At 50.6% G+C, this 115,449-nt stretch overlaps 1 protein-coding gene and 1 pseudogene across 2 annotated transcripts; both read right to left on the reverse strand.

The window, feature by feature from the left end:
* Window positions 1-298: 298 nt before the first annotated feature.
* FBLN1 (fibulin 1) lies at window positions 299-80,576 on the reverse strand. Of its 2 annotated transcripts, XM_066255515.1 has the most exons (17): window positions 80,141-80,576; window positions 65,105-65,210; window positions 62,060-62,192; window positions 59,789-59,960; window positions 55,801-55,860; window positions 54,346-54,447; window positions 53,245-53,382; window positions 51,983-52,120; window positions 47,139-47,282; window positions 46,353-46,481; window positions 45,488-45,613; window positions 42,564-42,683; window positions 41,266-41,397; window positions 39,326-39,449; window positions 24,606-24,748; window positions 20,918-21,049; window positions 299-1,117 (listed from the first exon to the last, which is right to left on the reverse strand). In XM_066255515.1, exons 1-17 carry the CDS (start codon window positions 80,220-80,222, stop codon window positions 978-980), a joined length of 2,121 nt encoding a protein of 706 aa, XP_066111612.1. In that variant the 5' UTR covers window positions 80,223-80,576; the 3' UTR covers window positions 299-977. The 2 variants fall into 2 exon arrangements, with proteins under 2 accessions (XP_066111612.1, XP_066111616.1); XM_066255519.1 differs by lacking the exons at window positions 299-1,117; window positions 20,918-21,049; window positions 24,606-24,748 and adding an exon at window positions 32,719-33,171 and having other exon boundaries at window positions 80,141-80,566.
* Window positions 28,110-28,481, reverse strand: LOC136319920 (ragulator complex protein LAMTOR3 pseudogene; annotated as a pseudogene).
* Window positions 80,577-115,449: the final 34,873 nt, after the last annotated feature.

Here is a 115,449-nt window from a genome sequence, read left to right on the forward strand (position 1 = left end):
TCTTTCTTCTGAAGAGAATCAGTATTGCTCCCCAGTGCTTTCTGGAGGAGATACTAGCAGAAGGTTCAGCTCTGTGACTTGCCAAGCAGGGCTGGATGTGGCATGGAATGTGTGCACGAGCCATGCTTCTCAGATGGTGACCATGGCACCAGATATGTTGTCAGTGGAAAGCTTTCCCTCTATATATACAGCAGGCCCCACCCCAGAACCTTCAAAGGGAGGAGAAGGCCTTGGGGGACATTCCCAGGCCTTTTGCTAGTGGGCACCCCCCTTTTTGAAAAACTCCCCTGTACAGATCATCAGGAGAATCACAAAACTGTTTATTTTCCCACCTATAAGAAAAGACGGATACAGGGAGCAGAGAACACCTGGCCATTCCTGTGGTGAACATAGTGGGGCCGCACATAAACCTAACAGGCTGTGTCTTTACCAGTGGGGTTGTTCTGTTTCAGTACAACAGCAATTTACTTTCCAAGTGTTCCTTGAGGCATTGTGTCATGCTGCTTCTGGGTAGAATTTATCATACCTGCTAGTCTACGGTAGCCAAGTCCTTAGAATTGGGTATACAAAATCCGATTGGCAAAAAAAAAGTACCAAATGTCAAATTTCATACAATCAGGGCAAAACTGGTCTCTTCTTGGCCTTATTAGTAGCTGCCCCCTGAAAAATATCTTTCTTTCCTTGGTCCTTAGCAATGCCCACCCGATAGGCAGAGTAAAGGCAGCAAAATGTAACCTTTGCATTAAAAAATAAGCAAGGTTTTCAGCAAACAGTTGAGTCATTGGACTCATTATTTTGACACCAAATACATCAGATGGACTTATTCATCTGGTCCAGCGTAATACATGTCAGCCTAATTCTACAAATACATAAAATCAAGAAATGTCTGGGAGGTACAAACACGGATAGGGCACAGTTGTTGGCAGCAATGACTTGACCTGGAGGTACAGACTTGTCTGCACATGGATGACCACCCCTCAGAACCAGTACTCAGAGACAAAGATGTGGACGTTGACAACATTTCGGTGGGACACCACACCCCTGACCACATAGTTCATCTCTAGCTTCAGGATGGCATGAAATGGGCCCACGATGGGCCGCACTTGGCGTACAATACCTGGGGAGAGAGCAGAAGGTGTCCTGAAAGTTAGCAAGGGCCGTAGTAACATGGAGATCTAAGAAATAATCTTTTTTCTCAAGGAATTTCAGAACTAGAAGGGGCCTTAAACCTCACCTAATCCCACTCTGAGCCAGATGCTTGAGTCCCCTGCATAGCATCTCCAAGTGGTCACCCCTAGACTCCGCTTCCACCTCTGGGGATGAGTGACAGTGAGCTCCTGATGGTTGGGTACAGCTCAGACTGTACGGGAATCTGTGTGGTGGGCTTTGGAGTCAGATGGCTCTGGAGTCAACAACAGCTCCTGCTCTAACAACTCAGGTTTCCTCCTCCACCATCCCTGACAGAAGATTTAAGAGCCTATAAAAGGGCCTGGCAGGGGGTAGATACCCAGTAGATACCTATCCCCTCCCTCCTGCCCTCTGTGCCCAGCCTGACCTTGGGAAAAAGCAAAGCAGGAATGATTCTCTTCCCTGTCACACTGAGGATTCCTGTGGGATCCTGGAATAGCCTTATCCAAGCACAGAAGTCCCAGTTACCTCTCCATCCATGCCTCTGAGAGGGTGACACCTGAGCTCATTATTCAGTGTTTGTGGTAATAGGTGAGCAAGAGGTGGGTGGCAGAGTTCAGAGTGGGTCCAGCCCAAGCAGCAGAGAGTGGCCAGAGCACTCAAGAGGACAGGGGAGAGACGGGGACCTGTATCTGTCCCGGGGAAACAGAAACCTGCTGTGTAAATCTGCCGGGTGGCAGGGAGTTCTGCCTGGACTAGAATAGGGACCAGGCAAAGGCCATGATGGATGGCCTCCCCTGCTGGGGCTTGAAGTGCAGGGCAGAGACCAAGCCCAGCTGGGTCAAGGTGGGAGCAAGAGAATTCTGCAGATTCACAGGGAAGCAGGATTAGGTTGTTAGAGTGGATTTTATAACTCTCCCCAAACCTGCGCCTACCCAGCCAGCTCTATTATCTCCAGGTCTGGCCCTGCTGGCACCACCCCACCTATGCAGGGCACCCAAAGGCTCATGAAGAGAACTCTCCTGCAGTCTGGGGCAAGACAGATAGGCTAGGGTGATGGGGAGACTGCCCTTCCTGGGCCTCAGGTTCCTTAGCAAGCAGGTGACTCCTGGCTTCTGGACTGCATGATCCAGATGCCCTAGCAGCATCTGCCAATGAGGTGAGCCCCAGGTTTGAAGGGTATCTCTGCAGAAGACTCGTGCACGTGCACTTACGCATCCCTCAACAGGCACCAGCAGCTGTTCTCAGAGATGCAGAGAAGACCACTGGTTTCAAAGCAGATGGAGGATCTAGGTGAGTGACATGCTCTCATAGAAATGTGCCCTTTGTCCAGCAGGGGTGAGAATGGAGGTAAGGGAGGCTGAGGGTAGCAGGAAAGGCTTTCTGGAGGAGGTGCTACTCCCTGCAGAGGAAGCAACACAATGGAAGGCTGTAGGCAGGCGGATCCCCAGTGCCCGTGGTGCCTGCCAGATGCACAACAAAGCCACAGAGGCCATTGGCACCAACAGCTGGTTCCCCATCAGGAGCACCAAGTTCATGCTCAGAGGGGCATTTAGGTGCACTGTCCCCCCTTTCACTCTCTGGGCTTATGTTTCAAAATTGAAATGCTTAGCAGCCTGGGTGGAATTCCAGGCTATTCTAAGCAAACAAGGGCTTTAGCTCTGAGGGAGAGTGAAGCGCAGACTCCTGTGGGCTGTCAGCACCCTCTCTCTCTGCCCCTGCCCCTGCCCAGTGATGACATGGCAGCTTTGTTTTGTGTGAATGCCCATGACCATCTTCAGCTCCTGGCTGAGGACATGGGCTTGTCACCACCCTCAGTATGCCAGTGGCCCCTGATGACTGGGCTACTCCTGACAACCCCTACCTGGGCACAGTCTGGGCCGAGGTTGGTGTGGGCTCCCCCGTGGCCTCTTGTGGGGTGTACAGGGGTGCTCCCCTGCCTGCCCATGTCTCTGTCAGCATCTCCTTCTCCTCTTTCCAGGTCTAAGGCTGACAGGGGTGCCCACCAGCCTCCATGGCCTCGGTTACCTGCTGACTTCACACATCTCAGGGACAGAAAAGTCATTACTGTGATTCCAGTGCTCAGATGGGCTGAGGGAACTTGCAGGAAAGACATGAGAAGGTGGGTGAGCCCGAGAACTATGTTAGGACAGAGGAGCAATGCAGGTGGGGGAACACTTCTCTAAGCTATAGTTGGATATATATTTATTTCTATACATTATTCTTATATTTAAATAGCATGTGATTATATTTAATATGTCATATGATCTATCATATGTAAACAGCATAATTATCACAAATATAAAATATATATAACTATAAAGTATATATTTATAAGTAAAACATTTATATCTAAATATTAGAAATACTATATATATTTTAAATTTATACAAACTTTTATGTGTACCTTTGTATTTTATGTATGTTTATATAAATTTATATTCATATGTAAAATGTATAATTGATATCATATAGAAGACATAGGTTATAAATTTATATATAAAATATAAACATCATAAACTAGAAAATAATTATATTACATGCACACATTTAAATAAACATTCCTTGCTGCCTGTAGGAGGTTTAAGGGTATCAACAGTTCAAACCCACAGAAGTTTCTGGGCATGTCCATGTGCCAGGCACTGGGTGAGGGAAGAATGGAGAGAAAATGATGGCTGTCCCCACTGGGCTCAGTCCCGGGGACAGAGAGGACAGAGAGAGTGCTAATGCTGGAAGCCCGATTCACGGACAGGGAATGGGATGACCCTGGAGGAGTGCCTTAACCTTTCTGAGTCTCAACTTCCTCTTTTGAGAAACAAGGACTCAAAATATAGCAACCTTTGAAATCAGAAACACCAGGCCACCCTCCCCCTCCCTTGGAAATGGCTACTGAATATGAAAATGCCTCCCAGTGTTTAAATGGGACCTGATTTTTAGTTAAAGAACAGCTGAATTCCCACATGGCAGAGAAAGAGCAAGACTGCTAGATTGATTTCCAGATGTTACAAGAAAGGGAAGCTCAGAATGTGTAGAAAATGTTCTTACTGAATCCCTCCTGTTGGGGCACTTCACAAGGTTTAGTTTCTATGATGGACAAGGACCAGACACCATGCCGCAGGGGGAGCTGCTCGGACCTTAGAGAGCTAACTGGTGGGACAGAGGCAACTGAGAAGGAAGCCAAGGGCCGTGTAAGAGAAAGGGACTCTAAGAAGGGGCGGTGGAGGTGCGAGCTGAATTTCTGACACAGGTCACATTCAGGGCCTGACTTCCTCAGGAGCTTTGCATTTAACATGAAAAACAACTTAGGCAGAACAAACAGGCATGCTGCAAGGGTTCAATAGGGAATCCTACAAGAGCAAGGAGCAGGTGCCCAGGGAATGTGCCTCCCTGTCTGCCCCTCCACAACCAGCTTCCCCATCCCTCCTCTCTGACCTCAAGTTAACATCTCAAATTCTATCTGTAACCCTCCTCAACGCAGGGTGCCCTTTCCCAGGCCACGCCCATTCAGTAGCCCTGACCTAACTACTCCAGCTTAGCCACACTTCCATGGAGCTCTGGCTTGGGGGGACATGTTCCCTCTATTCCCAGGTTAGTTCCAGCTTGTCATGACCTTGACTGAACCCAGGCTCTCTCCTGATACCACTTCTTTCTCCACAGCTTTCCAATTCATCCGTTCTTCTGTCCACCCATCCATCCATGCATCCAATAGAGGGAAGGTTTAAGGAGTATTCCACAAAGGAATGGACTTTAAATTGAGTTTTGGAGACTAAGTAGAAGCCTAGGAAGCAAGAAGGACCTGTGCAAACCCCAACTGTATGAGGGATCAGGCCAGTTTTGGGAATCGTGTTAATCCCGGGGAGTGACAGGCGGATGAGGCTAAGGAGGTGGTGAAGGACTGCTCAGAGGACTGCCCCCTCACAGAACCAGGAATCTGGGTTCCTCCCCACCACTGGTTCTAGACCAGGGTTCTTTGAGAACCACCACCAACCCCCACCCCCACCACAGTGCAGGAAACAGACAGGAGTCAGAGGAGGAGTACGTGCTGCCTGTCTGCATGTGCCAGGCACTGGGGGCCAGCTGGACTGCCTATGTCCTCATTTGTGAAGCCTTCCCCATCCCCTCTGTGTCGCTTGGTACCTGGTCTCCCTCAGCTGTAACCCCACACCTGCCCATTGCAGATCTTCACAGTTGGCTCCCGCTCCAGGGGCAGGGGCTGCATTGCACTCATCTCTTCCCCCCCTACTCTGGTCCTGAACCTAGGACCTGGGGCAGGACACAGTAGGAGCTCTGTCATGATTGAGTGGGATGAAGACAGAGGAAGAAAGGAGGAGAGAGAAGGAAGCAGAGAGAAAGGGAAGGAAGCAGAGAGAAAGGGAAAGGAGGAGAGAGAAAGGGAAGGAAGGAGAGAGGAAAAAGGGGGCATCAGTTCTTGAGCCCCCCTCTCTAGGAAGGAAGATGAAACTTTGTCCTGAAGGACAGGGGAGCCACTGAAGGCTCTGAGTGAGAGCAGTTTTATCTGGAATGACCATTCTAGCAGCAACTTGCAGGATGACGGGAGAGAGACACTTCCATCATACCTGCCTCGTCCATCTACCTGCTGGGTGTTTACCTCCCCAGCTTTCCAGAGCCTCAGGGGAAAAAAACAAAAAAAAAGGCTATGGTGCTGAGTTCAACTGTGTTAATCTTCCAAACCCTCATCCTTGGCATTTCTGCTTCAGGTCTCAGACACTGCTGGTATTCCTCGGCGTGTCTGTGCCTCTTAAGGATATAATTAAGCCTTTTTTTTCCCCCTTTGAAAAATGTAGGCCCCCTCGGGCACTTTACCTTCATGTCTCGTCTCTGCTTGGTAAATTGCAGCTGATGTGCGGGGGACCCGGAAGCCTGCACAGGGAGCACAGGCCCACTTGGGTACCTCATTGCCCCTTGGTGTCTGTGGCTTGAACTCTGGGCCCCAGAAGCCATCCCCAAGCTTCTGCTGCTGGAGGCTGCACCTAGTCTTCCATCAGTTATTTGAAAGGATGAAAATCAGCCATGGGACTCTCTGTGACATCAGACACTGATCACTAGAGAGACCTGGAGTCACAGCCTGGGGTTCCTCGGTTGGGTCCTCACTGACTACCTCTGTGACCTTGGGAAAGTTACCATCCATTCTGAAGTTAGCCTCCAACTCAAAAGTCCTGTGATTCTGACCAACAAACGTGATGGCGTGATTGGAGCTGCTGGAGTTTTCTAACAAAGGTGACAATGCAAGGGGCTGCATGCCATCTCACGCCAGTGTAAATGCACTGCGCTCTCAAAGGCAGAGCTCTGAGTTAGAAAAGGCGAGGTAAAGAAGCTAGGTGTGAACATCACAACAAGAACTAGATGCTACCACTACCCGAAACCAAGTTCCAGAGTGGTCTGTCTCCTTGGTTATCACCTGTCTCCCTGGGCAGCGTCAGGTCCAGAGGCCAGTGGCACTGTCTCTCTCAGTCACTCTTGTATTTCTAGTTCTTGGAACACAGTAGGTCTTTGGTCCTATTATATACCTGACACATAGGAGTCACTCAACCAATAGTTGTTGAATGAATAAGTAAACTAAAGATCAAAGCATTAAGCACAATTTATAGATTGAAAATTATCACTTGGAAATGGAAGTGTTGGGGAAGAATGGACGAGAGCCAAAGGGTCACGGGGTTTTCAGGTATTGACCACTTGGAGGGAGAAAGGCCACAAACGAGAACCAGGCCTCACTGTCTGGCCTCCATGGCTGCCACGCAGAGCCACGAGCAGGGAGGAAGGTGGGTTGTGGGCCTGTGTGGACAAGATGTTAGAATGGAGGACCCGAGAGCTCAGAGGAGACCCATGAGGTCTCACAAACTCAAACATGATGGCCAACTGGGAACAAGCAAACCACTACCCAATCTCAGTGAATTTTCCTTGATGGAAATAATGAACCCAGCAGGCTCGGGTTAATAGCGCAGACCAAAGGCAAAGAGGAACAGCAAGAACATGAAGAAATGATGTCAGAACTTACAAAGCAAAATAACTCGAGTGTGGTCAGGTTTGGAAAGAGGGGCACAGCAGGGGATAGGGCGAGGGTCAATGGGCCCCGTGTGCCTACTACTGTATTCAGTCCCCACCACTGCCCTATAAGGAAGATGTCCCTTCTCCTCTCATTGGGTGAGGTGGCAGCTCTGGGAGCTGATGTCCAAACCACACAGCTCACAAGGGCATGGAGTCCTTCCAGAAGGGACTGACCCCCAAGGCCAGTTTTCTACTCCACGACATCTCCTCCCTCCTCTCAGTGGGACGTGATGTGGGGGAAACTCCCAGAACACTCTGCCCATGGCTGAGTCATAAATACAGGCTAACCATGGCAGAAAGGATTGATGGAGTAATCACGTCAGCAATATAGGCAGTGAGAGAATGGAGTTCCCGAAACCCTGTCTTCGCTTCTCGCCTTGAAAAACACCCAGGCAGGAGCTTGGAAAGAAGGGGGACAGGTGTCTGGGCTGCATATTTAAAATACCAACTGTCACTCAACATGTCCCAGCAAAACTCATCATCTGTATTTCTTGATGATTATAAATGCGTTCCCTGCATGGGTCTCCCATGAGTGAAACCAGACAGTTTGGCCAGGGCTGCTGCAGGGAGCTGAGTAGGAGTCAACCCCGGAGTCCATGTGTCCCCTTGAGCAGAAATAAAGAAAAGTGTCAGCTTTGCATGAAACTTCCACCTTCTTCCCTGACCAGCAACAAACATCTCTATGATGCTTTTGTTACATGAAGCACGCTCCTGCCTGTGTCTCTTCCCCCCTCCCCACTGTCTCTCTCCACCTGTTGTCCATGGTTCACGGAGGAGGAACAAGGCTGTGTGTTGAAGTGAGTTCTGAACCCCAGGGAGCCAGCACATCAGCCCTTGAACCTGGCTCCTGCGCCTCTGCCCCCTCCACTAAACCACAGGGCCTCGCAGAGGAAGAGAGGCCTGGGCCGAGTTCTGGTAGGGAGATGCTGTCTGATGCACGAACGTTTACTGAGTTGACCACAAATATGACTGTGCTGGGGGGAGGAGAAGCCCTTTCCTCTCCCTTTGTGCCTCCCTCCTCCTGGATCAGCCTCCACCCATCCACCTACCTTCTGAGTCATACCTCAGACCTAAACTCATCAGCTCATGCAAATCTCTCCAGATGCCCCCCTCCATGGTCAACTCACACACCGAGCCACCATCTTCCCCCAGACCCATGCTCCTTCCCCACCCCTGAGAGCTTGCAGTTGCCCTCAGCAGGCCGCTGGCTTTTAGCCCTCAAACCCAATCTTACGGAGGCTGATGAATTCTATTTTTAATAGTTTCTAGAATCGCTTTTCTGCTCCACCCCCACCCCCCAACTCAGGTCAGGCCTCATCAACTCTACCTGAGGCTTGCAACACCATCCTCCTCACCAGCCATGAACTCTCTGAGTGTGGCCAGAGCCAGCCTAATAGAATGCAAGTCTTCTCACCAGTCCCAGCCTCCTGGCTCGCAGAAAGTGGGTTGCACCTTCATTTGCCCCTGTGCTGTCCTGCCTGGTTTCTCAGCACGCTCTGTGCTCCTGCTGCGGTACCCCTCACAACCACCCAAGGTGAGCAAAGGCCCTGGGAGGACAGGCTGGGCACCAGTCTTGCCTACTCGACTTGACTTAGAATCAAGGACCCGGGAACACCAGCGAGAAACAAGTCCTGCCCTCTGCTTCCCAGGCATTAGGGCTACACTACCTGCTTCTTCAGAGGCAATGCAGGCCCTGGGGGATCAAGAGGCGCAAGGCTGGTGGGTGCCAAGCATTAAGCATCCTAAACCCTATGCCTGCTGGTCGAAGCAAGTGTCCTCTCCTCTTTATTCACTTGGCAAGCACAGAGCACTTGCTCTGGGCATGTGCTGTGTGGGGCACTGGGAGACAAATGTGGCCAGTGCTGGGCTGGGTCCTCATGGAGCTCTTGGCCCCTGGGAGAAGCTGACGCAGGCGACAGGGCCACTAAAGGTAAGCAGTGGTGCTTTAGGAGAGCCAGGGAGAACGCTCACCCAGATGGGGCACTGGGCACTCAGCAAAGCTTCACCCAGGAGCTGGTCTCCAGCTGACCTCCAAAGGCGGCCTGCCAAGAACATTTCTCTGCCAAGAAATGCACAGAAACGAGATGCAGAGACATTGCCAAACTGGGTTGGACCTCCAAGAGGAGGACTCTGCCCTGCCCAAGGTCACACAGGAAGGTCATGGCAGCAGGAACCCCTACCTCTAGTCCTGACCTGCTGCATGCATTCCTAAGTCCTCCCACCAGAGTGTGGAACCCCCGTTTGTGCCACAGTTTCCTCACCTGGGGAACGGTGATAGTCACCCACAGGGTTGCCCCGAGGAATGCATATAACGTGCTGTTAGAGTAGCTGCCACACAGCACGGGACACCAGACAGTTAGCTGTTAATCTGATGTCTGATCATTGGGACCCGATACTTGCAGTTCTCAGCCTGGGCCACAGATTGATCCTAGCAGAATCTATCTGGAAACACCTGACATCTAGGCCATAGGAAACATGCTCCATGATCGTGGATGACAGGGAGTGACAGTGGGTGTCTGGGTCTTCTCTGTATTTATAGTTGGCAGGTGAGGTCATCAGAAGATTCATATTAACATCAGACTTTATCTAATTTTGTACAACATGCTGCTTTACTCCTGTTTGACTAAAACACTTCAATTTTTAAAAGAATAATTTATAAATGTGCCCATTGATATCAAAAGCTTTTCAAAATGTACATCACAGCAGCAGAGAGGGTTACAAATCATTCTGGCTGAACACAGACGACACCCAGAGAACCTCGGAGGGAGATGTGCAGAGGCTGCGCTGGGCTTGCTTTAACCCCTCGGCGGCTCTGAAAGTCAGCAGTTGCGTGATCTTGCAGCCAACCGGTGCCAGGCCTGGGTGACCCCTCATGGGTGTGGTGTGTGTGTGTGTGTGTGTGTGTGTGTGCAAGAAAGACAGTGACAGAGGGAGGCATTGCACAAATGAACCCCTTGTAGGCTCTTGCCTCTAGAATTCACAACTTGTGGAAGAGGAATTCAAGCAAAAACTCTCATTGCCATTACTTAACACCGTTGACGGGCCAGAGCATCTCTCTGCTCTGTCCACAACAGATCTAGAGCAGGGGTCTCAAACTCAACTCAGCATGTGGGCAGCAGAGCAAGATCATAGCCGTTTGGCGGGCCGCACTAGGTCTACAAAAGGCAACTGTTACGCAAGACTTTTCAGTGTCACAAAACGACCAGAAACTGTAGTTCATGGATTAGTCTGCAGGCTGCACAAAATTGTTCGGCGGGCCGCTGCGGCCCATGGGCCGCGAGTTTGAGACCTCTGAGAGTTTCCCAGCACTGCCTCCAGCACTCCTAGTCCATGGCATCTCCACTGGGATGGCCTTGTCAAGGTCACCAACAGCTTGGGCATTGCTGCATCTGATGATGATCTCCTTGGTTGGCATCTGACTAGAATCTCAGCACCACTGACATGGCTCACTGCCCCTTCTCCTGGAAACACCTTCTCTTCCAGGGTATAATGGCTCCCAAGCTCACCTCCTCTCCCTCCTGGGGCTCCTGCTCACCTCCTCACTTCTGAGTATCCCCAGAGCCACGCATCTGTCTCTGGTCTTCTCTCCTCTGTCTACACACTGTCCCTCGGTGAGATCTTCTAGTCTTATCCCAGCACCCAGAGGGAGCCTTTAAAACACTGGGTCATCTTATTCATCTTAAAACCCCCTCACATGGTCCCACCTCGCTCAGTAGAAAAGCCAGAGACACTACGACAGCCTCAAGACCCTGCCTCCTTGGCCCCCACCTCAGGCCTCTGCTCCAGCTGCACTGGCCTCCTTCCTGCAAGTCGAATACATCAGGCTCATCTCTGCCCCAGGGCCTTTGCACGTGGCTCCACAGGGCTCATTTCTGCAGCTCCTCGGGGTTTAGACAATGCCTCTGACCACTAGACTTAAAGTTGCTCCTGTGCCCTACACCCTGCCTCCCCTACCACCACCCTCTGATAGCACTTACCACCACCAGGTTGTGTATATATTAGGCTTGTTTCTTGTCTGCTTCTGCACTCTGGAATAAAATGTGTATGAGGTAGGGATCCATGTCTGTCTTGGTTGATGCCACAGCCCCTAGAACAGGGCCTCTCCCCGTAGGACTCACACACTGTTTGCTGAAAGAATGAGTACAGGAAGAGTGTGCAAGTAGCTCATGTAGGGTGCAAGGGAGCACACAGAAAGCAGCTGCACAGTGCCTGTAGAGGGCGTGTGAAAGAGCAGACAGTTGACCTGGGCTTGGAGGGATGCATAGGAGTTTACCAAGAGGCAAAGGAGATGAATGTCATGGTTCAAGTCCAGAAGCTCTGAATGAGTGCTGTTCACGCTACTGTGGGTTAGTTCAACTTGGGCCATGGGGGGCTTCCCAGGCAGGAGCAAGGAGGCTTCAGATCTGATCCCCACGGCCTCCGTGTGCCTCAACTGGGCTGTTCCCTACCAGGCCCTCTGAGAGTCCAGCCCAACCTGGAGTGGGGGGCGCTGCCTGGGGCATTACCAACTGTGTGACTGGGTGACCTGTGAGAATTTCTGCATTTGTGAAATTGAGGTTTGAGAACTGTCCTTGCAGGGCTTTGGAGGAACAACAGCTGCCATTTTAGAGGGGTTATGTGTCAGGCATGGCGTGGAGCCTTCAACCCCATCCGTGTTCCATGAGACCCCAGCCCAGGGTGTGCAAAAAGTGTCCACCTCCCATCCCCTCTAAGAGACCCCTGCCTGCTCTCCACCTCCCACCACCCTCAGCAACACTGCCAGCCCCCAGATGAAGTCAGGCCACAGCCCATCCCGGGCCTGGAGGCAACTGGGCTGTCACCCTGGGAAACCACTTGGCTGCCGGCCAGGTTGTGGCCCCAGGGTGACGAGGCTGTGCCTCCCAGAGAAGAAAAAGCACCTAATCCCTGGGATTTGCCATGAAAGCCGGGACATGGACAATCACTCATCGCCCAGCAGGGACGGCTGCGCTGTTGTTTTTAGGTGGAATTTCTGAATCTCATTCGTAATGTGTACTGATCCCAGGCCAAGCTTTTCAAATCAGGCTGCAGGATGGGGTCAGCAGTGCCGGTTTAACCCCTTAAGAGGTAATAACTTTAAAGAGGTGATCTGAGCCCTTTTGGCTGTGCCTCGATGGTGACTTGAAGCCAGATGGCTGGACCAGCAAGCTATTTGCTTTGATGGAGGCCTTGCCTGTCCAGGGGCAGAGGGACATCTAGGTTGGCATCTTCACACACAAGCTCTTGTACTGGTTTGCCATGCACAGTTGAGCAGGTTGCATACTGCACATAGGCTAGGCTGTGAAGGATACCCCTGGGGTTTTGCAGTGCCTGGCATAGCAGCCCTCCACACGTCACTTTTCTCTCCCACTGAGACATGAACAGGGCTGGGATCTTCCCTGAAAAAACAGCCACATTCTTCTGTAGGAACTCAGGGTCCTAGGGAAGCTAGGAAGCAACTTTATAAAAGCAGGATCTGTGCCTTGGGCATAAATGTGTTCCCCAGCACCCAGTACAGGGCTTGGCATGGAGGTTTTTGTTGACTGGGTGAAAGAATTCAAGGATGACAGGATCTGGGAGGCATGGCCCCCACAGTCCTGCTTCAGGCTGGGCCTGACCCACCAGCCCAGGATGCAGGATGTGCCTATTAAATAGCTCTCAGGTAGTTGGGTCTGCTTTGGGGCCAACGGTCCTGGCTCTGTCCCACGTGCTTTTTTCGTGCCTCTTGTCCCCTCAGGGGCTCCAAGCTCTCACCAGATCTCCATCTCCCCATGGAGTCCTCACAGTGGCCTATTCATCCCCCTAACAACTGACCAGCTTTGTTGTAATATACACACTCCCTCTGCTGCTCAGAACCCAGAAAGTATTATTATGGCAGTGTTGCTGAGAAGAAAAACTGAGGCTCAGAGAGGTACGTTCTCTACCTGAGGCCACACAGCTAGAAAGAGAGAATCCAGATTCAAACCCAGAAGGTTTTACTCTAAGTTCAATGCTTGGGCTTCAGCCACAGAGACTCAGCTGTTTTGCCTCAAAAGGGGCACCCCAGCCATTGATATTTTTCAAACAGTAAACTTGAAATAGAGCAATAATCTTGATATGCTCACAGATAAAACCTGGAATGAAGAAGTTCAGTTACCTTTGAGAAGGGGGGAGGGAACTGTAAAGGGCATAGGAGCACTGGTCAAACTCAGAGGCCTGCGTCCTGCTGCTGCACAGGCAGTGTGGGAAGCGGAACCGTCGGGTCCCTTTCCAGGGAGAAGGTTCAGGTTCCCATTAGTATTGACATCCTGCACAGCTATTGCATGCCAGGCTGTGCTAGGAATGTCCACATAATCGGTTCATCTAATTACATTAATTGGCATCTGTGATTAGGGCATAGCCTCATGTAGATAGCTGTCTCTGAGGGGAGCTAGACAACCATGTGACCCTCCATTCATTCAGACCTTACTGAGTACAGAGCTAGCTGCAATCATGCACAGCCAGCAGGGCCCATGCCAGAGCCGAAGAAGGGGGCCTTCCAGTTTTTTAGGAAATCCAGGGGCCCTCACAGCCACCTGGGGAGTGATGGAGAATGGACTTGGGCCTTGCGCATCTGCTTACCAACTGAAGCTTCGACACTCTGACCGCGGAACCCCAGGCTCGCTCCTCAGTTTTTTCTCCTAGTAACTGCGATGCCAGCCCAGGGGCAGCAGGGGGCCTATCCCACGAGGTCACTCAAGGATCTAACAGTGTAGAACCTATGCAGGGCTTTGTGCACAGGGACGAGTGAATGCACATGGGGACATAGGCACCTCTGTCCTCTCCCAGGTGAGCTGTGAACAAAATCTTCCAATCCTGTCCCTGGGCCCAGGATGGCCTTGGTCTGGGGACCCAATGCCAGGCTTGATACTCTAGGGCCACCCTTTCTCCACGCCAATGACTAAGAAACATCTCAGAAATCAAACCCTATGTGTAGACACACTCATCCCCACCCCCCACATCCATCCACACCACACAGCCACACCTACACCTCCCCACATACACCTGCTCCCACACAAACTCATACATACACACCCCTTTCCAGGGACACTCACACTCACCCACACTCAGCCCCATGAGCACACTGAGTCACACTTGGGGCTTTCCCAGAAACAAGTTCACAAAATAAAGTGGGGTCTGAATGTCCTTTCAGGTTTGCAGGTCATAAATTAAAGCACGTTTCCAGCCAGAGAGAGTCCTGCCCAGCCTAGGCCCTCACTCCACCAGCAGGTGTGGGAACAAGAAGGCATTGGCCTGGTCACAGGGGAATCAGAGGGATGGTCCAGGCCCTGCCCACTCTCCCAGCATGGTGGTGTTTAAACCACATAGACTTGAAGGGGTTCTTTACTCACAAGACCCCAGACACTGTGGCCCCTTCTAGCCTGCCCTCTCACCCTCCCTGGTACCTCCTGTATGCTCTCTGGCACCACATTGCTTGTGTGCCCTCCCACCTCACTGCCTCTGATCCTGCTGCCTGGGCCGCAGTGCCTCTGCCTGGCTCCCCCCTACTCAGCTGTCAAGACCCACTACTCGTACTACCTCTTCCAAGAAGCCTTCCTGGACTGCTCTGTAAGGCCAGCTGGGTTGCCTCTCCTCTGCACATCCAGCATGATCCACATGGGTTTAGAAGGGTTTGGGTGGGTGTCTGTCTCCACGCTGGGAGCTCCCGTGGGTGTGGGATGTGTGTCTTTCAGTGACCTCCGTCTTCCCACAGCTAACCTGGGCATGGGCCAAGGGGTCTCAGAGTATTTCTTGGACTGCAGGGAAGGGTGGGCAATGGGGCAAAGCACAAGACTGGGTGGGAATGACGGAGGACTGGGGCGTGTGCGTGTATGTGTACGTGTACTCATGTGTGCACGCAGTCACTGGCGTGAAATGCCCAGCTTGCATATGGCAGCGGGGTGGGAGGTGCCTGGGTCAGTGAAGACAGTGACGACATTCCAAGTGTCTGGACTTTGGGGTGTTAGCTGAGACCTGCTGACCTGCATTGGTACTTAAGTTGGAGAAATGAGCAAAACCAGGGTGGTCATGTCCATGACCCCTGAGGGTGTGGTCGTGTGGAAACTTCAAGCCCCCTCCTTCACGTCTATGGTCAAGAGGTAAGGTTCAAAACACCCCCATGCTGAAGAAGCGACAAGGTCCTAGAACATTTTGATCCTTTCTCTGACCAGTACCAGACCATCCCAGGTGCTGTCACCTCCCGGCAGCCTTCCCTGATTTGCCCGGGCAGAGGCAGCTCCAGGCTCTGCACCCACCGCCCCTCTCACCCTCCCCAGAAGCACAGATTGCATCCTCTTCACCCAGCACATAGTAGGTGCTTAAGAGGCATTGAGGAATGGATGAGCTGCAGGTCTGCCCGCCCCTTGACCACCTCGTCCTCCCCAAGCCTGGCCACAAGGGAGCTAGCATGACCAATGGTTAGCTCCTCACAGACTTTCCCCACCAGCTGATCCTCATGCAGAGGGACAGGCAGCACTTGTAGAGATAGAGCAGCCCTCAGGATCAGCTGAGTCTGAAACGGTTACATCTGAATGAAATGTAGGTTTGTCCACTGCCAGGATCTCTGAAGCTGTAACTGGCACATCACAGTTTAAGAGGGAAAAAAAACCCAAAAAACTGGTGAAAAATCTCAGGAGGCCCAGAGCGAACCTCTCAGATCCCTGTAACACTGATTTGTTCTTTGGTGCTCATACTTGTTTCATAAAAGTGGCACCTTCCTGTGAATTATGTGATAACTTAAACAACAACAACAAAAAAACAACAAAAAAACCAATTACCCATTCTTTCAGGAAAGAAAATTTAGCAAATCCCTGTCCATATTTCAGTTTACTTTCCAGCTGGTGGAACTAACCAACTGACGTCGTAATTGTTGTTTATAAGGGACGTCCTCCAACACTGTTGAATTATATGAATCTCACCTCACACGCCAGCAGCCAGACACAGCTGTTTCCTCTCAAAAACAGGGCAGCTGAGAGATACAACCTAAGGAGGGCTGTTTTTGCAAAGTCGCAGTCCCCTCGCACATCAATGGGCCTTGCTTGCTAGGGAGTTGCCAGGGCCTCCCGAGGGCTGTTTGCCCACTGAGCCCAAGCAAATAGGCCTTCAGGAAATACTCAGTGGCGTACTAGGTCAGTGCCTGGTGGGGAAGAGTTCCTGCTCATACAGCACTCACGCTCCACATGGCTGATGTCACAACACTCAACGTCCTCAATTTCATGTTCTGTCTACGACTGTAGGGTCTGGCTTGCAAGAAGCTGAGTTGACCTTGTCAGGTACCATGCTGGCCCCAGGATCAGGAGGACCAGACACAAAATTAACCAGTGGGCCTAAAAAGCTGCTTAAGCCGAGCTACCCTCTAGTTCAGGGGTCCCAAACTACGGCCCGCGGGTCACATGCGGCCCCCTGAGACCATTTATCCGGCCCCTGCTGCACTTCCGGAAGGGGCACCTCTTTCACTGGTGGTCAGTGACAGGAGCATAGTTCCCATTGAAATACTGGTCAGCTTGTTGATTTAAATTTACTTGTTCTTTATTTTAAATATTGTATTTGTTCCCATTTTGTTTTCTTACTTTAAAATAAGATATGTGCAGTGTGCATAAGGATTTGTTCATAGTTTTTTTATAGTCTGGCCCTCCAATGGTCTGAGGGACAGTGAACTGGCCCCCTGTGTAAAAAGTTTGGGGACCCCTGCTCTAGTTCCTTCTTGGTTTTGGCAGGTTCTCACAAATTTTGGCAAGGCTGACTCTCAGTATAGATAGAGCTTTTCCCCCTCCTTAGAAAAAAAGAGAGTTAAAGAGCTACGATGAGCAGGCAGGGTGGTGGATGGCTAAGATTCAGTACCAGCCGCAGTGGCCCCTGTTGCTGGTGGCTGATCATACACAGCCTGTGCCTATCGGAGCCAGGTCTCCCCCATTAGTCACTCCTCCAAGCACATCCATCCCAGCCAGTACCATGCAGAGCAAAAGACGCAGGACCGAGTGAGGGAGGCTTTGTGGTGGCCCGAGACTACCTCGGGCAGTCATAGAGCATTTTTGCACAAGTTGAAAACGCATTCTTCATTTTTCACTGACAGCTGGTTAGAGAGGAATGCAACGGGACAGCCGTCCAGGGCTTCCCAGAGGCAGAAGGCCCAGCCCTGCTCCAGAGCTGCCCTGATCCCTGCTAAGACCTGGTTTTCAGAGGACACATTAGAGGAAGGCCTGGTGTTTTTAGGTTCTTAGTTGACTTGGGGCAGTTCCTTCTGTTATTCAGAGGAGAATGAATGCAGCAGCCTCCGGGACCTGGAGGCTTGTACCCTTGTTATTTTTTCTGTGCCACCCAAACTCTCAGCAACTTTGCCCTGCAGTGTCTGCAGGCTCCAGCTCTGGGTGTTTGAGGGAGGACCAGGCTTTAGGTCCGCTCTGCAGCCCAGCACCAAATAGCCTTGGGTGAGTCTCCTGCCTTCTCTGGCCCGTGATCCCTCACTGGTTAATGGGGATACTCCCACCCATGTCATAGAGTTGTAGTGGTGACAAGACACCTACTTTTGGCACTTACTGTGTTAGTAGTCACTCCTTCATATACAGTGAGACTCAGACCTCACCTCTTCCAGGAAGCCTTCCTGACCGTGGTGCTATAGCCTAGAGCAAGTAGGTGTTCAGCCAACACTTGTGAGCAGGTAAGTGTCCCTTCCTGGGTGCCCTTCCTGGGTGCTTTAGGCTGTGTGGGGCTGCATGCCGGTTCTCAATGTGCTGGGATCCTCCCCACACACACCCTGAAAACACTCTCCTCTTCTCTACAGACAAAAAAGGTTTCTATTTTAAGACATTGCTTGAAATCAATTGCACCACTAAAACCAAGTTCCCAAACGTCCCAGGCCTGTGGTTTCTCAGTTGCTCAGTCTTGGGAAGTCATTAACTCAGCCCCCTCCTTTGCCCAAGGAGACAATGCCATCTGTCCCTGGAGGAGTTTGTGAGGACTGAGCAGGATGCAGGGTGAATGAGCTGGGCCATGGTTCCCAGGCTCTCACGCTGGGCTGCAGTCCAGGGCAGAACCCATCGATCGCAGGCAGACAAGGCCTGGAGCCGCAGCACCACACCCATGCCCAAGGCCAGCGCGTGCCAGATGCTCCCCCCAGTAAGCCGGAAGCTCCTGGGCACACAGAAGTTATTTGAGACAGAAGGGAAGAGGCAAGCAGGTGGAGATAGGAAACTGAGAGAAGAGACCCCAGGCAGAGAAATAAGGCAGCAGCCAGCGGGTGCTGAAACAAGAACCCATCCCAAAACATGGTGTCGACCCCACCGCAGTGAGACCTTGCCCTTCTGGCCTTGGCCCTCCACCTGCGAGGTGACACTGGGAAACTCTAGGAGCCAAACCATATGGGACGTCCTGCAAACACACTGAGAAGTGAAGGGGCCGGGTCCTGGCAGGAGGCAGGGCTACAGGCATGACAAATTCCCCAGGGCCTGCAGAGGCCCTCCTGCCCGCAGCACCAGCCAGAATTCCAAAGACCAGGGCATGCATGACCAAGCACAGTGAGGGACAACCGTTCTGCCTCTGTGGCCTTATCCACATTCCATTCCCAGAAAATGGGGGTGGCACTGGTGGTCGCCTCTCATACCCAGGGGTCTCTGTTCCATGCCCCTACCTGCTCCTGAGTCACCGTGAGATGACTGGCAAGCCCCTTTGCCTCTCTGAGCCTCAGTTTCCCCCCCTCTACAAAAGAAGGAATTGGCAGAGGTGGTCTCCAGGAGGCTCTGACGTGCCAGGATTTTCTGCCCCAGTAGATGGGAAGCCAAGAAACAGAGGCTCCTAGGTTGGTCTGTTGGGAGGATGGATGCTATTAGAAAAATGTGTTGGTCTGCCCTGGAGCTGGGCCCAGCGGCAGCTGCCCAACCCCCTGGCTTGGGTCACCGCAGGGAGGATTAAACTGGGAGCTAAAGGCCCAAACACTGTGGGAGCCCACCCCTAGGAGAGCCCCCGCAGGCCATGGAGACTTGTCCTCTCTCCACGTGCATGCCTGCTTCAGCGTGGTTTTCACAAGCTCTCCCTGGCAGGAATGCAAAGCCCTTAGGTACAGGGCTGCTGTGTGGCATTTGTCTATCTGTATCTATAATGTATTTGTCTATCTGTCTCTATAATGCCCCCTGTATATATAATACAGGGGGCTCAGGCAGGCTTTGGTTACAACTTCTAAGTTTCCAAGATGCTGTGAATCACTCCTGTCACAGCCATACCTGCACAGCCATACCTGCCCTGTCACAGCCATACCTGCAGGCCCAGCATCGAGCCCAGGGTTGGTACGGGCTGGGCTTCCATGTGTGTTGTCTGGATACTCACCAACCTCCTCCCACTCAAGGACACACAGGCAGCACAAACCCTGACCCTATTTCCTCCTGCCTGTCCTCATCCCCCGGTGTCCGAAGGTCCCTTTTCAGGGTCTCTTTATCTAACAATGGGGGAAACTGAGACCAGAGTAGGCAGTGACTTCAGGAAAAGCAGCACGTATTATGACTGCCAACAACCACAATGCATGCCCTCTCCTTGGGATCCCAGCAAGGGCTAATGTAGCATTAATTGTAATTAACTAATTATTCTTGCTGCCAACCAGTGGAGGAGGAGGAGGCTGGAGGTGGGAAGCCCCCAAATGACTCAGTCATGTTTACAACATGCAAACCCATTTAAGAGCTTGTAAAGTTGCTATAAATGGCCCTTTGGCAACAGGAATAACGATTTTGTCTCCAGCTGCCAGTTTAACAATGGGAGGGTTTGGGGCTTCCAGAACCTGAGTTCTAAAATCCAACAGCGCCACCTGGGGGCCATGTTTGAAAACCGTCTGCATGTACACTGGTTCTGATCAACACCACTGAAGACAGGGCCTAGGAGACCACTAAGCGAACTCACTCTCCCTGCGTTCACAATGGGGAAACTGAGGTCCAGCTGAAGGCAGAGCCTGGTTGCTCAGCCACTTTGAAAATGTTCAGAGTCTAAATTGAAGTCCAAAATGGCAGCTATGATTGTTATCAAGCCCCAGGAGCTTAAATTCTGGGAAATGTGACAATTTGGGAGAGACTCTGTGAACCAGTTTCCAGACCCCCATGGTTCCCTTTCCCTCCCTCTTTACCTGAGACCTCTGCCTTGCTGCCACCTCCCATAACTGGAGCCACCCTCCTAGCTCTCCTTCACACGCCCAAGGCACTGACTCTCCAGGGGAAAGGCACCCACCCTCAGATGGGCTGTGTACATGCACGCTCCATGACACATATTTGGCTTTCTAATGGACTGACACATGGGCAGTGACAACTGGACTAAACAAGGCAAGCCATCTCTGGTGGGAGCAGAGTGTCCCAGGCCTGACTCCTCGTGTGACATCCCCGCTGTTGCACAAGAACGAAATCAGTGAATAGGGGACTGTGCCGAGCCTAGGACACAGTGCCATCTCATCTGAAGTGCATGGCTGTGGGATGCAGAGGTCCAGTTAATGTACCTATTTGTAGGTGGGGGGACTGAGGCACATAGCCGAGGCAGGTCCCAGACAAGCTCTGCCACCTGGGTGCTCTGTGCATGATGGGGAGGGGGGTTAGGGGTTCCAGCTGGCCCTGAAGGACAGGTAGGAATGAGTTTAGGAAGGGGACTCAGGTGGAAGCTGAGCTGGATCAGAAAGGTCTTCCTCCCTGGGAGGATGAGGGGCAGGGTGTCAGGACAGATCTGGACGTCTAGGGCCACTCACCTACAGTCATGCCGTCCATGTAGCGCTTGATGATATCGAAGGAGTCCCGCAGGTTCCCTTCCGTTATGTCGAAGATGATGTCAGCGTGGTTGGCGGGATACGCTGGCGTGATGGCGCGGAGAAAGATGATCTCTGTGAGGGGAAGCACAGCATGTGTGGAAAGGGCTGCATGGCCTGGGTCCCTCCCTCCCCACAAACATGCCCTTGGGGACTGAGAGCCCGACATGAGGACCTGGAACCAAAAACTAGCACAAGCTGGTCCTGCCCTATTTATAAAAAACCCAGAAACACGGTTTACTATGCTCATGAGTAACATGTGAACCCTGCCACAAGCAACAGGTGAACACCACTCACAAGTAATACATGAACCCTACCACAAGCAACACATGAACACCAGCAGGAGTAACATGTGAATACCTCCCATGAGTAACACATGAACACTGTTCATGCATAACACATGACCCCCTACTCATGAGTAACACGTGAACCCTACTCACGAGCAATGCTTGGACTAGAATCTGAGTGCCAGAGCCCCTTCAAAAGCCAAGGGTCTGTTGTCCAGGATGATCTAATACCAAAATCCTTTAGGTCCCACCCTGAACCCTGGACCCAGGAGGCAGATTTGAGCCCTGCCGCTTGTCTCCTTGCTGGCCAAATTTGCAAATAAAAGCTCTTTTCTTGAAGCCAGTGCCATAGTATTGGCTTTGATGCCTGTCAGGCAGCTAGTCCTCAGTTGGTAAGAGGACCCTCTGCATGGAGAAGGTGCATAAGGTCAGTGGCCGAGGCCAGTTAGGTCCACATTGGATTCGGGCAGACAGTAGAGAAACTGCAGAGCCAGAAAGCTTTGGTCCATTCCCATTTAATAGCCTCACGCCTGACCTGTGCTGGCACAGTGGATAAAGCGTAGACTTGGAATGCTGAGTTTGCTGGTTCAAAGCCCTGGGCTTGCCTGGTCAAGGCACATATGGGAGTTGATGCTTCCTGCTCCTCCCCCACTTCTCTCTCTCTCTCTCCTCTCTAAACTGAATAAATAAAATCTTTTTTTTTTTAATTTAATTTTATTTTATTTATTCATTTTTTAGAGAGGAGAAAGAGAGAGACAGAGAGGGAGAGAAAGAAGAGACAGAGAGAGAGAGAGAGAGAAGGGGGAGGAGCTGGAGGCATCAACTCCCATATGTGCCTTGACCAGGCAAGCCCAGGGTTTCGAACTGGCAAGCTCAGCATTTCCAGGTCGATGCTTTATCCACTGCGCCACCACAGGTCAGGCTTGAATAAATAAAATCTTTAAAAAAATTTTTTTTTAATTAAAAAACATTTTTGGCCCTGGCCAGTTGGCTCAGTGGTAGAGCATAAGCCCGGCATGTGGATGTCCCAGGTTCAATTCCCAGTCAGGGCACACAGAAGCACCCATCTGCTTCTCTACCCCTCCTCCCTCTTGCTTCTCTCTCTCTCTCTCTCTCTCTCTCTCTCTCCCTCTCCTGCAGCCATGGCTTGATTGGAGTAAGTTGGCCCCAGGCACTGAGGATGGCTCTGTGCTGAGCAACCCAACAATGGCCCCAGATGGGCAGAGCATCATCCCCTAGCAGGCTTGCCTGGTGGATCCTGGTCCGGGAGCATGCAGGAGTCTGTCTCTCCCTTCCCTAATATAAAAAGTCTCACAACAGCAGACAAGCAAACAGTCAGGGGAAAACCGACCCCCTTGCAGTGGTGGGCAGGCAATCCGCAATCTGTCCTGAGGGCCAGCACCCATAGGCTTACATAGACTATATGCAGGTGGCCCTGCCACGTGCTCACACACTAATCAGGCAAAGTACAAGCGGGCAAGCCTAACACAGCTGTTTTTCCAACAAGGTGGAAGGGTCTTGAGGGGTCATAGGTCACAGCCAATCACCCCTACCTACCAATGGGTAAACTGAGGCCTGGAGAGTTGTTTTTTTGGTTTTTTTTGGGGGGGGGGTTCCTGAGGTCAGGAACAAATCAGTAGCAGGGCCAGCACTGAGAAGTAGTTAGTAATTAGTCATGAATCTTCATGAAGCTGGGAAGACAGGGAAGGCAGGTACATGAGGGGACAAAGGGAGAGAGGTGAGGAAGGGCAAGGGAGCAGGCTGGTCTCCTGCCCATGGTGACATGGTTGCCCAGCCACTTTTTGGGTGGGCCAGGCAGTTGGGTGGCTTTGTCTATCTCCTAGACCACCTGGCGTAAAGCAGGGCAGCTGCACTGGGCTGGACACAAGGCCCCAACTCTGCCCCAGCTCTAGGCCATCCTGAGGGCAACCTCTCTCTGAAACATGAAGGAGGCAGCTGGCCAGTGCCCACTAAGGGTCCTTTCACCACCAAAGGTCAAGGTCTGGATTTCCTGGGCCCGAATGCTAATAGGTGTCCCTAGCCACAGGCAACTCCCTGTAGAACCCACCTAGACCTGCACTGGGAGAGGCCATAGTGGCTGATAGGGCCTTGGGAAGGACTTGCCTGTGGTTTGGTGAAACCTGTCATTTTTCTTGATGAAAACTCTAGTCAGTGAATTTCTCTGACCCAAGTCTGCCCACCCTGTGAAGGTTCTGTGCCTCCCCAGAACAAGTAAGTGGGTCAGAGGCCAGCCACCTGCTCCTCTAGGCCACCGTGTCCTTGGGGAGCTGCTCTTGCCCTCTCCACCCACCACTACCAGGCTGCAAGTTCTGGCACGTGCCCCTGCATCACCTCCAGATGAAAACACAGGGTGTAATCATGCTGGCTGAACTATCTTCCCTGGGAGGGTCAGAAGGCTCTTTCTTATACCTGGGTTCCAGAAGCTGGCCCTACGCCTGACACAGGGGAGAGAGGCTCAGTCTACATTTGCTGAAACTTGATCATTGCCCACTCCTCCAAAGGCCAAGGATAAAGGCTGCAGAGAGGAACTGGGTGGCTGGACACCACACCAGTACTGACACGTGGGTTGTACCCCGAAAAGCAAGGTGTACTGAACAGGACCACATTCATTGCCTCTACTGGGCACTGTGAGCGTGCCACTCCTGGCCTCAGCCAGGGGAGGGGTGCTGAGAGCCAGGACTGCAGGGCCATCTCAGAGCTCCTTTCAGGGTGGTGGAGGGGGGGCATGGAAGCACGGACCTCTTTACTCCTGGGCTCCCTAGACCAAGTCTAGCCCCTCCATCCACCTATCCCTTGGTGTTCAGGGAGATTGAATTTCTATCAGGTTCTCACTCATCCCTCAGCATGTGTCTTGCCAAGCCTCCACTGCTCCAGCCAGAAAAACCAGGCCTACTTCCTCAAATCCCCACACTCCACTTGCCTCCATATCTTTCCAGATATGTTCTGCTCAGCTTGGCACCCTCCTCTCCACTTTCACTAGATTACTTCCTATTGACCACTCAGGTCCCAGAGTAAAAGTCACTACCTCCTGGAGGCCCTCCCAGATTCCCCAATGCTTGGCACAGTACCAACACTTAATTGCTATTTGCTGAATGACTATTACCCATAAGGGACCCCGAACTGGGAGCCAAGAGTGTGTAGGGAGTGGGCCACATGGTACCCTATAATCTGAAGGCATGGAGGAGATGGGGGTAGGGGGCAGCAGGCTATATTTCAAACCCATATCTTACCCAGGGTGGCTGCCTTGCAGGGAGTTTCCCTAGGCAATGGCCTCCCCTGGAATGCCTCACAAGCCATTTCCAGGCTGTGGGGTCACCACTCACCTTCAGGGCGGGTGAACTCGCGGAAGGTGGGCAGCGAGACGACGGTGTGGGAGATGGTGTGCACCGGGTCCAGCATGCAGGTGATGTCGTTGGGGCGACAGGATTTGATGCAGCGGATGGTGTCCGTCTTCTCCTGCTGGACCCTGAGGGGAATCAGAGCACAAGGGGCGGATGGGAAAGTCAGACCTAGAACTCCCACAGAGATGGGGCTCAGGGAAGAACAGTAGGTGGCCAGGCGAGAGTGGCTGGCCCACAGATGGCTCCGTCCATCAGAGAACCAGTGGCCTCCACAGCCCAGCTGTTTTATGGGGATGCCTCAGGGGCCCCTTCCTACAAACTGAATCAGGATCCAAAGGCCAGAGACAGGCCCCCGTTTCCATCTGCTTGGCTGTGGATAAGCAAGGCCTTGCTATTTGTACAAAGTGAGCCCGTTTCTACAACAGCAAACACATGCATTCATTCACCCGCTCAGCACGTCTGTTCTGAGTGCCTGTTGGGTGCCAGGTACCAGGGACACACCAATGCCTTCACGGAGCCCTCAGCCGGGTGGGTCACACAGGTCATAAATGAGGGAGAGTGTGCAAAGTGCCTGGCTTGTGTTCAGCACAAAAGTCAAGTCTCCCGTGTTACGTGATGAACGGCGAGGAGGAAGAAGAGGTACAGTTTATTACAGGTCTGTGTTCTGAGCCTTGTGCTCGACATATTTTTAAAACCTTTTTACTGTTAAAACACAAATGCAAATGCTACACAAAACAAAGCTATAGTTTAATGAGTATTATAAGGCAAATGCCTTTATAATCACCACTCAGGTCATGAAAGAGAGCTTCAGTGGCCACCCGAAGCCCCTTCACGTGCCACAGACTAACCCCCTGCACCCCACAGCAACCCCTGCCCTGACTCTCCTAGCAATTGACTACCTGGGCTTCTTTATAGTTTATATCACACAAGTGTGCATCTTGAGACACAATCATTTAGACCTGTCCAGTATTTTTTTTAAGTGAGAGGAGGGGAGATAGTGAGACAGACTCCTGCATGCACCCCCACTGGGATACACCTGGCGACCCCATCTGTGGCCAATGCTCAAATCAATTGAGCTATCCTCAGCGCCTGGGGCCAATGGTCAAACCAGTTGAGCCACTGGCTGCGGGAGTGAAAGAGGGAGAGAAGGGGAAGAGGTGGAGCAAGAAGCAGATGGTCACTTCTCTTATGTGCCCTGACCGGGAATTGAACCCAGAATGTCCATATGCAGGGCCAGTGCTCTATCTACTGAGCCACTGGCCAGGACCAAACATTTTTTTGTTATGTCTTTTAAGTCCTTTTTAATCTACGGATTTCCTCTCCACCCCCTTCATTTCCCACAATTTGTCTGCTAAAGAATGGGCACATCTGAGCTGCAGAGCTTCCTACATCTGGACTTGCTGCCTGCATCCTCATGATGCAGCTTGGCGTGTCCCTCTGTCCTCTGCATTTCCTGCACGTAGGCAGCTGATCCAGACCCTGATCAGAAGCAGGCCCTGTCCCTTTGGCCAGACGATAGCTTCTGTCAATGGGCACATAGTGTCTGATCGTCTTTCTTTCTGTGATGTCAGCAGCTATGTACGCTTGGGGCCGAGACCCACCAATTTCATCAGGGATTGCAAAACACCGATAGGCTGATTCAGTTGTTTCTTTTTTGTTTTACTGGTTGGAAGACTTCTGTGACAAGATGCCTCCCCTCATATACGGTCTGATTACCAGGGAGTGTATAGTTCACAGAGGAAAAGCAAGATCAATACTTGATTCTTCCCTGCCATGTACCAGTTTTCAGGGTAATGAACTAGCTCTCTACCATTATCAAGAAGTTACCAATGAATGGTTTAAATATTCTGTATGAACTTAAGGGCTTAAACTATCTCATGTACTTCAACTCATTGCAATTATTATCCTTTGCTGAATCTCAAGTGTTCCTGTCTTTGGCCAGAGGGAAAATCAGATTGGCTCCTGAGTCCTTTAGACCAAGCCCCAAGACTCTGAGGGCTCCCTTGCTGTCTGCGATGACAAGGTGGTCCAGCTTCATCCTGTACCTTTAGAGTCCCAGCTTTTTTGTTTTGTTGTTTGTTTGTTTAGTGGAAATGGTATTTTTAAATCACAATTTGGATACCAAGGGTACTCAGTGCCACTGAGCTGGTCACTGTTTCCAGGCCTTTGCAATTGACATTTTTAAAAACAAAATACATCATGATTTCATACTGATATTTCCAATTCAAAACGAGGACCATAGTTGTTTTTTCCCCCCTGAATCTCTTCTCTATTACAAAGGACTCTCCTCTCATATCAGAATCCTGGTTCTTAAGAACACAGGAGGTGATAGAATGTACTATAATTATTTACTTAGTTTATTCTATACAGTAGTCTCAGAATAACAAAACCAAAATCACCACTACTAATTTCTTAAAGTAATGTGGTGGGGTTTGTTTGTTTTTAATATGTTCTTTCCATTATAACTACAATTTTTTTTATTAATTTTACTAGGGTGACATCAATAAATCAGGGTACATATGTTCAAAGAAAACATGTCCAGGTTATCTTGTCAATCAATTATGTTGCTTACCCATCACCCAAAGTCAGATTGTCCTCTGTCACCTTCATAACTACAAATTTTAAATAGACATGCTATATCTACATTGAGCATATAGCAATTCATGCTATTTATTTTTTTCTTATAACACTCATTTAGTTAAAGTTCTGTAAGTAACTGTGTTTAATGGTTGCATGTTGATAATAGTTTGTATTCTTTATACATGAGACAGTTTTGATAGGTATAAAATCCTTGTCTTACATTTTCTTGAGCACCCTAATCATTCATTTTCTTCTGGCATAGGATAGGTCTTACTGTGAAAAGTCTGATGATAATACAATTTTTTCCCCTTAGAAGTCATTTGCTGTTTTTGGCTAGATGCCCATAGTTTGTTTTCTCTTTTCTTTACTGTCCAATAATTTTATTAGACAAAGTTGGGTTTTTTTTAGTGATTGTACTGATTTTATTACTTTTCCTAAGCCATTTCATCTTTCTTACACTCAATGCAAAGAAGAAAAACAATGCAAAAAAGTGTGTCCTCCTTATTTTTCACAATAAAAAGGGGCTGCCTCATTCTGCAGGACTGACCGTATTGTGCAAGAGGGAACACTTCATAGCTCAAGCGCATGAAAGTACCATGTTGATCCTGACCCACCGAAGAGAATCTCAAATCTCATGTAGATTTGGTGATTTGACTAACTCCATGGGAGCTGGTATAGATCAAAGCATTTCTGTGGCATCCCCAGAACTCAGTAACTAAGAACTATGTAAGAAAAGATAACAAGCAACCTATCCATAACTATATCTAGAGACTCTTTCTTTACTGTAAGGTAAAGAAGGGCCCCTTTCTTGAGTACAGGTATACAAGTATTGTTGTGGTCTCAAGATTTCTAGATTGATATTGTGTCTGTTATGATGGAGGCAAACATCAAAACACCACTGTCAGATTAAGAAACTTCTACAACATGTCACAATTTTTCAAATAAGGGAGACCAGTTCCTTTTCTAGGCTGACAATGAGTCCTGTATTGGCATTGATGCTGGCTACAAAGCTTACCACTGAAGGCAAATGATTAAATTGAACCACCTGGTAGGTATTATAATAACAGATGGTACTTTTATTTTTTGAAAGTTCAAATTTGCTCTCTTGGTCTGCTGCAAGGGCAAAAATAGATAAGAGACCTGGTCTCTAAGCATGCTCTGGAGTGTTATCATTGGTCACTTTGATAATAGATACTCTGTCTCTGACAAAACAACATCAAGGAGCCCTTCAACACTTGGGGACTTTTTATACAGGAATTACTATAGGTCATCCATCATAATGAACTTCTCCCTGAGGTTCAATATCTGTGCCTGGCTTTCTGGGCTGCCCAGTTCTTTGGGCAGCAGGGTTCGTGGCTATCTGCTGCCACTCCAGGGATAGCTTCCAAGACCTAGACTACATCTTGATACTGGTTGCTCTGATTAGATACATTCTGGTATGTTGTATATTCTTTCAATATAAAATTTATTTTAATTTTATTATTTTTTCTTCTTTTCCAAGTAAGAGGAGGGGTGAAAGATAGACTCCTTTATGCACCCTGACTAGGATCCACCCAGCAACCCCTGTCTGGGGCCAATGCTCTGCCCATCTTGGGCCATGCTCACAACAGAGCTATTTTTAGTGCCTGAGGCGGAGGCTCCATGGAGCCATCCTCAATGCCCAGGGCCAATGCACTCGAATCAATAGAGCCATAGCTGCAGGAGGGGAAGAGAGAGACAGAGAAAGGGGAGGGGAAAGGTGGAGAAGCAGATGGTTGCTTCTCCTGTGTGCCCTGACTGGGAATAGAACCTGGGATATCCACATGCCAAGCCAACACTCTACCACTGTGCCAACTGGCCAGGGTCTTAAATTTAAAAGTTTCAAAAATTTTCTGTAATGTTTCTTGAGTTATCATTTTTTTAAAGTATTTATTTTCCTCCTTGTTTTGGGTTAGCTCTTCAGAGATTTCTATCTACTATTGGAATGTTGGCTCTTCTTGGCCCGTCTTCAATATCTGTTGCCTTCTCTTTGAGACTTTTCATTTCTTTTGTTATTTGTTGTTTTGATATATAAAATTTTTCTTTTCAGCTTTTCTTTCTCTGGAGTATTTGTTTCTGAAATTGCTTTAATTTTTATTAAAGCAATTAACTTTAATTTAATTTAACTTTAATTAAAGTTTTTGCTTTAATATTATATTAAATTATTCCTGAGTCTCTCAGTGTTTCCTAATTCTGACTTACATTTTTCTTCCATTTTTGATCATTTTCCTAGTGCTTTCATTTTGACATAGGTTATAGTTTTTATCTAGTCTGGGAGCATATCTTTCTGGTATTCTTTCATTACCCAGAGTGATGTCAATCTATTCTGTATTCTACTTTATTTCTTACAATAACTTTGTATAACATTTAACCTTGCCAGTTTTCCACTGAATATTTTTAAGTGAAACTAGTTTTCCTAAAATTTTAGTAAGAGGCATGGCTTACAGTGGTGTTTTTTGGTTTTCTGTTTTATTTTGTCTTACTTCAGAGCTCTCTCCCTTGTCATCTTTGGCAGCTTCTTGTCTGGTATTCCTCTACGTACCTGGACCTCCTTTCTCCATAGCCCCTGTTGTCTCTTTCCCAATTTTCTACTTCATTTTCAGAAGTTTTTGCACAGTATGAGGTCCTGAGCTTCAGGGAAGCCCTGGTGGCTTGGTTTCAAACGTTCCTAGGCCCTGGCTGATTGGCTCAGTGGCCAATCAGTGTTGCCCTGAGGTGTGGAAGTCCTGGGTTCAATTCCTGGTCAGGGCACACAGGAGAAGCAATCATCTGCTTCTGCTTCTCCACCCCTCCCCCTCTTGCTTCTCTCTCTCTCTCTCTCTCTCTCTCTCTCTCTCTCTTTCTCTACCCCTCCTGCAGCCATGGCTCAATTGGAGTGAGTTGGCCCTGGGCACTGAGGATGGCTCCATGGCCTCTGCCTCAGGCACTAAAAAAAGCTTGGTTGGAGCAATGGAGCAATAGCCCCAGATGGGCAAAGCATTGCCTTCTAGTGGGCTTGCCGGGTGGATCCCATCAGAGCGCATACGGGAGTCTGTCTCTGCCTCCCCTCCTCTCACTGAATTAAAGAACAAAAACAAAAACAAAAAAAATTCCTAGGGGCTAGATCACTCCACCCCTTCGATCCCAACCTGATCCCCTGCACACACTGGCCACTGGGGTGAGCAGGATGCCTCCCAGTCTCAGCTGCTGTCCCCAGCTTAGTCTTCTGGACTTTGCTGGGAACTATTCCGGGGTCCCCCACAGCTTTCTCCTGCAATGATGCCAATACCAGGCAGGTGGACATGAACTGGGGGATACCTTGTCACCTTGTTTAGTTGTCAATGCTTTCCATGAATTAAAAAAAATAATCCTTATCTAGTTTGTTCTGTGTGTTTTCCGTAGGGACCCAGACAGTTTCAAACACTGCGTGCTGTATCTTCCATCTCCCTCAGATCTCTAGGCTAGACGTTGTGCACGCATGATCTCACTGAATCTTCACAGCTCTTTCCTCTACAGCACATTGCCTCTTTCCTTAGCTAATAAAGTATCTTGCTTTGTACTTGGGAATGACAGATGGGGCTCACATGCAGGGCTTTCTGAGACAAGGCTAGAGTAACAGCCTGCCCGGCACTGACAGATCCCCACGATCCCGCCTTCTCCACAGCACTGAGGCAGCACGGGGCAGGCTTCGGAGCATGGGCTCCAGAGCCTGGCCTTGAACCCCAACCCTACCTGACAACAGCCAGGAGACTGGGAAAGTTACTTAACTGCCCTGTGCTTCCATGTCGTCACTGTGAAATGGGAATCCGAACTACTTCTCTCGCAAGGCTAGTGTAAGGATTAGTTAGATGCTTGGAGCAGTACCTGACCTGCGGTAAGCAATATATTTATATAAGTGTTTGCTGTCATCATTTTATATTATCATTATAATGATTATAATCATGATTATCATTTTCCCCTCGGGAGCCTGGTTTAGTATAGTGACCCAGTCAGAAGTGCACAGGTCTGGGAGTCAGAAGTGACAGCAGCTCTACATATCAATGGCCTTGGAGAGTACAAACCCTCTGACCCTTTATTCCCCCTCTGAATCAAGAGTAAATGAACACTCAAGCACCTTCCAGTGAGTGAGGAAACCTACACGTACTGACTGCCGACCACGTACCAGACACGGCCTGGGGTGGTTTCATTAATCTCCAAAGCTTTCCATGGACAGAGCTCCTACTATGTGCTAGGCATCTTGCAAGGGGCTGGGGACATGACACTGAATGAGACAGACTTGGCCCCTGCCTTCATTGAGCTTTCTGTATGGTGGTGGGGAAGACAATTGAGAAACACAGGTAAATGGCAATTGCAAACTGAGATAATCTTCATGAAGAAAGTATTATGAGAAAGAATGACAGGAGAAACATAAGCCCAGAGTGTCAAGGAAGGCCTCTCTGATAAAAAGAACACTTAAACTGAAGTTTAACCAACATTCAGGCCAAGGGTGCAAAGCATGTGCAAAGGGCTTGAGGCAACAAAGAGCTTGTCAGTGTGGCCCGAGGAAAGTGAGCAAGTGGAGAACAATATGAGGTAAGGCTAGGGATGCACACAAGAACTAAATTATGCAGGGCCCAGGAGGGCACGCTGAGGACTTGTGACCATGGTTTGGCTGGAATCATGGTGAAGATGGAGATAGGCAGGTGGCCAAAGCCCACATTGGAGGTATTGTGATGGAGCAAAATAATCAGAACTCGAGCCATTAAACCGAGGTGCAAATATCAGCTGTGTGATCTTGGGCAAATCACTTGCCCTCTCTGAGTCTCTATGAGGACGATGTACCTGCCTCACAGGATGGGAGGCAATGCCTGTGCAGGACCTGATAGACACCCAGTGGTTCGTGTGAGCAGTGCAGCCATCGCCTCCTCCCGGCTCGGGGCCTCATCCTTGGTGGATGCACTGAGCTCACTTAGGCAACAGCTGCATCCAAGATGCTGCGACTGTGCTCAGGGTTTTTCCACCACAAGGTCGGTTTCTCATCAGGACAAACAGGATGGCAAACTTGAATTGAACAAAAACAAAACCCTCTTTTTTGCCTCCATTAAATTCTTAGCTCTAGGCGCTACAGCGAAGAAACCAAGCTGGAGCCTGAAGCCAGCTCTGCCACTAACAGCCCTCTCCTTCCCCTTCTCTGGGCCTCAGTTTCCACATTTGTAAAATGAGAGGGGATGGAGATCACTAATTTCCGAAGGCCCCTCTCAATCATCACTTCATCCTCTGGGCTCAAGACAGAGAAGAGCGAGAGTTCATTTGAAATAGTATACAGAGCCTCATTCTCCCCTCGCCTGAGCTCCCAGGAGGCACGTACAGTGACCTCCATAGACAGACACTCCCAGGTGCATATCCCCTTATGGAAAACACACCTCAGCCCCCGCCCCCCCAGGCAGCACCAGGCAACGGCCAGTGCTCAGCTCACCCTGATGATGACAAGCAACAGAGACTCCCAACCGCACCAAATAAAACCAAAGCACGCCAGGCATGCGGGGTGGGATTGCCTGCTAAACTTTATTAAAATCCCGGCAAGGAGGGTTAGGAAAGCGACAAGAGGGAGGAGCCCCCATGACCCAAAGCAAGTGCTCAGAGCTCTGCAGAAACAAAGATGAAAAGCTTGGCCACAAAGGAGCTGACGGTGCCGTGGCGATAGAGGTCCATCTTGACGGTCAGGAGCAAGTCCCTGGGCTCAGGGACGGGCTTGGTGAGGGCCACCACCCCACTGTGGTGGTTCACCTTCTGGGTGGTGAAAAAGCCCTCCTCATTGCCGCTGGTGATGGCCAGCTGCATGCTGTCCCCAGGGACGGAACTGGAGGGGCCCATGCGGAAAACCACTGCGGGCACTTGGATGTTGGTGGGGAAAGAGAGGTGGTAGTAGGTTATTCTCAGAGGCAGCTTGTGGCACTCCTGATTCTCATGGCAAGGCAAGCGCTCACAGCGGCTGCAAGAAAAGTGGACAGAGAGACAAGAAGAGGGTTAGGGCCGATTCAGCAAGCGGAGAAACAACAGAGCGCGGGGAAGCTGGGCTCACTGTGCAGGGCCTCCCGCTGCCCCTCTGGCCAGTGCAGTCTCTGGGAAGAGCACCCCTCACTCACCTGTGGGAGGTGCCATGGACTCAGGCACTACCCTCTTCCAACACCCTCAGGGAGTGCTGGGGGGCTGGGGTCAAAAGTGCCCTGAGTGAGGTGTATCCCCTTCTCACTGGCAGAGCTTCACCCCAGCCTACACTTGCCAAGCACACCCTGCCCTCTGAGTGTCACCCAGACTCCTGGCCCATCAGTGGTCAGGGCTGCACAGGGCACCTAGGTGGACTGCAGAAATGACCCTGGAAGTGATCATCTACACCAACAGCAGTCATGGCTGCTGCCCTTTATCAAGCGCCTGGCTAGGCACCGTCATGCGTTACCTAGTGTGATCACCGCAACTGCACTGTGGGAGGTGGGGGGGAAGGAGTGCCATTCTGCAAATGAGGAAACAGGTGAAAAAGCTAGTGCCTTTCCCATATCACAGAGTAAGGAAGCCAGATTTATGCTTAGGTGTGGGGCCTGCTCCCCATTTTCCCTCACTGGGCCTTGTGCTCCAGGCCCAGTTCCTTGTCTGTGTCCTCAGGGCCAGCCAGGGCTTGGGATGGAGATGGAGACAGGTTCTAAGTTCCTGTGACAGGGTGGGGACAGGCTCTGTCTGTGATGGGGTGGGGACAGGCTCTACATCCCTGTGATGGAATGGGGACAGGCTCTCTCTTCCAGTGATAGAATGGGGGCAGGCTTTAACTTACTGTGATGGGGTGGGGACAGGTTCTAACTTCCTGTGACGGGATGGAGACAGGTTCTAACTTCTGCCACCTGAGCTGTGAGGCCCATCCTACTGTGAAGACAGCTGCCTCAGGAAGCAGTGAGGGCAGGGCCCCCTCAGACTCGGCGGGGCACACCCCAGGAAGTTCCGCCATCAGGACTGTGCTTGGATTCTCCATCAGAAGCATCTGCAGTCCTAACCTTCCACCACATCTCCCTACCAGCTTTCTAAGTTTCCACGCCTCGTGTTGGGTAACTTGGACTTATTTCACACTTTGCATTTATTGTAGGTGTAATCTCTTTTTACATCCTATTTCCAGGCTCTTTATCAGGGCTGAGAGCAGCCCTTTCATTTACTTGACCTTTCTGAGTTTTAGAAAGGCCAGCCCTGGACATGAGCTTCAAGGCTCATGAGGATCAGGAACACTAGAGGAGAGTCATGCTTGGGAAGGAACCCAAAGGCAGAAGAGAGAAGGCAGAAAGGTAGACTTGGGTGCTGCGGCAGCCCAGCCCCACACACATCTACCGCATTTTTCACTCCATAAGACACCCCCCCTCCAAGTGGAGGGGAAAATGCCCATGCGTCTTATGGAGTGAAAAATACAGTATTTTATTAAATAATTTAACACATCACTTGAATCAGAGTATTTTTTTCCTTATTTTCCTCCTTAAAACCCTAGGTGTGTCTTATGGTCAGGTGCATCTTATGGAGCAAAAAATATGGTAAGTCCTGGCCAAATGAGAGCACTCCAGGTGACCTGGGAGGCCCTGAGGGATGGCGCCAGGCATCTTGGGGGCCCAGCAGGTTCCTCTGTCTACTAGCTCACTTTACGGTCCCACATCATTCTTGTTTTTCTACTGATGGGAAAACTGAAGCTCAGTGAGTTCATGATTCCACATTCTGTAGTCAGTGGCAGAGGCAAAGTGTACACACACACACACACACACACACACACACACACACACAGCTGTTTCAGATAGGGCCTGGCCAGCAGGTGGCGCCAGAGTCTCCCTAATGTGAGAAGCTTTCCCACTTCTGTGTGGCCTGTACCTTGTCCAAGGACAGGGTTTTGATGTGGAAACACTAACCTAGCATGTGTGTGTGTGTGTGGGGGGGGGGGGGGGGTGGAGAGGGGACATGAGGTGTGTGTGATATTCTGGTGTAGCTCCTGCAGCTATCACACACCAGAAAGCCCGACACTCCTTCCTCCTCGATGGTCTTCATACTCGCAGACCCACAGAGTACCCCAAGCCCTCCACACATCAGGCATTTCTGGGCCTGAGTCCTAAAGTACTCGCTTCCCAAGGGCATGGCTGTGGCTCTCTGGCTTTATCCCCAGTGCCCAGCACGGGCTCGACACCTGCTGTGTGTTTAGTAAATGTGCACAGGTCGGTATGGCCCTGATTTTCCCGATCGAGTCCAACATCAGGTGCCCTAATCTGCTCTCCCCCAAACTTACAGAAGAAAGCATCCCAGAAACCCTAACCACTATTTCTGGCAAACCTCCGGTCAGACTGGGAATGACACAAGTTTTTGTGTGTCTAGATTGAGGAAGGTCTGTTCGTCACCATCTCTATGACAGCGCAGAGGAGAGTTAGGCCCCAGGGATGCCGTGCCTTGGTTTCCATTTTCTCATGCACATGAGAACAATGTATCCCCAATTTTCACTTAAACAAATTCAATCACAACACCCCAAGTTCCGTGAAAACGTCATCTTGAAAACCACCACATACAACAGAAGAAAGATCCTCAAGGCCCAGTCCCTTTTCCTGGGACACACAGCCATTCTGGCCACTCCCGGGCTGTCAGATGCTTGCAGCTGTCCCTGACCTTCACACTGAGTCAAGCCCCAGGAACCAGCCAGGACAGGGCTTCACCCACCCCCCTCCACCAGCAATTACAACCTCAGGCCAAGAGCTATGCCAACAAAGGCTGACCAGCCCTGCTCCAGCTTCTCAGACCACAAGTCCCAGGGTCGGCCCCACTGAGGAGATAAAGAAAATGTTTTCAGTCCCACCGCAGGCTCCAGGACACTTTGAACATCCCCCCTGGAGGGAAGTGTGTGGTCAGGATCTTAGCCTGCTTGGTCTGTGAGGGCCAGCGCTGTGGTTTGTGGCCCAGCCTGCTGGGTCATGCTCCAGTTACTGTCCCTTGGTCACCAGGGACACTGCCCAGGAGGCGACTGTGTGGACAGAAAGGGAAGGCTGAGGCCCAGAGAAAGCAAGAGAGAATCTTCACTCAGGGCCCCCTGTCAGGGGCACCTGAACAAGCTGTTCTCCACAGTTGAATGTTAACTGCAGATGTGCTGGCCACTGGGTCTTTCCTAACACAGCTCTTTTAGATTTTACAAACTGCTTTCTCAAGTTTATGTAATGAATTATTGAAGACGGTTTTTGAGGAAGAAGCAAATGGGCTGTAAAATAGAAAATTCCAACGTGACTTGTCAGTGACTTATCACTAGACTCACACTATGGTACTGGTGCTCCTAAGGTCCCAGAGAAAGTCACCCCGCCTGGGATGGGGCAGCCAGGATAAGACCCCCATGGACCCTCAACTTGGGATGCCAGGCCTGGTCCATGATTCCTCAAGAGCGGTCAAAAAAGGGAAAACTGTAACAAGACAGATCCCTGTGAGCAGCAATGATGGCCCCGTGACCACGCAGCCCTGCAGAAGCCACATCGCGTCCTCCTATCCGAGGCCTAGGAATTCAGTGGCCACACAGTCAGCTCGCAGAGCGACAGCTGCACAATCACCCTAAGGGACCTGTGCGTTCTGACTTGTGTCCCGAGGGAGACCACAGGGTGGCTTATCGCCCTTCTCACCCCCACTGTTTTCTAAGCACTAATGCTGGCACCGGGCTGGGTGCCCGTAGCTCATTACTGCCGGTCCTCACTAGTCCTCAAGGCCTTGCCAAGCAGGTATGATAGATGCAGAAAGGCCCCTAACTGGTCAAGAGTCTGACCCATGGCCATGGCATCAAGGACCAGAAGAGCTGTAGTATTGGCAGTAAAATAGGCCTTGGGGTGCCAACCCCTACCCCGTAAGAGGTGATCCCAAAGCAATCTTTATGGAGCAGGCTCTGCCCCACAATCACAGGAATCCAGGAGGGCGACATCCCCACACCCTGTACAACTGAGGACATGGAGGCTGAGAGGCTCCTGGGACTTGCTTCCAGCCAAGGTCAAGGAACCTAGAATGAACTGAGTTAGGGGGCAAATCCAAGTGAGCCAGACTCCAAAGCTGCTACCTTTCCAGAATGTCGCAGTATCCCCACGAGGTGAGAACAGTCATGGGGGCCTAGCCCGGCCCGGCCCATCCTTGGATCAGAACCCTCCCTCAGCTCTGTTCCCCACCTGGCCTCTACTCAGGCCACTGCTGGATTGGGCATTAGTGTGGCAAATACCTTCCCTGGAGGGGCCACCTGGAGCCTCATGCAGCCCCTCTTGCCTTTACTGTGGGCAGGGGCCCACTTCTGCCCCTGCTAATGAATGACGAACCCCCTCTTTATCAGCCCAGGGAACAGGCTTATGAATCCATGAAACGGGGACAGACTCGGCCTCAACCCCTCAGGGAGTGCTATGCCATTCCTTGCTGAACACCCATTTCATTGCTGGGAACTCCTTCCTTCTCCATTTAGTACATATCTGCACCGGCTGTGGTCTCACTCTACCTGCCTAACTCAGTCCCTCCTTCACATAAGCGTCCCCTAACTCCAGGCACCCCCTGCCTCCACCCAGTCTCAGCACCCCTACACTCTGTGCCCACTGCTGGTTTTTTTGCGGTGCTCCTAGTGGTCAGGGGCTGGGGGCTTTTACAGGCCCACCCTGCCCAGGTGCCTGCACACAGTAGGCCCATGGCAAACAAGTCAATGAGTTTCTTTGCCAGCAGTGAGGATAGCAAAGGCTTCCAGGGCATGCAACCACACGAGGGGGAGGAGGTGGTCTGCAAATTTTAGCACAACTTCCATGTGCAGTGCAAACCTGCCACAGCGGCTCAGACTTAGGAGGTAAGAAGGCCCCGCACAAGGCAGCCTCCTCCCTTCCGCTTTCACGGCTGACTTGTTGCATGAGTTAGCGGTTGGTGGCAAACAGCAGAGGTGAACAGAGCTGTGGGAGACAGAGAACTTACAATGACCAACACAGCAGCACTCTCCTCACCGCTCAGAGGAGCGCCCACATTGCCCGCTGGGCTGTTGCTGTGTAAGCCACCACAACCTTGTTGGAATTCGGTGCACATGCAAACCGAGTTCTGGAGTGGCTTTTCCCTGACGGGGCCCAGGAAGGAAGCAAGGTGATGGGTTTCCAGGCAGACAAAACACACTCTGGGGACACAAGCCGGACGGGGGAGGTGACGAGGCTGCCGTAGCCAGGCGAGCAAGCGCCCCTGCTGCTGGAAAGAATGCAGAGGGCTGCTGGGACGCTGGGCTGTCCGAGCATTTAGCTGAAACCTGCTCCAGGTTCAACAAGCTGAAGGCCAGGCCAGAACTGGGAGCCAGGGCCCTGGGGCTGAGCAAGTGGACGCAGGGCCTGTGTACCATCCAAAAAGGCATCCTGGGGGGAGGAGCGGGCTCAAGGTCAAAGGGCCAAGTCACACAGTCAGCCTGGCTACATACTGGCTTTGAGCCATTTCCAGGGGCTAGAGGGAGAAATCATGCAGCCACGTTCCTGACATTGTCTTTTCCTGAAACAACTCATCACAGTACTCACTGAGACTCTCCAAATAAAATCAGGGGTGGGATGGTGTGCGGTGAGACCAGGGGTCCTCACTGCTCCCTGAGGAAGGGGAGTCCCTGCCTCCCCAGCAGACACCCCAGTGGGTCGGGAGTGAGCTCGCTTACAATGATGAATGGACACACAGCTTCAAATTAAGGACAGAGAATCTCCTATGCGATTCCCACAGTGACTAGCCTGAACAGAACCTGGCTTTCCCATGGGTTCACCTAATAATGATGCCCCAACATGTCACGTGGCCTCCCTGGAGTCATCGCTACCTTCATCTGACTCAGAGCATTCTGACATTTGCACCTCCTGGATGAAGAGCACAGTTTTCACACTGGGATTCTGCCCGGCTACACACACAGGCTGCTTGGGAGCAGGCCCGCCGACCTGCGGCTCATTGGAGTCACTACCTTGGCTTCTGCCACCAGTTTCGCTGGCATCTAGGGGCCCAAGAACCAGGATCCTTGAGTTTCCCAAGACCTCCCATGGGAGGTCACAGCTCACAAACCGCCTGCCCAGGCTGAAAGCCGAACGAACCCCCAGGAAAGCTGAGGCGGACAGACAGTCGCGGGCCGAGGGACTTACGTGTCTGCGGAGCGACGGTAATTCTCTGGACACTCGAAGGCCAGGCAGCGGAAGCCACCCTGGATGTTGAAGCAGGTCTCATTGATGGAGCAGTTGTGTATGCCGGTCACACACTCATCAATGTCTGTAAGAGACCCCAGGGCAACACAGTGAATGCTGAGTCCCCCCTCCAAGCAGTCCCCACCCACAGACAGGGGTGCTCGGACCTCCCACCAACCAGGACCCTGGGGGGTGGGGATTGGCCCATCCTTGCCCTCCCTTGGCTGCTCTCTGGGGGATGAGGGAGCCGGGGGGGTGGGGGCGGACACAGAGGACACTATGCCACTATGCCAGCTCTTTTGTTTATAGGACATTTATTTTTAGAGTACCATACTTATTATTCACAATCCCTGGAATGAACATAACAATAATCACAGCGAACACTCTCCTGACCCCCGAAATGCTTCCCAGGGTTCTCTTCATTCTCTAACAGCTTACTGAGGCAAGTACTGTTGTTCTTATTTTAGGGAGATATGGCCTAAGGTCAAGCATTTTGCGGAGCCGGGCTTTGAACACCGGCAGGCTGGTGTCAGGGTCTGTACCTAGCCAGCTAGCACCCCTCCACAGCCCTCCAGGCTCAGCACCCTCACCTCACGTGCCTTATTACATCCTAATGAGGAAAGAACAGGAATGAGGAGCCCCATGTTACAAATGAGGAAACTGAGGCCTAATGGGATTCTTGTTGTGCCTGGTGTCTGGGATTGATGATGTCTGGGCTGGACTCTAACATGGAGAGCTATCCCCCTTCCCACAACTCTCTGGAGCAGCCAAATGGTGGGATCCAGTGGACATCACCAAGCCAGGAGGCATCTCACAAGAGGGGCCGAATGCCTGACCTTGGTGGCAAAAATATCATTCCTAATCTCTAATGCCAGGCTCAGGAATGTGTTTTCCCTGCATCTGGCAGGACCCTGGGCTGCGGTAAGGGAGCCTGGCCAGGAGCCGGGAGTCATCTGCTCCATCAGAAATGTGAAACAGAGCATCTCACAGCCCAAGCCCTAGACCAGCTGAGCAGGATCCTCCCAGGAAACACAGAGCTGCTGCCTTGGATCAAAGTCACCTTCTTCAAGACCAGAAGTGACACCTGCAGAATCCAGAGCCTCTGGGTCACCAGCCCCGTGTAGGAGCTCATAAGGAAGGGGCTGGACAGACCCGACCTCTATGATTCAGCTTCTGGGGCTATTCCCGGAGGTGAGGCAATGTCTCCATTCCAGATCCTTCACTCACAAATACGTCATTGGCACCACCTCCCTCCGTGACCAAAAGGACGGTCACAGGACACAGGATGACTCCTAGAGTATATTAGATATGGGAGCCAAGAGGTCCCTCTCATTTAGCCCATGCTGGAGCCAACCCCCAGCCCCAGTGGGACTGTCAAGGCCCTAGAGACCCTGGAGTTGTCACACCTCCAGACCACACCCATCCCTCACTAGGGCGGAGATCAGCACCTTGGCCTCCCCCATCTGCTCACTGCCCCAGAATGCCTGGCAAGGTCTGGCCCAGGGCAAGGGTTTGTTGAATGAAAACTGGACAAACAGCATTATGCTGTAGAAGGGGGTCCTTGGGCACGGACTTCCCATTTCCTCCCTGGCGGACATCTTTCTAAAAGCTGTCAGCCCATTCCAGCCCCCTTGTGGCTGCTGAAGGCAGGGTGGGAAGGCTCAGAACCCGCGAAGGACTGTTGTGCGGGGGCGGGGGCAGGTGTGGGAGACCAGGGTACATGCAGACTCTGGGATACACCTTGGATGTGGAGGCCTCCCCTCCCCTTCTCGAGTGTACCCTGCCTGTGGGGTGGCCAAATCAGGGAAGCACGGCCTCCAGCTGGGGGCTGCCTGGCTTCAGCCTCCCAAACCTCAGAGCCCAGGTGTAGCCCAGTGCCCCTGGGAGTCCAGCATGCTCACCTTGGCAGTTGCGACCATTGGGGGCCAGCCTGTATCCAGACGAGGGACAGCTGCACTGGAAGCTTCCAGGGATGTTGATGCAGCGGTAGGAGCAGATGTGGCCCCCAGTAGGCAGGGCGCACTCGTCGATGTCTATGACAGCAAAGCCCACCCTTAGTGTCTCATGTGGCTTCGGGCCGGGCTATGTTCTCTAGGCTGGGGTCTGGGAGGGCAGTGTACAAGGCCAGCTGGACACAGGAGCCCTCAAAGTGCTGGGACTGGTGCAGCCTCAGAGATCATCACGTCAGAAGGGGACACTGCGACCCAGAGAGGGGAAGGACCTATCCTTGGGCCACTCAGTAAGTTCATGGTATGAGTGTACATGTGTGGGGAAGGAGGAAGAATGGGGAGCTGAGCCAATGGGGACAGGCCAAGGACTTCAGAAAGACGCCAGGACAAGTGCCCTGCAGGCGGCCAGGGTGTCCTAATGCTAATTATGATAAGTATTCTAATAAAAAATACCCCTCCCGGCCCTGGCCGGTTGGCTCAGTGATAGAGTGTCAGCCTGGAAGTCCCGGGTTCGATTCCCAGCCAGGGCACACAGGAGAAGCACACATCTGCTTCTCCACCCCTCCCCCTCTCCTTCCTCTCTGTCTCTCTCTTCCCCTCCCGCAGCCAAGGCTCCATTGGAGCAAAGATGGCCCCGGGCGCTGGGGATGGCTCTGTGGCCTCTGCCTCAGGCGCTAGACTGGCTCTGGTCACAACAGAGCAACGCTCCGGATGGGCAGAGCATCACCCCCTGGTGGGCATGCCGGGTGGATCCTGGTCAGGCGCATGCAGGAGTCTGTCTGACTGCCTCCCTGTTTCCAGCTTCAGAAAAATACAAAAAAGAAGAAAAAAAAATACCCCTGCATTAAGCACCTCCCTATGCCAGGTACTACATGAGGCACTCTGACTCATCACTGGGTTTCATCCTTGGACTACCTGTAGAATCTGGGTGAACTCCCTATGCTACAGATCAGGGCCCAGGCCGGGGAGGGGCTTCCAAAAGTCAGGGATGTGGGTGGCCCCTGAGCCCCCTCCTCACCCCTGGGCCACACATGACTGCCAAGTACTGTGCAGGTTCCGGCACACACAGTCATCTCCACCATTACGTGTTTATTAAAGGAAAATGTGGTGAGAGGCTTTGCTGCTTTGCAAACCTCACTCCCAAAGCTGGGTAAAGGATACACCAGTAAATCTCAGAGGGAAAAAGCAAACCACCTGCCAGCTTGATTTGCTGTCACGTAGAAAGGGCCGAAGGAAGCAGGCACCCTCACCTTCGCAGGTGATACCATCCACATCACTGAGCTGGTAGCCTCGGCGGCAGTAACACTGATAGGAGCCATAGACGTTGGCACACTCCTGGCTACAGGGGTTGCTGTTGCACTCATTCACATCTGAAAGAAAGAGTCCCCGGGTGTCACCGCTCAGAGCCATGACCCACTTCTCCAGTGGGGTCATGAGCACAGCACCTCCCTCAAGGTAACACCTATGCAGAAGCAGAGGGCCCAGAGGGCGGAGCTCCCAAAGGAAAAAGGCACTGTCCCCTCCACCCCCGCAGCTGACAGACCAGGATTCTTTGTTCCCACCATTGCCTACTCTAACTTGCACTGTCTTCCATCACAATGACAATAGCAGCCACTACCCTCAGCTCCTTCCAATGCGGTAGCCACCTGGGTACCAGAGTCTTGCTAGTCCTCAAATGGAAATCATCATGTCTTCCCTGCTTCATTCCCCAGACAACATCCTCTGCACTGAGTGAGGACTGCGTGACCCTGTTGACAGGCCAATAACTAAATACTCCAATGCTCAGAACTTAGCAGGCCACTCAGCAACTCTGGGCTCTCACTCATCTATTCCCTTTGCTTAGAGCAGGGATCAGCATACCTCCCATTCTTCACTTGTTTTTGTAAATAAAGTTTTATTGGCACACAGCCACACTCATTCATTTGCCACATCCTATAGCTACTTTTACCCTACAATGGCAGTTGGGTTGTTCCAACAGAGACTGTGGATGGCAAAACCTAAAATATTATGTGGCTTTTAGGAAGAAACCTTAGCCAACCTCTGCCTAGAACCGTGATGGCGAACCTTTTTATAAAAACCACCCACTTTTGCAGTGTTGGTCAACCTGGTCCCTCTACCCACTAGTGGGCGGTCCAGCTTTCATGGTGGGCCAATCGTGGCACCATTTGGTTGCTCCTACCACCCACCATGAAAGCTGGAATGCCCACTAGTGGGTAGAGAGACCAGGTTGACCAACACTGCAAAAGTGGGCGGTTTTTATAAAAAGGTTCGCCATCACGGACCTAGAACTTTCCTCTCACATTGATTTACTGCTCATTCTTAGCCGGGTGGGAGAGGTAAGCAGCTGAGAACGCCCATTAGCCTTTCTCCCTGTGTCACCCCTGTGGCCCCCACACCCCTGGCCTGGCTGCACCTGGTCACATGTTCACCAGCTCACCTCTGCCCAGTATGGTTCTTCATCCCGTCCTAGAGGTACTCTCTGAAGGCAGGAACATGTGCTTACTACACACCTGGGTGGGGAAGCTTTGTAAATGCTTAGCGGAATCTATGGCAAGGCAGGCAGGCCCTGGTTTTGTGTCCACAATATTGCCCACTAACACAGACATGAATGTCTACTTCAGGGTGACAAGGGACAGCACAAGCCAGGAACAATAACAACAACGATGCTCGCTGTCTCCATGTGGTCAGCATTTCACCTCACTCTGGGCGTGGGATAGCTTTTGAGCTGCTTCACCTTGTCTCATCCTATGACCCCTACAAGGTGGGTCCTAATGTACCCGTTGTATAGATGAGAACACAGAGATTTGGAAATGCCGAGTTACTTCTTCAAGACCATATATGTGGCAGAGCTGGGATTTAGACCCAGGCCCAAAGACGCCCAGATGTGAATCTGGTTCCTAGCCAATATACGAGTTGGGTCTGGTTTTGGGGGACAGATCCCAGAATCTCGGGGAAGCCCCAGCCCTGGGAGCCCATCACACTGTCTCTCCTCCATTCTGAGAGTTACATACGCTGGGGCACATTCTGGCAGAGCAGACCTTTGTGATCACATTCTTATTTTCAGACCTGCCATGTCCAAGTCCGGCTCCACCAGCTGCCCCTGGGCACTGCACTGCACAGAACAGGGCTTGATGGCCAATGTGGGGGGTCGCCAGGGGCTGGCAAAGGTCTTAATTTCTGCTGACCTCAGACCTGATCCCCACAGAAGACATGACATTGGCTGAGCCCTGTGTTTAATACACTGATCATCACCTCATCTCTATCCACCCATTGGGGAGAACAGTGTTATCTGAGAACCCAAGATTCTCAGCACCAATGAGTCTATCCAACCCCACCCCACACACTAAGAGAGCTGAGCAGTTAGCATGGCTTCTATTGGCCTAAGACCACGTCCCTAAAATGACACCCCCTTAGGCTCCTTAAAAGGCCTGCCTGAGTGAGAACCCTCAACAATACCAAAGGAACCTTGTGTGTTCCTGACTACAGGCCCTCACTTCCCCCTTTTTCTTAACAGCATTACCTTTTAGAAACTTGCGAATGTGAGTCTTTTCTCTGTACTGTGAGATGTACCTTCTCATGGATGGGAACCATGTCTTTGAAATGTGCTCCTCTCATCTCAGAGGCAGGAAGGAGCCAGTGAGCAGACACAGTCGGCCTAACTGCATGGACTAACCCCCTTAACATCCTTCAGTGCTTTTCCTGAACCCACCCCAGCATTTAAAAAGCACCCCCCCCACACACACACACACATACCTTCAGTTTTGGTGGAGCTGGGACCAATGTACACTGAGGTCTCTCCCCAGCTGCACTAGTCTAAATAAAATCTGTCCAGCTTTGGATTCTCTTTGACATATTAATCCTCTTTCCCCCTGGAGGCCACCAAGGCCGGTGAAGTTAGCCACTCCCCAAGGTCACATGAATAGGTGGTGGCTCTGAAGCCCTAGACCCCACTCTCAGCCATGTTCTAGCTGGCCTGTTGATCCCCTGCAGCCTTGGCAAGCAGGTGTGATCAGGGTGCAGGAGAACCCAGGCAGGCAGTTGCCTCTGACCACAAACATTTATATTGCTTTTAATAGGCATTTCCTCCGCTAATGTGTCATTTAATATGTGCTCGGACAACAAATGTGGGCCAGCCCCACATGGCCTACCCTGGCCCCGGCCCCAGCCCCCTCACCTTCACAGGACCGGCCATCGGCTGCGAGCCGGAAGCCCACGGAGCAGCTGCAGTGGTAGGAGCCCAGCGTGTTCTCACATTTGTGGCCACACAGGCGCCCGGGGTAGCGCCGGCACTCATTGATGTCTAAAACAGAGAGGGCGGGCAGTTCAGGGGCCACGATCTCCCTTGGCAGTGCCACCTCTAACTCTCTCCACCAAGTCCTTCAGCCTCATTTTTCAGAGGATAGAGGCAAAATGACTTGTCTTCAAAAGAGGGCAAGTCAGCAGCAAGCTAGGGCCATAGGGGGGCCTGCCCACCCACTGGGCCCAGCCCCTGCTCCTTCCATGACAGCATTTCTGGGTGTGTGCCCACCCAAGTTCTCCACCCCAGGCCCCCAAGGGAGGGTCCATGAGCTCTAAGGTGACCTGAAGGTGGGTGGGGCAGGTGCTAGCCTCCCCTGAGCACCCTGGTTTGGTGATGGCAGGTTCTAGCCAGTAGGGCCTGTCCCTGCTTCTGGTGGCCAGGTCACCATACCATCTTGCTGCCCTGGGCTACGTGCACAGCGCAGGGCCCTGTGGCCTGCAGGTCGGCAGCAAATCTCTGGGAAATCACTAATCTTTGGGCACTTTGTAGAGTGGGCTAGAGTCTCACAAACACTCAGAGGTCTGAAGTGACACATGGGGGACGTTGGCTCAGGCCCAGGAGGGCGGCCGCAGAACTGGAGTTGGAATGGGCCCTTGACTCAGGGTCTTTCTAGAGGCTGCTTGCTCTTGAAGTTTCCTGAGGTGAGAAGCAGACCATGGTCACTTCAGGAAACAAAGGGCTGGTTCTCTTTGGTGCTACCTGGCCGGGCCCCCCAAAGCTTATGGGGACACCCACGTACCCACACATGTCCTGCTGATGCCATCGAAATAGTAACCAGCTTTGCACTCGCAGCGGAAGCTTCCAGGGGAGTTCACACAGAGGTGCCCTGGCCCACAGGGCTCAGAGGGTGGTGAACACTCATCCATATCTTGCAAAAGAGAAAGATACGTTGAAAGATCTTTAGCGTGTGTATATGTATGAGTGTGTATGTGCGTATTTTCCCAAGATGATCAGGAAGGAAGGTGCAAACTGAAATGTATAAAGTAGCATCATTTACACTTCAACACAATTTCACGGAATACCTACTACGTGTGGGGCCCATACTGGGGAGACAGCTGACCCTTACCCTCAGGGGACTCCTACTCTGGCCAACCAGCAATGACCTTAGTTAAGGTAGAAAGTGCCCAGAGACCAGGGGAAGACGCTGAGGAAGTGCTCTGGGAGTGACAGGGAAAAAGATCCCTGTCGGCTGGCAGGGACCTGGGTCCCAGACCCAAGGGCACGTAGGAACAGGTGGGCAGAGGGGATGGTCAAGAGGAAAGAGTAGCAAGACCTATTTCATCTGAAGTATACAGTTTGTGAAGCTGGGACCAGCTCAGGGTGACTGAATTGTAAGCAGGGGCCATCTGTCCTTTCTCTGTCACCAATAGGGGCTGTGGACACACTCTGTCACCAGGCGGACAGGTGGACAGGCAGACACTGTTTCCCTTTGGGCAATCTACTCTCCACTTCCAGGGGAGAAAGGGTTGTGCTGGGAGCAGAGAGGAAAGTCCATCTCAGATTAGTTTTCTTCTATAATACCAACCGACACAGCGGGTGCCCTCCTCATTGAGATGGTAGCCACGGCCACAGTTGGGCACATTCTTCTGGCATGTATAGGAGCCCTCCGTGTTGATGCACGTGTGCCCGACAGGGCACGTAGGACTGATACTCAAACACTCATTGATATCTACAGAGAGAGAAACAGAGACATAGTGGTCAAACATAGAGTGCTTCCAAACCCAACAACTGGATTGCCAAAGAAACACCATTTTCATTCTCTTCATTAAAAAAAAAAATTTGTTTTAATGTATTGATTTGAGAAAGAGAGAGTGAGAACAATTTGTTGTTCCACTTATTTAAGTATTCATTGGTTGATTCATGTATGTGCCTCTAACTGGGAATTGAACCAGCAACTATGGTATATCAGGACAACGCTTGAACCAACTAAGCTACCCTGGCCAGGGCTCCCTCCTTTTTGCCAAACCACAAAGAGAGGTACAGCCTGAACCACACAGCAGCCCCCACTGGCTCCCAGATTTCACCGGCACACGCCATCTTAAACACCAACCACCTTCCTAGTCCGTCTTCCAGCTTCTAAACTTTCAACACCTTCACTTTCCACAGCACCGAACCCGAAGCTGCTTTTGGCCCTTCCACAATGAAGTCCCCTCTGAATCCCACATGGTGGGCTTGGCCACTTGGGTGCCATCCTGTATTCACACACTCTACCCAGGAAACCGAGCATCTTCCCTGAGTGGGGTGCGGGGCTAAGGGAGACAGAGGTGTTGTCCCCATGTTGCCAGCATTCTTGCCTCAGCGAGGCTCTGGGATCCTCTGGTGACGAGCCTGGCCCCTGCACCTCCCAGTCACTCTGGCCAGCCTCTCCCACAGCCTAGGCTCCAGCCCCAACAGCACACCTCTAGCGCCTGGATAGGGCACTCAGGTACCACTTCCGTGCCTTTATGCACATGGTCCTCGCCTAGGAAGCCATCTCCCTCATCTGCCTGGTAAACAGCCTCTTTTAATGCCCAGCTTAGTGCCACCTCCTCAGAGACATCTCCTGCTTGTCCCAACCTGGGCTCCTTGGGGCCTGTGCTGACTTGGCCCTGGCAGGAACGGGTCTATTTCCCTGACTGGACATGCCGCTGACACAGGGACTGTGGGAACTCACCTATAATGAACACACACCTAACAAGTGTGCATCAGTAAACCAACAAGGAACCCTGGGTCACACGTCTGCTCACTCCTCACATGCAAATCAGAACGAGATTGTACAAACTGGACTTTCTACTGATTTGTCTTCTAAAAGGACCTAAGTTTGTAAGAGTCACCCATTCAGACAGATACTTGGTGGCAAAGAGAAGAAAGTGATGGCGGAAGACCCCTGAGACAAAGAATAAGGGATCAGCTGTACTTCCCACCCCCAGCCATGCCCACCCTCCTCAGAGAAATCCGCCCAGCCCCACCCTCCACTGGAATCGACCTGCTTACAACGGCCTAGCACTTCACAGTTTACAGAAGCCTTTACATCCATTACTGCTCTCAACCAGCACAGCTAGTCTGCAAAGAGGCAGGACCGGAATTGTTATCTGCGTTGTATAAACAGGGAACTTCCTGGCTCAAGGTTGGAGTCAGGGGTCCAAGCAGTTCTGGGACCAGAGTCTCCTGCCTCCCACCCTGTATTGTAAACAGTTTATTAGAGCACAGCCCCCTCTTTTATGTGTTGTGTAAGGCAGCTTTCAGAGCTGCAGCCAGAGATCCCACAGCAAGCGAAGCTGACATTTACTATCTAGCCCTTCACAGAAAAAGCTTGCGGGCCTCTGTCCAGTGTCAAGGATAAATGCAGGCTTACCAATATCACTCCCTCCCCTCTAAGCCTTGAGCTCTCTATTAAGATCTACAGTTCCCAAACTCTGTGCCATGGAATGCTGGTGCCTGGAGGGACAGCATGTACCCTGGAGAGGGGGGTCCCCCAGCCTGTGAGCTTCATGAGATAAGGACCAGGCAGGTGATCAACAAGCGAAGGAAGGAAGGAATGAATGAACAGGAGAGTGAACAAATAAAGAACAAATAAATAGAAAAGATCTGAAGCGCTTGGGAACACATCACACAGATTCTCTCTCAGGGGCTCCCATGGGAAAGCCCTGAAAATCCCAGCGGTAATGGGCCTGTTCACTTTGTTTAACACAATGACCATGGGGCCATTTACTGCCCGGGATCCATGTGGAGCAGTGCGTGGGAAGCCTGCACTGGCCCATTACCTCATCCTTGCTCGCTAAACAGAAAGGAAGACGGTGAGCATGTGGAGGGGACTGGAAGGAAAAAGAAACCTGAGTCTCAAGGCCCTCAGCAACCGAGCCTCCAGGTCCTAGAACCTTATGTGTTTAATAACAGAGATCGAGGCCTCTGCTTTCTAGGAGCCTGATCTACCCTTCACACCGGCCCCTCTACCTCCAGGCAGAGCTCTGCAGCTACAGGGCTGTCTACAGCTGTGTGGCCAGAGGAGCATCCAGTGGGCTGGTGGGGCCCCAAGGATGCTTCCGGGGGCTCTGGAAAGATGCATTCTGATCTATACATGATCTATACGTGCCCACCATTGATCACGCTGAACTGGGGGAGTGAGCGTGCCATCTGCAGAGGTGTGCAAGCAGAAGACCCACACAGAGGGCTCATGCAGAGGAGGGGAGCTGCCCTCTCCTGAAACAGTCATTCTGTCTTGCTGCACTTCCTCCTTGTAAAGAATTATTTTGGATAATGCAGTCATTTTTTTTTAAGATGACATAAAGGTCCTGACATAAAATGATATCCAAATACATTGTTAAGTGGGGAAAGCAAGTTCAGCCCATTTTCATAAAAATTTCAAGGAAGTAGGAGCCCAGAGAACACACAGATGCCACTGAGCAGGGAAGAAGCTTTTTCTTTTCTGCACTTGGGTTTTATTTGCTTTTTGCTACATAGAAATAAATGCATGTAACTTTTGAAATAAAAATAGTAATTTTAAAAAGAGCCCTGAACTTGGCAAGGGTTATGTGCCCACAAAAAGAGTACTCTTCCCTTGCCCAGGGCTGAGATGAGGCTGCCCTGGAAAGCTAACATTTGGCTTTGAAGCCCCCACATTATATATAACCAGGTACTGGTGGGCTAGATCTTGCCCATGTCCAGGGCCTGGACTCCTGCGAGGTTTTACCCCACTCGCCCAGGCTCTCCCACATTCAGGGGAGGACACTGAGGGGACTGTCCCTTCCTGCTGCTCTTGTGCCTCCCCCTGGACAGTACTGAAACCTGTAGAGAAAACCAGGGCTAAGCTGAGACTTGGAAATATCCCTGCTTTGTGGAAATTGGGCTGGCTTTGCCATGAGTCAAGGTTTCCATCCCCAGCAGATGCCAGACTTCTCTAGAGTCCCCTGGAAGCCCATAGCAAGTCTGGGCAGGAGCCTCCTCCCTGCTGGCCCTGGGAGAGGGGGAGCCCCCTGCTCACTGGCCTCTCACTCAGTGATGACAGTTGGGCTGGCTTGGGGCCAATGCAGCTGGAGTGAGGCCCCCATAGGACGGAAGGGTGCTTTAGAAACGAAGACTGGAGCTTGGTTCAGGTAAGGCTCCTTTCCTAAGGGATTGCTATTCTATTTGTCTTTAAATACCCTGGGTTGGTTAAACAAGAAGGGTTTTCAATGCAAATTACCATCTCAAAATCAAAACCAATATAGGTTTATCTGCGAGAGGGTGAGATAGATGTCAGACAAAAACTGCGCCTCCTTGCTCAGGGGCTACTGGGGCAGCCCTGGGGAGGATAGGTTGTGACTAGCAGCATCTGTAACTCCAACCAGGGGAGAAGTCATTCTGACTCAAAAGCAGGACCCAGAAGCTTCTGCGGAGCAGAAGGCAAGAGCAGGCCAGCAGACCTGGACTCAAATGCCAACAGTGACTAAGCCATGTGGCCGACCTGGGTGACTGCAGGAGAAAGGACAGTCATCTCTTGTTTCCAGAACCAGAGGCTCCTGCCTCCTCTCCCCAACCCCCATGGCTTCTCCAGCTTGACCATTTGCACTCACACCTCCTATGTGCACTAAATTCACATGGGATCGTCTTTCATTTTCTACTGGTTTTTCTCTAACAGCAACACAGTATCTTTCTATTGTGAAATATAGCAACAAAACATTTGCCATTTTAACTGTTTACAAGCATACAGAGGAGTGGCGTGAAGGACATCAACACTTGTACAACCGTCACCACCATCCATCCTCAGAACTTTTCCATCTTCTCCAACTGAAACTCTGTGCCCTTGAATATGAAATCCCCATCTCCCACCAGCTCTCCCTGGAAACCACCATTCTACTCTGTGTCTATAAATTTGACTAGTAATACAGATTATTTTTTAAAATATACCAGACCCTCCGCAATCACCTCGATCAAGCCTTGCTTCAAGCCCACAATTCCGATACTATGATTAGTCCCATTTCACAGAGAAGGAAATTGAGGGTCAGAGGAAGTACACAAATCACCTTAGGTCCCTTAGTTCAAACCAAGTGTCCGACTCCAAAACCCAAACTCTTTGGTCTCAACCAGGGGGTTGCTACACTACAATAGAGCCCTGGGGCAAAATCCAGCAAGCCTACGGTTTGTGTAAATAAAGTTTTACGGAGACACAGCCCTGCCCATTTGTTGACATATCTGTGGCTGCTTTCAATCCTGCAACAGCAGAGCAGAACGGTTACAACAGAGACCATCCAGGTCACAATGCCTAAACATGTTTATGATCCAGCCCTTTATAAGAAAAAGCTGGGTTAGACCCCTCTGTTCTACACGACGAGCCCTCACATTCCAGAGGGGCCCATCGCCAAGCGTTCACCCGGTCTGGTGGACCCCGGCAGCCTGGCGGCGGTGTCTTACCAATACAGTTGCCTAGAGCATCTTGTATAAAGCCGCTCTTGCATTGTAGCTTGGGTCTGCAGCGGAAGGATCCCAGAGTATTCTGACAGATAAAATCGGGGAGGCAGTTATGAATACCACTGTCACACTCGTCAATATCTGGTACATCATAAAAAAAGGAAATGGTTAGCAAGAGTCCTGCCAGAAGCATCTTACAACACTTTAAAATCACAAGAAAGGTTTTTTTTAATGCCCATTACTCAGACTATAACCCAAAACATTTCAATAGGGCAATAGGGAGGTCACATACAAAAAAGGGTCTGAGTTAGCCAAGCTGTGCTTGCATGACTGAAGACTTAAAATGCTTCTCCCCCCAAGCCTCTCATGAGACAAACTTTCTGTTATATAATAAATAACCCAGGCATTTTTCTGGCAATATGTGTTTTTTTGGGGGTCTTTTTTTTTTTTTTTCATTTCAGGCTATACACATGTTCTGATTAGACCATAAAGCAATGATCTTAGCAGCAATAAACACTGTCTCTATAAACTCATTCATTCCGAAGTTGTCACAATATTACTAATATGAACAACCAGTGATTGTCATGATCTGAGTGTTGGCTGCCCTTCCCCTGAAGTTCATGGCTGTCAAATGTTCAAAAGTGTGTACTCAAAGCTGGCCAGGCCCCTGGGTTCTCAGGGTCCAAACCACCCAACGTGTCCACAGAGGTGGAGTGGGCTGAACTTGCCTAAAGCCCTCAGACGTCAGGAGGGTGTGCCTTGCTTTTGAGCTATGCTCATAATTCAACCAACATTTTTACACAAGCGGTTTGTTGTCTGAAGGGCTGGAATCCCTCAGCACAAAACTATGTTCTAATAGAGCCTCATCAAAGCCTTATCTGCCAAATAACATCTATGGCTTGGCGAGGGAAGGCCGGCAGCCAGAAATGTCATGTTTTTACTCAGTGGAAGGGTGCTTTGAACTTCAAGGAAGCCTGGAATCAGATGGAAGGCAGCTGTTGTGCAATATATATATATATAAATTTTTTTTGGAACAAGCACACGTATGTGAGCACCTGAAATTCACCCCCGGCCTTGTTTTTAAATGATCATACTCTGAGCCTTTTCAGAACACCAAATATGGCATTGCCATTAAATAAGGTAAGCCCACAAGGGGGTACCGCAGCACCACAGAGCCCAGCCCAGCCCCAGGGACCCCAAGGCTGCCTTTCCCATCATATCTACTCCTGGGGAGGTGAGAGTTTCTGACTTGGACCATGTTATACCTTTGCAGTCATTGTGCTCCGTAAGCTCATAGCCAGTCCCGCAGCTGCTGTCTCTCTGGCAGCGGAAAGAGCCCACAGTATTGATGCAGGACTCTCCGAGCCGGCAGTTGTGGCTGCCCGTGATGCACTCATTGACATCTAGGAGAGACGGACCGACGCAAAAGTCACCAGACGCAAAAGTCACCAGCAGAAACGATGCTTTATCAGCAGGAATGTCCCAGAGGGCAGAGCGGATCGGTTCCCTGCACCCAGCACGTCCCCGTGCACGGCATTACAGATTCAGGCTGTGTGCTGGACTGGAGTTCTGGGCACTTGCCAAGGAACCAAAGCAATGGTTTTTCTCCCCCAATTAGTTTCAGATCAACTGCTCCTTCGAGCTCCTGCTAAGCAAAGAGTCAGGCCAGACTGGAGTCCTGTGATCTTGAAGAATCCTCTAAAGCAGGGGTCCCCAAACTTTTTACACAGGGGGCCAGTTCACTGTCCCTCAGACCATTGGAGGGCCGGACTATAAAAAAAAACTATGAACAAATCCCTATGCACACTGCATATATCTTATTTTAAAGTAAAAAAACAAAACGGGAACAAATACAACATTTAAAATAAAGAACAAGTAAATTTAAATCAACAAACTGACCAGTATTTCAATGGGAACTATGCTCCTCTCACTGACCACCAATGAAAGAGGTGCTCCTTCTGGAAGTGCAGCGGGGGCCGGATAAATGGCCTCAGGGGGCCGCATGCGGGCCCCAAAGTTTGAGGACCCCTGCTCTAAAGGGTTATCACTTCCTCCATCTCCCCATCTCATGAAAAGGGTGGAGGAAGGCTGCAGACATGCCCAGGGCCTCTCAGCAGGTCCTGATTCACAGCCCAGTCAGACCCCCAGCCCCCACCCTCATTCCTAACATGATGTTCATATTCTCCTGAATGAAACCACATGGTACAAACTCCAAGGAATGTTCAAAAGCCAGTCCTAGGTTGTTGACCTATGCACAGGGGGCCCTGAGTTGTGCAAGTGAGACCTGCCCAGATGTCAGGTAGAGGCAGAGGCTCCTGAGTGCAGTGACCTGCTGTCCCGCTGTCCCTGGAGCACAGTAACTTTACCTTCACAGGAGACGCCGTCAGGCAGCAGCTGGTAGCCCACAAAGCAGGAGCAGATGACCTCCTCACCAGTGTCTCTGCACTGCTGTTTGCAGGGTCCGCCACCTGCAGATGCAGCACATGTGAGCCGGGGCCCAGACGCACAGCAGACCTTGTGCTTTTCCAGCTCTGCCTGGACTAGGCCCAAGAGAATGCCCGCAGGGATGACCGACACAGAAGGGCAGGCTGCGCAGGCTGGAGCCCACCATGCCCCTCCCTTCCTGGAAGACCCTAACAACTGCAGCTCCAGGTCCCAGCCCTGGTCTGACAAATTGGGCAGCATGCAGGGTGGACTCTGTCACTGTAGTGGAGCTGGAAGGGGCAAAGCAGATGAGTGTGACTACTACTGGGCACAGACATTGAGGGACCAGGCCACATAAGAAGGCAGGGCTCTGGAGAAGCCCCTTCTGTCCCCTACATCTATCTCAGCTCCAGCGGGCCACCCACTCACCCAGCTCCCTGAGCAGCCCTGACCAACCCTCCTGCACAGCAGCCAGCCTGATGCTCAAAGAGCAAATCTCACAGGGACAAACCTCTACCAGGTAAAGATCCTACTAGATACAGTTTGATTGCTCTCCAGCACCTGTGGGACCCCGCCTACTTCTCCAGCCTCTTCCCCCACCTGTCTTCACTCTGGGTGCCCCAAGTTCCCACGCAATGTTAACTTCCCAGCTAACCGATCCTTTCCCACTGCAAACCAGCGGTCCCCTCACCCAGGAAGACGGTCTCATACCCTGCCCCCAGAGCAGATTATGAGGCTTTCTGGTGCTGGATCCTCCTCACACCTGCGCCTCTATGCTGACTGTTACTGTGCACTGACCACATCATTTGCTCTCTAATTAACATCCCAACTACAGAGCAAGCTGCTGAATGAATCTGTAGAGTAGACATGCCAGAACGTTTCATGAAAGGGAGAGAAACCTTTATTTTATGAAGAAACAATCCTGCAATGCCCTACTAACTCGAAATTTGCAAATGTCTACACTGGGAGTCAAATGAAAGGAGTGGATGATGGCACAGTGGGGAGGCTCCAGGGAGCAAGGTCAAATAGCACTCGCCCCTCCCTTGACAGGCTCCCAGTCTTGGGGGAAGCTGTGTTCATTATTCACAGGCTGGGAGCTGGGTCAGGTTCAGGTGGACATGGGGGGGGGGGGGATATCATTTAACACCAGCTTCCAATGCGCTCCTTCTCTAAGCCCACCCTCCGCCTTCCTCGCCCACTTTGCCCCAGTGAAGAGGAGAGGGAAGGGAAGGAGCCCAGGAGTGCAGAGAGCACAGACAGTGACTTACAGTAGACTCCCAGCTAAAGGGCAGTTCCCAGGTGAACCAGAGCACTGCCTAAGGTCAAGCTCCGAAGGAGATTAGCACTGACTTTTCTTTGTTAACTACAAAACAGCCCTGGAGGAACCAGAGGCTCACCTCGGCAGCGGTCATTCAGGTACGGGTCCTCCTGCTCCTCCTCCATCTTGGAAATCTTAGCTAAGGGGCAAGACAGGCAAAGACACATTTATCCACATGCAGCATCCCATCTTCTCTGAGAAGACACCAAATAGTCTGTTGTCCACTTGTATAACTTTCCTACAGTATTCATTATATCCTTTTGAAAAAGAGAATGACACTCATAAATGTAGTTAAATCTCCAAAAGATCTGTTATCACGGAAGCAGCATTGGCCCAGGGGCCTGGAATCATCCACATAATGTGGAGTGCTGTTACATTGTCCAAATGACTTGAATATTTCAGCAAAGGGAGTCACAGCCCCACTGTAAATCAAGTCACACCCTCCAAACCTGCAGCAATGCACCGGATGAAAGCTTGTTGTTATGGGTTGAATTGCATCCCCCTGGCCCCCAGGAGATGCTGAAACCCTATACCCCAGCACCTGTGAATGGACCTTACTGGAGAAGGGTCTTTGCAGAGGATAAAGTGCCTCTTATCCTGAGATCATCCCAAATTCAATGACTGCGGCCTTATAAATATGGGCAATTTGGATACAACAACAGACACACAGACTATGAGATAATAAATGTCTTAAGCCCCCAGTCTGTGGTATTTTAGTACAGCAGTCCCAGAAAAGAAATACACTTAATTTAGTAGGGTGATACTCCCCTAGTAGGTCTGGTGTAAGAGAAACAGATTAGTCCTTGTAACTTGGGCAGACATAGGCAAGGGTGGAAGACTCTCTAGGAGTACTTGAAAATCAAGTCATCTGATGTTGAGGACCCTTCCATCAGACAAAATGACAGTAATCAAAAATCATTCATGATTCAGTAGCAATTAACAACTATGCTGGGTTGCAGCAAAGTGTAGATCAAAAGAGACATAGAAAAAAGACTTCAAGGAAATGTGGCCTCCACAGAAACAGTATCTATCTATCTCCACAGTGGGTTTCCTCTTCCTTCTACCTTTCTATATCTTCTAAACGCCCACAATGAGCATACATACATGCACACCACTAACCACCGTTAAGAAGAAACATGTAATTCTGCTATAAAATTCAATGTAACAGAACTTACACATTCTAACTATACACAAGGCATTCTTTCTCAGGCATTATCTCTACATAATTCAAAGAACTTTTCACATGTGGAAGAACCAAGCAAAAGACCTATAAGGTGTAATCATAAAGCTAAGGCACCTTCACTCAGGGTATTAATTTAGGGACATTTTGTTCACTTGATGCCTTTAATCCCAACAAAGACCAAGTCCCGCCCATGTGCCAGGCACAGGCCAGGGTGTCCAGACCCCATCCTCCAAAGGGCTCTTTTGGATGTGAGGGTGATCTGGCTGCGACATCTGTCACCCCATTGATCGCCAGGGTTGATTCGGCTGATCTGGCTGGCTAGGCGGGTGTCCCCTTCCTCCCTCACCGCTCCATGTGCGTCCCTCCCGAAGCTGCACGCTCAGTCGAAGAGGACGACCTTCCCTGATAGAGGAGAGGACCGTTCTTCGGTCAAGGGTATACAAGTAGCTGCGCTCCCCTGCTAGAACCTCCAAACAAGTCTCAAAGGGGTCTTTTGACAAGTCCAGTAGGACTTGTGAGGAACTGTTTATCAGACGGATGATAAGGTCATCAAGATTTCCAAGGCATTCAGTGGGAGCCAGCAAGCCCACAGTGGAAAGACTGCTATCTCTGCCAGAAAATAAATCCCAAACCTGCACTTCCCTAGCCTCGGTCTCCTAATCTGTAGAATGGGAATAACCAGGATATGCCTCAGTGTGGTTCTTCCAAACTACCCACAGTAAAGGAACAGGGTTCTCTTCCCGGTCTTAGACCAACACCTTGATAACATACAATAAAAACAAATGACTAGTAAAAGGAAGTTAATAAAACAGACCTACGAGGCCTGATTCTTTAATTGATCAGACAAATTAACTCTATCAAATGCTTATAGAAGTTTCCAAAAGCTTATTCTCAATTCTGTACTGCTTTTGTCACAGGGCAGCATGGGTATGTGACCCCTCTGTGTGGCCTCACAGCAGCACACAATAGGCCAGCAATAAACATCAGTGAAGGGAGGAAGGCAGGCTGTGATGAGTGGAGGGGGGGGGGGGGAGCAGGGGAAGTCCCCACAGGGACTCTGAGGAAGCCTGGGGCAGGGACTGAAGCTGATGAAAGACAGGGAGAAATAAGACATCTGGAGCAGCAGAAAAGCCCAGGATCATTCTTGAACCAGGACATAAATCAACAAAAGTCCTCCCCGGAGACGCAGGAGGAATTCTCCACCAGCATGAAAAGCTTGGGTTTGTTTAAAGTAAAAATGTCATCTCTGATTTCAAAAGTCCAGGAGGGACTCAGAATGTGGTTCCAATCCCTCTTTACGATTGAGATGTCAGAGAGCAGCCCCAGGCATCTGTGGAGCTCTGGAAATGAGAAATCAAAAACAAAGAACAAAAGACTGGTCCATTTGACCCCAAAGCCTGAAGCCATTGGGGGCCAAAAAGATACAGCAATGAATGACCTGACTTGGGGACATTTGTCAGGGTCTGTGAGCATTTCCTTCCAAAGCCTTCCTGCCCCTAATCTATTTTTAATGGGGGTTGGGAGGGTGCGACTCAGAGTGAAAAGGAGTGAGAAGGGGCCCAGCGTCATGCAGCAAGCTAGGCGCAGAGCAGATTCCTGATGCTTTCCAGGGTCATTTCCACTCACAGGAAATCACTGCACAAGAGGAAGAGGTTATTAGACAACCGAGAAGTTTTCTGAACCCTGTAACTACCGTGCCTGAAGGCTGCGGGATTTATCTGGCTTCAGACAAATGGATGGTGGAGAGACAGAATCGGCAGACACTACAGCAGGGAGTTCCTCTCGAAGCTGCTCTTGGGGTCACTTGACCCTTTGTTGAATAAGTGTCTACTATTTGAAAGAGCATAGCCTGCTATTAGCAAGTGGCACCTCAGCCTCTTGTCTGCACATCGTCAGCTCCAGATGGAGAGAGAAGGCACCAGCCAGGAGACAGAAGGCAGGCAGGCATTCTCTCTCCTCTGTGTGTCGACCACGTGACCTTGAGCATCAGATCCTCACCCGTGAAACAAGAGCAAGGCCAGCCACCCACACTACCCAGGACTGTTGGAGGGACAGGGAAGAACTGCGTCAGTAAATGTTTATCGAGCCAGGCACTGTGCCACTTTGTACAAATTCTCCCATTTAACACTCCCAGTGACCTTATAAAGTAGGACTGTAATTATCCCCATTTCACAGATGAGAAAGCTGAGGCCTGGGTAAATCAGTTTGCCAAAAATACAATTTGCTTAGGACTGGGACATGAACCTGATTTGTTAGAACCCAGATCCCAAGCCCCCAGTCTCACTCTAGGACAGCAGGTCTCAGATGAGGTGACAAACATGAAACTTCCTCTGACAACTAGAATCTGCCTGCACCCAGTTAATGCAACGGTAGATGTGTGTTCCAACCCTGCCTAAAATGGTTAATTTTATGGATCTACTCAGTTGAGCCAGTGCACCCAGATATTTGATCAAATACTTGTCTGGGTTTTGTTGTAACCATATTTTTCAGATGAGATTAACATTCAAATAAGCAGACTTTCAGTAAAGCAGATTGCCCTTTGTAATGTGAGTGGGCCTTGTCTAATCAGGTAATAAATATAAGAGGAAAAGACTGACCCTGCCCAAGTCAGAAGGAACTGTGATAGCAAACAGCCTTCATACTTGAGCTGTAATATCAGCTTTCAACTGAGTCTCTGGCCTGCTGGCCCACCCTGCAGTTGGGACTACCAGTGCCCACAATCATGTGAGCCAGTTCCTTAACATAAGCTCTGTGTGTGTGTGTGTGTGTGTGTGTGTGTGTACACAACACACACACACACACACACACACACCCTGTAGGTTCCATTTCTCTGGAAAACCCTGACTAATGCACTGCCCAAGAAGGAAGGCAGGAGAAGAATTACCTGTTTCCTGGAGGTCCCCATTGTCCGCAGGGGCAAAGTCTGTGGTCTCCTGGCCCTTGACACAGCAGGCCCGGAAGACCAGCCCACACTGGTAGCCGACCATGAGGTTGTACTCGCAGCTCTGGCCCTGGGCCTGGGCCGCCCTCCCTAGCAGGCAGCAGTGGCAGCACCTCTGCAGACAAAGGGGGGGACCCCAGATGGAGAAGTCAGACAACAACCCAGCGTGGCCCATGGGCCTTTCTGCCCCCACCATGTCCACTCTCCCTGGACAACAATGACACATGCCTTACTTAACTACTTTTTTAAATGGGGGTGGTAAATAGCAATGTAAGCTGAGCCCCCAAATCTCACAGGTCCTGGTTTTGAAAGGAGCCTTAAAAGGAGTTCCACCCAGCACGTGTTCCCTGGCCCCCTCAACACCCCTCCTCCGCTCAGTTCCACGCCTCCAGGAAGAGGGAGCTGTGAGAGGGGCCCTTTCAGGGTCACACAGGAGCCCCGTGGGGTTCCATTCCACATGTATAGTCTAAGGTTTCTCTACTGTGCCTGGAGAATGAATATGCACCTAGCTCTTCCTCCCACATTAGGGCGGATCAGGCGGCAGAAACCAAATCGTGCATATGAAAAGCACAGGAACCTCGAGACAGGACATCAGGCAAGGGACAGGGTTGCTACCTGTCACTTGGACACCAGCCTTCCCAAAAGTCACACCTGAATCCTGGGGACAACATTCACCCTGACATATGAAAAGCCCTTTCAGTCTCTATTATTATCTTAAGAGCCCAAACTTTCCAAAAGGCCCACAGCGGGAGCCGGGAGGTGCCTCTGTGCTTCGGTTTCTGCGGAGATGATGGGGCTCCCATCCAGCTCATTCCACAACCCCTGCTGCCAGAAAGGAGGTGCCTTGGCCACCTCTCCCACCTTGTGCAACATGACTCACCCTTCCCGGAAACACAAATCACTCCATCTGCCAGAGCGACCTGTTCCCACTCCTGTTAGAATGTTCCATGCTTCTCTGCATCTCTCTTTCTCTCAAGTCTGGTGACATGGGCAGAGCTCTCTGCCAGGCAGACAGTGTCTGCAGAGCCCCCGCCCTGCCCAGGGAGGCGGTCACTGAACATCCAAGGTCCTGGCTCCTAGGCCCCCACTGACCAGACTGCCCCCACCCTTACCCCACCCGACTCCCTCATGCCAAAAGCCTCCTCCCATGAAAGTGCATAAAGGCTGACAGAGGAGCACTGGACCCTCAATTCTCCATGGGAAGTCTCCCCATCCAAATCTGTGCGGAGAGAGAACACCCAGAGAAGAACCCACGCAGCCCCTCTTGGGATCCAGATTTTAGTTCCAATTCTGCCTCCTTGAAATGACTCCATCACCTCCCTAACTGGGAATAGGAAATGTCTTTTCCAGGGAATTCACTGTCGTCACCGGGCACCTCCAAAAGAAACCCAGCTGACCAGGCTAACTTTCCACACTTGAGCTCCCCTGGCCAGCCGTTTTCCACCCTCTGTAGGAGGGAAAGGAGTGACAGCCTGGATATCACATCAGTTTATTTGCAGTTTTCAGACCTGGGAATGCTCCTTGGAACCCTGTACATCCCTGCAGAGAGGCAGACGCTCCACCCCAGTGGAGGACCTGAGTGATCTGACCCGGACCCGGAGTCCCAGATGGTTTGTGTCACAGATTCACAGCTCACGTTCGGTGTATGGCTCTTTCTGGGCCTGATGGACCCCACTTCCAGCTCTGCCTTACCAGACATCCCCACCCCCCTTGGTCCTCTGAGGCCACGTTGAAATGTGGGCCTCTCTGAACCTCATTTTTCTCTTCTAGGGGTAGTTATGAAGGTCATGTTATTGGAGGCCTTCATGGGGGCCTGTTCTGAGCTCTGGGCTCTGACTGGCCATGGAATGCAGAGAAGCTTAAGGGCCTCCTGAGGGGGGTGGGGGTGTCTCCCTTGAACTGAGAAGAAGGCTCTGAAGACCCTGAGCCCAGGTGACCCTGCTCTGACCTCTACCTTCCTGCTTGAAACCCTGGGACTTGAGATGCTCAGGGCAAGGCTGGGTCACCCCATCCCCGCTTCCCCAGTGTTGAAGTGGGCCATAGGTGTTGTTCAAGGTTTTCTGATTAAGCTGGAGGAGGCAGGGGGACTCGAATGGGCCTTCCTCCCTCCTGGGCTGGGCACCGCCTGCTGCTCAAAAGGAAAGGCGCACTGGAGCCGGTAAGGTGGGGAGAGTACCTGGGCATGGACACTGAGCTGGGATGGGAGGGGCTCACCTTTACAAACATGGCCTCGAGGCTGGCATTGCCCTGGGGCGTGGTGCAGCTGTCCTGCTCATTGGCCAGGTTGATGCCCGTGGCACAGTGGAGCTCCTCCAGCTGGTTGTGGCAGCATTGCTCCTGGACCATCCTGCGGGCGGGGGGTGGAGCTAGAGCCAAGGCTCTGTAGGTGGGGGCTCCCAAACACCCCTCCCACCCACAAACATGCAGAGATGACGCCTGGCATTCAGAAGGGGCTCAATAAATGTTTAGAACGACTAAATGTGTGGTAGTGTCTGGGGCGGAGGCAGGAGACCCAGTCATGCTACCAGAACCCCAATTCACCTCTCTGTGCTCTGAGCCTCACCCACCAAATGTTCCTACTTGTTTGAAAAATAAAAGCAGCTGATTGCTGACCCTAGGCCAGACCCTGTCATCCTTAACCAAGTTGAATTCATCCCAACACTCATCCCCATTTTTCATATTTCAGAGGAAATAGCTCCAGAGAGGTGGAGTAGCTTGCCCAAGGCAATGGAGTGAGGGACGATGGCCCTACTGGCGGGCAGGGGAGCAGGTGGTATGCGTAAGTCACAGGTGTGGCTGCCACCTGACCCTGAATAACCCAGGAAGGACAGAAGGAGACACCCAAGCTACACCTGTCCAGAGAGGGTGGGTTCCACCCAGCCTTCCTGTGTTGCCAGCCAGGCCACCTCTGCCCCTGGGTAGCAGCTCCCCACCCGCCCTTCCCCCCGCCTCCACCCTGTGGGGCTCTGCACCCCACTTCCCATATGTTTCCAGAACTGCCCTCAAGCTCTGGAATGAGCTTATTTTCTCCTGTGTTGGGTGGATTTGCATCCATCCATCCATCCATCCATCCATCGATCCATCCATCCATCCATCCATTCAAAAATACTGGCTGAATAAAAAACAAGTGCTGGCAAGGGTGTGGGCAAAGCAGAGCCCTCGTGTCCTTGGTGCAAATACAAAATGGTGCAGCCGCTGTGGGAAACAGCATGGCAGGTCCTCAAAAAAATTAAAACATACACCCCAGCAACTCCACTTCTGGGTGTATACCCTAAAGAATTGAAAACAGTGACTCAGACAGATATTAGTACACCTGCATTCACAGCAGCCCACAAGCAAAATGTGGTCTATACACACAGTGGAATATTTGCTAAGCCTTAAAAAGGAAACTCTGACACCTGCTACAACATGGATGATCCTTGAGGACACTGTGCTCAGTAAAATAAGCCAGTCACAAAAGGACAGAGAGTATGTGATTCTACTTATATGAGGAGCTTTGGAGAAGAAATTCAGACAGAGAGCAGGATGGTGGGGGCCAGGGGTCGGGGGCCGGGGTGGGGAATGGGAGTTGTTTAATGGGTATGGAGTTTCAGTTTGGGAGGATGAGAGAGTTCTGGGGATGATAGTGGTGATGGTTGCACAATGGGAAGGTATGGAATTGCACACTTGCAAATTGTTAAGATGTTAAAATTTGTTATATGTATGTTACTACAACTGAAACAAAATTTGGCTGTTGCCCTACTGTGTGCTGGGCCGGTGCAGAGGCTTCAGGGACAGGAACAGGAATGGCGTGGTGGGAAGAACAGCCTTCCACACCCAGGGGGCTTCTGGGCAGCAGTTACTAAGCTCTGTCCTGTGGGGCTGGAAGGAGCCCGAGCTGGGCTTTGTGGTGCTGGTGTCTTCCCTCACCTCTGATCAGTATCACAGCCCTGAAAGGAAGGTATCACAGTCCTCCTTTTATACTTGGGAAAACTGAGGCTCGGAGCTGGCTCAGGTCTCACAGCTAGAAACCTAGCCTGGGAGGGCTCGGAGGCTAGGCTGCCTCTGTCAGCAGGGTCAGCAAACAGACCACTTCAGGCTGAGCTCCCAGCTTGGCTCCAGAACTTCCAGCAGCCCCTGTGACTTTTCCAGCACTGGGCCACACGTGGGAGCCAGCATCCAGCAAACGTTCAATCAGACGCTCCGGCTGTCCCAACCCTGGGTCCCAATCAATTTGGACCTGCATATGACCGTGTGGTTCCTTTGTTTGGTCTATAAGGCTTTTGACTTTTCAAGAATATACAAAATTGAGGTTTACATCCTCTGTCTCCTCTGGTAGGCAGCACACAACGCTCCATGCCAGCACAGATGAGGACCCCCAGAACGAGGCGGGTGAGCCATCCCTGCATGTTCTGTCCTGAGCAGCACTCCACTCACTGCCCTCAGCACCCAGCAGCAACGCCACTTGGACTCAGATCCAAGGCAGAGAAATGAACAATGTCAACTGATGGAACAGTTGCATGTCCTTGTCTCCCCGACACCTGCTCCCTGGGCAAGCCGATCTGGAGTCAAACCCCAAGACCAGCAATAGCCAGCTGTGGGTACTGGAAAGCTCAGTTTCCCTGTCTGCAAAATGGGTTAATAACAGGGTTAAATGAGATAACGAATATCACATGCTCAGCACAGAGCAGATGCTTCCTAATGGCTTGCTATTATTTTTACAATTACTTTTATGGTGACAATCAACATTTCTTATCTGTGTCATTTAGTTTAAACTTATCTGCTCCCAAAACTCTGAAGAAGCTGGAATCAATTTGGGGGGAAAGAACAAACATAGCTGATCTAGATGTTGGCCACTGCATAAGGTGGGCACTGTCCAGGGCACTTTGCTCTGGTTTCAGGGTCTGAAGGTAGGTGGTCCATTCATACTTTTAATTGGAAAGCACTTGATGTGCTTATGTAATCTCATCACCCCAACCCCTAAAATGACTTCCTTTCTGTGAGGAAGGAAGTGGCTTGGTCATACTGTCGAGCTGCAGCAGAGGGGCTGCACACCCTGGCCTTTGTGTACGCAGGCCTGCAAAGGGAACGGTGCCCTGCCAGTCACAGGGCAGCACAGGAAGGTGAGCCAAGTCCCATTCAGGGACTGTGGGGGGCTGGGGTCGCCTGCCCACTACACCTCTCACAGACCGGGGGTTCTGGAAACACACTGACCCTTCCTCCTCACTTCTCTCTAAAGGAAAACCATCCCGGTACCACGACGGCCCCTGGCAAACACACCTGCACTCCTTTGAGTCCGAGGCATAGGGCAGCGAGCAGTCCCTGTGCTGAGTGGCCATTTGATGTCCATCTGCACAGCAAATCTCCATGAGGACGTCTGCACCTACTGTGGAGGAAAGAGAATAGGGTGGCTGGTGATGAACGATGCCCCACTCACCCCACACGAGGTCACCTCTGACATGCCGTGTCCCTCAGGGGACCAAGGGCTTCCCTCCCGCCGCACCATCTGGAGGCCCCCTCCCTTAGATCTCCACTTGAGCCTCAGGATGGTCTGAAAGGGCCATGCATGCCCTGCTCTTTTTTTTTTTTTTTTTTTGTATTTTTCTGAAGCTGGAAACGGGGAGAGACAGTCAGACAGATTCCCGCATGCGCCCGACCGGGATCCACCCGGCACGCCCACCAGGGGGCGACGCTCTGTCCACCAGGGGGCGATGCTCTGCCCCTCCGGGGTGTCGCTCTGCAGCGACCAGAGCCACTCTAGCACCTGGGGCAGAGGCCAAGGAGCCATCCCCAGCGCCCAGGCCATCTTTGCTCCAATGGAGCCTTGGCTGCGGGAGGGGAAGAGAGAGACAGAGAGGAAGGAGGGGGGGTGGAGAAGCAAATGGGCGCTTCTCCTATGTGCCCTGGCCGGGAATCGAACCTGGGTCCCCCGCACGCCAGGCCGACGCTCTACCGCTGAGCCAACCAGCCAGGGCCCATGCCCATTTTTTTTGTCACTCGACAACTTGTCCTGAAAACTCACTGGGCCCTGGGCTAGAAGCACACACCCTGCTCTCTCCTAGAAAGACCTGAAACCTCAGCTCTTATTTCCCAAATCCAGTTCTGACGGGGCTGCAGCTCAGTACCCGGGGTCCATGCTCAGCACTTGGGATCCATGCTCACCCAGCTGAGTCCTGTTCCAGGCACATGCTAGACACTCAAACAGGGACTCTGCCCAGAAGAGAACCCTGGCTTCATGGTCCAGAGGGCAAGAAAGACAGGTGCTGCTGACGGATGCATGACTGAGCTGTCCAGACATGCGGTCGGGGTATCCAGGACACGACCGGCCCCACTCCTTCAGGGTCAGGGATGGCTTGTGCCACTAACAATGAACTGTGCAGAATGGGGGAGGCCTGGAGGTTCTTAGCAGGGCTGGTGCCAAAAAGTGGGACAACCTAGGATAGTTTCTCTTGAATGGGAACCTGGCCTGGTGGGGGTAGATGCACGCCTGGGAGGGGGTGCAGCATAAGCCAAGTGTGGAGGAGAAAAGGGAAAGGGGTCCTCCCATGCTGCATGCAGATTCCACAGGAGGGAAAGAGCCAACATTTCTAGACAGGCTTCTGAGGCCTGCTTCCTGCTCCCTCACTCAGCCTGTGCAGCCGCTCATCAAACAGATGAGGAAACTGAGGCAGGTGATGGTTTTTGCTCTTGCTTTGCCACAAGACTCGTGTCTTTGCTTACAGAAAAGGGGGGACAGTAAGCTCCCAAAGGTCAAGCAGCTGGCCCACTCACACCCTCATGGCTGGATAATGACGTGGCAGAGATGGGATCCCAGGCTCTTCAGTGCCCAGCCTGGCTCTGGGCCCACCTCAGGATGCTGCCCCACCGGGCCCCTCAGCTTATAGGGAGAAAAGGACCCCCCCCCCCGTGCCCCCAGGAAGGAGCAGCAGGTAGCAGCAGGTGGCCGGCAGCATTAGCACTGACAAGCCTCTGCAGTCAGGGCAGGAGGGCACCTTGAGGCAGGAAACTTCTAAATTGGGCTTTGAGAAACACCATATCCTCCCACTGACAGCTGTCCAGCACCCCACAGGGAAAATCCCACCAGGTCTGGCAGTGTTTCCTGGCACTGACGGCCATGGGTGCTCTGAGCTTTTCCTTCCAAGGCTGGGCCCCTAGGTGGCCCTAGAAGGAGGTTCCCTCTTGGGCTCAGCATGAGGCTGAGACTTCCTAGAACGCAGGCATTGACCACTTGCCATGCGAGTGTTCCCGTGCAAGCTGAGTCTGGCCCACATTCTGTGGGCAGGAGGAGAAACCACCACTTCCCACAGAGACCCCAGGTGGTCAGTGCCTGGGTGAGGAATAAGCCAGGCTGGCCACTTCACATGGCCAAGAGGAGACACACCTCCTCCCAAACCAAATCCTCTAAATCCCGTCAAAACAGCTTCAGGCTTCCCTTCCCAGGGCATCTAGGGAACTCGGAGCTTCTTTCCACGGTAGAAGATGGACCCCGCCCCATCCTCACTCTCGTGAGCTCCCCCAGGCTGGCGGAGGAGATCTGAGGTGGTTTGGCTGAGGATGGCAGTCAACCTTGCAAAGCCTGCCTGTCCTCTGGTCCCTGGCCACTTGGCCAGACCCTACCTCAGCTGTCCCCTCTCCATATTTCCGGATGATGCCATTTGGTGAATGTGGGATAATCACCTGGGCTGAGGTTCAGTTAAAATTGTCTGGCATCCTGGGCCTCCCAGCATCAGAGCAGGAGAGCATGATGAGAGCCAGCAGTCACGGAGACCTCCATTGCCCCCCTTCCTTCACTCTTGCTCCAAATCATTAAAAGAGGAGCATTTACAGAACATAGGACCTTACCTGTCACAGGCCAAACGTGGCTGTGGTTCACCCCCGGGATGACTGGGACCCAGACTGACACTGAGGCCATCTCCTCTACCGAGCCAACCCCGTCGTCCCCTTAACCCCAACTCAGGGCCCACTCAGCTCTCTTGCCTGTGGGTTCACCCCTCGTGGCTCCTCCCAGCCTCGCTCCAGCCCTGGTTCTCCCTGCATCTAGGACCAGCCCTTCGGCAGTCTGCCTGCCACCAGCCCAGCATGGTTGGCCCTCTGCATCCACAGCACCCCTATGCATGGGGCACAGCACACTACCTTCCAACCTTCCATCTGCCTTGCCTTTCCAACCACAAACATCTTAAGAGCTGGCCTGTCCTGTCTTTTCTACCTGGGCACAAAGCTGGCTGGCACGCAGCAGTCACAGAGTTGAGTAGTAAGCTTTGGAGTCAGACAGACTTGGGCTCCAATCCTAGCTCTAGCACCCTTCTTGCTCTGCGACCCTGGCAGGCTAGTCCACCTCTCTGAGCCACAGCCTTCTCGGCAGTGAAGTGGGGCTCGAAATATCTTTACAGTTGCTGAGAAAGTGGATAAAGCTTAAAACATCCTGAGCACACCATGTGTTCATCCACGGTAGCTTCATTATGTGCTTAAGGGGCAAAGGGCACTCTCTTGCCGTTGCTACAGCCCTGTCTTGGGGTACAGAACCCCTGAGGAATGAGCAGCAGCCCAAAGCCTCCCTCGGACCCTGAGAAATGCAAGCACCAGAGAGGCTCAGGCACATGTGGTCAGCTCAGCGGGGCGAGGACTTTGTGCCCTGAGCTGCAGAGACATGTGGAAATGATTTTGCCTGGGAGCCTCGAGCACTTTGAACCTTATTCTCAGCAGGACAGTAAAATGCTAAATGCTAAAATGCCCCTGGAATGCAAGCGGCCACAGAGCTAGAACCCGAGCAGAGCAAGAAGAGCAGTGCCTTCCAGGGGACTGAGGGGGGGGGGCTCTACCCGGCCAGCTGCTCGGGGGCGGCACCATCCTCCTTAAGCGTGAGGCACCCCGTCTGCCAGAAGGTTCCTGAAAGGCCCTGACCACAGAGCAACCATGGAGAGCCCACTGGCCACAGCCAGGCTGGACAATGACAGGGCAGAAGTGTGGGAGCAGATGTGGGCAGGGCACCACGCCCGTGTCATAATAAACAGCTCAGCACGTGATGGACCTGCAGGGAAGGCCACACACATCCACCATCTCTCAGCCCCTCGACCCCTCAAGTTCATGTTTATGCCACGGGGCCAGGCACGTGGTGACACACAGTCAGGCAGAAGTGGCATCATTTCCAACCCATGTCCCCTCTCCCGGGACCTATGTCCTCTCAAGTTGTTCACACTGGGGACAAATAGCTCTAACTGAACATCTTTATTCATGAATCCTTATTCTTAAAGTCACTGTGATTTCCTAAGGCCAGTGCTGCCAAAAATGAGGAGCTGAATTGAAGGGAGAACCTGCTCAGCCCTTGATACACACAGCAGACTGCTATTCGAGGGGCGTCCCTGCTCCCCAGCCCCGCCGATGCTGCAACCGGAGTGGATGACCAGTGATTGGTGCAGAGCCAGGACTAGGACCTGTGGCTAACTGGCAAGGGCTTGTGGGCTCCTGGTCAAGGCTGAGGTATTAACCTGGGGAACGGCTGACAGCTGCAGTTTCAAGTCAGAGGGGAGCTGAGGGTGAGTGCTGGCCTGTGTTGTCATCATGCCCCTCCAGAGTGCTTGGGGACATGGCAGTGCAGAATGGAGGACAGTTTCAGCAGTCAGGTAGACCTGGGTCTGAACTCCTGACCCTGCTGAGCAGCTCGCCACCCAAGGCAAATTCCTGAAGCTGCCTGCACCTCAGGGTCCTACTGTTTTCCTCCCCCATCTCCAGTCACCATTCTCTTCCAAGCTGCGTGTCTCAAGTGACCCACCACCAAACTGACATCAGGGACTATTATAATAAATTCAAAACGTAATGAAGAACAGAAGAAGCCGAAGGCAGGTAAGTCACTGAAGAGTGATGTGGACATCAACATGAAGGTGCCCCTGTCCCCAACAGGACAATGCCTTGCCCACCCCAAACCAGTGCCTGGTCAGCTCTGCACAGAGCTCAGCTGTCACTCAAAGCCTCAGACACCCTCCTGCCTGGGCTCTGGTCCCTCTAGACTTTGTCCTTCTCTGTCCAGCCCTGTCACCTCCAGACATGACCCAGTTCTATTGGGGTGTCCCTGCCATCACCGCAATTGATTGCTCTGACACTTCACTGTCACTGAGAGTTCACTGTGTGGTGGGTACCACACTCGCACTCACAAGAACCCAGTGAGGACAGCTCATTATATTCCCCATTTTGCAGATAAGAAAACTCCAGGTCAGAGAGGTCACACAGCCAGAGGAACTAGTGAGAGGCAAAGCCAGGCCTTGGGTTTGGTTCTGACAGCCTCCAAAGCTGTTTTAGTCTGCCTTCCCCTAAATTAAAAACTCCTTCAGGGCCAGGGTGGCATTCTTCTCCTTTCTGTGTTGCCAAAGCCTTCCTGTGCCCAGAGCAAACAATGAGGCTCCATAGGCATTAAACAAGACAGACTGGACAAAGGCCTTTGACCAGAGGCCTGGTCCCAAGACTATCCTTGAAATGCAAAGGCTGCTTGCAAAAGGGCCTCCTCCGCAGTCAGGGGGTTGATGGAGTGACCCTGAGGGACAGTCCTCGGCTGGAGTCCCACAAAATGCAGGGTTGGTTAGAATGTCAGCAAGAGCCAGAGACACACTGGGAGTGTGAGTCTGAAACTGCAGACTTGTCCCTTTCTAGGCCTTAAAGATGGTGGGTCCCCACCCATGAGAGGAAAACTCAGCTGCGGGACAGGAAGGGTTTGGTAGAGAGGGGAATGCCCGGCAGAGCTCGCTGGTGTCACCATGTAAGGTGGCTACCAAGGTTCCGTCGGCAGCGGCTGGTTGGTCTTTAAAAGACGGTGAGTCCCGTCCAAAAAAAGATCTGTTAGTAACTTGTGTTCCCGAACAAACGGAGCCGCCTGCCTCTCTCCAAGCGCTCCCTTTAGATGACACAGGACTGGGCTCTTTGACATGAAAGAGCCAGTGCAGGTCCCACCCTGTACATGTCTCCTCCAAGACATGTCCCAATTCAAAAGGAACATAGAAAAATGGCTTTTGCTTGTTTTCTTGTCCCCTTTGTCATAAACAAGTTTTGCTTTGGTGATGAAAATCACATAAAGTCAGAAGGGAGGTGTGGTGACCCAGGGAAAGAGTGTCAGACAGGGAGCCCTCTCTAGTTGGTGTCCCTGCTGTTGTACCCACTTTGTCCCTGATACTCACTCTGTTTGAGTGGGCGTGAGCAACCTGGGAAAACGAGGCCATCCCCTGACCCCTGGGAGCGATGTCAATATCTGTGAAATTACTTCAGGTGACCTCATGCTGGCTGGCCATCCCTACCCACCAGGTGCTCACTGGTCACTCAACGCCTGTTGCTGGGCTGTCAGTGCTCTTAAGAAAAAGTGGGGTCTTGAGCGGGTCTAGAACCTTCTCTCTCAGATCAATTCCCTGTTTTCAGGGAAGCAGCTTCAACTGAACACTTTCAGTCTCTGGTTCTGTCATCTGCCTGTGCACTAGATCCATAAAGTGTAATGCCAAATATAAACAGACAAACCAACTCTCCTGCAAAATCTTGTTAGCTGTGACTCAAACATCGCAAAGGAAGGCAACATTGTGGGTTAAAACTGCCCAGCCCGTTGAGCGCAGGCTCATCTGGCTTGAGCAAGGGATCACTCGGTCTGCTGTAGCCCCCCAGTCATGGCACATATAAGAAAGCAATCAATGAACAACTAAGGTGCCACAACGAAGAATTGATGCTTCTCATCTCACTCTCTTCCTGTATGTCTGTCCCTATCTGTCCCTCTCTCTGTCTCTGTCACACACAAAAAAACCAAACCAAAAAACTGCCCAGCCTGGAACCAGACCAGCTGCCCCTCTTCCCAGACCTCAGTGCCTCCTTTGTCCCATCACAGGGCTGGGAAGATCAATGTGGCAACTCAGGAGCTAAGAGCTTCAGCTGGAACCTGACCACAGCAAAAAGACCAGAATCTCCAAAATGAAATCAAGGCATGAGTTATAGCACTCGAGAGGGGAGAATATTCCATTTTGTCAAATCACACATGACCCCAGGTTGACATAAAATCAGATGGCTGACAACCTGCCATGTCACTCCTCTTCAGGAAAGAGATAGGCCTGCCCAACGTCATCAGTGAGCAGGTAGCTAGAGTCAGCCTGGTTCATAGGTGTCAGGCACCATCTGCCACCTGAGACAGAAGCTAAAACAAAATTTAATTCTGTCCAGGTGAATGAAGCCTTCATCAATATTATGGTGCAGACTATGAGTCACGGTGATTTAGACAGACACCAAGAGCAGGTTATGTGTTCTGATGCTCAAGGTTTAAGGAGCTCACAGCCCTGGTGAGTGGTAAAGACATGGACACATGTTCTTTCCAAGACTGTAGGTTCCAACTGGCTTGCGGTCAGAGGGGCTCTGAGCCACTGCTCAAGCAGGAGCTTCCAGGATGTCAGCCTACTAGCTGTAAGCATCACAGGGGCTTTGGGCAACACCTGAATAGCTCATGAGTCACTGAGAAGTAATAGCCAGCAATGGTCACTGGGTGTATCTCTGTGACTCTGTATCCCTTGCAGGCCTAGCATGAGGACAGACCCATCTCCCCCATTAAGGCCACCTGATCTCCCCAGGAGGAGGCAGGGTGTGCCCAAGCACCAGAGGTGGTGGTACCCGCATACCTCCACGTACCAGCACCTGTCACAGAGAGGCAGGGGTCTTGAACAGAGAACTGGCTAGAAGGAGGTAGCAAGAGAGAAGCAGAGAAGGCCCATCTCTGGGAAGGGAGGGAGAAAGAAGCATCTTCCACATTGCTCTCTCCAGGCAGCTCTGGCCCAAGTGGTGACCTCCTGTGTCCACACACACACACACACACACACACACACCACTCCTGACATCTCCACAGCACCCCCCACCAGCAGCAGCCACCTTCTCTGGGTTTCCTCTTGCTTCTCTGGCCCTGTACTCACACCTGTCATGTGTCCCCTGCACCTGGCTTTTGGAAGCTGGAATCCCAGGGGCTGCATGGTCCTGGTTCCACCCCCTCCTCAGGCTAGCTCATTCACACCCACTCCAGCTCAAAGGTCCCTTCCTCTGGGAAGTCCTCCCTAACAGCCCCCTTAACACACACATGCTTACATGCGCACAAGCGCGCACGCTCGTGCGCGCGCGCACACACACACAGAGGGGCAGATGTTTCCTTTCTTGTCCAGTCTCTGCACCCCGCATATCCCAGCACATTCACAGCACAAATAATCCACTGTGTGTGCACCCAGTACTAGCAGGGCTGGGACAGGCTCTGTCTCCTTCTGCACGCTGCCCCATGCCTGTCCTGAGCAGGCACTGGACAAATGTCTGTGAAGGAAGGAATGCACAAATGACCTCACACAATCCTGGCAACTCTTATGAAATGGGAGCAGGGAGAGCAAACTGCCCAAAGACACAGAGCAAACTGAGAGGTGGCATTAGAACCCCCTAAAAAACGCCAGAGGAAACAGTGGCTTCCCCTGAAGTGGGACTTTGAAAAATTGAGACGTTTCTGTAGGAAAGACATGTGAAGTGGTCCAGTGTCCTTCTTAAGAATACCACACAAGAGCCAAGCTGCCCGGGGGTTCGAATTCTGATGCTGCCAGCTAGCGGCTCCTAAACCTCTCTGTGTCCAGGTCTTCTCACCTGCACGATGGGGAGGATGACAAGAGCCGTGAAGAGTGGAATGTGGAGAGAAGTCTTAGGTCAAAACAAGAAGTGAATGTAGGTAGCCAAACTCACAGGATGTTTTACTCCAGCAGGGATAGTCAGAAGAAAGCACAGTCAAGAAAGATACTGGACCACCCTGCATAAGATACTCTCATAGCGTCCATCTAAAAACCGGTCCCAGCAACGTCCCAGCTACCACCCAGGGCACTGGGAACACCTGAAGATGTGAACTATCTGGTGGCATCTCCCCTCTTGAATTGCCTGCCCTGTAGGGCTCCGTGCCCTGGTTCCCTCTCTGGCTGCCTCCCCGGGTGGCCTCATGCAGCCTGTCCATGGGCCTGGACTCCCACACTTATGTCTGCAGCCTGAGCTCACCCCTAGCCCAGGTTCTACCTAGATGTCTAACAGGATGCTACGGTGTCCCACCCTGTCCAGCCCTCCTCACTTAGAAACTAGTGATCACTATCCCCCCCAGTACTTACGGTCAAAATAATGGGGTTAGCCTGAATTACTTCTCCTGCACCCTCTACACCTGATCCCTTGGCAAGTTCTGTTCACACTCCCTCCCAAAAGCCCTAGATCTGTGCACTTGTTACGGGGCCCCTGGCTACCACCCTGTCCGGGGCACCTGTAGCCCAGAACCCTGCAGGAGCCTCTCTCTGACTTATTCTACCTTCAATTTCATCTCCCTGGAATCTAACCACCATGCAGCAGCCTAGAGTGACTTCCAGAGATGTAAGTCAGATAACGTCACTCCCCTGCTTAAGATCATCAGTGGCTTCCCAGTGCACTTAGAATAAAACCCATCATCTGCACCCTACTTTTGAAGGCCCTGCCCAACTGTGCTGGCTCCTCCCACCTTGACCACCCCCTCTGGCACCCTCCACTTCTCCCCTACAGCACACCTGCCCTGATAGATAAATCATTCCTTTCCAAATCCTCCTCCGGTGCTGGTCATAAAACCTGGGCCCCATGGGACCCTAAGCCTGGGTCTTTGGTTCTTTGCCACTAACCAGGACTGGGTTCCTAGGTGAGCCAGCCCCTGTCAATGTGGCAGCCCCTCTGAGTGGCCTGGAGCTGGCAGTCCAGATAACAGCATATACCACAAAGTCTTCTCTTAGGAAAAAGAAGGCTCTGGGCCCCTGGTGCTCAGGAAGGAGTGACTGATGCCCTAGCCCATTTGGTCCTCCAGGAAGTCTCCCAAATCCAGACACTGGCCGTAGCAGCACCAGCCCTCTGGCAGGGTCACTTGGCCAGGTTGGGGATGCATCCCAACAAATTAAGCAGGAATAAAACCTAAACAAGTCGCAGGGCTATCCTCTTCAGATGCTGAGCCTGCCATGCTGTGTCTGGGACCCAGGACAGCCAAGAGCACTTTCCTTTAGAGAGATGCCAGAAAGAGGTGACTCTCTCTACCCCATGGACAGCTCCAGACCTCTTCCAGCATCCTGTGGCTAGAGCCAGTCATCTCGAACTGGTGACCTCTGGTTTGGGGAAGGGGGTGGCTCCTGTATTCCACCCAGATGGCAGCTAGGAGGGCCTGACTCAAGCCACACCCAAGAGAGAGGCAGGACTGAGCCAGACCCCAGGCTGAACACCCAGCAGGCAGCCCTCTGGTCAGCACAGGACAGGCCCATCTGCTGAGCTCAACAAGACAGGTGCTATCGCCTTGGGGGTCACCTCCTGTTAAGCCAGTTGCAAGCCTCTTAAAGGCCCAGCGTCTGGGGCCTCCCCCATGTGTGGAATTGCCTCATCTTCCAAAGGACACCCTCATTTGTGGGATAAAGTGCTGTCCAGCCAAAGGGTTAGGAGCATGGAATCCCGTGTCCTGGTCCCCTATGTACTACCCATGTTGTCCCAGGCAAGTTCCTTAACTGCTCTGGGCCTTGGTTTACATGCCAGCAAGATAGAAATAATAGTTTCTACATCACAGCATTGTTGAGAGGATTAAATTAGTGACCAAGTTTAAGATGTTTCAGTTATCATTATTTCCTAGGGCAAACCATGTTTTCATTCCACATTTAAGGAAAGAGAAGCAGAGAGGGTGTGGGAGTTGAGCAAGTCACTTTGAGAATTGGGATCAGTCTCCTAACCCCCTTCGAGTGTCGGGCCGTCCTGACAACCTGTGGGCAGCTGGGTGACAGGCACCTGGCTCCTGCAGGCCCCGCCTCTGGTGAGGCCCAGTCAAGGTTAAAGGCGGCAGGCCAGTGGAAAGAGAGCTGGCCAGAGGAGCCCAGCCCTGGTCCCCGTGCCTGCTGCAGCTGGATGACTTGGGACAGATGGCTTAGCCTCCAGGTCAACCCCTCCCTTCTCTGAACTCCCCTCCAGGGTCTCTGATCTTAGGAAAATAGACATAATGGGTACCCTCCCCCCATTTTATGAAGCCACATTTGAGAGCATTGCAAGGAACCATACAGAGCCTTCACAAGCATTTATTAGTGAAATTGTTATAATTCACTGTTCTGCAAAAGGAAAATCTTTTATTGTGTAAAACAGTGGTCCCCAACCCCCAGGCCGCAGACAGGTACCGGTCCCCAGAGAAAGAATAAATAACTTACACTATTTCCATTTTATTTATATTTAAGTCTGAACAATGTTTTATTTTTTAAAAATGACCAGATTCCCTCTGTTACATCCGTCTAAGACTCACTCTTGACGCTTGTCTCGGTCACGTGATACATTTATCTGTCCCACCCTAAAGGCTGGTCTGTGAAAATATTTTCTGACATTAAACTGGTCCATGGCTCAAAAAAGGTTGGGGACCACTGGTGTAAAACATACTGGCAAAATAATGTGTGCCCCATTAGAACTGTTTTTATAAAACTTTATCTGTAAAGCTGCACTGCACCCATTGCTTAGAACTCTACCTGGAAAGGAGGTGGGACTGCGCGGGCCATCCTAGGCACTGCAGTCCTCCCGAATCTCAAGGAGGGGGCAGAACTCCAGTAAGCTTCCTGGAAGTCTCATGTTCCTTCTCACCTCTGGGCCTTTGCCTATTCCTTCTGCCTGGAACACCCTCCTCCCAGCTCTACCCACAAACCTAGCCAACACCTTCTTGTTTTCACACTCCAGTTGGCATGCTGCTTCCTCCAGGAAGTCTTCCTTGACTCTCTGCCAGTTAATGTCAGTTTGTAATTGTTCACCTTTTCTGGATCTCCCAGGGGATGATCCCCACAGGCGGAAGGTATGTCTCCTTCCCTGCCGTATCCCCAAGGCCCAGAAGGGTATCTGGCACAGAGCCGGTCCTCAGCAGATATTAAGTGACAAAATGCCTAAGGAGGCCAGCTGAGGCCACTTTGCACGACCTTTACCAATAGGGCTTTGGCATTTGACAGCTGCCAGCTCAGTGGCCCTGTTGGGCCTCTTTTTATGGCTGGGGAAATTCAGTATTAGAACGTTCAGAGCAATCTTGGGGGAAAGGCTACTCTCTGACCCCAGGAAAGGGAAGAACACAAGTAACAGACTAATAATGCAGCCCTGTGTTCTCTCCCTCAGTACTCAAGGCACCCTAAGAACTTGGTTTCCTCTATATCCATACTACCAATGAGAAAACCACTGAACCATCCTGTGGGCTTTTTCTGAGGGGTGATAGGCAGACTTGTTTTCAGCCTCACAAACACTTATGGTACCTGCTAGGACCCAAAGATGAGTGATCCATGCCCCCCCCCCCACCTACCACAGTCCAGTACAGGTGGCAAAAGCAGGTCCGAGTTTGGGGTACTTCGGGCAGTGCCAGGAGGGGGCCATGACTCAGAGATGTGGGCTCACAGAAGCAATGCTGAGTCTGCTCTCCTTGAGGTCCCCACCAAGTCTCATCCTCATGCATTCGGTGCCCCCATAGCCCCCCATAGCCCATCTGTCCCCCCGCCACCCTCCTAGGAAGCTTCCAGGACCAGCAGTAGAGCGGCCCACATGTTCGCAAGCCAAGTCCTCTCTCCTTTGTTCTCTGTCCCAGCAACTTTCTCTGTAATCTGTGGGAGCCCAAGGCCAAGAAAGTCTTGGAGAAAACACTCCCCCTCCTCCTTTCCACTCCCTGGGGGCTCTCGGTATAAATCCCAACACGACTGATCGGTGGCTCAGCTCTGTCCTGAGGCATGAGATTTTTGTGGCCATCAAATGATTTTCAGCAGATTATCAAAAAGGCTCACCACTTGCTGGCTTTTTCCATCACTGATTGCTTTTAAGTTGATCTGGGGAAGAGGGGAGAGGTCCAGTGTCACCTGCCCCCTTACAGGACTTCAGGGAACCTTATAGCTTCTGAGCTTGCTGACACAGAAAGGAGCCTGGAACCAGGCAGTGCTCTAACTCCCTGTCCCCAAACCATACCAAACCTTTTTTTTTTGTATTTTTCTGAAGCTGGAAACGGGGAGGCAGTCAGACTCCAGCATGCGCCCGACCGGGATCCACCCGGCACGTCCACCAGGGGGCGATGCTCTGCCCATCCAGGTCATCGCTCTGTGGAGACCAGAGCCACTCTAGCGCCTGGGGCAGAGGCCAAGGAGCCATCCCCAGCGCCTGGGCCATCTTTTGCTCCAATGGAGCCTTGGCTGCGGGAGGGGAAGAGAGAGACAGAGAGGAAGGAGAGGGGGAGGGGTGGAGAAGCAGATGGGCGCTTCTCCTGTGTGCCCTGGCCGGAAATCGAACCCAGGACTTCCGCACGCCAGGCCAACGCTCTACCTCTGAGCCAACTGGCCAGGGCCTAACCATACCAAACCTTTTAAGCTCAGAAGAGAAACCTCCCCAAAAGAAACAAACGCTACAGGATAATCCAAGTGTTCTCATCAAAGTGTGCAATTGAGAGGTTTCTCTTATACACTTCAAGTTAGGGGCTTCTCTGTGAAGATGGTGCTTGTAAACCAGGAGTCAGGGCCACCCTGCCACTCCAGCCTGACTAGCCCCTCCAGTCAGTGCCACTCCAGCCTGACTAGCCCCGGGAGTTCCCCTCAGGCTGGATACTGCCAGGCTGTGGGGCAACCGCTGGCAGAAAAGAACAGCGATGGGAGATCTGGGAGCTCAGGCTCAAGAGAGACCAATCATGCTTTGTCCCTGGTCCTCAGTGTCCTCATCTGTAAAATACAGGGACTCTCTGGGACCCCTTCCATTTTCAACATGAGTTTTGTGTGGATCCCATCTGAGACTCCCTCTGGGCTTTCACTCCAGACAGTGGTCACCTGCATGCCCTTCCTCCCCTGCCCACCTGACCATTGCCTGTGCAAACATCATCTCCTCCAAGAAGCCTCCCATGAGCCCTGGGAGCCCGGAGTGGCTCTTGCTGTCAACACTGAGCCCTGCACCTCCCTGTGCCATCTATCCTACAAAAATATCCTGCAGGACATGCTCAGGGTGGAGCTGGTGCCCAGAACAGCCAGAAGGTCTGCTGCAGCAAGTGAGCCAGGAAGCTTCTGCAGAGACCCCACCCCCCATCCCCGCCCAGCCTCTCCTTGAATCCCCAGGCCAGTATAGCTGGGACAAGTGACCTTTCAACCAAGGATGAGGGTGGTCACCTGAGAGTTAAAAGAATCTCAGCTAACTCAGAGATAAAGAATCCAGGATTCCAAGGGTAGTCAAGTGACCTTTTGACCATGTTGGAGGGTGGTCACCAGAGAGTTAAAGTAACTCAGCTAACCCAGAGAGAGAAACTCTGGCCTCCTGAAGGTGGTGGGGGCAATTGTCTGGGCCTGCCTCCAGGAGGGACAAAGCCTCCAGGAAGGCAGGCTTGGATAATAACTGATAAGCTGAGGATTAGCAGAGAGGTCAGAGGTCATGGTTCTGATTGGAAGGGCCTTGTGGTCACCACCCAGGAGGTAGGCCTTGAGGATTAAAGGGTGCAGCTAGGTGCTCCTCATTCCTTGGGTGTCAGTCCTTGGCGGGGGGGAGTTCTTGGCCACAGGTCAGCTGGTGGAGACTCCACCCCCTTTGACTTGGGGTGAGTTTGGAAGTGGCCTGTCCCCAGCCCAGCTGAGTCTGTAGCCTGGCAGAACCCCTATCTGTCTCTGGGCCTATGTCCCCAGAGGGCAAGCAGCGCCCCGCCCCCCCCCCCCAGCTATCACCCTGACACCTCAGACTGCTCCCCTCCTTTCTGTCTTCTTCAGCTCTACCTCCTGCCCAATGACAGGCTTTGTCTGCAGCACAAATTACTCTTGCCCATCTCCCAGTCTGTTTTCTCACCAGCAAACTGCGTACAACAGCCCTTACCTAGGATGGAGGTTGGCACAGTGCATAAAGATATGCCACAGGCACTCCTGGTGCAAAGAGCTTGGCACCCAGGGGGCTAGGCAGGCAACTAGGCCTGCCCCCCCTCCCCCTTCCCCCCACCTCACACCTCACACCCTGCACCTTGGCCCTGGCGGTGGGTGAGCACTACTCAAATGAGCATCACGGATGTGAGTTGGCCTGTAGGGGGAGGTGTTTGATGGGGGTTCGTCTTTAAAACAAGCCCCTCAAACCAGCGGGGTGATTAAGACTGGAGCTAGGTGAAGGGTGTGGGGCAAGGAACGTGGCCAAGGCCAGGGCGGCAGTGGGGCCCAGCGCTGACCGCTCACCTGCTCAGAGTCGCAGGCAGCTCCAGAACTTCCCAGGAGCGCGGGGCTGGTTGCTCGCGAGGTACGCTAAAGTGGGGCCTTGGAACCTGGGGCGCCCCTCCCTCCTCCTACCCGCTCCCTCATCGCCTACCTGGAGCTGCCAGCAGCGAGAAGGCGGCGAGCAGCGGCAGCAGCCTCAGCGGTGCGAGGCGCGAGGGTGCGGCGTGCTCCATGGGGCCAGCAGTGGGCGGTGGAGCGGACAAAGACGTGGCTCCTCGTTTGGTGCGCGGCGCGGGGACAGCGCGGGTTCCACGCTCCTGCAGGACGTCCGCAGCCAACACTGGGCCCCGCGGCGCCGTTCAATTATCCCGCCCCGGAGGAGGGCGTGGGGAGGGCGCGACGGAGGCGGGGCCGCGGGCGCCTGGTTCCCCGCCCTCCCAGGCCGGCTCCTTGGACGTCTGGGGTCCTTCCTCCTGTTACCTGGACCCGAGGGGCGCGCAGACACACGGCTGGGGGTGGGAGCGAGGACACCAAACTTCTCCCTCGTGGGGCCAGAGAGGGGGATGCATTCGGGCAGGAGGCAACCCTCTCCACCGTGCGCGCCAGTGAAACCCGATCCCCCTCCCACCCTCCGGCCCGAGTGCCGGCTCGGTATCAAAGGTTAGCTCCGTCCGACTCCGCAGAAAAGGCGGGGTCCCCGAGGTCGGAGTCGCCTTTTCGGGGGAGGGAATCCCGGTGGTGTTCACGAAGGGCTCCCTGCAGGACTTGGCCCGCACGCAAAGCCCGCACACTGCCCATTTCCCGCCCTCAGCCTCCCTGAGCGTGGGGAGCACGGGATGAGTCTGGAGGTCCGTGGCTGACCCCAGGTGTATCCCAGGCTGGGACTGTCAATCAGGTGAGAAAGAGAGACTCAATCAGCATCCCCACATAGGTGGACCATAATGAACCCGGGACAATGAAGGAGAAGGGATTGGATTTGCAGGAGAGGAAGCAGCCTTTCCAGCTTGACTGCAGGAGCCACTTTGTGTAGGAATTCATGACTGCAACCAGCAGTGGTTGGGAATCTGTTGGAACCATAATTAGATTTATTTTAAACAAACAAACAAACACGCAGGAAAATAAAGCCAAGAAGATGTGGAGTGATGGGGTGAGACCTATAAGAACATGATTTAGCCAAATGTGTGGATACCCTGACCCAGCAGAAAGGCACAGCCGTGTACATGTGCACAGAAAGACATGTCCCAGAGAGTTCATAGCAGCACGATTCATAACAGCATCCAGTGGGGCAATGCCCAATGTCACAGTCAGCAGGATGAGAACAATGGGGTAGTTGCACTGTACAGAGCAAGAGCTGAATGGGCTTTTTGGATGCCTTCGACAATCCAATATGGAGTCACTGTCAGCCATGACAGTTATGTCAAGTGCTATGTAAAGGCTGAGGTAATGGGGTGCAAAGGGAGGTTCCCTTAGGGGTTCCCTTAGGAGGAACCCTGACCACCTGAAACCACAAGTCTGAAAACTCAGATAAGGACTCCATCTGGACACCGATACAAGTGGGACCTCCACTCCTGGTGGGCTATAAGAACTCTGAGCTTCGACCACCCAGCACTTGAGCTTGGCGGTACCATATACCACAGGTCACTGTCGGAGCCCGAGGGGAATTCCACTCCACCGGATGTATGCTGCCACTGCAGCCGCCTGGCTTGAGACTGATGCCAGCCTCTCTGCCTGTGGGTGCCACCCATGACCGAGACTTTACACCAGATGCTCACTCTGCTCCCCTCTATCTAGTAAGCTGCCCTTCTCTGTGTGTAACCTGCATGTGACTCTATTGGCTGATTGGGAAGGTCTCCCCTAATAAACTTGGCATTGTGGAAAGACACAAACACGTGTGAGTGACTCCTTTCGGAGATGCTCCCGTGCTCACCACACGTCTCTTGGAGCACTACACAGCTCTGAACGTGGCAGCTCTACAGTTTGTGCAGGGATCATAGGACCACAGAGCCAGACATAAAAGAATGCTTGCTGCATGATCCCACCTTTATGAAGAACAAGTACAAGTCACAAGTCAGGAGAGTGGTGACTGTTGAGATGAGTTAGTGACTGGCACAAGGAAGCAATCTGAGGGACTGGTTATGATGTTTTTGTTTTAAATTCTGGACATTGGCCCTGGCCGGTTGGCTCAGTGGTAGAGCATCAGCCTGGAGTGTAGAAGTCCCGGGTTTGATTCCCGGCCAGGGCACACAGGAGAAGCGCCCATTTGCTTCTCCACCCCTCCCCCTCTCCTTCCTCTCTGTCTCTCTCTTCCCTTCCCGCAGCCGAGACTCCATTGGAGCAAAGATGGCCCGGGCGCTGGGGATGGCTCCTTGGCCTCTGCCCCAGGCGCTAGAGTGGCTCTGGTCGCGGCAGAGCGACCTCCGGAGGGACAGAGCATCACCCCCTGGTGAGCAGAGCGTCGCCCCCTGGTGGGCGTGCCAGGTGGATCCCAGTCAGGCACATGCGGGAGTCTGTCTGACTGTCTCTCCCGGTTTCTAGCTTCAGAAAAATACAAAAAAAAAAAAAATTCTGGATATTGGTTACCAGTTGGCTCCATTTGTGAAAATTTATCAAGCTGTTCACGTGACATGTGCCCTTTTCTGAATGAACATTAGATTAAAAATATATATACAAACAATTCACCCTGGCTGGTTAGCTCAGTTGGTTAGAGTGTCATCCCAAAATGCCTAGGTTGCAGGTTCAATCCCCAGTCAGGACACATATAGAAAGCAACCAGTGAATACACAACTAAGTGGAACAACAAATGAATGTTTCTCTCTCTCTGAAATCAATCAATAACTAAAAAAAAGAAAAAACTCATCTCCCTACAGGATGCTTGATAAATTTCAGGTTTCAGAGGCTTCCAGAAAGTTCATGAAGGGAGCCCGCTCACTAACTGCCTCCTAGCTTAAGGAATCTTCCCAGAAGAGGTGACATTGACTGGCCCCTGAAAGGTGAGCAGAAGATTGGGAAGGGTTTCCTGGGCAGAGGGGACAGCATCAGCAAGGGCAATGTGGCACCAGAAACCCTGGGCAGCTCCAGAAGATTATCTGGTCCATTTTGACTGGATGGGTGGGGTGCCTCAGGCACACCCAGGTAATGAGGTTCGGCAGGCACTTGGGTATAGGATGGGTGGGGAGCTCTGAGCTGGAGACAAACAGAGACTCATTAGTACTTTGGCATTAAGTTTGATTTTTTTTTTTAAACCATGGGAGAATAAGTGTGCCCCCGAAAGAGGCTGGAATGGAGTGCCAGAGGAGGTGTAGCACATGCCCAGATGTTATTCCCTGAACACCGACACAGTTCTAGGAGGCTTCAGTGAGCCCCCGTCTGCAGGTGAGGAAATCATGGCCCAGAGAGGTGAGATCCTGGGTCAAATTCTCATGACTAGTGATTGTCCGCACTGGGATTTGAATCCAGGACATGGAACTTCCCCACCCCAGGCTCATGAGAGAGCGACTCTGTACGGAGGTTTCTGTTCCTCACTGGACACTAACGCATAAATATTTCCCCATCTTTTTTTTTTTTTTTTTTTTTTTTTTAATGAGAGAAGATACAGTGACAGACTCTGCATGCTCCAGGACTGGGATCTACCTGGCAAGTCCACTAGGGGGCCATGCTCTCTGCCCATCTGGGGCCAAGGCTCCATTGCAACTGGAGCGATTTTTTTTAGCGCCTGAGGCGGGAGCCATGGAGCCATCCTGGGGCCAGCTCACTACAATTGAGGCATGGTTGCAGGATGGGGGGGCAGGGGGGAAAAGGGGAGGGATGGAGAAGCAGATGGGCATGTCTCCTGTGTGCCCTGACTGGAAATCAAACCCAGGACATCCAGACACAGGGACGACACTCTATCACTGAGCCAAACAGCCAAGACCAACATTTCCCTATCTTATTAGAGCTCTACATTACACATCCTGTGAGTGAATGGTATGAAAGGTGTACACATTTTCACTTAACCACTGTCCTCTTCTTGACCGCTTAGGTCCGTGACATCTGGGGGGTTATCAATCACGCAGCGTTGAAACCTGTGTGCATCAGAAGAGCAATGGCTGCCCAGAAACAGACGGGTTCACAGCCCCAGGAGAGGCGTGAGCTGAGCTATGGCGCTCCCCCCCCCCCCCCCCCCCCCCCCCCGCCTCTGCAGCTTTGAGCAACATCTTGGTTTAATCTGGGCTATTTCCACAGGCAGAAGAAATAGGCGCCTTGTTGTTCCAACGTGTGTCTTTAATCATCATGGGAGACTGAACGTTTTTCTATGTGCTTATTAGCCATTTGCATTTCTTTTTCTTTCTTCTTCCTTTTTTTTTTTTTGGTGACTTCTTTCATAACCTGTGCTCAGTTATTTTTTATAATAGTAGAATTGTTTATTACAGTGAAAATATAGGGAAAAAACACCATGTCCAACAATGGCCTATTTATGATATGTACAGTTGGATTCAACGATAGCAAATATTCAGTGATTCAGTGAAATTGGTGCCTTTGTTGAAAAGGCTGACAAGGAGGCCTAAGTAGAAATATGATCTCTGTGCACTAATACTATGTGAAAAAAGACAAAATAGAAAACAAAATTACACGTGAATGTACGGCTCCACACAGCAATTACTGAGAGAGCTGCATTCATGCAACTAAAGATCAAAGATCAAAAGGAAATCAATGAAAATGGATGTTGTGTTTGGTGAAAGTTTTATTTATATATACGTATTTTTTTGTTTTTAGGAAATAGTTGAGATGGGGAGGAACAAGCGTACTAGAAACCTGGAGTTGATATAATTCTCACACCTAAATTTGACCCTGAGTTTCTTGGCAACCAAAGTAAAACTCAAATCATGATCCCTTACCCACTTCCTGTTTTCTGACCATTTAATCAGGAGAGACAAGATTCTTTCTGGCACTGAGTTCTAACCACTTCCCTTCTGCATCTTTATGTAAAACAGCCAAGAAATGATGACAGCACATTTGCTTATAGTTTGCAGAAGATGGGACTGGTGTTCAGAGAGGCCCCCCACCCTCTGATCTCCAGGTCCAGAGCAAGATGACACATACATTCCTTGGATTCTGCTCCAAGCAGGAAGTCATTCGTTACGTCCCATGGTGACAGTCCAGCTTTCTCTCATCTTAAAGCTGCCGCACAACTGGTTGCTCTCCCCCCTGCAACCCCGATAACAAATAGCTCTCTGTTTGAAAGATCATTGTTGGCACCCGTGGACTGTTTTTCTTCAGAAAAACAAATGGCTTTGATGCAGCCCAGCCTGTGGAGGACAGGCACCCTGTGGTTCTCCATGTGGTACTGCTATGCAACCTGGGTGGTTCTCAGAGGGCAGCAGCTGCCCTGGCCCCTACCCACCCCTCCAGAAGCATCTTGGCCCCGTCTAACTGCTGGCAGCCCCTGTGCCTTTGCACAGTTCCTAGGACACCCAAAGCACTTCCTCGCCTTTACTGCCTCTTTGCTCTGCTGGCTCCTTTATGACAGTTATCCCTTTTTATACTCCTTTATTTCTTTATTAAATGGTTGATATCCTCTTTGCCCCCTAGCCTATCAGCTCTCACAGTGCAAAGACTGTGTCTGCTCATCTTTGGTGTGCAATAAATCATGCCAGGTGTGGGAGTGGAGGAAGGTGCACTCCTGGCAATGCAGCATAGTGAAGAGAGCATGGCTTGGAGTTAGACTCATACATAACATCACAACCACCACAGAGGTGACCGTGGCTTAGGGAGGTTGCAGAGCCCAATGAGTCCCTGACACCCAGGTTGGCTCTCCAGGAGCTGCCCTCTGCCAGCCCCAGAGCTGGCCCGGTGCTGAGAGCCAACTACTCCACTCATGACCCAACTCAGCATCCCTTCTGGGTCTCTTCTTCCTCCCACCCCAGGGTCTTTTTCTTACTAGAAGGGCCCTGGGGAAGGAGGTTGGGGCAATGGTGTGATTAGAGAGACAAATGCAAAAAGAATTCTGTTCCTTCAAGTGAGCTGTTGAGATTTAGAGATGTCCAATTATGCTACATACAGAGAATATGGAGACCATCAGATTCTCCCAATCCTCCAGAAGACTTCTGTCTCCCCAAACTCCCACGCTCTTCAATCTGTGTCTCTCATGCAGCCTGGCACCAAGTCAAGCCTCCCTGTGTGCCAAGTCCATTCTCACAGGCAGTGGGCCTGAAGTGAGCCCTGCTGGGTGGGCACCTCTTGCCCTCATTAAGCTTCTTCAGAGAACTCCATGTCATCAGGGCAGGTGGTAACTGAGGAAGTCCCAGACTGGGAGCTATCTGATTATTCTATCTTGCCGTGACAGCTAAGGATGTTCATGGCCATGTGTCCAGCACCTTAGCATGCTCCGGCCTTTATCTGATTCCACTGACACAGCCACTCGTGCGGTAGGGTGCTCTCCCCTCTCTCTGACCTCTGTTTCACAGAAGGGAAATAGAGGGACCTGCCAGCCTCACCTAGACTAGCAACAGGGCCAGGATGCAAGCCAGGCATGCCTGGATTTTGAGCCCATGGGTCTCTTACCACCCCACAGTGCCCATCAGCACAGTGTCAGGTGGCAGGTTCATGTTGTGCCCTGAATTGTGTCCCCCAGAATTCATATGTTCAAGTCCTAACCCCCCTCCCAGGACTTCAGAACATGACTGTATTTAGAGTTGAGTCTTTAAAGGGGTGATGAAGGTAAAATGAGGTCACAAGGGAGGGTCCTCAACCAATGGACCAGCATCCTTATAGGAAGAACTTAGGATACAGACATACCCGGAAGGATGACCATGTGAGGACGCAGGGAAAAGATTGCCATCGACATGACAACCAAGAGAAGAGGCTTCAGGAGAAACCAGCCCCAGCCCTGCTGATCTTGGACTTCCAGCTTCCAGAATTGTGGAGAAATAAATGTCTGCTGTTTAAGCCCCAGTTGGTGGTATTTGTCATGGCAGCCTGCACTGACTTATACAGTTAGAAAGGAAGGTGAGGAAGAAGAGATGCTGTATGTCTGTGGTCTGGTCATTATAAAAATAGATATTGGCACCAAGGATGGAGGGGGAGAGGGAGCACATGCACTTCAGAACATTCTAGAACCTCATGTGTCCTGGGACTCTATGGATCAGAATAATTGTGAGGGCAAAGTCAATTAAAAACACTGTCACTTATTTGTACGTAAAAACATAGTTCTTGAGGTGCTTGTAAGACTGAAGCCCCAGTGCCACCCAAACAAAAAGCCCAGGAAACAGAAGAGCCGCCAGGTAAGCCTGACATTGGGGTTGTGGGGTAGGCAGGCATCTGGGCTTTCCTAGGGGAGTTCCATGGGAATGGGAAACATGATTGGCAGAAAGATCAAAAGCACTGGAGCTCCTGTAGTTGGAAAGAAAAAGAAACTGTTCCATGGCTACAGAAAATGTCATTTTTTGTTTTGGCAAAATGAGAGAACTCTGATCAGGATCTGGAAAAACTGCCCCCCGCCCCGGACTCCTGGAGCAGCAATGGAGACTGGGACAGCCTTATGTTTGGAGGGTTTTTTTGTTGTTGTTGTTCCATTTCTTCTGTCATTAACATAGATACAAGAATGAGGTTGCAGAATAGCCAACAAGCACCGATCCTTTTCCCACCATTGTTTGAAGGATTCCCCACTTAGGAACACCACAGAAAGTACACTCTCACTTCCCCCACACCAGGGTACTGCCTGTGACCAGGTGAGCCAATCCCACATGGGCACCCCCGATTTTGTGGAGCGGGCTGGTGATGGAAAGCAGAGTTGGTGGTGGGTTCATTTTGTTGGCGGCAGCAGCAAATGTGAGGAATCTCTGGGATTGGCACTGGCAGCTGAGCGAGCTGTAGCGTCCAGTGTTGAGTGGTATGTGGCAGGTGACTGTGACATCACCTGACTATCTTTGCGGCATGAACTTGGGTGTGGCCCTGGCTTTCTTCCACACACCCTGTTCTCAGCCCAGCTTCTAGGCTTGGTCTGCAGTGCTCCTATACCATTCCAATACATTTCTTGCTGATTACATCCTCTAGAGATGATTTCCCATGCTTGCCACTCTGAGTCCTGATCAATACAGAGACTGTTACAGAATTAAAGGAGGAATGAACATTTCCCTAAAGATGGTGGACATTGAGGCAGGGGCCCGAGTTTCACTGTGTCTGGGTGTAACGTCTGAACATGGCTTTGGTTGCCTCTGGTGGGAGGTAAGTTAATAACTTTATAGTTGTTCAAAACCCCAAGGTCACACTAGCTTGAGCACAGGCTCATCCGGCTTGAATGTGGGTTTACCAGTTTGAGCACAGGGTTGCTGGCTTGAAGCACAAGGTCACTGGCTTGATCCCAAGGAGTCTGGCTTGAGCAAGGAGTTTACTGGTTCAGCTTGAGCCCCCCTCCTTCACCCCAGTCAAGGCACATATAAAAAGCAATTAAAGAATAACTAAAATGATTCAACTATGAGTTGATATTTCTCACTTCTCTCCCTTCCTGTCTCTCCCTCCCCCCTTTATCTCTCTCTCTTGCTAAAAAAAAAAGTGTATATATACCAGTCTTTGTAATATATATATATACATATATATATATGAAGAAATATTGAGAGATAGTTTCATTAGGATAATAGAAGTCATAGATCTTTCTGACTGAATATGTTTTACTCTCTATATACATTTCTTTTTCATTAAAGAAGAGAATCTAAAATAGGCCATACCAGTGGTTCTGCAGAATTTGTTCATACAAAGTCAGAAGTTCTTTCTCTACCCTAGGAAAGTCAGCCCTTGTTTCTTTGCTTTGATCTGTTTAGGCATATGACATACTTTTAACTATAACCACATTGCAGAAAATTGGGAAGAAGGAGAAAAAAATATATCCATCATCCCATCCTCTTGACATAACTAGAGTTGTGGTGTGTTGACTTTAAGTTTTTATATGCATAGTTTCCATAGCTCATCTCAGGGTACAGAGCTTTGACATCTCATTTTTTTTTCATGAGTATCCCATCATAAACATGCTCTGAGTTGCTACAAAGCCTCCCTTCCCCCTGGGTGGGCAATAAAACACCAGCGAGTTGGGGAAATGTCATTAACTCATGGCCCTCTTAGATAATTGAGTTAATTCAGTTTCTTTGCTGTTATAAGAAATATTGCAAAGACCGTTTATTTGTTCTTGAGCCTTTCCACATTTGGGATTATTTCTTTAGGACAGAATCCCAGAAGTCAGATGAATGGGTTAAAGGGCACATACGGCTCTAATGAGCACCTCTCTCTGAGTTGGCTCAGCCACCTGCTATTCTGAAAGGACAAACGGTTCTAATTAGAGGCCCAAAGTTTCCTTGGGTTCCAGATGTGTGGATGGGGGAGCTATTGGGGTCTTGGCAAGGCGTGCAAAGTTGCTAAGCTAAATGGTCGGTGCAAGAAGTCTCCATAGGTAGTGTTATTTTTTGAAAGGAACTCAGCAATCTTTTGAATTGAGTCATGTTTTAGGAACATCCATGTAGCAGCCTTATGAAGTGGCTGCTTGCTTAGCAAGGAGCAGAGTCCACCAGGCTGTCCCTGGAGCTGAGTTTGGGGACCACTTTACAGCTGGGTGGCAACTCAAATTTATGAAGTACCTTCATTGCTCTTTTCCTCAAATGGTCCCCATTCTACAGATGAAGAAACCAAGTCTGGAATGGCTAAAGGAACTTGCCTGAGTTTACAGTAACTAAATAGCAAAACCCTCAAGGAGCTCATGGTCTGGGGGAGACCTACACTGGCCATTCAGTACTGGGGAGTGTAATGCAAGAGGAGATCCAGACCTGGAAAGTGAATCCAGTGTTGTTGTGAGATCCGAAAAAAACCACAAGGAGGACCAGACGGAGCAGATATAGCCTTTATTACTTACATACAGGAGCAGCACTGATCAGTGGCAGTGGCTGGTCAGTGGAAGTTCTATGCCCTGCTAGGTGGGGTTGCAGTTTAAATAGCTAAACCCTGGGCAGTTACTCAGGTAAAACTTTTTGTCTATGTGCAACTAAGTGAGCAGGTGAGCAGCAGGTAGAGGGGAGGGTGCATGCCTGTTCTGTGTTGTCCTTCTTTGATGTGTATCTGGTGACTCAGTTCCATCGTTCTTAGTAAAACCTTAGTTACAGTTTTACTCCCCTTTATCTCATGGTCCGACGTCAGGATCAGTGACCACAGCACCATGCAGCTGGGGAGGGGGAGGGCCATGTCCAGCATCAACCCTACAGGGAGGACTGTGGGAGCCCTGAGAGGTGGGCTGCAAGAAGCAGAAGGCTCAGTGTTTCCCCACACAGAAGTGTGCCAGGTAGGCAAGGAAAGAAGGAACAACCATGAGAGAACAGTGTGCTGCATTCAGGCAAGTGGGCCCTGGGCCTGGCTCTTGGGACACTCAGCTCCCTATCTCCTGGGTAAAGACAGATGTATAAAGAAAACCCCAAAGGAAATGATCAGGACTCCCCTGGGCGCAAAGAGCACCGAGGAACAATGTTAGAGACCACAGCTACCTGTCTCACACCTGGCACTGTCTCTTGATGGCTAAGCTTTGTCCTCACAGACCTTTGTTTAAATGTTGCCACTCCTCGTCATTGGCTGGAAGACCTTAGGCAAGATGCTCACCTGCTCTAGGCTTCAGTGTCTTCTTTATAAAAAATAGAATTATCGCCTGACCAGGCGGTGGCACAGTGGATAGAGCGTTGGACTGAAATGTGGAGGACCCAGGTTCGAGACCAGGAGGTCGCCAGCTTGAGCGCAGGCTCATCTGGTTTGAACAAGGCTCACCAGCTTGGACCCAAGGTTGCTGGCTCGAGCAAGGGGTTACTCAGTCTACTATAGCCCCATGGTCAAGGCACATATGAGAAAACAATCAATGAACAACTAAGGTGTTGCAACAAAAAACTGATGATTGATGCTTCTCATCTCTCTCCGTCCCTGTCTGTCTGTCCCTATCTATCCCTCTCTCTGACTCTGACTCTCTCTCTGTCTCTGTTTAAAAAAAAAAAAACGGATTATCAACATGGCCCTCACACTGGTGTTGGAAGGATTCAATTGGATAATGAATGTGAAGTTTCTAGACCTGTGCTCAGCACACAGAAACTGTATGGCAAGAGTTAGCCATGATGAAGGAGGAGAAATGGGGGTGAGAGACAGCTGAGCTCAGAAGACTTCATGAAGATCCTGACTTTCAGCTGGGAAAGCAAGTGAAGAGTTCTGAGGGTAGAGGTGGGGGGAAGAGGTGCTGAGGCCAAAAGAACAGCAGAGGTTTGGAGAGAGGCCTTGGCCCCTCCAGGTGGGCCTGGTGTTTCCATTGTTGTGTTTAACCATATCCCTGAATGTCTCTATGGAGCCCTGAGCCAGGGCCAGGCACCGTGCCAGGGCTGGGACATAGTTCACTTGGTTCTACTAGAATCCTGTGGGCTGGGAAACTGCTATTTTATAGGAGACACTGGGAGTTCAATGCCCCCCATGAGCCCGGGTGCACATTCTGCACTCTGTCCAGGGCACCAGATAGCTTCCCCCTCATGTCTCATGCTTGTCTGCTGGGCCCTTTGCCTTTTTTCTGGCCGCTTGGCTTTGCTACTGTTTGTGTTGCCGTGGGGTGGGTGTGGCCAGAAGGAGCTGTGCCACCACAAACTTTATAACAATACAACGGGCCAAAGCCTGCGCTGTCCTGGAGGAGTGTAATGTTTGTGGCTGTGACCGTGGCCATACCCCGGGTCTAGCCAGCCTTGTGCCTGCCCCTCCTCCCAGGCTCCTGAAACAGCTAGGCAACATCAGGGGAACCATATTGTATCTCTCCTGGCTCCCAGCTGAGGGCTAGGCTGCATCCAAGGCCTCAGACTGCCACATGAGACCCCCTTGGGACACTCTGTCTTGTTGGTTTTCTTCTGTTTCATCTTCAGCCTCTTCTCTCAGTGTACCTAGTAAATCACTCATTCATCCATTCATGCAACAAGTATTTTATTGAGCACCTGCTATGTGCCGGGCACTGTCCCAAGTGCAGAAGTGACCCTAACAGACAAAATCCTGCGTCCATGGGGCTGACAGCGGGCCCTCTCGTTCCCAACAGGCCCATCGTCAGGTGTTCCTGATTCTCTGGAGCACTGTTGTGACAGGGGTGGAACATCTCAGCATTGCCTTTCCCAACCTGCCTTGATACGGGGTGCTGCATCGCACCTCAGACAGGGTTTCTACTTTATCTTCAGGGTTTGTTTCAGTGTTAACATAAAGCATGTGAGATTTTCTCCGACCCAGGAACAAATCAGCCTGTGTCTTAGATTTCAGAATTTATGAGGCTGACTTCCTTATTTTATGTGCTCTCATGTTTCAGACCACCAAGCACCTTTACCTCCCTAGGGGGCTTGGGGGTGATGCGGGACACAGGTTGGGTGGTCTGTGGGGGCACCTTGGGCTGCTGGCTTCCTCTCCCAGTAGCCCCCCCCCCTCTGGGTCTCTGTGGTCCTTCTTCCCTGGCTCTTGGCCCAGTCCTGGCATTGACTGTTCACCCATCTCTCTCACCACTGGGTGGGCTGCCCCTTGTTCATCTCAGGGATTCCAGCTCGGGGCTTGCCTGGAGAAAGTGCACATTTGTCCTGAATTCAACCACATACAGTGTCTCTTGTAAGTGTGGGGAATGAATGGAGAAGCCTGACGTGTGAATGTGTCTAATCAGATCAGCCCAGCCTGCCCTGGGCCATGCGTTTTTCCCTTTACCAGTGGCCTGAGCCTCCGCAGCCACTACCTGATCATGCCGGTGGACCTCATGCTCAAGTGCAGACTCAGTCAAGCTCTGGCAAGCTGCATGCTGCATGACCCTGAGTCCTCAAACAGCCCTGTGAGGCAGGAATGTTGTGCTTACTTTACAGATGGAGAAACGGGCTCAGAAAAGCCAGGCGTTTACCAAGGTCTATTGCAGCCAGAGAGACCATGCCTGGCGTTCCCCTTTCCCCAGCTCTCTGGTTCCCAGTCTGGAGCTCAACCCATGAAAGCACCAGAGGATGGACAAGAGGCTGAACTGAGTCGGTGTGGTTATTCCTCCCAACTTTTTAAAGAATATCAATGAGGAGGAAGACAGGGGCCAGACGAGGTACAAAGAGTCTTCAAAAGAGCAGGGTACCACCTGGGGTGACTCAGAACGGGCAGTGTGGAGTGAGGTGCAGTCACCCCTTTACAACAACCTGGGATGGAAGCTTGCAAGCAGACCTGTGGTGGAGCTGCACAACCAAGCCTGAATTTCCAAAATAATATATTCTGTAAAGCACATTTTAATCATATTAAAGGAAATCAAACCTGCATCCCAACACATCAGTCCTGCATCCCAACACATCAGGCTTGGTTTTGTGTGTTGCCCTCCAGTTCTTGTTCGCTTACGTGAAAGACTTTTACAGTGGTGATTATGGTGTGGATACAACTGTGTATTCAGTTTTTGTTATTGTTTTTGTTGTTTTCACTTAAGCATAATTTTATGAAAAGCAAAGATATGGGTAAACCACGTAGGAGACATTCTCTTTCTGACTTTTAAACTGGAGTAAGTAGTAGATCATCACAAGTCAATGTTCCCATAATATCAATTAGAAAAATCTGAATAAATTGCAAAAAGCATATTTTTTTTTTTTTTTATTCATTTTAGAAAGAAGAGAGAGAGAGAGAAGGGGGGAGGAGCAGGAAGCATCAACTCCCATATGTGCCTTGACCAGGCAAGCCCAGGGTTTCGAACCAGTGACCTCAGCATTTCCAGGTCGACGCTTTATCCACTGCGCCACCACAGGTCAGGCCAAAAGCATATTTTTAAGTTCTCCAAAAAATGTCAAAGCAATGAGGTTTAGATTAGATTAAACTCTAGCATTGGGAGAACTTGAGATGAACTAACACCCTCCAGCCATTGCTTGTCCCAGGGACTGAGGACTGGGCTGCTCCTGGCCATGAGCTTTGCCAGGGGAAAGAGAAGGCAGCATATTCCTGTGGTCATGTGGGAGAGTGGCAGGGAGACTTGAGGGGGTCCAGATGCATAGCCCACTTTTCCTGGTGGCACATTTGCTGATTCTGGCACTATTCAGGGACCTGGGGGGCTAAGAGAACATCTGAAAAGCAGAGTAGGGCTTAGGACACAAAAGACCAGCTTGGGACACACTGCTAGTCACCTTGCTCCACATAATCATCAGGTGTTGAAACTGTTTAGAGAGGCAGTAGGAGAGCTGGGCTGGAGGGCAGAGCTGGCTCTCCTGTCGTCTTTCAGGGCTGAGGAGACCAAGTCCTTCCAAGCTCTCAAGAAAAAGCTCAGGGAGGCACTACCTGGGAACAGGAACACCCCAGAGATAAACAATGATGCCTAAAACTACAACCAGCCTCTTCTCTGCTCAATTTCTGGTTGGACTGAGGTGAAAATCCCTATTTACTTAATAGGGATGGTTTTATATTTAGCTTTCTTCAGTTAAATAGAAATATTTTTAGGAGTGAAGAAGAACCATCTTCAGAGGAGGCTAAAACCACCCAGAGCCTGTTAGCTTTCCATACACAATGCCCAGCATTCAATCAAAATCACTAGACATGGAAAGAATGAAGGAAAGATGACAAGTAACAAAGAGAAAGACATGAGTCTAAAATAAGAATGATTCATATGTCAAAGAAAAAGAAGCGTAAACAAAATAACAAAGAGTAGATTTTCAATAGAAAATTGCAATGCTCAGAGGAAAATAAACTCAAACAGAAGTCAATAAAATCTATATATGGTGAAACAGGAAAAAAATAAAAATGGATAAAAAACAGAGGATTTAAAAAAAACCTATAAGACATAATCAAAAAATCTAACTAGGATACATATAATTGTAGCCTCAGAAAAAGAGGTGGGCAGGGAGCAAAAGCAATACTCAGATTACAACTAAGAATTTTCTCAAAACAATTTAAGATGCCAGCTCACAGATTCAAGAAGCTCAATTGATCCCAAACAGAATAAACACAAAGAAAACCATGTTTTAAGTACAGAATAGCACAAACAAACACAAAGAAAAAAATTAAAAGCAGCTGGGGGTGGAGAAAATACATGATTTTCAAAAGAACCTTGAACAAATTGGAGTGGGCAGAGGGAGGAGGAGTGGGGGACACAGGCACAGAGATGCTTCAAATATGGTCCCTCCCAAAGGAGCTCACAGGCTAGGAGTGCAACAGGATTGTAATTAGGTGTGATTACTTTATGCCAGATGAACGCACAGAAGGACAATGACACCCAGAGGAGAGGAGAGAGGTAACTCAGACTGGCGTTCAGGATAGACTTCCCAGAGGAGACTTCTGCCTGGAGTCCCCAGGAACAGGTGAGAACCACCTAGAGAAGAGAGAAGCATGTTCCAGACGGATGCCACCACTGACCTCCACAAGGCCACCTCCATCCCACAGCCTGAGACCTCTAGGAGTGGAAGGGCCTTTTCCTTCAGGATTCCCCAGAACTTCTCCTGGGAATCCATTGCCCCAAACAAGTTCCAAAGGGAAAAAGGAGTAGGCACAAGCCCTACCCAGGGACGCCACAGCTTCAGAGCTCTCTTTTCCCCCACTCCGCTCCCAGCGCTCTGTGCTCTCTCCCTCCAAGCAGGGCAGCTTCTTGGATTTCAGGGCACCATCTCTGCTCAGAATTCCAAAAGTTGATTTTGGAAGGGAAGGCGGTACAGCACCCTTGGCCTTGAGTCATGGGTCATACTCCTGGGCCTCCATTCTTTTAACACCTCTGAGTGTCAAACATTTCCAAAGAAGCCATTTAGCTGAGTTCTGCTGAACCCCTAACACTGTTGCACACTGAGCTAGGGACTGAAAATTAGGGAATGAACGGGTCCCAGGCCTGCCCTTGGGGAAGCTAGTTCCTGAGAGACCTTTGGGGCCAACCGCGGAGAAAATGCTTTTGTGATGCTTCTTCTTTTTTCCTCCCACAAGATTGCCTTTAGAAGTAGATTTGGCCAACATTCTCCACAATCTGCACGTCTCCCAGCACGTGTTCACTGTTGGCGTAAGAGAACATCAGAACCAAGACAATCCAAGATACAAGAAACAAAATCAGAGATACGCAGTGTCATCATTGGATGCCTCATCTCAAGTGAGGCCAGTTTTCCAGGTCTAAGTTTTGGCAATTTAGCATCATGATGGTGATGTAGGCCAAGGAAGCTAAAAACAAGCCCACACTAAGAAAGAAAAAAAAATCTGTGTCTAAATATATATTAAAGACTATCGTTATCTAAGCAAAACTGGGCCTTAAATCAAGTCTGAGCCACCCCACTCAGGGGATGTGTGTACTTTTTATGGCAGGTTTCATACGTGCCCGATTCTTTTTCTGCACATGGGAATCACTTTAACAACCCCCCCCCCAACACACACACACACTCACGCTCTAGCAAGACAGCATCTGTTGGCAATTCTGAGGTCTTATGACTTCATTCTGAAGCCAGCGAAAATTCAAAATATATTTCTTAAACTTTAATGGAAAAATGAAATAGCCCATAAAAGCATGAGATCTACTTTAAAGAGACAAGTAAGAGTTTGTTCACAGCTATACAGAGTTCGTGAGACTTCAGAACCTGTCCAAAACAAATTGTTTTAAATGCTGAAGTCACCACCAAGACTTGAAATGAGGGACCCACGCTGCCTGCGTAACCCTCTGGGTTGTCACAGAGCAGAGCGACGCCCCTTTGAAAACACCACGCAGTAACAACTCATTGATCAATGGGTTTGGATAGGGCTCCGTTCAATGTGAGCAATTTTCCCCAGCACTGATCCAAGGAACAGGCCTGGGTTTTTCTTATTCAACAATGTTGAATGCAAAGGTTTCCAAAATGCAGAATTCATTTCCATGCCCTTAGAAACAGAGTGTGAGCTCTCTTCATTAACGCTTTTCTTGGATGGTTTCTGGTCATTCTGTGGACAGTACACAGACCTGAGTTTTCAAGGAAGGGACTGTATCTGGTTTATTCCTTGGGATATGGCCCGTGGCCAGGACAGACATGATGAGAAGGTTGGCTGATTGACCCTTTCCATGAGTGAGACTCAGAAGAAGAGATAGGGAACCCTGACCGCATAGCTCATTTGATTAGAGCAGGGGTCCCCAAACTTTTTACACAGGGGCCAGTTCACTGTCCTTCAGACCGTTGGAGGACAGACTATAAAAAAAACTATGAACAAATCCCTATGCACACTGCACATATCTTATTTTAAAGAAAAAAAACAAAATGGGAACAAATACAATATTTACAATAAAGAACAAGTAAATTTTTTTTTGTATTTTTCTGAAGTTGGAAATGGAAAGGCAGTCAGACAGACTCCCGCATGCGCCTGACCGGGATCCACCCAGCATGCCCACCAGGGGGCGATGCTCTGCCCATCTTGGGGCATTGCTCTGTTGCAACCAGAGCCATTCTAGCACCTGAGGCAGAGGCCACAGAGCCATCCTCAGCGCCCAGGCCAACTTTTCTCCACTGGAGCCTTGGCTGCAGGAGGGGAAGAGAGAGACAGAGAGAAAGGAGAAGAGGAGGGGTGGAGAAGCAGATGAGCGCTTCTCCTGTGTGCCCTGGCCAGGAATCGAACCCGGGACTCCTGCACACCAGGCCGACGCTCTACCACTGAGCCAACCGGCCAGGGCCAGAACAAGTAAATTTAAACCAACAAACTGACCAGTATTTCAATGGGAACTATGGGCCTGCTTTTGGCTAATGAGATGGTCAATGTCCGGTTCCATATTTGTCACTGCTAGCCATAACAAGTGATATGATGTGCTTCGGGAGCTGTGATGCGTGCGAACCACGTCACCGGAAGTAGTACTATATGTGAGCGCCGCTGCGCTTTGCGGCACCGCCACATACAGTACTCTCACTGACCACCAATGAGAGAGGTGCCCCTTCTGGAAGTGTGGCAGGGGCCGGATAAATGGCCTCAGGGAGCCGCATGCGGCCCGCGGGCTGTAGTTTGGGGACCTCTGGGTCAGAGCATCGTCCTGAAGCACAGAAGTTGCCAGTTTGATCTCCAGTCAGGACACATACAGGAACAGATTGATGTTCCTATCTCTTCTCTCTCTCCCTCTTTCTCTCTTTCTCTCTTTCTCAAATCAATCAATAAATCAATTTTTTTAAAAAAAGAGAAAGAAAGGGAAAGCAGCTTCAGCACTCCAAGAGGTACGTGGACAAGTCCTATGACCCTTTCTCAATGAGTCTGCTCTCCAAGCCCTAGGGGTAGGAGCAAAGGCATCAGACAAACCCAGAGAGAGAGGTCCAACTTGCACACACCTTTCCTGCCAGCCAGGAAATGTTGCCCAATACTGTGCACTGCCAGCAGGAACCCTACCTGGAGACCAGGACACCAGGCATTACCCACCCGCCTATACCTTTGAATGAGTTCTCTATCACTTGGCTGAGCAATAACTACACAGTGCCTAACACTCCCCCATCTTTTTCTTAATGTGCGAATGCTTTATGGAAGCTTGTGATCTCAGGGTAATAAGAGTGAGAGAGAAAAAAGTGAGGTGAGGAAGGAGGGCCAGGATGAAGGGTGAATCAGTGCATAAACAGCGACAAACAGGGCCACATGCATACATTTTTCATTTCTACATAGGCTAGGGTCCGTAAAGTGTTCTCTGTCTTCATTTCCATGTCCTCACCAAATATGGAATTAGAATTGCAACCAGGGGTTGGGAACCAAAGGTCCGCAAACAAGATCCACGACAAGTTTTTTAGAAGTTTGAATTTGCATGCTTCACTCTGAGCCGCAGACCCCACCACACCCTATTTTCTAGACCAAACTATTTCACCTTCTTATATTCCTGGCCCTGCCTTGGAGCCATTTGAATTTGGAATTATTGGTCTAGAAGCACAAATTTATTCATTCCACATGTACAGTGGTACATTGAGATACAAATTTAATTTGTTCTATAACAGAGCTCGTTAAGTCAGTCAACTCGTATATCAAACTGCCGATACTGGACCCATGCACCAACGCGCCAACTAGCAGCAGCTTTCCGAATCACAACTCGCATTTCGGAATTTCTCTCAGATCGCGAACAAAAATATGGACCAAGTCGCAGCTCATATCTTAAAAATTTGTATGTTGGTCTGTTTGTATCTCAAGGTATCATTGTACTAATTAGGTACCTACTGTATTGGTACAGGAATTGAAGGTTAGAGTAAAGATTCAAAGATTAATAAGTGCTTTCTGTTGAACATTAATGAAAAAGATAATGCCAATTTATACAAACTCTTTCAGAGAGTGGGAGGGGGGCAGGAAAACTTGTCAACTGATTTTGTAAGGCCAGCGTTACTTGCTAACCAAAACCAGACAAAGACACTATAAGAAAAGGAGATTGCACCTCAATATCCCTCATGAATAGAGACACAAAACTCATCAACAAGACACTAGTAAGTCAAATCCAGCAATATTAAAAAAAGAAAGAAAGAAAAGGATACTACATCATGACCAAATTGGAGTTATCAAAGAACTGCAAGGTCAGTTTAACATTTAAAATTAATCAACATAATTCACCACATTGACATAAATCATGCAATCTTTTCAATATCTACAGAAGCCTGGCTGGATAGCTTGTATGGTTAGAGCTTTGTCCTGACGCATCAAGGTTACGGATTCAATTCCTCATCAAGGCACATAAAAGAATTAACCAATGAATGCATAAGTAAGAGAAAAAACAACTCAATCTCTCTCTCTCAAATCAATCAATCAATAAAAATTTTTTTAAAGGAAACATTCAATATCTACAGAAAAAAGAATTAGACAAATTCAACCTCCATTCATGATAAAAGGTCTCAGTAAACTAAGAATGGGAAGGTTAACTTGGGAAAGATCACCCACATTGATCCCTCCCATTTATTCTTTCTTTTCCCAAATTGTCTTAGCTATTCCAGTTCCTTTGCCTTTCATTTAAGTGTCAGAATAATTGCATCTATACCTCTACATTATTTATATCTTACTGGGATTTTTACAGGAACTGCATAAACATGTGTATCAATTGGGAGAGAATTGACATAGTTTCTGTACTGTGTCTTTCAATCTATAAACAAAGTATTTGTTTCCATTTACTTAAACCTTTAATTTCTCTCATCAGCATTATATAGTGTTCACTGTCTATGTCCTGCGCACATTTTCTTAGATCTATGCCTAAGTATTTCCTTTTTTGAGTAATTATCAATGACATTGTGTTTTTTAAATGTTCATGTCTGTGTGTTCATTGTGTGTAGATATAAAATCAATTTCTGTGTGTGTATCTTGTTTTTTGTCTGTTTGTTTGTTTTTTAATTAAGTGAGAGGGGGAGAGGCAGAGACAGACTCCCACATGTGACCCGGGCAATGCTCTGCCCATCTGGGGCCACTGCTCTGTTGCTCAGCAACCAAGCTATTTTAGTGCCTGAGGTGGAGGCTCCATGTAGCCATCCTCAGTGCCCAAGGCCAGCGTGCTCAAACCATTAGATTCATGGCGGCAGGAGAGTAAGAGGATGGGGGAAGAGAAGATGGTTACTTCTCCTGTGTGCCCTGACAGGGAATCTAACCCAGGACTTCCACATGCTGGGCTGACGTTCTATGACTGAGCCAACCAGCCAAGGCCAAGATTCCTTAATTTATTGTTTCCTTTCCATTTAGAAAACTTCCTTTAGTGATTTTTAAGAATAGGTCTACTGACAAAAATATCTCTTGGTTTTTCTTAATGTGATAATGCTTTGGTTTTCTTTTAGTTCTCTAAAGAATGTTTCTCCTAGCAATCAGTGCACAACTAAGTGGAACAACAAGTTGATGCTTCTTTCTCTCTCTCTCCTTTCCTGTCTCTCTCTAGAAAAGAAAAATCTTTTCCCTGAGTACAGAATTCTGAATTTGTTCAATGTCACCACTTCCCTCTGACCTCCCTGATTTCTGATGAGAAATCTGCTATAGTTTGAATTATTTCCCACATAGATAAGGTGTTATTTCTCTCTTGCTGTGTTTAAGGGGTTTTTTTCTTTGTCTTTAGTTTTTGTAATGTTGACTGTGATGTGTCTTGGCGTGGATTTCTTTGGGTTTATCATATTTGGACTGTGTTCAGCTTCTTAACTCTATAGGTTTATGTCTTTGGCCAAATCTGGGAAGTTTTCAGTTATTATTTCAGCTCCCCACCCTCTTTCTCCTCTCCTTCCAGAACTTGCTATAACAAATACTGGATCTCTCTTTATAGTCCCACAGGTCCCTGCTTCTCAGCTCATTTTTTTGCCAGGCTGTTGTACCTCAGTCGTTCATATTAAATAATTTCTATTGTTCTATCTTTTAGTTCACAGATTCTTTCCTTTTATTTTTTCTCTCTTCTGTGTTTCTTTGCTAGGACTTTCTGGGGGTTTTTGGGGGGGAGGGTTGTGTTGAGCGTATTCATAAGTGCTTGTTGAAGCGTTTTTATCCCAGGTGTTTTGAAACCTTTGTCTAACATCTCTGTCATCTCAGGGTTGATATCTATTTATTGTTGTATTTCATTCCAGTGAGACTTTTCTGTTCTTGGTATGATGACTGATTTTCAGTTGAGACTGGAACATTCTCATGTTACATAGGAAGTTCTGGGTCTTATTTAAAACTCCTGTTTCGGCTGGCTTTCTCCCATATCCCTCTGATGGGGGTAGCGGGCCCAGCCTCATTGCTGCCAGTGGAGACAGAAGTCCTGGTTTCCTGCTTGTCCCTCATTGACACCCAGGAAGGGGTGCTCCTCATTCCCACTGGGTAGGTGTAGGGATCCTGGCTCCCCACGAGGCCTCACTGCTCCATCGCCTGGTGGAGGCCTCCACTGAAACCTCTCTGGCCAGGAAAGATAGAAGTGCTTTGTCACTGTCCTCACCTGGAGCCACAGGGTAGAGGAAAGGGTGACCTTGTTCCAGCTGGGCCACGGTGAAGGTCCTGACTCTACCGGACCTCCTCTGACAAACTTCTGCCAGGAGAAGGAGGGATGCCTTGTTACTGCTGAGCTGGGGTAGAAATTTAGAATCCTGACATGTCTGTGCTGACCCACGGGAGAGGGGCTTCATGACCAGCTGGTGGGATGAAAGTCTTGGCTCCCACCCAATCTTTTCTGACAGCAGCCCAGTGGGAATGCTGGACACCTCATTACAGCCTGTTTTTTTGTGGGGAAAGTGGAACATGCTCCCTTTTGTGTGTTTAGCTGAAGTAGGGCAGTTATTGTCAAAGTTTTCTGTCTGGCTGGGCTCCCCTTTCCTGGTCTTTGGCTAGGAGAGCAGGCTTTTGTCCGTCTGTGCCTGTTGGCACTCCCAGAAGCCAACTTCCCCAGCTCCAAGGCTGGGTGCAGGCAGCCAAAGAAAACCCAGGAACCGCCCACGGGTCTGCTCTGTGGATCCTGAGGCACTGCGCCTGCTTCTTGCCACCTTCCACACTTCTTGCATTTGTTTTATATGAAATGTTCAGAGTTTCTGAAAAATCTCTGCTATTTTTTTTGCAGCTTCCTGAAAATCTATAATTATTTTGAAATTAAACATTAAAAAGAAGCTCTAACATAAGCGTCTCACCAATTTGCTCAAGTATGGGAATCTAAGAAAGATCTTTACTCTAAAAGAAGAAACCTACCCATCAATTCTGGTCAGATCAATGTGTGATAGATCCCAAAACTCGGCTGCTCAGAGCAAGCCCATGCGTTGGAGGGAGGGGGCAGAGGTGTCTAGCATCACCAGAGGGGGGGTTATGAAAGCAAAGGGGACCAACAGCCATGAACCACCCCAGCAGTGCCCAGAGATACGGGGCTGGGCAGGCAGCCCAGGACAGACTGGTGGGTGGTGTCTCTGAAGATTATGAAGCACTTTTCAAATTAAAGGCGTCATTACTCCTAACCCCCTGGCGGTAGGGGTGGGGATAGTAGGGGGGGAGCTCAAATGCCTGGCTTTGATTCTGGGCGGTCACAAACCCAGGAGGCACACAACTGTGGAATGTTAGAGCCAGAAGTGTCCGTGGGGACCATCTCCCTGGCCCTCTTCTGCAGCAGGAAGCAGGGCCACCGCCACACAGCTGGAGCCAGGCGGAGGGAGGCTGTCTGGCTGTGCTGAGGCTGGGCTGCAGCAGAGGTCCACCGCGGGGTGGCTGGCCTTCCGGACTCAGGCTGGAGGCGCGGGGAGCATCTGGAAAGCATCATTTGCTTCGACCAATCAGTGTGCAAAGGCCAAACAAAGCCACAGCAAGCACAGCCAGGTCGAGTTTTTTCCAACCCTGTCCAAGTAGAACAGCGCATCTGGTGTTTCATTTCTGCCACAGGACGGCCTCAGGGAGACCAGGAGTCTCTTGCAATCAAAGGACACCTCTTTCCATCTTTGACTCCCAGAATGTAGACTTTTTTCACAAAAACAGAAATTCACACATGCCTAAGGGAAACCGGAAATGAATATTTCCATGTTTCCATTTTTATTCCATTCCAGAACCAAGCCCTGGGGTGAGGGATGGGGGGGGGGGGGCTTGGACAAAATCAGCTTCTACCTCAACTGTTCGCTGTCTTGAGGAAGTCATGAAACAAGATAAATGCCAGGGAGAGAAGAGGTGGCCACCCCGACATGGAGGCCATTCAACGTGGGAACCATGCCCTCTTCTTCCAAGCCATCCGGTCCTTGGGTCCCTTCTGTGACTCTGCCCTCCCCTGGGTCTTCTCCTGCCACACAGGCCACAGCTTCCACCTGCCCGTCCCACATTGGGTACCTGGGTGCTCAGTCCTGGCTCTCTGTTCTCCTCCCGCTCTCTCTCCTGGACAAGTTCCTCCTCACCTGTGGCTCCACTTACCATCTCTTTGCCTCCCACTTTCAAATTCACAGCTCCAGCCAAACCAGTCCGTGGCCCGTCCCTGAACCCAGACACACACATCCGACATCGCCACTTGGATGTTTCCAGGGTTCTCAGGACTAAACCTGATCAAGCTGCACACATGCTGGGTGAATCATAACCCTTTCTCCAAAGCCATGTGCTGAAGTTCTAACTCCACGTGCAACTGTATTTGGGTCACAAAGGAAGTGATGACGTTAAAACGAGGTCATCAGAATGCACCCTAACCAAATCTGACTGGTGTCCTTTTAATAAGAGATTAGGACACATAGAGGGGTGACCATGTGAGGACACAAAGGAGAGAAACTCCAGAAGGAACCAACGCTGCCAACACCTTGATCTTGGACTTCAAGCCACCAGAACTGTGATGATAAATGCCTGTTGTTTAAGGCCCCCAGGCTCCAGTCCTTTGTTATGACAACCCTGTGCTAGTCTGCATGCATGCTAGTACACATGCTTTTACCTTAGACTTGGCTGGCTCCCTGCGTTGCCTGCCACCACCTTACCACCTTCCAAGCCAGATAGAAGCTTGAGGTTCATTCAGCCTCTTTTCCCATCTTATCACCCACAGTCAGCCGAAACCACATCTGAGCAATCAGGCCTCTTAAATATCAAACCTATTCACTCCTTTCCACTTCTCCACTTTTACAGTCCCCGCCCTGTCCTCAAGGCTGGTTGGCCACAAAATAGACAGAACTGCCCAGATCAACATTCCTCAGGATCTGCAACCTCGGTGAGCGCATGCACACGTGGCCACGATTAGTCATCATTTTGTGGCTACAGGGGTGCCACCCAGGCATTACTCCATCACCCGTGACCGCATCCCACGATGTCACAGTTCTGGAGTATTGAAAGGTTGCAGCCAGGGCTTGGGCATTAGACCCAGTTGACATTTTTTGAAGCCACACAAAGCAATTATGCTGCAGTGTCAGAGTGAAGTGTTTAGGAGTGTACAAAGTCCCAACCACGGCTCCTCCCAACTCAAGAAGACCTCAACCTGGACTAACAGAATGCTGTCACCATGAACCTGACCATCTCCCATTAGGAAGTAGAAGACTAAGAATGCTGTTCACCAGGCACCCTGCCCTCCAACTGGGCATTTCCTGGGTTGCTTTGCTTAGTACAGGGCCTCTGGGGTTTTTTGTTTGTTGGTTGCTTGGTTGTTTTTTGTTTTTAATGAATGGAGTATCCATAGGGTTTATGTGTCCATAGGGCTTTTATGTCCACATGCTTTCTCCCCAGGTCTCCACAAGGTAATTTCACACATGCCAAGGATAACAGCAAACTAGGGGCACTGAACAGGTGTGAGAAAAGGACAAGTGAGGTTATGGCCTCTAGAATCTGGCTACCATCAGATTTAGAAAGATGCTATTTTACTCTCAGCGAATACTAAGTTCAGAATTTGAACCACCAATGGGAGCCTAACATGGAGTGGTGTGGGAACCAGGCGAGGGACCAGAACCGTGAGATGAGGCCTGTCAGGTAGGGGAAAAGGAGGGAAGGGCCCTTCAAAAACACTTGCTGCCTGACCCTGCACAGTGCCAAGGACATGGGCTCCCACAGCTATCAGCACCTGTCTCCTCCGACCCAGGGTGTCTCATGACAGGTGTGTGTGGCAGGAGCCGTTGATGGTCAAGAAAGTATTGAGAAATGAGAAAGAGGTATTGACTAGGCAGACAAGGTGGGAAGCACAGTCCAGGGGGAGAGATAGCCTGTGCAAAGGCCCAAAGGTCAGACCAGGTTTTCAGAGTGTGGCTGAAGTAGAATGGTGTGGGACCCTGGAGGAGACCTGGTTGGAGCCACATGCAGGAGCCATCAGTTCAGAGAACGGCTCTGATGTTATACTGAGGGATGTCCTAAAGGGTTGAGCAGAATGATGATGTCAGATTTGTGTTTTTAAAAGAAGCCTAGCCTCACAATCTCTGTATTTTTCAAAGAATGGTTTCCCCATCTGTTAAGTAGGGATAATAATAGAACTTACTCACAGGGTTGTGGTGCAGGTTGAATGAGTTAGTTGACTACAAGTGCTTAGAATGATGCCTGGCACATAATAGGTGCTCCATCAATATTACCTATGTTATTGCCCTGTCACTGGTATCTCTTGTCAGGCTCTGCAGCTAAATAGCTGGTTCTGGAAAGCATGACCCAGGCATCTGTGATTGGTAACCCCCCTGCTACTATAGTGTTTTACTGCACACAGATACCAGGCTCAGGGGTGAATGCCCAATGAGTCCAAGCCTCATGCCTGGGTGAGCTGCCCAGGTGCTGCCCAATGAGTCCAAGCCTCATGCCTGGGTGAGCTACCAAACCCACCCAGAGAGTGGAAGCCTGTTTTCAATTTGCCAAGCCCTGCATTGGGAGAGGGGGCTAGGGGAACTTTCTTTTCTTTTCTTTTTTTGTATTTTTCTGAAGTGAGAAGCAAGGAAGCAGAGAGACAGACTCCCGCATGCGCCCAACCAAGATCCACCCAGCAAGCCCACTAGGGAGCGATGTTCTGTCCATCTGGGGCATTGCTCCAGTTGCAACTGGAGCCATTCTAGCACCTGAGACAGAGGCCATGAAGCCATCCTCAGCACCCAGACCAATTTTGCTCCAATAAAGCCTTGGCTGCAGGAGGGAGAAGAGAGAGAAAGAAAGGAAAGGGGGGAAGGGTGGAGAAGCAGGTGGGTGCTTCTCCTGTGAGCCCTGGTTGGGAATCGAACTCAGGACTTCCACACACCAGGGCAGACACTTTACCACTGAGTTAGCTGGCCAGGGCTAGGGGGACTTTCTTAATTCCAGTCCTGTCATAAAGGGGGACTTATTGTCACCCTCATGTGGGGACATGGGCTGGAAGTTATGCTGCTTATTCTCAGAGTGGCATTGGCCAGGTTGGGAGGGGGCAAATCAAGAGGGAGGTCCATCCCTCGAGCTTCCTGGTCAGGCTTCTTCAGTGCAGCACACTGCCGGGAGCAGTTAGGTGATGTCCCATGCAGTATCATGATTAGTAAAGTCCACAGAACTTCGGGAGCGAGTGACCCAGCATGTCTCTGCTAGCTCTCACCTGGGCATCGTGCTCAATACAGAGTTAGAGCCACATGAACCTGGGTTCAGTTCTCAGTCTCCCTATGTCCCTATGGCTGTGGTTCCATGTCTTTGGGTGCGCAGGACACATGGTTGACAAGAGCCCAAAGAGAACAACCTACAGGTATCACTGGCATGGCACAGAGTGAATGCCCCAGAAATGCCAGTCATGCACTGTCTCTGGGAGGAAGGGGTGGGGGAGGACACACATAGTACTTCCCAGGACACCATAGCAAATAGTTAAGAGGACATAATTTGACCAGAGGTTTATTTCAATTAGCAAGCAGCGGGGGTGTAAGGAAGAGTTGATTCAGGAATGTGAGTGCTTGATGGTTTCCCCAGGTGGTATGGAAAATATTAAATGACAAAAACAAACTCAGAAGCATTAAAGGGAAAAGAAAGAGGGCCTGGTGAATAGCATTGCCTAAAAATAGCAAAGAGTATTTTTGTAGATGGCAAAATGGTGCCCAAGCTGTGGAAGAAAATACCACTTCTTCCCAGTTTCCATCTCGCTCTTCTTCGACTCCAGGTGGCCAGCCGCCCCTGGAAGCTTCCAGCTGAGGGAGTGTCAGCCCCATAAACCTAGGCGCTGGGCACCATCTCTGGTGAAAAGGGACAAGGCTTCACAATTTTCCAACTCTTCCCATATAATCCAATAGAGCGGCCCAAATGCATTTTCTCGCCTCCAAGGGACTTTTTTCGGTCTGCATTTTAAAAAGGAAAAGATAAGCAGGGCTCCACAAAGGAAGAGGCAGGATTTGGACAAAGCGCTTTGTAAAAAAAAAAAAAAAAAAAAGCACCCTGCAGGCGCCTAACTGGAACAGGTTATTGGGGGCTTCTGAGGGGAGTCAGGCCATATGGTCTTAGACAGAGGGCCTTCCCACCACATTCTTTCCTCCTGAGTTCGACACAAACCATCACAACACCATGCAGAACCAATTATGCCTGCTGTGCTCTGCACAGGAGGCCAGACTCTAGCTGGGACGGTGCTGTAGGGGAGGCACCCGCTGTCAGCCCTGTGATCGCCCAAGGGCTGCCCCATGCCCAGAGCCCATGCCTGCCTTCCCCAAACGAAACCACACACCATTTATCATGAGTTCACTGAAACACTGGAGCGTTCCGTGGGTGTTCAACAAATTGCTGGCCTTGGAGTAAGAGCAGCAACAGTGTCAGTGTTTGAAAAGGGGTAGAGGGTCTGTTTATAGCAAATGAATAGAGAGTAAGGATTTTCCCTTCCAGATATCAACTGACAGTTGCCCATGGGCCTTGAATGCTGACTCCCTGAGGAGGGCAGGGTTTGGTGGGCAAGGCTGTTTGCAAACCTAGCTTTCAGCAAAAGTCCACTGGGTGCCAGCGTTGTTCTGACCTGGTTCTGGCAATGTGGTGTCCTCTTTAGTCTCTGTGCTCCAGTTGCTCACAGCCTGGGCAGAGGGGGATGCGGGTGCAGGCTCAGGTCTGTGTCCTTCGGGGCAGGGGAGAGGAGAACATGCAACACGCACTCACTCTGCTGGGAAGACAGCTCAAGCCCTCAAAAGCGCTTTCTGCACTGAGACTGCCCCACTCCTCCGTTGACCGACTGCGGGAACCTGAGCCAGTGACTTAGAGAATAGTAGTAGTACCTCAGTGTCCCATCCAAGGCCGTTTGTCAGGATCACAGGTGAGGAGCCACTGCGCCACCTCACCCGCAGGTGTTGTACAGTACCAAAAGCTACAGAATTAATATTAATATTTTGGGAGGCTTGAAGAACATTTTATTAATTTAGATTAAGGTGAGCAGAGAAATTGTGAGAAATAGTCTCTGTACTATGTGATTGGCATGACCAGGATGGCTCTTGGCATTGTATTGTAAATGCAAAGGGAAGGAAAACATGGATTCCCAGACATTCCACCACACCTATGGGGAAAGGGGTGAATGGCTAGCCAGGTGCAGGGAGAGAAAAGCCAAAATAAACCTTTTCTTATAGCAATGAGCCATTTGCGAGCATTTGTCCCCACGGAAACTACCTCTCCTATGTAAATGCATGTGGTTAATACGTGTGACTCTGGACAAAGAGATGGCTGGATAAACATTAGAAAATATAGAAATGCCTTTTAATATGTAAAGAGACATCTTTCTACCATTGTGTTGACTTGTAAATTTTGTTTTCTCCAAAATGATGTATGGCTTGCAAATTGAACATGGTCCTATCATGTTAAAGGGCATATGACTATAACCAATAATGATAAAGAACACCTAACTGCAATTTTTGCTTCTGTACTTCCCGCTTGCAAAACTACAAAAACTAGGTAGAACAAAGGGCCGGCGTGCTCTCCCTCAGACTTCTGTCGGAGTTGCTCCGCTTGGCCAAGCTAGACAACAAAGCTTTGATGTGTAATCGACAGACTTTGTTCTTGTCTTCAATGTCGGGTCCCTCGGATTAGGCTTAACAACAGGAAGTGATGCGAGCACAGGGCATAGTGGGGACTCAGCAAGCACTGGCTCTCATAACCCTGCCGGAGTTGTCATTGGATTGACAAAACCCGCATTGAGCTCTTTCTTGTCAGCTTCGTCTTTTGGGCGCCTCGGGGCAAATGGATGGGAGCTGTTTTAGGGAAATGGGGAATGTGCATTCACCCAGCAAATATTTATTTCTTGGCTGCCTTCTAAGAACAAAGGGAAACAAAGCAAACGCATACAAATCTGTTCTTCATCAGAGCCCCTGGAGGCTGCCACAGGCAGGCCTCCCAGCACGGTGGAGAGGCTGGCCTGAGCCCAAGCAGCTGAACCCAGGTGAGGGGCATGTGGCCCAGGGTGGTCTCTGTCCTCCCATCATGATTCCCAAGCCCAGAGCCCAAGCAAAAGGCTGCTAAGTTTTGGAAAGGGGGTGTGGTCTGCTTTATGGGTCTAACGCCTAGCTCTGCCTATCACTGTCCTGCTAATGCTCTACCCATGTCCCCAACCCCTGGGCATGAGTCTAATCTTTAGCCTCCTCAAGGGTCAAGGTTCTTTTTAAGTTAGCCCTGCCCCTCTCCGGCCCCTCCTTTTGAAAACTTCCCTTTCAGTCGGTACTAACTACCTGTCCTCAGGGCCCTTTTGGCAGGAACTGCGTCTGAGCCATCTCCACATCTTGGGCACCTCCTGTGCCAGGATCCTGCCACCAGACCATCAGTTCCATGACCAGGACGTGGTGGACAGGATGGAGGGGCACAGCCTCACCCAGAGTATCTTGGTGTCAGAGTCGTTTTTAGAAGGTCCCCTCACTTTGTACTGAATCCTAGATATGAATCTTTATTGATCTTATTAGCATTTTTCTTGGAAGGTGCAGTTTGGGTGGAGAAACTGATAGATTTGGGGATTCCAATTCAGTTCCCCAAAATGGGCCTCAGACAAGTGGGATCTGGGTTTTTCCATAGATGACTTTGGCTGGAGGGGTCGGGAGTGGGTTGTCAGAGGTGGCTAGAGAAGGCTGCTGCCATGGACCAGACTCCCGAGGAGGACCCCAAATCAGGACAAGGGCCAGGGGAATGGGGACAGGGGGACCAAGTCAGAGACAGAAGGGCCAGCACTTGATTGATGCAGGGCGGCTTAGTGTGTGTGGGGGGGCAGGGATCAGGGATCAGGAATGACTTCCAGGTTTCCGGCCCAGGACCAGGTGGTGCCTTTTCATCAATGTGGAATTTGCAGATAGCAGGGCAGGCTTAGGGGAAATTATGAGTTCAGTTTGAACACGCCGAGTTTGAGATGCCCGTGGGACACCCAGGTGGAGATTTCTAGCAGCAGGAAGAGAAGGCACTCAGAAAGGAGGTGGGGGCTGGCAGTCACCCTCGGGCTGCGGGTGTTTACTGGCAGCTGGTGGATGCCTGCCCCAGGACACTCCAATCCTGGTCTCCCAGTGCCTGAAGAGAGGAGGAGGCAGGAGACTGAGTGTTGCAACTTCCCTGGGAGATTTATAGGCAAACGTCTTGTGTGTTTGTTTCTCTACACTGCCTTCCAAGAGGCAATCCAAAACCTTGCATTCTCATCCTGAATGTAATTTCCAGTCATTTCCACCAACAACATTTGGTTCTTATTATCCAACGATACTCACCCAGATGTAGCATTAAAATCTTGGCTTCCCCGGATAAGGAAAACAAGATTATCTGAAGGATTGCAGCAACCTTCAGACATTTATGATTCCAAGAAATGGTTGCTGGATACTGCTCTAGAGGTCTATTTTTCAATGTGTTTCTGGGTGGAGGAAAGCCAGCCACTTGGTAAATTTCATCTGAACTTTCAGTAGGGGAGGGTTTTAGGGCCTTCTGACGGTTAATTCCTTAGGGACAAAGACCTGGGATCCCTTCCCTCCCTCCCTCAGGCCCAACACACAGCCAGACACAGATAGTGTTCACTAACGGTTTATTTACTGAAAAAAAAATAAGGCAGCCGACTGTCACAAGTGAAGACACACTGGGTTTTCTCATTTGACATTTGCTTCCCCAGGTTGCTAGGGAAAAGTAGCTTCTATGGGGCAGAAATGGACAAATATTTATATAGAACTAATGTTCTGAACTTTGAATGGAGAACTTTATCCCTTCTCTCAATCAGATTTTAAATTAGTGTTTTGGAGTCCTTTTAAATAACCTTACTTGTATGATGTCCTCCACTCAGTAGTCCTGGGTATCCCCAAATATGTATTTTTTTTACATAGTAATAACTAATATTTATGAGGACCATTTTATATGCCAAGCACTTTAACAAATTATCTCGTTTAATTCTCATAATTCAGGAATGATAATATACTCATTATCCCCATTTTTTAGATTTGAAAATGCAGTCTTGTGCAACACAGATTATTTTTCCAAGGGATCACTGCTAGTGAGAAGCAGAGTGGGGGTCTGAGCCTGGGGACTGTGGCCACGCCCCCTTATCCACTGTGCCAGGAGTTTCTGCGAGCCAGCGGTGAGCCAGGGGTGAGTGGGATGAACCCTTTTTTTTGTGGCAGAGACAGAGAGTCAGAGAGAGGGACAGATAGGGACAGACAAACAGGAAGGGAGAGAGATGAGAAACATCTATTCTTCTTTGCGGTTCCTTAGTTGTTCATTGATTGATTTCTCATATGTGCCTTGACCGGAGGGCTACAGCAGACTGATTGACTCCTTGCTTGAGCCAGTGATTTTGGGCTCAAGCTGGTGACCTCAGGGTCCCGAACCTGGGTCCTCCACATCCCAGTCCGACGCTCTATCCACTGCGCCACTGCCTGGTCAGGCTGGGATAGACCCTTACATACAGTGTGTCCGTAAAGTCATGATGCATTTTTGACCGGTCACAAGAAAGCAACAAAAGACGATAGAAAAGTGAAATCTGCACCAAATAAAAGGAAAACTCTCCCAGTTTCATACCTATTTAGTGCAGTTCGATGTGGGCTCACGCACAGATTTTTTAGGGCTCCTCAGGTAGCTATCCATATAGCAGTGGTCTCCAAACCCCGGTCCGCAGAGAAAGAATAAATAACTTACATTATTTCCATTTTATTTATATTTAAGTCTGAATGATGTTTTATTTTTAAAAAATGACCAGATTCCCTCTGTTATATCCGTCTAAGACTCACTCTTGATGCTTGTCTCGGTCATGTGATACATTTATCCGTCCCACCCTAAAGGACAGTCCGTGAAAATATTTCCTGACATTAAACCGATTGGTGGCCCAAAAAAGGTTAGGGACCACTGCCGTATAGCCTCTACAGACTTGTCACTGACTGATGGCCTACCAGAACGGGACTTCTCCACCAAACTGCTGTTTTCCTTCAACTGCTTATCCCACCGAGTAATGTTATTCCTATGTGGTGGCGCTTCATTATAAACGCGCCGATATTCATGTTGCACTTTGGTCACGGATTCGAATTTAGTGAGCACAGAACACACTGAACTTTCCTCTGTACCGTCCACATCTCAACTGGCATGGCCGTGGGCTGCTCCGCTGTATACACGGTGTTACGTCATCATCTGCGCATGCGCACATGCTGCCACATCATCCTACAGAAACTGGGAGGGTTTTCCTTTTATTTGGTGCAGATTTCACATTTCTATCGTCTTTTGGTGCTTTCCTGTGACCGGTCAAAAGTGCATCATGACTTTACGGACACACTGTATGTCCATCTATGTACTTACCCCTTTCAGTAACCCTGAAAGATAGGTCAGGGTCATGATCTTGTTTTATAGCTGGGGAAATTGAGCTTCAAAAATGTACAGCCACTTGTCTGAAGTGGTATGAAGGGTTTGGGGCTGAACCTGGGTCTGAGGGGACACGGCATTCCCCCTTTGTCCTCCCACAGGCCCTGGCTCCATTGTGGCACAAGGACTACACAGGCTTCAACAGACAACAGGTTGTCATCATGTCCCCGACAGTCTCAATCCTGGGAAATGTGCAGGCCTTGGTGAAACCATGGCTGCTCCAGGCATGGCTTAGGGGACCCCAGAGAGGAGGCAAAAGATATTGGATCATGTGCAGCAAATTCCTCTTGAAGGAAGCCAAAGTCCAAACGCTGATGCCATCCGACATTGCCCACACAGCTCACGTGCACATGGCCACACTTGAGGAATTGAGAGGAATCCAACTCTGTCCCTTTTCCAGTCTTACTTGCCTGGCAGGTCTGAGTCAAGGTGAGGGAAACTCTCTTCCTCCTCGAGTGGTGTCTCCATGACCAGCCAGCATCCTATCCATCCACCTGGGGCCAGCATGTGGCCAGCCTGTGAACTTACAACAGGCTGTGGGGTCTGTCTGCCCCTACCCTGCATGAGGCCCTTCCGTGCGCATAGCCTGGCACCTTAATGGTTAAACCACCCGTGTCACCACAGCAGCCAGAGGAGTCACTTCAATGTGCAAATCAGATTGCTCCTTGTTTAAAACCTTCCAAAGGCACCAATCTGACCCCCAGTAAAAGTCAAAGTCCTTACAGGGACCTACAGGTTGCTGCCTTTACAGCCTCCCTCCTTTCCCCCACCTCACTGGGCTGGATCTGAGACTCTACCCTCCTCGAGGCTGGCGCACAGCTCAGCTTCTCCTCTGCCCAAAGCTGCTTCCTCCGCCCTCCACACTTGGCGATCCCAATTGCACTCCCTAATAAATACCCTGTGTACTAATCTCAGAATCAGAGTCTGCCTCCCAGGAGACTCAGACAGGACACTGGTCACCCTATCTAAAATTGCAGGACCTCCTCCCCAAACACATTCTGTCCCCTTGCCTCCCCGCTCACTAGCACCGCCACCATCTACACGCACAGATATACTGGTTCATTCCGTCTATTGTCTGTCCTCCCGCCAGAATGTAAGACCCCCCCCAAGGACAGGGTGATGGTCTGTTTTGTTTGGTGATTGCATTGCCCAGGATAGTGTCTGGAGCAGTGAGCATCCACTCAAAATTTGTTGAATGAATAAGTGACTGGAAAGCTCCATGACCCTTGACTTGGGATCAACAGAGCCCTCCAAACTATTTTTGTATAGATCCACCCTAAGCCACATGCCCCTGGTCACAGCAGAAGGGACCAGGGAGAGGGCTTTGACCTATGGATTGCCCATTTCCAAAAATGACCTGGCCTAATCAGACTCCCATGGAAACTGGGCCAGTCAGTGGTGGATCTGGAGCTGAATGGCCATTCTGGGCCTCTTACAAGATGAGCAAATCAGGGACAGTGAGTTTCAACTGAACAACCAGACAACAAAGGTACATTTGTGGAGCCCAAGAGCCTTGTGGGAACCTTGCAGGGTGATTAGTTTCATTGAAGGAGATGGCCGCAGCCAATCTTTCTCCAATGGGCTTTGAAGGGTTTGGTCCCCAACGATTGCAAACAATAAAGTTGAAGTGTCTTGTGGCATTGGCACTGTTAGAACAAGTGTGATTGGAAAGCTTTCTAGAAGGTCTGATAAAAAAAAGAAAAACGGTCTGACCATGTGGTGGCGCAGTGGATGGAATGTCGAATTGGGGCGCTGAGGACCCAGGTTTGAAACCCTTACGTCGCCGGTTTGAGTACAGGCTCATCCGGCTTAAGCACGGGCTCATCTGGCTTGAGCGTGGGGTTGCTGGCTTGAATGTGAGATCATAGACATGACCTCCATGGTCACTGGCTTGAGTCCAAAGTTGCTGGCTTGAGTAAGAGGTCAGTCTGCTGAAGCTCCCCAGTCAAGGTACACATGAGAGATCAATCGATGAACAACCTATGAGCTGCAATAAAGAATTGATGCTTCTCATCTCTCTCCCTTCCTGTCTGTCCCTATCTGTCCCTCTGATTCTTTGTCTCTGTAAAAAGAAAAAAGAAAAACGATCCACTGAATTCAGGCATTTCATCTGTCCACATGCTCATCCATGTCCACATTCTGGGGTCATCATCAATGCTGGGGTTGGCCCAGCCTTCATCTGGCAAAGGATAAGGAAGGCAGACCCACCAGACACAGGATGGCTGAAACTGATTTCACCAGCTCCAGGGAGAGGGGTGGCCAGGTTCTAAGATCGGGCAGCCTGAACCTAGGGACAACACCTGGGCCTTTGCTGGATGGGACGTGAACACAGAGGAAATTTCCACCCTGGAACTTCTTTCTCAGGGTCTTGTTCTCACTCAGCTTACTCCAGCTTCTTTTTATCATTGTCTTAACATTGTGGGA

Source organism: Saccopteryx bilineata, chromosome 1 (genome assembly GCF_036850765.1).
Source record: "Saccopteryx bilineata isolate mSacBil1 chromosome 1, mSacBil1_pri_phased_curated, whole genome shotgun sequence".
NCBI classification, from domain to species: Eukaryota; Metazoa; Chordata; class Mammalia; order Chiroptera; family Emballonuridae; genus Saccopteryx; species Saccopteryx bilineata.

Coding starts and splice junctions, on each gene's coding strand:
- FBLN1 (XM_066255515.1), bottom strand. CDS start 80,222: ATGGAGCACGCCGCACCCTCGCGCCTCGCACCGCTGAGGCTGCTGCCG. Junction 53,383..54,345: donor TGACGGCGTCTCCTGTGAAG/GTAAAGTTACTG, acceptor CGTCTCTCCTAG/ATGTCAATGAGTGCATCACG. Junction 1,118..20,917: donor CATGGACGGCATGACTGTAG/GTGAGTGGCCCT, acceptor CTCTCTCCCCAG/GTATTGTACGCCAAGTGCGG.